General features: G+C 40.6%; 6 protein-coding genes across 9 annotated transcripts; 4 read left to right on the forward strand and 2 right to left on the reverse strand.

Moving 5' to 3' along the window:
* Positions 1-2626: 2626 nt before the first annotated feature.
* kcnq1.1 (potassium voltage-gated channel, KQT-like subfamily, member 1.1) lies at positions 2627-34384 on the forward strand. Of its 2 annotated transcripts, none has more exons than XM_041036021.1 (17): positions 2627-3212; positions 9369-9459; positions 15048-15174; positions 15665-15743; positions 16310-16406; positions 19996-20136; positions 21611-21721; positions 22191-22286; positions 22462-22578; positions 23567-23705; positions 25660-25716; positions 27245-27374; positions 32088-32163; positions 32514-32608; positions 32790-32836; positions 32948-33009; positions 33526-34384. In XM_041036021.1, exons 1-17 carry the CDS (start codon positions 2854-2856, stop codon positions 33790-33792), a joined length of 2091 nt encoding a protein of 696 aa, XP_040891955.1. In that variant the 5' UTR covers positions 2627-2853; the 3' UTR covers positions 33793-34384. The 2 variants fall into 2 exon arrangements, with proteins under 2 accessions (XP_040891955.1, XP_040891964.1); XM_041036030.1 differs by having other exon boundaries at positions 32952-33009; positions 33526-33654.
* A 2621-nt stretch (positions 34385-37005) lies between these two features.
* cdkn1ca (cyclin-dependent kinase inhibitor 1Ca) lies at positions 37006-38204 on the reverse strand. Its single transcript, XM_041040414.1, has 2 exons — positions 37714-38204; positions 37006-37584 (listed from the first exon to the last, which is right to left on the reverse strand). The coding sequence occupies exons 1-2, from the start codon at positions 38135-38137 to the stop codon at positions 37484-37486; spliced, it is 525 nt and encodes a 174-aa protein (XP_040896348.1). The 5' UTR covers positions 38138-38204; the 3' UTR covers positions 37006-37483.
* A 5527-nt stretch (positions 38205-43731) lies between these two features.
* On the forward strand, positions 43732-61905 carry trpm5 (transient receptor potential cation channel, subfamily M, member 5). The gene is made up of 26 exons (XM_041033189.1): positions 43732-43807; positions 45318-45385; positions 46655-46811; positions 46926-47106; positions 47566-47732; positions 47840-48017; positions 49296-49360; positions 49781-49966; positions 50308-50407; positions 50630-50748; positions 51067-51408; positions 52264-52407; positions 54370-54493; positions 54714-54859; positions 55613-55725; positions 55829-55930; positions 56582-56840; positions 58965-59083; positions 59265-59397; positions 59520-59694; positions 59885-60053; positions 60190-60368; positions 60626-60758; positions 60980-61052; positions 61199-61289; positions 61440-61905. Exons 1-26 carry the CDS (start codon positions 43781-43783, stop codon positions 61583-61585), a joined length of 3696 nt encoding a protein of 1231 aa, XP_040889123.1. The 5' UTR covers positions 43732-43780; the 3' UTR covers positions 61586-61905.
* Positions 61906-62623: 718 nt separating this feature from the next.
* Positions 62624-68558, reverse strand: traf6 (TNF receptor-associated factor 6). 2 transcript variants are annotated; one of them, XM_041033212.1, is made up of 9 exons: positions 68504-68550; positions 67329-67345; positions 66762-67126; positions 66397-66547; positions 65596-65754; positions 65395-65466; positions 65101-65178; positions 64656-64979; positions 62624-64424 (listed from the first exon to the last, which is right to left on the reverse strand). In XM_041033212.1, the coding sequence occupies exons 3-9, from the start codon at positions 67082-67084 to the stop codon at positions 63819-63821; spliced, it is 1713 nt and encodes a 570-aa protein (XP_040889146.1). In that variant the 5' UTR covers positions 67085-67126; positions 67329-67345; positions 68504-68550; the 3' UTR covers positions 62624-63818. The 2 variants fall into 2 exon arrangements, with proteins under 2 accessions (XP_040889146.1, XP_040889137.1); XM_041033203.1 differs by lacking the exon at positions 67329-67345 and having other exon boundaries at positions 68504-68558.
* Positions 68559-68705: 147 nt separating this feature from the next.
* Positions 68706-82733, forward strand: ttc17 (tetratricopeptide repeat domain 17). 2 transcript variants are annotated; one of them, XM_041041180.1, is made up of 25 exons: positions 68706-68877; positions 69665-69754; positions 69945-70114; positions 70267-70378; positions 71493-71624; positions 71727-71836; positions 71946-72093; positions 72823-72962; positions 73452-73612; positions 73958-74070; positions 74296-74448; positions 74737-74843; positions 74945-75101; positions 75307-75378; positions 75639-75863; positions 76398-76617; positions 78220-78339; positions 78579-78874; positions 79007-79160; positions 79270-79390; positions 79875-80034; positions 80377-80460; positions 81123-81242; positions 81369-81512; positions 81608-82733. In XM_041041180.1, exons 1-25 carry the CDS (start codon positions 68707-68709, stop codon positions 81737-81739), a joined length of 3612 nt encoding a protein of 1203 aa, XP_040897114.1. In that variant the 5' UTR covers position 68706; the 3' UTR covers positions 81740-82733. The 2 variants fall into 2 exon arrangements, with proteins under 2 accessions (XP_040897114.1, XP_040897106.1); XM_041041172.1 differs by having other exon boundaries at positions 74296-74447; positions 74727-74843.
* Positions 82734-98527: 15794 nt separating this feature from the next.
* On the forward strand, positions 98528-113322 carry hsd17b12b (hydroxysteroid (17-beta) dehydrogenase 12b). Its single transcript, XM_041041028.1, has 11 exons — positions 98528-98826; positions 103870-103916; positions 104011-104086; positions 104899-105006; positions 105339-105403; positions 106041-106085; positions 106863-106897; positions 107867-107948; positions 108673-108738; positions 108947-109096; positions 111760-113322. Exons 1-11 carry the CDS (start codon positions 98649-98651, stop codon positions 111865-111867), a joined length of 960 nt encoding a protein of 319 aa, XP_040896962.1. The 5' UTR covers positions 98528-98648; the 3' UTR covers positions 111868-113322.
* The last annotated feature ends 30282 nt before the right edge of the window (positions 113323-143604 follow it).

The raw sequence follows: 143604 nt of genomic DNA on the forward strand, positions 1-143604 counted from the left end.
CAAGGGATAGCTCCCCTTCCCTTTATGTGTTTATATTACTCATAAATATGGAAGACAATACAGTCTGAGATCCCATGACTAATTCCAACTGACTGGCCTGAACGCTTGGACAGAGCCTGTTTGGAAAGGCTGTCTATGGTGTACCCTGCAGAAACATTTCAACCTTATGTAACTGCCTATGAGTTCAAAGCATTTTTGACAAGAAAGATGAATCTATTGCAAACTGTTAACGTTCTACTCCGTATCTTCGCTCCTTCTCACTGTTCACTTTTCTCCCACACTTCCATTTTCTGTTATTTGAGATCAGCAATTAATTACAGTGGAACGTTATTGTTTGTTTCCCCCCTGCAAACTAAATTATGAGTTGCTGCTGTGTCAACTGGGGCCAGGGAAAAAGAATCCCTTAATCTCATCTGGATCAGGGTAAATAACAGTTAATAAAAAACTGCCTGCTTCATGTGCCCTTGTGGAGGGAGATGAGCATCTACTTTTCTTCAACCTTATTGCAATGGTTGACACCGGGCTCTGATAACTTTCTGACTGCCCTCTGGTGTCAAGTTCGGTAGGTGGCTTTTTCTTCTTTAGGTGCAGTCAGTCTTCCAAATTGCTTGTTGGACATGGTTTAACATGCATAATATTAATCGCTGATAGGAGAATCAGTAAAGGATTAAAAAGTTGACGGTTTTTAAATTGTCCTGAGAAATGAAATATTTCCTTCACACAATACTGAAACATGCTTGACCTTCAAAATAACTGTCCTCACACAGCAAGAACCCGTTAGAGTTGTGTTTAATGTCTGCCTGGCAACAGATCCTGTCATCACATGGCTGCTACTCGACTCCTATTAAAATCCGCAGTGAACTTGTTTTCTCCTCCTTGGACAAGCTTGGCCAAGGTCACTGAAAAAAAAAAAAGAAAAAAGAAAATCCACAGGGTAACCTTGTCAAACTAAGCTGCATGTGTCCCCAGAGTTTCTTTAGATTACACTAACACCAATGTTGATGACGTTACTTTCAAAGCATAATTAATCATACTTTAGTTTGGGAGCAGGCACAGATTTATGGAAATTTCAAGCTCTAGCATGTTGTATAATACCTGTAATATGTATGCATGTAATAAAAGAAACATGATCTTTATTTTATCATTTATTCATAGGTGCTTCTTTTTTCCTCTCATTCTGAGCAGCTCACAGTGGAAGAAAGTCACAGACTGGAGGTGTTTTTAGGTGAAACAGAGAATGGAAAGTGAAAACCCATATGAACAGTGCAGAGCTGCTAAGTGACCAAGTTGCTCCATCTAATAATATTTACAGTCTCAGCAGTTGCACATCTGAGTACTGCTGGTGACAGGTATGTACTGTAGAGGAGAACTGGGTATAGATCCCAAACATGCCAGAGACTTTCACACAATGACTGTTAGCTCTAACTTACTTCCAGCTGACAGTTTAATGAGGGAAATGAGTCACAGCCTGAATGTCATCTCAAACAATGGGAGGCCATACTACACACTTCTGCACAAATGAATTCAACCAATCACCACAATTTCTTTGGAGATGAATCTTTCCTAAATAATAAATGAATGCATGAACAACAATGTGCAAAAATTAAATATTAAAGACATGTTTCAAATGCATTGCTAATTATGCACTAAAGGGGAGGTGTAGGTGCATGTACAGCACCTGATGAAGGCCTTTCACACTAAAAATACTGACGTCATGTCTAAATCTGTCGCTGAAAACAGCAGCGTGTCTTTCTCACTGCTTACAATACTGACAATGTGTCATTGTCCATATACTTTGCTGTGTTTATTGCAAAAAGTGTCTGCACACAACTTATTCCTCATATATTCAGATTTCACATTAAAGCCCAAATCTGCCATTTTGACCACATACACATGAAGGCTGTTCACATAAAGAACTGTGGAGCTTTACTTATGAATAAAGGAACTGACGTGTTCTGTGTTTCTGTTTTTATAGTGTAAACAAAACTTTACTGACTTACAACCTCAAATGTAATTGTTCCAGTTCTACTGATATCTGCTGTTCTACTGATATCAGAAGACCTGTTCATCAAGTGGGGAATGATAGCAGGTTCCAGTCTTTTGTTTTGAATTCTGGTGGTGGGGCCTTTAGTTACATTAAGTGTATGATTACCAAGTATGATGCAAGAACTTTTCACAGAACTGCAACACAATTCAGTGGTAACCTTGAGGTACTGACGTGCTTTGTTTTCTGCTTATTTAGAACTATGGCCCTAAACATTCACACATAAATGCCTGGGAGAGTGACAGAGGTTCACTAACATCAACATATCACCAAAGTCATTTTGACAAGTACAACTTTAATCGTGTGTGTAGAATGTCAGCTGCATGACATTTGTGTTTACATGTTTGCACAGGATATTCTGAGTTTGCATTTTGGGTGAGAATTAATTATTGGAGGAGAAAGTCAGCGGTGTGGTGTGGATGTGGTTCATCAGCCGCAGATCGCTTTAAAGAAGTTTTGCAAAAAAGTAAAATGTCTGAACAGCTGGCGACTGACAGCGCACCGCCTGGCGCCCAAAGCTCTCCGGGCTGATAAGTGCTCGGAAAGAGGCAGGGAATATTCATTCAGGGCTGAGACTCGCCATATCCTCAACAACCCAGAGAGCTGTAAAGTTGAATTAAGGAAACACCATCCTGGTGATCTAAAGCTTTAATAACACAGTTTATGGTACAGTTTTATGCGCCCTGGCGCGAGCAGGCGCGCAACAGAAGGTGAGCGCACTTAGGCGAATATTTGGCCGTTTGAGCCAGCCACCGAAACATAACTGTGAAAAAGTTAAGCCACCGACAGAAGAATAACGGGAAGCTATAATGTCTAATTCCGCCCCCTGTCAGGGGGACGCACGGAGATCTTCTGGTGTGGCACGTGGAAAGAGACCACCGGATTTGGAGCTTTCGGAAACCACGTTTAGCGCGCCTGAACCGGGGACACCTGTGGGCAACGAGACCTTTTCTGAAAGAGACAAAATGCCAGAGGACGGTAACATTCCCACTGAGGTACCCCCTGTTCACCTCCACCCCTACTTATCCCATCCTCGGATGTCTGTGCGGATGTCGGTGTACAGCACCGGGGTCCGGCCAGTCCTCACCCGCGCCTACATTCAAGGACGCGTTTATAACTTTCTGGAAAGGCCGTCTGGCTGGAAATGCTTCGTGTATCACTTCACAGTGTGAGTGTTTTTATTTTCATAATCATCCAGATCCATGGGGTATTCAAGGGTATAATTGCAACTCTAAGATCCTAATTAAACAGGGAGTTAATTGCGCATGTAGAGCCTTGGAAGCCCTCAGTACAAAGAACAGTTAATCCTGTGAATTTTAGAAAGATGCTGCACAGATATCACAGCACAACTGCGAGTCCCTCTAAGAATATTATAAGGATATTTTAGTATAGCCATAGAAGATTAAAAAATATCATATCATTCATCACAGACAGCGGAATCTCAGGCAAAATAGGTGCTCATCGGAGCAATAAAGGAATATTATACAGATCTTTCATTTGGGAGACTATTTTCTTTTGCACCACTGAGTATTTAATTTTCCAGAACAGTGTGACTGCAGCAGCACAGAGGTTTCTGCTTTGCATTCAGTGAGTCTATAACAACAGAAATTTTAAACTAACTCAGCTTGACAGGGAATGTTTTGGTATGTTTTTCCCTTCCTGACAGTATGACAGGTGTGTGAGGCCACCTGGTTGTATGATGAAATATAATATAAATAATATAACATATAATGAACATAAAACCAGACTGGCAGAGGGATTTTATCTGCTAGCTCCCCAATTTCATGAAGATGTCACATTATGGTTCACCACCCAAAACTGATGTGACAGTGTTTTTTTAGGTAGGTTGGAAATCTGTGCTTTTTCTGACGAATGCAATGTTGTTAGTAGTGATATACCTCTGTATACACAACTGATGTCATACCAAAAGATACAGTACATTTTACTTTTTTTTTTTTTATCCTTGGTAAAAGCCATGTCCGGGAAACTGAGAGTCCAGTAGATCCAGACTGGAGTGTTCAGAAAGAGGTTGAGGAATGTGGGATGTGATCCTCCAACACACACCCCCATGTGTGCTGTCTGTCCCCACTTGCTGGCACTGATAGCAGGCAGCTAAACTTGGCAGTGTATGTGCTCTGTGGAGGAGGTAGCAGCCCTCTCTAGCGATGCCTCCCCGTGACCCTGCAGTGTCAGAGGGGACGCAGGGAAACGCATGCTGTCGGAGCAGGTTAGAGTCTGAGTGACTCAAAGGGAGCATGAGCCAACACAGTGAAACTCAAACACGTTAGAGTGTTACCAAGAATAACTGCACAATCCACAATAATGGCAGACGCAGTGGCTGCAGCGATTAAAGGAAAAATTCTGTTTAAGCATCAACATTTTGAATATTGTATTATTTGACTGTAGACTCTGTGAAAACCAGCGAGATGAAATGCTTTAACTTTTCTGTATTGGCCATCACGTGCTGATTCCAAGAAAGCTCAGAGTTCATGAAATGACAGGAAACACCACAAAATCAATATGTTTTGTTCACAAGTCACAGCCTCAGTGGCAAATTTCACCTCTTTGGGTGCGTGTGATGGCGATGATTTGGAAAAGTGTCACTTCATTATGTTGAAACAAGTGTGTTTTTGAGGTTGCTTTTGTTTTGGACTGACAAGTTTTTCTGTCTGTCACACTCAGCCCTGGTGGTTGTTTGTTTGCTGCTACTCCAGCACCAAGCAGACGACAGCCCCGTTTGCCCAGATTTTAAATTCCTGGTTACACTAAAGGCACAGTCACATTCTCCTGCCAGTGACAGAGAACTGCCCTGCACTCAGCCCCCGAAAAGGATATGATGTCAGCGGTTCCTCTGTTGGTAATAAATACTCCACAGAGTGATCACAAACTCTAAACAGTCTGAGAAAGTAATGCTGCAGTTTGTTGCCTGATGTTCCAAAAATCTGTGCAGAACATGGTGATGGTACATGCTAGAAACATGACTGCGCTGACTGAGCACGCGCATATGGTCTGTGTTGAACAAAGATGATGTTCAGGCTTGAAGTCAGCCTGGAGCCTGCCAGGAGATTTCACCCAATAAGGCAGTGCATTCTTGAATTTGTCCGTTGTGTGGGCTTCAATTGACGTGAATGGGAGACAGAGCCAATATTCGCAAGGGCTGAAGTGTAATGTGATCATACCTTTACTGACAAAGATGGCAGGAAGCTGCACACTCAAATCCAAGCTTCAAAAACATACCCTGCAGTGTTAAACCATGCATTCAGGGTGGTAGTTCTGTCAAATTTCATTAGGTAGGTTCAATTCGTATTGTGTCTCATGGTGTATTTTCAACAAAACTCTCTCAATTCAGTAAAACCACCAGCTGCTTGTTGTATGAGCATGTCACTGGGATGTCTTCTGCAAGTGTTTGAGTGGGAGAATAGCAGTTAAGTACAAGCATGGCTTTATCACTGACCCAGAACTCGAACGTCAGAATGACCCGAGGCCTTATCAGAGATACCCTTGTGTGTGCGTATTTGCGCATGCATATGTATGTCAGCATGTGTGTGTGTGTGTGTCTGTGTATGATACAGGGACTGGGGTCTGTTTTATCATGGTAAAAACAAAGCAGTAACAATTTTCTCTGAAAAGGAACATGACATACAACAGCTTTAAGTATATCCCACACTCTCTTTAGAAAGAAAGAGTACATATCCATGTTTTATTTATTATTTTATTATTATTTTTTGTTGGCTTAGCACAACACTTGCTCGGTGTCTATCTGCAGTGTGCTACAGTTTAAAAGTAAATGCAGTATTTTAGTCTGGAACAGCATGGATCCATCCCACATGCTGGTTATAGATGAGTCGACCAGGAGAGTTGAGAGAAAATCCAAATCAGAGAATGTTTTTCAGATCAAATATTCTGTCAAACAGCATTAAACTGGAGGAAGTAAATGCAGAAACATCATTTAATGATTTAACAAACAGGCTGTTCTTCTTTTCAATTTGAGCAACGCTTTTGACTTGAGCTGTTTGTATTCTACCCTGGATTTTAGTCACCGGAATCTGTGCTTTTATCTTTTATTTCTTAGATCCCGTCAGTGCTCCGCACTCCTGCCTCAGTCAAATATCGTTCTTTTGAGTCTCTTTAACAAAGCACAGGAGCTAAGATTCTTAATAGAGCACATAGACAAGGTCACTCACTGTTTACCACCTTTTATCTCTGAGCAGTTAACCCCATACAAGTCAAAGTTTGGGCTGAGGCCCTGACAAAGGCTTCTATTGACTGTCCAAGTTACAGACAAGGGGTGATCGAGCTGCAAGACCTCACTATAATACATTTTATTTTATCTTTTATTACAGTGTATTCATCTTGACGTTGCTTTTGTGTTGCTTTGCTTTTTGGTTGATTTACATTTGGTCTTTTTTTTTACTCTAAAGGACATTATAACACTGAAAAAAAAAACTGTGAATGATTGTTGTTCCAAACAGGATATTTGACGGTAATCACCAGCGACATGGTCAGCAGCGTCACTACCAACTCTTACCCTGTCCTCTGCTTTGTCTCCGCACTCGCTGCACAACAGACTGCAAGTGAATCTGTCCATCAATAATAGATAGGAGCAACGCTTTGAGCTTTTGTTTAGAGTTCAGTGGTGCCTATGTAGCTGAGCCATTGTATTATTTTGTCTCTTACTACACCAAGCCCAAGGGTGCCTGGCAGTGACACAGAGCCCGTATTATCTATAGGCCTGGAGGCGAAGCAAGTGAAGTACGATGGTGCAGTTAGTAGACAGGGACTGACGAGTCAGATAGTCTCTGATGGATTCAAAGTGAAGCAAAAGTGTAAGCTCAGCATACTGAGTGTGCATGTTTACTGGCATTTCAAACGCTCTGAAATAATTTAAGCAAAGCATCACCGACAAATTACAACTATTAGCATACTGGAGTGTTTGGTTTGGAAAGTTTGATGTTTATTTGTATGTCTTTTGTTCCTCTTTTAAACTGCCTCTGTCTCATTTTAACATAAGCTTTTTTATAAATTACTCTGTGTCCTAACTTGTGTTTTTTCCCCAGTGTGTCCTGCTCCTCTTACTGTAATAGACAGATTTGCTCCTATTTACAGAGGCAGTAGACTGTAGCCATTTTGCTGTCATTTTGCTGAAGACACAGGTACCAAACTGCAGTCATTATGCTGTGTTGTATTGTCGACTTGTTCTTTTCTTTCAGACAGGATCAGCTGTTTTGTTAGCTGTGTTACACACCAGCCCATCTTCCCTGAGCAGGTCTCTCCTCTGTCTTTTATCTGTGTTGACGTGTGCCATGCACATTTGAGTTTGTGTGTGTGTGTGTGTGTGTGTGTATATGTGTTAGTTTAAAGGGGGGTATTTGGATTCCTGGCCAGTCTTCAATAAACTCGGGCTGTAGCATGCGGTGATAAGGGCCTTCATGGTGCAAACACAGATTGGAAACCATAACTCCCTCTACGCATAGTTTCCATCAAGGCTGCTCATATAAGAACAAGGTCGTGATGCTTTAGGGTTGTTTTCTGAACAATAGTTTAAAACAATATCAGCTAGAGCAAATACCTCTACCAATACTGTCAAAATATACCAGTTCCATACTGGGGTTTTTTCTGTGCCCCAGTACTAACTGGATCCCCCAGTGACTTCGATGATCCCCTGAATTTATAATAATTTTGGTGATCCTTTTACTTTTCATCTAGCACCATCATCAGATCAAACTTTTGGTTTGTTCAATACTTTGGTTTATGACCAAATAATGACAGTCCCATGAGCCCCAGCATATCTAGCAAACCAGCTGTTAGTGTAGTAATATAATTGTAATGTTCCCAATTCGAACCAGGATGCTGGTTTAGTTGTGTCATATTATTTTGATTCGTAAGTCACTGACCTTCAGTTTTATTTTGCAAAGTTTGAGGAAACTTCATATGTCCCTGGTGGAAATATGTTTAAATTCAAACACATAGGGCAGATTCATGCAACGTCACATATGATAGCATTAGAACTGCTCTTCTGTTGCTGTACCAAGTTTTGAAATAAATACTGGCAGCAGGGTTATACTGTCCCTAAACAGGAAACAAGCTTTCCACTGCTTCCATGTAAGTTTGTTCTGGTGTCACGTGAATTCCTGCAGAAATTCTGCCCTTCACCGCCACATCTCTTGCCAGCTTAAATTAAAACTTAATCAGTTTGTCCTTGCCCCAGCACCAACTTTTCTGCAAAGTTTCATATAAATTCTTTCTTCATTTCCAGATAGCCTGCTAACAGACAAACCGTCGGAATGGGTTGAAAACATACAGTAACTCCAACCTCAACTCTGATAGCGGAGGTAGTACTGCAATAACAAAAATAAAAACAGGAACTGAGGCCGTTCCTGACGTGGCGGGCTGAAACACATGTGAACAAGGTCATGAGTCTGAGAATGACTCATTGCAGTCAGTGCTGCTTTCCCATCTTCCTCCACTACCATCAAATTAAACAGGATCTCTCCCCCTTTATGAATACCTGTTGCTATTGCTAAAATAACAAAAACGTGATCATACAAAGATTTGTGGAACCCTGTTGGTCTTTAAATTTGTAAATTCTGTTGAAAATTTCACTAGTGAAAAACTCAAGGTTGCATAAGACAGTGTTTTTGTCACAGCACCTTGAAGCCTCATCTCAAAGAAATAATATATATTTCTAGGTTGAGGAGTTACAGACGTCTTGTTGTTGCTGCAGCTGAAACACTTGTGACCTTGAGGGGGAATAAAGAGAATGTTAAAGAGCAATTTATTGTTTGTCGATACCATGTGTTGTGTGTGTGCGAACCTGTGAGTTCATTATTTGACAAGTTTATCATGTGCTTTGCATTCATATGGTGGAGTTCAAAAGGTTCACGGTATTTTCTCCGGGGGGCTGTCCTTGAATGTTTGCTTAAATCCAGTCAGATACTTTTCATGACAAAAATATCAAGTAATGTTATGCTGTCTTGAAACTCTTTTTTTTTTTTTTTTTGGAAGTTGTTCAGAAGCTTAGACTCGAACCAGACACCAAAGCTGACTGAAGTTTCTCTGTTGAAATCAAAGTGTGAAGTGTTGACATAAGTTTGAGCTGGAATGTTCAGAAGTGGAGAGTGGAGATTTGTGTTTGCACGACTTTACTGATGACAAAGTATTTAAAGCTCTGACTTCAGGAAAGTTTCATTTGTTAATAACCAAGAGCCAGTGAGACATTATTGTGCAATTAGATAAAATAAGAATAAATGAAATAAAATGATCACAAACGTAAAACTTCACAACATAAAAAAGACTAGTGTATGAACTGTTTTTTCCCCTACAGGTTTCTCATAGTTCTGGCCTGTCTGATCCTGAGTGTCCTCTCTACCATTGATGAGTACCAGGCCCTGGCTCACACAACGCTCTTCTGGGTGGTGAGTGTTAAATCTGCTTAAACTGAAAAGTGACACCTGGGATTAGGTGCAAAAACATTGTTTTGTCCCTAATTTGTCTCATTGTCAGATTGGAGCTCCCTCTGAGACAGCTTTTAGATTAAAAGCTTTAGCTAACCCTTCAGAGCTGAGAGCAGGGTTTGGAGTAAGATGGGTGGACATTATACTGCAGGGAACGTGGACTCAAATCCAGACGCTTCAAAGCCCTGGTCAGACCAGGAGGTGGCTTTGTGAAATTAATTTGTGCATCCTTGCAAGATAAGTGGTGTTGAAAGCCCGGTGATGGAGAGATTAATTACAGGGGTAAGCTGGGTCAACAACAGGACAATAAGTTAACTTAGTCCATTCAAGAGACATATTTGTTTAGACTGCTCTCTCACAACTGATGGCATCTCTATCTGCAGCTCTACTGTGGAAAAATGTATACTCCAGCAGATCAGGGTTATATGAGTTTGGATGGAGGGACACAACAATAACATGGTAGCCTTTCTTCTTCTCTGGGTCTCTGTTCCCTAAAAGGTCACCACTACCAAGACGGTTTTCTGTAGGTCTTTGATGTGAATTCTCAAGTCAGTGTTCACCAAAACTGTGTTACACAAAAGCTCCATGTGGATTTATTTAGGCTTTGAGAGTGGAACTGGATCATCTGCTTTAAATGCAGGTGTGATCACACCATCAAGGCTGAAGAAAGACTGAAATCTGAAAGTGGCAAGAGATAAGGAGAGTTTAAAGAAAAGAGACAAACTGCTTTAATACCAGCTCCAAGATCTGTGGTATACTTGCTTAAAGATGACATGAATTAGCACTTACACAGACAAAATGACTTGTGTCAAACTGCCTCATGTTGTGATGCAATTCCATACACTGTCTGCATCCACAGTTGATGAAATAGGTTCGCAATGTAGCAGAATAAAAAGAAACAGAAGACGAGCAAGTCCATTTTTTTAGGCCTTAAGGATGCATTGAATGTGTTTGGGCAAGAAACATTGGATGTAAACAAAGCCCTGTTTGTTTACAAGAGAACTCCACAATGTACCTTTAATGATCCTGATCAGTGGTTCATGAACCATGTGTCTAAAAGGCACGAGGAGGGTGATTAAGATTTCAAAGCATATAAACCTCAAGAACAAGACGCACCTTTCTTTTTCTATAACAGAAGTGTACACTGTACACTGTAGATAGAGTCTGTTGTCTCCTGATCTTGATCTTTCCTTTGACTTTCACCATCTGCAGTGCACGTCTGTTTTGTCTGCTTTTGTTGGCTGACATCTGCAAACAGGGTTGACTCTGATGTATTAAGTAGTTAAGGAGGAGCTTTGTTCCCATTCCGTGTCAAACAGCTCATTTAAATCGTTTAAAAATGATGATGATGCTCATAAAAGAATGCGGTTGGTAGACACTGAGTCATTATAAACGTCTTTGAAATGACACATATGTTGGATAACCTTGTTTAAAAAAGCACGCAATTAATTTGCAAGTAAAAAAAGTTGTGTAATTAATTTCTAACACAGTTTGTTGACTGTATATTTTTAAATGTGTCACTGCAACAATCAACACCATGACAAAGATATTGCTAAAACAACAAATATCAAACCTCAGTTTTCTTGTTTCAAAAGCAATTTCATGGGTTGATTGACCTAACTGCTGCCTTACCAAAAACAATTTCAGGGACACTTTGTTTGGAACTACATAGGCTTCTTTTCTACAAAACAATTTCAGGTTGTCCTACTGGCCTTAGAGGGCGAGGGCACCTCCTCTAAAATCAATAGTAAATGGGATAAACTTAACCTCGAGACACCAGCTGCTGAGCACAGGAACTGTTTGGGTGATGGGTGAGTCAGTCAAGCTCAGACAAAAGAAAACCTCAAGAAAGGATAAAAAGGACTTGAGGATTTTCTTCGAGGAGGACTGGAGCGTGCCACATGTGACAAGTTCACCTTGGCCTGAGGATAATGGGATGAAATGGTCATGGCGCTTCATGAGCTGACGCATCAGAATCTCAAATCCTACCACTTTATTGCTGGGTTCATAGAGAACTCACAGAGCTCACAGAGGCTCCTGTGAATGATTAAAAGTGTAATTAAAAAGAAAAGTGTGAGTTTTGTTGCAAAAAACCAATACCAGTAACACCATATCATAAAATGTTCATGTTATGGCAAAATGTTTTTCTGCCTTAAGTTCACCCTCCGGAGATATTTAATCTTCTTATTCTTCTCTTCTACACAGATAATGAATAATTAATGTTTGCCATGCAACTAAACCTACCAAAATCTCAAACATTCATCTTTTCCATCCTCCGTCCCTGTGGGACTGTTTTGTACTTTGTGCTTTCTAGTTTAGAGATTTGCTCTGACCCTGCCACTCTTTCATTCTCTCGCCTCCCCCACCACAGAAGTATTTCCTTTGTCTTGTTTCTTTCTTCCTGCACACTGAAGGTTAACAGAGACTACTCTGTTCTTAATGTGGAGATGCAGCACTGGCTGACAATGTTTGTAGCAGTACGTTTGGCAGTTTGCCCAAAGGATTCACATTCTCAAAAGAATTTGTTTGCGTTTTGGGTCAAAATTACTGTGAACTATAAAAAAAAAAGCATTATGTCATTCTGCAAAGAAATCCCTGCAACATAGCATGTTTTATTTGTAATTTCACTCACAAAGACCATTGAGCGCCTTATCAACGCAAATTACTTTATTGGAAAGTGACGATGAATGAGGGTTGAACATGAAGGGATGACAGGGTTCAAGATTGGAGGGTGGGATGAAATGAGGGTTGAACACAAGGGAATGAACAGAATGTCGAATGGGGATCGATGATGGGTTTAGGTCGCAAGATGTTGTGGAGAGAAACTCAGTGAAGGGGCAATGACTAGATGAGATATTCTAGTTTTGTTGTCCCCCTTGTGGTTCCCATGATGAGAGAGAAGGAAGAGAGGAAGCAGAGAAGCAGGGGATTAGAGTGGTGAAAACTGAGAGGAAAGAAAGAAAGGGGAAGAGCACAGTTAGTTGGATGTCATTTATCTTTAATTTAATTTAAAACTTGGTGGAATGCTTGGTAATTAATTCATAATTTCTAATCAACACAAGAGGGTGGATTTATTAACACAAGGTCTACTTGTTCACGTGTTCTGCTGCTTTCACCTTTATCACTGTCACCTGTCTGAACAGACTGACCATAATTTTATTTTATGTTAATGTTTATTTGTATGGGAATAAAAAAAACAGGCTAATTTGCAATGCCCATCCCTAATAGAGAGAGAAATTACCAACAGCAGCATGATGTGCTACCAGTTAACAAGCCGCCACAGTGGAAAAGAGCAGTGAACAAATATAAAGTTATGGAAACAATTTGTTTTTATGGTTCAAATAATTGAAAGCCTCCTGCACTAACAATAAAATATTCCCCTTCCAACTGGACATTACACAGACAGACAGAAGATAACAGTCCTCTCAATCCAACATCTGTGAATCAAATTCCAATAAAGAATTATCATTTAATAGAAGAGGTCTTTTAACCGATTTTCTAATGCACTGATTACGATGATCAGTGTGCTCAGAGCTGATACTGATACGCTCTGATCCATTTAGGCCTATTCAGGTATTAGCCACAGACCAAATAATGTTAAATAAGGGTCTACCAGATCCAATCAGACTGAGTGTAGTTTGGACCTGGTCTCATTTTCTCAGAACCAAGTGGACCCTCTATCACATGATTTTCATCAGCAGATGGAACTAGCTCAGTTGTCATGTTGCAGGTGTTCAAAACTTTTTATTATTCTGAGCACTTCTGAGATTTCCCCTCCTCCTCCATGGCTTTGACAGATCATTCTCGATTGTGGAAAACAGCCGCTGACAGTACAATCTCAACTCAAAGTTCAGTTCCGAAAAAACATCACGTGGGCTTCTGTTCCCAAGGTCAAGACTGAACTGTCAATCTAAACTTTCAAGCCGACATCAAGTGTTCGATGACAACTGAGTGAGCTCCATCTGTTGATGAAGATCATGTTATACAGTCAAAAGCTCTGGGATGAACAGGTAAGTGGACATTAGAGTCAGCTGCTGTTGCCACGGTCAGAATAAACTGTCAAACTCAACTATAAACAGCAGCTTTTTTCCTCTGTGCCTCTTTGCTCCCGCCCTGTTTGTTAATGCGTTGCTGTTTTGGATAGACCATTTGCTTTTCAACCTTGAAGTAGAAATCCTCAGTGAATAAATTATAAAGAAATACACATTTTACATATTAGCTTCCAAGAGCACAATTTAACATATTATTAATCCAATTTTCATTTTATAAGATGTGCTGTTTTATATTCACTGGTATTTTAATCTTTGGCTCTAATGAAGAAAAACACCTCCAATAATTCCCATCTGAAAACATCTCCTGCTTTACAATATGGAGCACATCTTCTGCCTGAATTCAGTTTGTTACTCCCATCATTCACTGCAAAAGGATTATGTCACCATTAAAAATCTATGAAAGGCTATTCATTTGCTTTCAGACAGCTTCATTTGCAAATGCTTGTCAATTATTAAGAGATGTGGAAGTAATTGCATTGTCGTTCACACCAGTTCATTAATTTCCACATGTTGGTGTAATTGTGTTCTGTAATTGATTTTTTAAATCCATTTGTCCTTAAGGCGCAGTGGAGGAAACTTGCATGGAATTGAAATAAAGAAGCTTTAACTGAGAAGCTTTAATAGCATGAGCTGTTTAGCATTGGGCACACGCTGTTGTGGTTTCAGTTATTGTCACTTGAACCGAGAATAATTAGGAGAATAAGAACAAGAAGAAAATTACGAAGTGATCCAGATGTGGAATGGTAAATACGTAGCTACATCCAGCAGCCAGTTAGCTTAGCACAATGACAGGAATCGGGAAAACAGCTAGCCGCATGAAACCGCAACATGTCACTGTTACGTTTCTGTTTCTGTAGGAATTAAACAAAGACAAGTTAATTACTGATCTTTAGAGATACCAACACAAAAATTGTCTTTCTATGTTGTTGCAATTAAACCACAACAGCAAAAACATTTTTAACAAAGTGAAGCCTAATTGCAAGCGGCTCATGTTTTCTATTAACATAATGAGGAAATGTTGCATTTGGCAAGTCGCAAACGCGCTGATGCTGAACGTGTCAGTTAAACATTCACAGACGACGTAGCTGTTTTCCACCCGGTCTCTCTAACAAACTCAGACTAGCCATCGTCCCTACCAGGACAAACCCCGCAAGTTTCTTGTCTGCACTCCCAATCAATCCTGTTCAAAACTCCACACAGTCTGGTGGCAACAGAAGGGCAGACTTCTCCTTCTCCTTCCCCTGGTAATCCTTAAATTTGCCAGATTTACCATCTCTCACTCCCATTTCAACCTTTCTTCTGTTCTATGTCCCCTGTTCTTCTGTTGGGATACACAATTTCTTTTTTCATCTATCAGGTCCATGTGCATTTAGCAGCTGAATTAAAGAATTAATCAATGATGCGGTACAAATTAAACAGTGACAAATGGCTGTGGAACAAGAATCAATAATCCTGAACTTGACAGTTCATCCTGTTCGTCCCTCATTTCTCTGACAGGAGATCGTCCTTGTGGTGTTCTTCGGTGTGGAATATTTTGTCCGCCTCTGGTCAGCAGGCTGCCGCAGTAAATATGTTGGCATCTGGGGCCGACTGCGCTTTGCCAGGAAGCCAATATCTATTATAGGTGGGAACACAACCGCCATACACACACACATATCCATACACATGCACACAAACAGACCTATCACTCCCCACCCACACACAATATTTAAACAATATCTGTAATATACCCTGAGCTTCATCCCAAAATGAGATATCTCAGACAAATTTAGCATGAATTTGAAGCTGTCACTGCAATATTTTTTTTCCACCTTCAGCTTTTTATTCTTGAAATTAGAACCTCCAGGTGTTTTTTAAATATGCAGCAATGAATATTAAAGTTAGTATTATTTGTTACCCTTCTCACCTCAATTGATTTATACTAATTTATGAATACCAATGATCGTTTCTTAATAGAGCACTTTCCCTCTGCTTGAAAATATGGGCACTGTGTCTTCTTTGACTGGCACATGGAGGACAACTCTTGCTCTTGTTATGCTACACCTCTGTGTATTGAACATCTGCATGCTTATGCTTTATTTCTACTTAAAGCCCCTTATTCTCCCACAATGCAGATCTGATTGTAGTTGTTGCCTCAATAATTGTGCTGTCGGTGGGCTCCAAAGGCCAGGTGTTTGCCACCTCTGCTGTAAGGTAAGAAACAGTGTTTCTCCAGGTGAAAACTATATGGCCAAAAGAATGTGGACACTGTGTGCGCTTGTGGTCTGGGGCTGTTTTTTCATGGTTTGTGTTAAGGCCCCTCTAGTTCCAATTAAGGGAGACTGCAACATTAGAGCTTATGAAATTATTTTAGATATTAGTGTGATTTTAAATTTGTGGCATTAGTTTGGGGAAGAAATAGTTTTCCCCATTTAGACACTGACCTGCACAGAGCCCTGACCTCAACCCCCATCCCTCAGTTTTGGGATGAATTGGCCAACTGTGAACTAGGCCAACATCGGTGTCTGACCTCACTAACGTTTTTGTGGCTGAATGGGAGCAAATTATGCAGCCAGGCTCCAAAATCTTGGGGAAAGGTTTCCCAGAAGAGCAAAAACAATTAAAGAAGTAAATGGTTTTGGAATGAGATGTTAAACAATCACACAGAGGGGTGCTGTTTTAGTGTCCACACACTTTATAGTGTGTGTGTGTGTGTACATACATATCTACGTGCATTAAGTCTGAAAACGATATCAGCACACTTTTGCTTTTTTTCCTAGGGGGATTCGCTTCCTGCAGATCCTGCGTATGCTTCATGTTGATCGGCAGGGAGGAACGTGGCGTCTCCTGGGCTCTGTTGTCTTCATCCATCGGCAGGTACACAAATACAGTTTTTAAAGCACATTATATGTCAGGTCCAGAACCATCTGGGCTTCTGATTATTATTAGTAAGCTGGAGGCTTTCTGTCAGGGGATTTACAGCCTCTCCTCATCAGGAAGGCCATTATTTTTCATTACTGCGCCATACAGACGAAAAGTCTTCATGTGGGAATACATCATACAGCTAAGAGAATATTCAGCAGAGAGCCACAAGAACAGAGCTGCTGTGTAATAGGTTAGGTTTTTAGGGTTATAGACTCTGCTAGAGATTGCTGTGTCTTCCTCCGGGGTATCATTCAGCTGAGACGCAGAGGTGGCCGTGATTATCCCCGGTGGCCACAGTAGCTGTGCTCAATGTCTGTGTAAAAAGAGAGAGTGATGAAGGTGAGCAGAGTGTCAGGGATGTTGCTCATTCAGTGCCACCCGCTGTGTTTCCTTGTATTGGCCTGGGCTGATGACGGTTTAGTGCTCCTGGCTTGTTCTGGTCATCAACAGCCATTGACCTCAGCTGTGGAAGGAAGTGAGTGCCAGTGCAGGAGGGTACTGGGGCCTTTTCCCAAACCAATTCCTACCAGGTTGCCATTCGCTGTGGGATGTTACTCCGCATGAAACAGTGTCGCATTCACATGAGATTGTGACGAGCAGCCCGGTGGGAGAAACCGTTCATGTCAGCCTCTGGCTTGTAATTCCCAGCCGAGGGAATCAGGAAGTTCCTGATGAAAAGAACTACAAACATGCCAACAGACTGCACTTCTCTTGTCAGTTACGTAGAAATAAGAATCCAAAATCAACACTAAAACAACTGATTCAGCTAATTTTGCAGGAGCTGTACAGTGTTTGTTTGTATCAGGTTTCACTTGCTAACGAACTGCTACAAATACGTAACACTACCACTAACCACCCTGGAATAATATGTGAACACGCGTAAGTGAGAATGAGGGATGTTTTTCTTGTTTTTCCCATTCTGCCACGTTGAATGCAGCATTTGTGCCTGTATAAGGCATTTCAGATTAATGATATAAAATAACAGGTAAACTCTGGGTTGCATTTACCATTCGCATCCTCAACCACAAAACATCTGTCACCATGGATACTGATAGACGATGATTGCGGTTTCCCTGTGTAAGCATAACATACCTCAGGCGGACACTATGTGCAATAAAAGAGTTGATTCATTCTTTATTAATTGACTAAATTGTGCATATGGGTGAAAGGCCAAGAGAAGACGGCGTGTAGCAAAAGAGAAAGTGGAAGTAGAGAAGGTGCAGCAAATGTTTGGGCCAGAGGTTCTCAACCTTTTTGGCTTGTGATTCTTTAAAAAAACGCAATATCTCCTAGCAACCGTCTTTACAGGTTAAAGCTTTTTTTTCCTGCTCAGACTGTTTCTTTTGAAGTATTTTTTGAGGTATAAAGAGATTAAAGTTTCCAATGTTTCAGAGAAAAGGAGCGAAAATAAGAAAAAGGTCCAGGGAAATCAACATAATTCATGTAGTAGACATATTTTTTTTTCTTATTCCTTTAATCATCTTGTGAACCTACCAGTTTTATCAACACCAACCTAGGAACTTGCGGTTTAGGTTACATTCATGACTGAAATAGTATTTTACAAAATAGCATGATGGACTTTATTCATCCAACATCACTGCTTGACAAGCATCACTGCTATCTGCTATCTATTTTCTCTGTATGTCCTTTTGGTTGTAGAGTAAATGTGCTGTTAAGGAGCCCATGCCGTCCCAACAGCCCCAAGGGAAATACAGCATGCACTCATAGGTCAGTCGGTGCAGTAGAGGTCAAACTACCATCAAGCAGTTGGACACTGGTGCATTGTACCCCCAGTATTTGTTCCTGGTGATTATATGACTTTTATAGTGAAGTCAACACAGAACCTGAATGCTTTGTTCAGCCACTTTCTTACAGACCTTCTGTGTTAACAGCTGGAGTTTTTAAAGTCAAGGGACTTTCATTCACTCTAATCAGTTTCCAGTCTTCGTGTTATAACAGCATTTAAATACACACTGAGCCGCGCTCTAGTGCTTGTGGCTTGTAAACACAATTTGCACAGTTGCTCTTCACTGGCTCGCTGGCAGATGGGAAGCACAAGTCTCCTGAATGTGTTTGCCAGGTCACAGCAGCAGCAACACATCTACCAAGGCTTTGGTAGTGACTCAAGGACAACACACCTGGATGTATTAAAAGCTGTTATTTCCAAGAATAATGCACTTATACGTCTCAAGCAGTGATGTTAGTTGACATCACAGGCCCTCATGTTCACCGCCATGGTTTTGATGCCTTTAAATTTCCGAAACCTTAAAATACAGACACAGACGCTGAGTACCAATGGACCATAAGTCCATGTTTCCCAGATCGTTTTTGCAATAATCTGCTGCTGCTCCTCCGTGGCGCTCTGAAGACTCTGGGAGTGACAGTTTTGGGCCAAGACACGAATAAGAATTTTACTCATCAGGAATTCAGTCCAATTTAGTGCAGTGAGTGCTCCGGCACTGTAAGTGGTTAAACACAATTTAAATCACATATTAGGTGAGTGCAAAGAGAACATTCACTTAAAGAGCTCTTTCACAAATCAGTAGTCCAATTACAGTCAGACAGGATAAGAGCTAAGCCCAATTAGACCTCCTGAGCAAATCAGACAGCCCCTTATTGAATCTGCAATAAGACGATTCATAGTTATTTTGGATACACCGGGAGAGATCAGCTGTCTGGGTTTTAAAGTAATTTATAGTGATTTAATGCCCATGTGAATTCAGACTGAATCATTGCAGTGATTAGTGATTATTATTGAACACACCCTCAGTTTAAACTCAGTTGCACCTACACTTCCTTTATAGCTGCATAGGACATAATGGTACAGATTTTTTTTCTTACTTACGTTGCAGCTCCACATCAAGTGAAAGATAAGGAATAGATATATAAATGATGCAGTAGTTATATTGTTGGCTAATTTTAGATTTAGTCTTAGCTCTTAGATCAAAAGTCCATGTTTGTTTTGGTTGTATTTAGTCAACTTTACTGTTTTGGAAAATGTCTGAGGCTTTTCAAAAAATTAAAAAATACATTTGGGACCCATTTTTAAAGATTTATGGCTTCAGTAGGATCAAATGGGTTTGGGGGCAGAGAGCCACAGAGAGGGTGAGGAATTTAGAAAGTATCGGAAAACGGACTAATGCATTGATATTTTTGGCCTTTCAACCAGTTTGTTGAACTGAATGGAATAATGCGAGCCTCCTTCTTTCAGTACATCATCCTTCTACCAACATGATGAGTTTCTACTAGTGAATCCGCGTAAATCCACCTTTAGTTGAATGGCACAAGCCAGCAGAAACAGCAGAATGCTCAAAAAAAGATTTTAATCATCATTTTCACAGCACATTCACATGAATATTCACATCCACATGTCATGTTATTAGCAAACGCAGCCAAACCGGATGAGACACAGCAACACACACAGACACACACACACACACACACACACACCATATCTTTTAATATCATTGTGTTATTTGAAATGATCTCATTGTTGTTCACTGAGTTTGAAATGTCATACGTTTGTGCGTGTGTATTTCAGGAGCTGATCACAACCTTATACATTGGCTTTCTGAGCCTGATCTTCTCCTCGTACTTTGTCTACCTGGCAGAGAAAGATGCAGTCGACGGCAGCGGCTCCAGCGAGTTCGGAAACTACGCTGACGCTCTGTGGTGGGGAGTGGTAAGAAAATGTGTGTGTGGGTGTGTGTGTGTGTATGTGTGAGTGTGTGTGTTTTTAATGTGTGATGCTTGTAAGGGGATTAGTCAAAAGTCAAAGCCAGAAACCAGCCGTGCCACGCGTCAACATGTTGACATTCCAACCCATGAATACTCAGTAGTAATTACTACATTATTACATGAGTATTCATTACTATTCATTACCACCTACTCCACTGACGTCCCCTGCGTACGTGGAAGTATGTACTCATTTCTGGTCTAAGCCCATAGACGAGTGCATCAGACATCTTGGGGGATTTGGTTTGCCTGAAACATGCAAAGGAATAGACCTAGTCTGTGTTGTTTTGATTTCTTCTTCTTGATCTCCTTTTAATTGATTCTGATATCACACTGTGGTCAGACTCCACAGAGCCATGTCTGCCATTAACAGTGATATTGAACTGTATTAGGTTTCAAATAAAGTTGACTAAGTGACTAATCTAAATATTGTATTTTTAACATTCCCAACTTTGCCAAAAGTAGGATTTGACAATAAAACACTGACTTGTTGTAAACAGTATTTTGGCAAGTGAAAGGTCAAATATAGACCGTGTTTTATCTGTGCTGCTGTTGTTAAAGTAGGAGTTGTGTCAAAACCCTTGGACACATCAAGTGGGCCGTTAATACAAGCAGCAAAACAAGTAGTGTAGAAAATATGAGTTGAAAATTTATTTTCAGACAATAAGTCACCACCCACTCAGCCACTCTGAAACTTCAGAGACTCTGATATTAAAAAAATGTGCACACACACACAACCAACTCATAACAACTTCTCTCTCATATAAATTAAGTTTGTTTTGGGTTTTTTTTTCAGTATTTATGCATCATATACCATGAGTTTTATCAGGTTTGCTTCCACTCTCACACACTTACAGTCTGTATTCTCTACACTAAAAGCTTGAAGATGTAAATTGGAGTCAGATCAGAGAAAAAAGGTCAGAGTTGTGGTTGGAGGGTCAGAGAAAACATGGGCCTCATGTTCTACAGTAACAACTCAAAGCAGACTGGTCTCAGCTAACCACAGCTGTCTCTAAGTCTTTTAGGCCCAAAGTCCAACTCACACATTTTCTTAGTTATTTACGTGTCAATCACGTTGACACAGCATTTGAAATATTTCCTTATGAAGCTATGTGAGTTGTGCTTTTGTGTAGATAAAATGTCCTTTCGGTGCTGTTTTGTATTAGCCACGCTAGCGACACGGCTCTGGGGATTACAGTGTCAGTCGTCAGTCCATCACTCTGAAACTTTGTGTAGACATTCATTGTTTTTGCTGAGTTTGATAGTTTTTGTTTTTTTTTTTGCTCTTGCAACAGTTATTAACCAAATGTTGACAAGTGTTGAAACATCCCAAACAGCAGTGTGGGTTTTTACAGTGAAACTGTCAGTATGAAGCTGCTTGTATTAATTCCTTTTTTTTGTTTGTTTTTGTTTTTCCAAAGGTGACAGTAACTACCATCGGCTATGGAGACAAAGTGCCACAAACCTGGATTGGAAAGACTATTGCATCCTGTTTCTCAGTCTTTGCCATTTCCTTCTTTGCCCTGCCTGCAGTAAGTGGGAAGAGAAATTGCTGAACCGTGGCACAGTTCAGGCTGAGGTGCCTTATGTCTGCTCACAATATTGTGTGTTGTGTTTGAATGATCAATCCCTCTCGAATGTTTCCTAAACGGTGAGACCATAGGTCATCTCTTCGCAAACAATAAAATTAACAATAACAGTGAACTCAAAGAATTTTCAATTTGCAGTGGTGTGAAATTTATAAAAGGGATGAACCTCTCACATTTTAGAAACTGTAACCAACAAATAATAGATCTTTATAATAAAGACTTTAATCCATTAGAGATTATAATTCATTAACTTCTGTGAATAATAGAGTCAGATGTTTCATCATTAAACAGCACATTACTCCTTAATTTCTGCTTAACTTTGTGTATATTTCTGTCTTTTGGATCATGCTGCTGCCTGTAAGTGTGTCGTTAAACCTGAGGAGCAATAACTCTGCTGTGCTGTTGTTCACAGGGAATCTTAGGCTCAGGCTTCGCCCTCAAGGTGCAGCAGAAGCAAAGACAGAAACACTTCAACAGACAGATCCCTGCAGCCGCCTGTCTCATTCAGGTATTTGACCAAAAAATATTGAAACAGAAACCCCTCAATGCAGCAGGTCTCAAAGCCCCAGTGTTATTGAGGCCGTCCTTTCATGTTACCCTTACTTTCTTCCTTGCATGGCAGACATGCTGGCATGAAATTTGTGCTGTCCAACCAATTTCTTGCTATTTTCATGCCCCTCCAGACATCATGGAGATGTTTTGCAGTGGAAAACTTTGAGTCGGCCACATTCAAGATGTTTTTAAGAAAGCGATCCAACGTCCCCGCCTCCTCTTTGGCCACCCCCAAGCCCAAGAAATCGGTTAGTAATCGTTCCATAAATTTAACCATAACCGTTCAGTTTCCAGTTTGTTAGGTACACCGAGGCTGTGGAATTGTATTGCTATATACTTTTAAAAAATACAGTGGATAAAATAATAGAAACACCTCTCGCCTCTATTAGTAAACACAGGTTGCATGTGTTTTATCTATGTATGTCTAATAAACTGGCAAATGATTTGTAAGGTATTTAAAATGGTGCTGCAGTTGGCCTTATATAAATCAAAAGAAATGCGGCTCTTTCATTTACTGTCCAGTGTCAGACAGACTCAAGAGATAAGATTCTACATTAAATTACTTAATACTATAAAATTTAATACCATTAAAACTTTGTCGCAATTTATTGTTGTGCTTTTTTTTAAAAAAAAACATTCAAATATCATCAATATTACTTTGATATATTGTCAGTGTTAGTGAGCAATCTGTGTGGGGGAAATTTTTTAAAAAATGAGAAGTTGAGGGAAAAAAAGTAAGATATGCAACTAAAACAAAAGCCAACAGCAGCTTAATATTGATATTGATTATTCAGTATTATTGTGTGAGACCAAGCCCACACAAATGCATAAATTTTATAATGTTTTTAACATGTCACAAGTGTTCTCTCCAAACTATGCAGGGCCTCACTTTCAAGTTATGAAATGTGCATGTGTCAAATCTATCAATATAAAATATTAACTTTACTGACCTGACACTGTAAAAGTCATTCATCCCATACAGATGCATTTAGATCCTCAATAAAATCACTGCTCTGTTTTCATGTATTCATCATGCACAAAAATATTAAAAAGGTTTTTTGTTTGAAGGGTAAAAAATGCAAGATTAACATGGATAGAAAACAAAAACAATAAAAGTTCTCAGCGCAGGGTGAGCGCAGATTTCCTTTTGTGCCACTCAAATGTCAAACAAACAAATACTTATGTTCCTCCGCAGCGAGGCTTTGTTGAGCTGAGATATTTGCATTTCTTGGGCAGGTGAAGATAAGGAGGAAGCTGAAGAGCACTGACAAGGACAACGGTCTGACTTCTCCCACAATTCCCAGTATCACTTTCGACTCGGTGTTTGACAGTGGGAGGGAGCTGAGTTCAGATGTTTACAGCACTGTGGGCACAGGTATGAAAAAAAAATGGGACAAACTGCACAGTATGCTCAACTCTGAGGCAGTAGAACGAAAACGGATAATATGAGCTTCAGTTGTTGGGTTGTAGCCACCGGAGACACGCAGGACAAAGTCTAAACATTAAAGATGGATGAGCACATTGCGGCAATAAAACGTGAGGCCGCATTGATGAGTGTGAACTCAAGCAGTGCACTGCTGAATTTACAAAACTCCACGCAACATACAGTATTTCTGGCTCAACCTCAGAGAGCTGAGCTGAGAGTGATGCAAAGAAGCAATTTAAATCACATACTGTATCCTTCATCTTATCATCCGGCATCCTTCATTTGTTCAGAGTGCAGATGGAAGGATTTTAAGAAGTATCAAATAAAGATGTAGCATAGATAGATAGATAGACAGACAGACAGACAGACAGATAGACAACACGTTACACTTGTTCTCAAAGACTCAGAATATAAGTGAACTGTTTTCATCAAACATAAATTAGAAAACACTGCCAGAATAACAAACACTCACTAATTCAATATCATCTTTGAGATAGCCTCATTCATTTCCAGTCATTTCCTTTTCTTTTTTCCTTTATTGTGTCCCCTGATGTTTTCTCGTCATTTAGTATTTTACATTAAGTTTGTAAACCCTACCTTTTGAAAAGATTTACATGAATAAAACGAATCATCATCATTTCTGTTGTCAGTGCTGCGTGGAGGGCATTAATGGATGTTCTGTTCAAATTAGATGAACAAAATGAAATACTGGAGAGGACAGTCTGTTTACTTTCAAAAGGAGACAAATATAAAAACTTTTAACATGCCCATAATATGTAAACATCTAATATCGTGCTCTTCCTTGTGCTTAGTTATATAACCCTTTTCTTTTACACCAGCTGGTAACCTGAAAAGCTGCCTGGCTGCGTGACTGCAGTGCAGCGGTTCTGCTTTGCACTCACTTCAGTGGCGAAATCTAATGTGCCCAGTCGTACAGATGAAAACATGTCTGTTCACTTCATGTTCAATGAAAACCAGTGTCTTTGATTGAAGCGAAATAGATTCTACAGGTCTTACTGCACATCTAACATGTACAGCATGTTGTTTTTAATTGTGATTAATTGAACTAAATTGCCGTGCTGCCATCTGGTGTGTGGTCGTATTGACTGGACGTGCACACGTCGATGGTGGCTGCTCAGCTGATACTGTTGTCCTGAATTGATTTTCAGAAAGCATAACCCAAGTCTTTCATATTCAGTAATTTGAGCCTGAAGGTTGCTGGTTTCATATTGTTGAGATTTTGAATAGTGATTAATTGACAAATTGTTTGACTAAATAATATATGTACAGTCAAATACAGGAAATATGAACATATAATACAGGATACAGAAAATAATCAATCACATGCTGGTTTTCAGCAGCGATGGAAATGAACTAAGTACTAATCACACTCACACTGGTGGTTTATTAGGTCATGCTTTTGCAGATTTGACAACTGTAAGTGGTTACACAATATGAATGTCTCTTTTTTTAAATCTGTGTCTTCTGTCAACCAACTTAACTGTCCATTTCCTTGCGTGTGTCTTTTTTCCTCTCCTGATGTTTTGTCTGTGTACCCGGTCTAGCAGGATCCCAAACTATGGGAGGATGTGGTGAGCTGCTGTTAGTGTCCATGTCCTGCACATGTCCTGAGTACACTCGCTGTCCTTTCTTGTTCTCTGTTTTAACAGCCTCCTGAGCAGTCACTTCTCACAGCCACGTTAACAGCATGGTTTTCTTTTTTAATCAGAGCATGATTATGTTCTGAGGTGTTATGTTGTTTTCTTCATTATATAACTAATGAAAATAGGATTGTATTCTAAGCACCACAGTTTTTGACTAACATCATTGTTGTTGTGATTTATGTCCTGTGTCGATACTGAAGTCGTCATCATGTTTGTGTTTCTCTTCGTGTGCGCTTCAGATCGTGAGCAGTCCTGGACGTCTTTATCCTCCCTTCAGTTCAGCTCACCACCTCCAGGTAAAACCATGTTTGTGTGTCTGTTGCTTTGTCTCTCCAGAGGTGAATGGGTGGCTGACACAGTCAGTTGTAGAGTCAACTTGGAAGTTTACAGTGTTTAAGAATCTCAGGTGCTGAGATTAGGACGACTAAATGGTGTATGGGTTGTGTTAATCTGTAAGGTAATGTTGGGTACTTGAGTTTAAAGCTGGTTTTTAGACAGCAAACCATTCACAGATCCAGATGTGCAGTGGAGCATCACACAAACCCACAAAAAGAGGTTAAAGCAGTTCTCCGTTTTCTGTTATTGGGAAATATCAGTCAGCCTGTCGGGACATGTCATGACATCTGACATCAGTCCTGGTTGACAGATCCAATTAAATCCATTCCATTCAAAATCCATTTAAAGCAGATGCATTTCACACCATGTTTTTAGTTTCACACGTCAGAATCAAACGTAAGACCAGCTGTGTCACACTTCTCTATCTGGTGCTGTTTCAAAATGCTGCATTTTGGGATTCAAATAATTAATACGTGGGTTTCCATGATCTCTCACTGCTGGAGATGGTGACAACGTGCACAGTTTCAGTTACAGATTTCAGACGACAGTAAAAAAATGGAGATTCTCTGTCTACTGGACTTAAAATACCCTTTTTTGTATACTTAACTGCTGATTAATGTATTAATCTTTTACTTTTATTTGAAATGAAACTGACACACCTGGCCAATTCTTGTGTTTTTAAGACCCGACTGTGCACAGGCTTATTTGTTAGTTCTTTTTTCTTTCCTCAAAAAGAAAGATTTGTCCTTTGCACACAGTAAGATTTCTCACAAGTACAAAGTAACAGATCTGGTAATTGGCCTCCACAGAATAAGACAATGCTGCCTTGCAGAGAAAAAAAAAAATGCCTCACGGCTTTTTTTGCCAAAAAGCCGTGGGGCTGAGGCAAAAAAATAAAAATAAAAATAAAATAAAATTGCTGGCAACCACAATATTAGCATGTGACGTTTGAGAACTTCCTGATATAAACCATCTGTTTCACCTGTTACCTCACAACGAAGTTCTGTTTTACTCTTCTTCCCCAGCACTGGCCAGATAACTGTGACTGTAAACTCAGATATTTTGTCCCATCTGAAAATGACAGTTCTGTCATAAACCGCAACGCTATGTATAGACAGGGTCACTGGTCACTGGTCACACAAGGTCATTGTGTTCCCACAATGGAGAGGCCTTCCCCAAATCATTAGGGATTTTGAGAAGCTACTTTAACATGTTTTTTTTTTTTTTTATTTATCAGCCGTTTACAGTGCGACTGTTACATTAATAAGCTAATGCAACTTATAGGCTCATTTCTTTCTCTCGACTCCCGCTGGACATAGTAAGAGACATGCTATTGGTACAGCAAGAGATCAAAAGAGAACTGTAAATCACCAAACCTACTTGGAACAGAGGGAGCAAACCTTAATCAACAGCATCACTGAATGTTCTGGATGCACAGATATGTTGAGAAGTAAAGTCTCATGCGTGTGTGCGTGTGTGAACGTACAGTGAAAAGAAACCCTGGCCTTCTGGATGTCCACTCCCCCCGCCCCCTCCAGAGGAACTGCAGCTTTGCAGACGACCTGGAGCTGGAGTCAGAGCGAGACAGTGAACTGGCTCCTGCCACCTCGGTGTCACAGTGAGTTCACCGCTACTCTGCCATTTCGCTGATGTTGTGTTTACGTGTGAATGTACTTTAATGAGCATGTTAGAGAATGTTTGCATGTATTTTTTGTTATTTGTAATTAACCTTTGCTATATGCCAAACCCCAGAGCATTCCTGTCTGCTGTGTAATGATTCCCTATTAGGGAAAAGCACTTGTGCTTGCTGAGGCACTGGCACAGCGAGAGGTTGAGAGTGATATGAGGAAATGAGAGTTAAGTAACTGCAGTATAATGTAAGTTCACAGTAAGTGAAACAAATGGAGCGACAGTTTTGACCCGTGGGACTTACTTTCTAAACGGTGGGGTAATGATGCAGAGTGGGAATTGCATGTAGCAGCGTTGCTGGCAAAGATCACTCTGTGCTCTGCTGACTCCAAAATACGTAACCAGCTGTTCTCATAGAGCAACGCCACATCAAATCCCATGCTAAATTGAGCCATTAAGAGATACTACTGCTTGTTTTATCCATGATGAGCGAAAACAGTACTTAAAAAGCTTGAAGAATGTGCTTGTCTTAACCAAGTTTGTCAAATTTCTGTGGAAACTCTTTGATTTTAAATTAAATCACAGACTGAAATTCCGAGCTGCCCATATTGTCTGCAGCTGAGGAGAAAGCTCAGCTAAGTCTTTGTTATGCATCTAAGGTGCAGCATAGATTCTTGATGTGGAATAGTTCACAGAAGTTATATTTCTGCAGCTGCCTTGTTATTGGAGTGCAGTATGTGAAGAGTTTTAACAAAACTGCAACGCCTTTGTCACAAACATATGCCTCAAGTGACACAGCAGACATGGCCTATTACGTGAAACTGTACGTGAAACTGTAGTAGTTAGGTAGGCGAGAGGTAAAAGTTTACATTTTCTTTGAAACACTTTTCATGTTTCTCAGTTTATCGTTTTGTTAATAAACTGCCTCATAAAACATTTGGACCATAAGCAAGAGAAAACAACCATTAGCTGTTGCATTTATGCACTGAGGGGGCAACGAGCCAAGGCAAAATACCTTTCCTTTCCTTTTCGTGACAGAAATTTTAATTGAAAACATTGAGGCACAATTATGCTGGAATGCGAGCAATGCAATTTCCACCAGCCCAGCAACTGTTAGTGAAAATGCTGTTTCTGAGAAAACTGTGCGTGCTCCAAGTAATGTAAAGTGATCATAAAAGTACCTTTCTAACTTATCAAAGAAATGTTTAGAGACAGAAAAAAATATCGTTAGTATTAAACACTGGTGACAAAACAGAAATGTATTTATAGTACAGCGAGTATCGGAACGCACAGTATATTTACAGAATATGCTCTTTTAACACCCAGTGTATTTGTGTTAAACAGCACGTACAGGTGTCTAATAACACCTCTGGTTATACAGTGACAAGAAAAAGTAATTGAACCTTTTGGAATTATCTGCATTTCTGTATAAACTGGTCATGAAATGTGGTCAAATCTCGGCCAATGACTGTCAATAAATGGAGGCAATTTAGCTCTGTGGCTACTCTCCCTAAAAGTGGTCACCCAGCTAAAACAACTTCACTCCACAGAGGCACAAAACAGAATGATCTAAAAAAGGAGCTCAGACTAACAGCTACAGGCTTAAAGGAACCATTTGAGCTGGTTAACATTTGCATTCATGAGTCTACAGCACACAAATCATGGTGCATGGCTGCATGGAGCACAGTGTCCATGGCAGGACACAAAAGAAAACCTCCCTGCAGTTTACCAATGAACAGCTTGACACTCCACAGCACTGCTGGGAAAATGTTAAGTGACAGAACACGCAGCACTATGTACGGTGTGAAAAGGGGCACTGCAAACCAACATGAAAACATAATCCCATCAGTCAAGTACAGTGGAGGGAGCATTGGTTATAACCAGTGGGTTTTTCTGGTGGACCCAAAGAGCAGAACTCTGACAACAGTAGACAGTTGGAGCAGTCCTTATTGTGCAAAGGGCCTGAGGTGACTGGATGGCTGCAGGCTGGAGAGAGAACATGGAGCAGACTGTGTGTGGCTGGGAAGAGTGGCAGCCCAGTGGAATGAATTTATCAGGCGGGAAGAAACAGGTGAATCTGAGGGAGTGAGCTGATCGACTGGAGCTTGGAGTGGGCAGGTGAGTGTGGCCGTGGAGCTGAGGGGACAATACTTAGGAAACATGCACACAAGGACAAAGCACAAAACTCTAGAGCTAGTTGGCCTGACGCTCCACCACAAACAAAGCTGAACAACCCAGTGCTGACCGGCTGGAAAACAGGGGCTTAAGTGCTGCTGGGCTGATGAGCTGATGAGAGGCAGGTGTGTTGGCTGATGCAATCAGAAGGTGGTGCTGATTGGAGCAGTAACAGTGGATGGACTACTGCTACGCCCAGAGACAAAGAGAGAGAGATAAACACAAACACACAAGAAACACAGGGGAGGGGCAAACATGTGAACACAAGGAAAGGGGGGGTATCCTGCAGTCCCTACAGGTACTATGACAGCATCGAGATTTGGGCTTTACTGCCTCTGGGCCTGGATAGTTCACTATCATTGAGGAGAAAATGTATTCACAAGTTTATCCAGGTATCTTACCGGATAACAGTCAGAGTGGCTGTCCACCACTCTGGATTTTCTCTGTTTAAAGCCAAAGAGAATCCACCTTTTAGAGTGGCCCAGTCAGACCCCAGACCTTAACCCAACAGAGACAATGACAGTGTGAATGATGTCAAGAGAGTCATTCCCACCAAACACACTGAGAATATGGCTGAGCTGAAGCAGTTCTGTGAGGAAGAATAGTCCAGAATTCCTCCTGAAAGTTGTGCAGGTCTGATTAGCAGCTCCAGAAAGTGCTTGTTTGAGATTATTTCTGCCAAAGAGATTTTACCGGTTAATTACATCCACCAGGGCTCTGACTAATGAATGGGTATGTTTGATGAAGACACGAAAGATTATAATTGTTTGTGTGTTATAGTTATGATCGGCTCCCTGGTGGCTGTGTTGGAACTCTTTTTGGACTTCTTTGGACTTTGGATCAACTTGTTATGGACAGTGTTGGACTTTTTGGGTTCTTTTGTTGGACTCTTTAGTATGTTCAGCCCATGGTGCATTTTTATGGATGATCTCAGGACTCTTTTGGTTTCTTCATTGGTTTTGTTCAGTATTTCTTGTTTTAGTTTGAAATCCTGCTTCTTGCGCTTACCTGTTCCTTGTACTGTTAGTATTTCTGGCTTCATTTTGAAGCCCTGTGCCTTGTGTACCTGTTCTTAGCCTACCTCCTGTCATTGTCTTGTTTCCCGCCTTGTTAATTGTCTGCCCTGCCTTAAAGTGAATCACCTGTGGCCAATTACTCTCAGTGTATACAAGTCTCTGTGATCGTTTATCTGTTGTCTTTTCTGAGTTTGTTCCTGTGGTCTTGCCCACATTTGTTCCTGTCTCTGGTTGTACCTGTTACCCTGTCTGCCTTTGTACCTGTCATCTTGTGTTTGCCTCCTGGTTTTGTCTCCCCTGTGTGAACCCCATGTTTCCCCATGGACTTACCTCTGGTGCCTGGTTTACCCAGGAAGAACCCCTGAGTTTGCTTTCGAGTTTGTGTTCCAGAGTTTTTCTCATTCGTGGATGATTTTTTCAGTTTTTGTTTCTTGGATACCTGGACTTTATGCCGGTGATTTCTGTTTTATTAAAAGACATTGTCACTATGCTTCCGTCTGGTGTGTCTGCATTTGGGTCCATCCCTCATGTCCCTGGCCACAGCCTATAGCAGTTATCAGCTTAGGCACATTGCGTTTGTCTATACTTATGCCTTAGATGAATATCAGATCACATTTTGGGACCAATTAATGCAGAAAACCAGCTCATTCCAAAGGGTTCACATGGTTTTTCTTCCACCACCACATAATCCTTTTGTAGTAGAAAATGGATTTCTATAATAGCTTACAGACCACATTATTGACATTTCTTGATATAGTGCTAATTTTACAGAATGTTATGAATGCTGCATTTGAGAATCAGCCCATTGTGTTGCCTGTGAAAGTCCATTATGAGACACACACAGACCTTGTTCCTCTACACTCTTTGGCCTAACTAGATCTGACAAAGCGCTCACTGCTATCCTCCTCACATTCTCATTCACTGCTTTGCTGGGTTAATGACCTCTGATGAGTAATAGATCCTTAATAATTCTCACAACATAACAGAAGCCAAACGTACCACAGACACTCTGAACATTTTGTTTTTGTCTGGGTGTCAGAAAAAAATCGCCCATCCTTTGTTCTTACTGTAACTTACCTTGATCACATTCAAAGGAAGACACGTCATAATGGAGAGGCTTTTGATGTAGAATGAAAAGGAATCATGAAAATGAATATTTTCTCCTAAATTGTTAAAGCTTGGATATCAAGGCAGTGTCAGCTGTCTTTTTATTGTTTCACTGCGACACCTGTTTCTGATCTGATCTGATAATCTGATCTTTTGTATATTCCGAGTGCCTGTATCTTCCTCTTTGCTGCTGTAACGGATGCAGTTTCCCCATTGTGGGACTAATAAAGGTGTATCTTATCTTATCTTGAAGCAGAAGTCTAAAGCTGTGATTTTTCTAACATTTCTGTTTCATAAAAAGCGATTTCAACAATGACTTTCACCACACGCTCAGTTTCATCGCAATTCCTCAGGACAATTTTTAAAACAGCATGAACACGTTCCTTTGAAACTCTTTTACACAGGCTGACAGAGTCACACCGGAAAGCTATCCGGGTGATCCAGAGAATGCGTTATTTTGTGGCCAAGAGAAATTTTCAAGTAAGTACGACTAGTAGTAAATAATTCTTTTCTCAATAGATTGGAAAATAATTTATTTTGAAATGTCTTTAGAAATAAGAACAGCACTTAAAATTAACACCTGTGTACTTTGAGGTGACTGAAGACAATTTCATTTAATTTACTCACTGTTTTTTGATGCTGACATTTTAGTAATCAAATGAAACCACTGGTGTCCTGTAATGACATTATTTACCAAGACAAAAACAAAACTCAAATATGTAAGATAGATAAGTATAGGTTTTGTGCCTAACGAGAAGTTTAAGATCAAAACTATTTTCTGACATCTGACATTTTAATGCAAGTGTTGCAAACTTTTTTTTTAATTGTAGCAAGCTCGTAAGCCGTATGATGTGCGAGATGTGATCGAACAGTACTCGCAGGGTCACCTCAACCTCATGGTGCGGATCAAGGAGTTACAGAGAAGGTAAACTGCTTAACTAACATGAACTTCATATGAATTAGATCCCCTGAGTAACCCATGGACAAATGGCGACAAAAAAAGGGAGAAAAAATAGAGCGTAGCTGGAATAAGAGAAGGAGTACAGAGAGAGTGTGTAAATGTGCAATACATTCTTCTGACTTGAGCCTCCCATTGTTTCTTTCAGACTGGACCAGTCCTTAGGGAAGATAACTTTGTTCCAGACAGGCTCAGGTAATGAATCACTCATTTGCTCTCTCAAAATGTATTACATTAACTATAGAACAAACCACAGTCCTAATCATCCTGTCTTATTATTTACTTGACTGTTGTGTCCCTCTGAAGACAGAGCCAGAGACAAAGGCAACAACTCTATTGGATCCCGACTCAACAGGATGGAGGATAAGGTGGGATCTGTGCCATTTCAGTGGGAAACTAGAGCAGTATTCCCTTTTCCTTTGGCGGTTTCTATCATTTGCTTTGTTTGTGAAGGAGCAGCCAGAAATGTACACAGTCACGTTCGTGTCGTATTTATAGTTTTAACTTGTGTAACAAATAAGCTTTCTCTCAAGAGGCTATTGACAACAAAGTGGCAGTTTCACTCATGAAAATAAACTCCAAGTGAGAATGGTTTTGGATAATGCAACAAAAGATCCTGTCTTTTGTTGCATTATTATTATAATTGTCTTCGGAGCCTGTCCCTGTTATTTTTTTGATTCAGATATAAAACTTTAACAGCCTGTGCCAGTTCTGTAGCGCAAAAAGAGAGACGGATGACGCATATAACTGTCACGTTCTCCAGAGTTTGAACTCTCAAATATCAAAAGATTATAAAACAGTGGTGTATCCAGTGGTGTATCCAGTGTGACGCCAGCATGTCATTCCGAACTCTCCGATTTACCAAATTTATTCACCTTTAACAGATAACACACATGGACCAGACACTGAACCGCATCGCAGAGTCCCTCACCTTTCTGCTGGACCAGAGGGATGCTGGTGGGGGCGAAGGTGGAGGAAGGCCGAGACCACGGCTTGGACGGACCTGTAATGTCCTCCCCAGCCAGGACAGTCTGCCAAGCTACGACCAGCTGTCTTCATCACCTTTGTCCTTCTCCTCCAACATCGCCAGCAGAGCAGCCTGCCCCAACCCTCCCATCAGCTCCACTGCCAGTCTGGATGAGAGCTGCTGAAACCTGAAGCCAGACAGCCCATCTATCTATCTATCTATCTATCTATCTATCTATCTATCTATCTATCTATCTATCTATCTATCTACCTATCTATCTCTCTATCTGTCTGTCTGTCTGTCTGTCTATCTATCTATCTATCTATCTATCTATCTATCTATCTATCTATCTATCTATGCAGCTAATACTGAAAGGCACATCTAGCGTCTGCTTTGCTGAATGTTGGCATTATGATATTTATGTGAAATATCTCATCAGACCACTTGGGATATGATTCGTTTGTGAAAGAGAAACAACAGTTCAACACTGCAAAGAAATGATTTCCCTTTTGGATTGCTGTATAGTAGCTCTCTGTTTTAAATATTATACTTGAGATGTATTCAGGCTAATGCCAAAGACACTGCCACTGCCAAGGTATCATGTACTGTGATTCAGTATCCTGTACTCTTTTGAAATAACTAATTTAATTACATTCATCTTGGGGGAGAGGCCTTATGTTTCAATACTCCACTTGAAAAGTTTCAGTTTAATCAAATGCTGTTTTCACTGTTTTAATTTTACTTCACTTTATTTTGTAAATGTTTAGAATTATTCCTCTGTAGCAATAAAAGATTGTGGTAATTATTGCCATGTGTTTATGCATTGTGTTTGGTGCCTTTAGGCAAATCTCTGACTAAAGCAAATGAGCTAAATATTTCAGTGAGATTTTTTTCCCTTTTGCCAGAGGTGGCTTGCAAGAAAGAAGAAAGTTATGTTTTTACATTAAAGACTGAGTGTTTTACAGTATTTTTTCCCCTCCTCAGTCATCAATCAAATAGATGCTTCACTTTTAAGGCACCAGTGAAGTTACAGTTTTCTTGATAATCTTGTGTCACCCCTGTTGGCAGCAGAATTTCCTTCATTGTTGTGAGGTGGGGGTGGCTGTCGTGTCCTCACTCACTTATGGAAATGGCCAAAGGCGTGGTTCATACCACTTCTTTACACACGTGACCCTTGGGCAGCAGATGGTGACCTTTTCCATGCTGGCCATCCATGGGGTGTCTAGGCATTCCTTCACACAAGTGGTCATGTGGAGAAAAGGCCCAAATGACCATCTGCCTCTGGTGTCCACAACAATGGGCCCCACCCTCCTTAAGTGTGCTGAGGGTGGTTGGCCTTTGTGCTGACCATGAGTTGGGTGAGGGGAGTGTTTCATTACAGGCTTTAAAGGTTTTTTTCCTTCCTTGTGATTAGTGTTATTTTGGGTATTGGCAGAGGAAATCAGTCATCAATACAAGAGTCATAAATGTTTAAACAATGAGGATCAGTCCCTGCAAAAAACAGAAAAACTAAATAGCCTTTTTTGTGAAAACTGTTATGGTTAAATAGTTAGAGCAAAGAAAGAAAAGAATATCTGTATCATAGGCTACTACTAAAATACTAGTGCATAAATTCATAATGGTTTCTGATGGATTTCACTTTAATCCTTCAAACCTGTGCATTTCTGAATCTATGCCCTTGATGCCGTGAAGGCAAATTATGGAAGCTTAGCTCATTTCTGGACTTAGACGTCCTAATGTCAGCCTTCCCTGCAGTTTTCTCATTTGACTGAAGCCTGGCCAGGAGAAGTCACACCCACGCAAAGTAATACAGTTTCTATTCCTGAGCAAATGTACAGCATAGGTTTTATTCCTGTGTCTCTTGCGTGAACGTGAAGGTGCATTTCAACACATTTCAGCAGGAACATTACTATAATATTAACTGACACAATCACTGCAGTGTTCTCAGTGAAAGCTTCACTCACTGATTATGTACTGGGTAGTGATCTTTAAGAGAATTTAATCAGGTAGTGGGTGGGCAAATTAGGAGCCCATGGGACCCTTTGGACCCATGGGATAGTTTGCTTATTGATTACTTGAGTGATAATCAATAAATAAATCCACTGGAACAGAGGTTAATTTCATCTCTTTCTAATTCAGAAGTAGCACACTTAACATTGGTTGTCCTTGGCACTGAGGCATAAAAATGTAAATGTGATGTTTGCTCTTTCTTTTACGTTTGTATGTAAATATGAACACAGGGCTCTTGAAATGGTGGCGCACAAGCAAACACTGAGCCAAAGTGAGAATAAACTGGGCACATGTCAGTGATAATGGCTACTTTGACTATGAAAAGGGACAAAGAGAAAAGCTGAGGAAAGACCTGGGGGGTCGAGGAGCTCCAAAGGCTGATTTGCAGGTGAAATAAAATGGCACACTCTGCTTTGTGGCCATTGTCCTGCACTCCGGCCAGATGGCCTCTTAAAATGCTTCAGAGCTGAAACCCCCTACACTGTGGGAGTGCATACGCTTCTTTGGGATTTGGTCTCACTAATGGGCTAATTTGGCAGTCACAGCTCATATTAACGGGTATAATTTTAAGCCTGACAGCACAGTCCTTATGTGATTGTGATTATGAAACATCTCATAATACATCCCAGAAAATGCAATTACAGCGAAACGTTTTTCTTCTTTCGATTGCCAAACTTGCAACTTGAATTGATTTTTCTATGACTTCATAGGGACACTTGTTATTAACGTACTTTCTTTCTCATAAGACCAAAGTCATATTGAAAAAACTATAATTTGAAAACCTGTTCACCAATGGGTACAGTTATATCTTAGATCAGTATTTAGCAATTTAGATATTTTGTTAGTTACTCTCAGGGTGGGATTAGAAAGCTTAAACTAGTGCAAGATTTTTGCCTCAGGTAAAGTGCCACACTGCAAAAGAGACATGTTGCACATAAACATTAACTATTTTGTATATAAGTATATATAAGTATTTTTGGATTATTAACTATCTACAGTATGAGCTTTTACTTGGAACCTTTAGATAACTATGCTCTGGACTATGGATCTGTGAGGCACTGACTGCAGAACTGATGAGGAAATCTGAAATGTTTTGTCACATTCTTATTCAAGGATTTAGCATCTTGGAACCAAATTAAGAATGTGTAAGAATATTAGAATGTTCTGTATGTTGAAAAGGTTTGTTGGATGCAAATACTGAATTCGCATTTATCGAATCGAGAACAAGTGAATCTGGATTATGGATTATTGTGTTTTTGTCGCTATATTAAATGTTGCTGCATACTTTCCCAAGCAGCCTGAGGAAAATGCAATAGCCACAAAATAGGATGTACAGGTAGCATCACTGATAAACCAGTTTATTAAAATTGCAATATTTGTAGGCATTTACAGGTTTCCTGAGCTGCATCTCACTTAATTTAAGACAAAAAAAATAGTGCTTTTTTAAATAAAAGAAACAGCTCAGTACAATACATTCATTCACCAAGGACGTTCACAAAGAGATGAAAAATTCAGAAACAAAACTTAATACAGCGTTTAAAGGGTCACAAAACTAATAATACTGATGAAAACGATGAGGAAAAAACATCTTGATAAGTTAACAAACATATTTTCACCTGTGAAGAAAATGAAAAGACATTAAATAAAAGTTTCCATAAATAAAATTAAATAACACAAAATTGTAAAATTTCATCCCAGGCTCAAATACAGAGACTGACGAAATAAGATAAGATAAGATAAGATAAAACAAAACAAAACAAAACAAAACAAAACAAAACACAATCCCTTTGGTGCGGTAAACAGGCCTTAGTCCAGTCCATGAAAATGTGTGTAGAAATATAAATAGTCCATTTTCAGTAACATGTTCATCTTATTGTTTTGCACAGAGCTGCTTCACTGGAACTTGTGTGGAAAGGATTCAGGATGCTCTTGGTTTCTGTCGTCCTCCTTCTCTTTGCGAAAAAATCTGCCAAGAAAACAAGAGGAAATAAGATGTTTGGCTACTTAACATTCTCGCATTATTATTGAATAACAGCAAGTTACATGATGAATTTTAAGAAAAACTCAACATGGGTCTGTAAGACTTGCTCCTCACCTGTAATTCGTGCGTTATCTCTGGGCTTGGCTGCCAGTTTGGAGAGCGTCCTCTTCCTCCGGACGGGCGTCACTTCTGCAGGACACTTGTGTGTGTTGGAGATGCGGGAGCAGTTCTCCTGGTCGGTCCCTTCGCTTTCCTCCCGGTCGATCAGCCTTTCATCCTCCTCAGTGTTTGAAGAACAGACGGCGTCTTTCACCTGTGCGGACTCCTGGTAGAAAGCAGAAGCGCGCTCTGCGGGTATTTCCTCCCACTCAAACCTGCCGGGGAGCGGCATTTCAGCCTGGAAATTAAAGTTCCAGCGACGGCTGTCCTGCTCAGTGATCTCCTTCAGCTTCAGCTTCAGGTCCCGGCGCAGTTGGTCGTGGTCCACCGGGCCAAACAGACTCCTGCAAACCGATTCTCTGCGCCTGAGGGAATTCATCCTTCAAATGGTTCTGGTAGAGTTACGGTGGTAAAAGTCTTCGTGTAGTTTTAAGGGAAAGCTGTTGTTGCTGTCTCCCTCTGGCCTGCTCTGGACATCACATGGCTGCAGGGCTATTTAAAGGCTGCAGGGCGCACGATGTTCTGTTTGTACACAATGAGCAGAGGCTGTTGATTGGCTACAGCTGTATGAATTGGCGGATGAGGGGAGGGGGCGATATTCATTCACTGTGTGTTGCGGACCTCTCACACCATCCCCACCAGGGATACTTTGTGTAATACGGTGATGAAGTTTGCCCAAGTAACAATGATCAGCTTTTAATAAATCACAACAATGAGGCATTCTTGGTGCATTTGTCCTCCAGCCTACATCTCCAATACAAATCTTGTCAGTGGGAGTTCATCCTGCTACATCCTACCTACATTTGCTTGACTGCAAACTGTAAGTAAGTGAAAAACACTCCTACAAAAAAGCCGCAGTGTTGCAGTTATCATATGCCTGTGTATGCACCTTCATCTGTCTGAACGGTACCAAAATGCAGCAGTGCAGCTCAGCCTCCGGGGAACAGTGATTAGTGGCCACTATAGGTATTTCTGCCTGTAGGCCAAAGAGCAGTGGCGGCTCTACATTGATTTACACCCTGGGCGATAAAACCATGCAGAAATTATAGGCCTGTATTTATAATATGAATGAAATGTGTGTTATTTGGAAGAAAGGTGACTTTAGCCCACTAATTCCATTAGGGTACTGCACCCCCCTCCTCTTTCCCCTCCTCACACAGCTTCTGAGCACAGCACCTTCTCAGCAAGCAAGAGCACCTGCAGCTGGGTACAGGGGGCGCCAATTTGCCAAATCCCCACACAGTAATATGATAGATCAAAATCAGAATCAGAATCAGAAAAACTTTATTAATCCCCATAGGGAAATTCTTAGATAATAGACAGATAGATAATAGAAAACGGCTTAGCTGATTTTTTTTTTTTTGTGTGTGTTTGTGCTGCCCCCCCGTGAGATGCCGCGTGACATAAATGGTTTTGCATTAATTTAGATTGTTTACATAACCTTGGTAAAATCTTTTGGTAGTGTTGGCATCATGACACATAAATGTAGCCACTTTGTCATGCGTTTTCTGTCCCAGTTGGTGCTGGGCCTGGAAGAATAAATAATGTAAAGATGAAAAATACACAAGGCTAAAATGCATGCAGCATCTCAACCTATGTAATCATATAGGTTGAGAAGAGTGCAGCATGTTGAACGTGGGAGCAGTCCCCAAATTCATTCCTTCCCACCAGGCAACCTTGAAAAATTCAGGCAACTTAAGAAGGACACCTCCGTTGGAATTGTGGAAAAAGGTCTCTGCCTGTGAGCCTCCTTCAATTCTGTCTTGAAGTCGCCCCTAACACTGCAACCCAATGGTGGTTTTTGGCACGGGCGAACCGGACAGCCGCCCGGGGCGGCATCACATGAGGGGTGGCACAACCACGTGAAAAAAAAAATCATCCACACCACAGAGTGAGAAGGCTGTGCGTGGTACCACTCCCCTTGGTCATGGTTTTGCTTTATACATGTATTCTACACATGCCCAAATGAACTTGAAATGCCCATTGCCCGTCCCCCGTCTATGTGCTCTCATCTATAGCATTCACAAGGAACACTCTCCTTTCTCGGGGTGTGGCCAACGCCCCCTGAGAGCCTGTGCGTGTTTTTTTTTTATGATACTGAAATCATTTTGTATGGATTTCCTTTAAAAATTATGTTCATTTCATAAAGTGGATAAAACCAGTAACATGAACAATACATATTTGAACTTGTGCTGTCAAACCTATTGAATCAAGAGACATGGCTTCCCTCTCTGACCAACCAATTAAAAAATGAATATGCCTCCTGTGTGACTTTGATTTTTATTATCATGTTTGTACTTACACGGATGATGCAGCCACCTGTCTTGGTTCTGTGCTCAAATTAGGAGAGGCCTCTCGTATCCCCCCTTAATATGCAAAATATTAGTTTGACCCAGTCCAGCAGTGCAGAATCATCCCAGTCTAACGTTATGTTCCACTCTGTACAGTAATGTCCAAGAGGCCACCAGGCCCCCTTGTCGCGGTTGGAAATCACCAAATCACCAGACTAACATACATACATACGTACATACATAAAAACCCATTTTCTGCATGTATGGACTTTTAGAGAGAAGAGAAACACCTCTCTCACAGAAAAGACAAAATAGTTTGTAAAAGAAGAAACCGATTGAGTCCAAAAGCTGTAGAAAAACTGTTGTTTCTAAAAAAAAACTCAGTTACAAATAAACAGTTACACAAGCACAGTCTGACACAGTCACATCCTGTTCTTCAAACACACCCTCTTTACCCACGTACACATAAACCTCTTTACCAATGAAGCCCAAAACATACCATGATATAATCTGTATTTGCACCAGTACCATGTGAAAATGACATCAGTCTGTATTTGAAGAGCACATCTCATGAATGTACCAGTCGGTCACGGCGCGATGTTGTATTGTGGGACACACAGCAGCACCGTGACCGGAGGCCACGGCGCGATGTTGTATTGTGGGACACACAGCAGCACCGTGACCGGAGGCCACGGCGCGATGTTGTATTGTGGGACACACAGCAGCACCGTGACCGGAGGCCACGGCGCGATGTTGTATTGTGGGACACACAGCAGCACCGTGACCGGAGGCCACGGCGCGATGTTGTATTGTGGGACACACAGCAGCACCGTGACCGGAGGCCACGGCGCGATGTTGTATTGTGGGACACACAGCAGCACCGTGACCGGAGGTCGGTCCTTTCCAAAAACTCCATCGATGACTGGAGTTGGCTTTTCGTCACGGTGCTGCTGTGTGTTCCACAATACAACATTGCACAGTGACCGAATTATTTTTTTGTTCATAGCTGTTTGTCACCTGTCTTGTCGATAGGCAATAGACTTGATGGAGAGGGAACCTGATCTCATCTTTGTCAAGGAGGAGTCATATGATGATCATCCCATTGGCCAGCAGATTCATTTCACAGATAAGAAAAGTAAGTTTGCTTTTAAAAAAAAAACCCAAGACAAATCCTTGAAATCCTTATAGTTTCTGTCATGGTACTTTTCTGTTTGACTGCACCAGATGATAATGTGGTTTCACATGGACTAATAATAATAATAATAATAATAATAATAATAATAATAATAATAATAATAATAATAGAAGACCATGTTTGTTATTTTGCTTGGCTGATTGTAACCCTACATAATCTTCACTTATATTTTGTGTTGTGAAACATTGAAATGGTGCTGGTACATTCCTGAGATGTGCTCTACAAATACAGACTGATGTCATTTTCACATGGTACTGGTGCAAATACAGATTATATCATGGTATGTTTTGGGCTTCGTTGGTAAAGAGGTTTATGTGTACGTGGGTAAAGAGGGTGTGCTTGAAGAACAGGGCAGTGGGTGTGCTTATGTAAAAGTTTATGAGTTTTTATAAAGAAATTAAAGTTTTTCTACAGTTTTTGAACTCAATCGGTTTCTTCTTTTACAAACTATTTCCCCAGCCTTGGAAAAAACCCGTTCAGACAGCACAGATGAGGCTGGGGTGTGTGTGTGTGTGTGTGTGTGTGTCTGTGGGTGTTTATGTGTAATGAATCTATATGTCTTATCTATATCTAATGTTATTTAGGATTATATATCTATATACCTATCTATATAACTCTTTGTCTATATCTATCTGTCTATCTAATTTATATATCTATTGTTCTATATACACTGATTCTCCAAAAATACACTATTAACACTACTAACTCAAAACACCTAACAAACGCAACAAACCGACTTACTCTGCAAAGAAAAATTCAAATGACCGCCCCTATACAGAGCGATTCTATCTCTGAACACACTCAATCCCCCCACGTGATTCACATGACAAACCGAACCAATCAGGTGTTTCGTATGACGTCCGAAGCACTCACCTACTTCGGACGTCAGTGACCAAACCACACCTCGGCACAGTGGTTCAGTACAACTGCCTCATGAGCTACCGCGCATGTGTCGGAGCCTCGAGTGTGAGAGGACCATCATTAGGTACAACTCCCACACTCTTCCAACCTAACCACCACCGTGAGTCAGGGTGCCGTTTCTACATGCATATGCTGGTGGTGCATGCTGGGAGATGGAGACGGAATTTGCCAGTTCCCCACACAGTAATATGATAGATAATAAAAAACAGCTTAGCGGCGCAGATGATTTTGTTTTTCACGTGGTTGTGCCGCCCCTCATGTGATGCCGCCCCAGGCGGCGGTCCGGTTCGCCCGTGCCAAAAACCGCCACTGCCAAAAAGGACTGAAAGTAAGTGTATGGTCTAAAATGAGACTTAGTTCATAAGCAGATGAGATTTCGTTTAAATTACTTTGGACCTTTTCAATCTTGCTAATTTTGTTCAGTTTTGTTTACAGTTCCTACTTTATTTTGAAATCAGAGTCCTTGTGTATCTTGTTTTGTTCTACTTCTTGTCTTTGTCTTGTTTCCCGCCGTTGGTGATGGTCTGCCCCGCCCTAATCACCTGTGTCACCTGTTTCCCACTGCCTTGAGTGTATATATTGTCTGTGTCTCCCTTTCTTCAGGGTGAGTTCGTCTTATGTCTTGTCTCATGTCTTTCGCCTTGTCTCTTGTCGCTCATCTTGCCACGCCAGGTTGTGTATTATTTGTTGCTTAGTTTCTGGTTAGATTTTTGCTCCTTGTTCAGTCCTGTTTTCTCTCTAGAGTGATTTTGCGTTTGCATTTTGTATTTTTATTTTTGTGCCGTTTCCCCCTTTATGGGTGATCCTTATTTTGGTACTTTGGGTCCAAGTCCTTACCCAAGTCGTGACAGTAATGAGGGAGGGGGGCCTCCACTTTTCCCTTCCTAGATTTTGCTGATCAATCTGGTGACTTTCAAGCCACCTTCTTGAAGCATATGGCCACCACTGACTGGATTCACACCTTCACAGGGCCCTTTTATGCTCATAGTGAAAAATGGCTGGCACCTTGAACCACGATCCCCAAAAATCATCTGTGCTCATCTGTGCTCATCTATTATCTGTGCTACAGCGATGGCTGAGCAAGGAAAGTAAGCATAGCTCACACATAGAGCCACTTAAGCCAATATGTTATGATGGTGCACAATATTAATCTGGAATTCATCTGACCATTATTCTGCTGTGTATTACACATTTCTCTTCATTTATCTCATATTTAATATTACAAAGTTGTCACAATGACAGAGTGATGATCAGTGCTGAAGCTAAAAGTTACACTTTATATGTTCATCTATTTTCCATTCTGCTGTTTGGAAATTTAGATTTTTAATTCAGCATAATGCTGTGTAATTCTTTAGCTGTGCATGAATGTGTCAAAAAAATGTATAACGCACAGTTGTCTGCTTTAACACTGGTCCTGATGAGAGGAAAGAGCGGCAGCCAGCCAACATGCAAAGCAATGGAGCGAAGCAGTGTCAGGATTGGTCGGAGGGAGAGCCCCACCTTTGTCCTCGCTTCCTGAGGGCTCAGGTGGTTCACCTGAGGGACAGGAAGGAAAACTCCTCAGCCCTTACAGGTGTGGTTTGGCAGGAGAAGTTGAGGAGCGTTCACTTCAGCCATGCAGGAGAGACAGGACACACCTCTGGTGAGTATGCACAGTGTAGTGACTGTCGTTTTTTCTGTTTATCACGTTTAAAAAGGTCTATGTGAAAGGATGTTCCTGGGTAAAATATATTGTGTATAATGACAAATGTTTTAACTTGAAGCAGTGTGTCAACTAATCCTCCTCCACTCCTGTATGCTGTACGTAAAGGGTGTGAAAATGGTTCTAAGATTTTGTTTTGTACAGTTTAAAATTGTTTAGAATTTTAAATTGGGAAGATGTAATTACACAGTTGAAGAATCTGACTTGAAGATGAAGCAGAAGTTGAGGGTTTGGTCTTTGTCTTATAAGTTTTGTTGGATTTTTAAACCACCTTTTTTTTTTTTTTTTTTTTTTTACAATATTTTCATAACAAACCTCTAATCTCCGTGCATTCTATGACTTTTCATAGTTTATAAAACTTTAATTTTACTGTGATGAAAAGTTGTTGATTTTTTCAACAGTACAAATTATAAATTTAAAGAGGAATAGTTTTCTACATCTGTCTGAAGGGGATTGTTGGGTCCTACAGTTTTACACTTACCCATATTCTGTAGCTGTGATTTGATTTTCTGCTCAGAAACATAAATTCACTCAGAATTCTCAGACCACCCTCTGTTCTTCATGAGACAAGTTCATGCTAGACTTGGAGCAAGATGTAAAGGGTGTGTTTGCATGTAAGGGTGTTTGTGTCCGTGAAACACACACACACACACACCCAGAGCTGGCCGTCCTCTCCTCTACCTTTGCATGCAAATTGTCCTGTTTGCATGTCCAGTAGTCTTTTCCCTCCCAGACCTAGGCCTGTAGTCAAATAAAGGCTCCCACAACAAGCTGCACACTTACATTAAAACAGATGGCTAAACTCTAATTGACTCTGTCTGTGTGTTAGCCATTGTACCACAGTTTCTTTAATTCAAGGTGCACAGGGAGGTGCACTGCTTTTTGTCAGAGAAAACATGCACTTGTGTTGCATTTTTGTTTTGATAGTCTTTCACAAGCAGCTCAAGTGCCCATGCAAATAACGCTGGCAGATAAAAGTCTGCATTTACTCAGGCAAATGGATAATCTTATCACTAATGAATGAGCCTTCTTTCTGAGTTCAGTGTCATTTATTCTTATGAAAAGAATCATTCAGAGATAAACAGACTGTGGTGGTTTTCAGTGTAAAACAATAACTACACACAAATCAAGTCATAACATCAGAAACACATTGTGCACACTTGTGTCAGGCAGGTTTTATATTGAGAGGTTTGGGTGGGAGACAGCAATGCTGTGGCCCATTATTTTTGCTTTCATGTTCTGTATATGAATGACAGCATTTTGATCATTACAAGTTCAAACATGACGCAGGAAGCTCTTTGCATATGAAGCGAGGATGAAAATTCTGCTGATTTTTGCATTGACCACAAGTGCTTCTAAGAACCTTTCCATATTTGAAAAGAGTGGTGAGTCAGTCGTATTAGATTTAGAGGAAAAATGACATAATATCTGCGTATTTATTTGTTTACAGGGCACACTACAGCCGCAGACACGATGCCTGCGGTGTGGGGATGTGCTGGAGTGGTCAGAGGAGCACAGGTGTGTGCGTGCGTTGTGTGTGTGTGTGTAGAAGTGAAAGACAGGCCTCTACCCACCACATAAGGAAATATGTACAGTCTATTCATGACTATTGGTAGAAGCTCTTGTCTGAAACAAATTACTGTGCTGTTCAGTGTTCATGACAAAGAAATCACCATCAGATCACCTGAAAATAGACATTTGCAAGCACTGAGATCAGTCCAGTGATTAGCAGGCCATAAGTGGAAGAGGTGCAACAGGAAGTAAACATTTGTACTGGACTAACAAGCCTTAACTTATTCCAAGTACAGTTTTCTATTTAAATTATTCATGAGAGCTGGTCATAATTACCCAGCTGTAGAATAAAAAGCTTTCTCCAGTGTTGAATACTAAGAAAAGCAAAGTGCTACATTCTTGATGCAGCAGATTAAGGACAAAGCAGCCAAACTATAAAACACTTAGTTTACCCCCGACAAGGCAAAATCAGCCAAATGACTTATTTTTAATCATAGAACGTGTGTATAGATTTTTGATCCACCTGTGCATCTGGATCTGCTTCAGCATAACATTCTTCCTTATCCTGTCTGGAAACATTAGGGCTTTGCCCAATCAAGGCTGAAAGTGAGAGTTATAGTATAGTGGAGAATAATAACTTATGTCCAGTTATATGTCAAACAAATAAATAAATAAACACGTTCAATAGAAAATAAAATAGCGTGTCAAAAAACAAAAGAATAACAGTGTTTTGGGATCATTCTCCTTTCTATGGAGTCATTCTTTGCCTTACTCTTCAGGAGTTATGACGCAAAGACATTTATAAGTGGCCTCATGGTCACATTAATCTTTTTGTCCTTGACCCATGGCTTCAGTTTACTGCATTTGTGAAATTTTTTGATTAGCATTTGAAACCCCCGGCCAAACAACACCCAAACAGAACAACGCAATAACCTCCTTGGCAGGAGAAACTACAACTTACTGCAGTATAGGTCAAACGGAGCACTGAGCAGATGGTTATAGGACAGATTGTGGCTTTGCATTTAGAAAAAGTAGAGACTAAAAAGCTGAGAGGTGAGTCTTTAGTTTGTGTTTGAGGATCCACAGTCCTATCCAGGTGCTTGCTACACTACTGGAGAGCAGGAAGACAGAATAGTTACAGTGCATGTTTGTGAAAAACCAGAGAGAACCTGTGAGACGAATGTTCCAGGTGAGCAGCAGACCTGAGATGGTGCTACTGCAGAGCCTTTTTTGCATGATACGCTCTACATATTAATTCAATTTTGTTTCTCTCAGTGTCCTGCTGGGCTGTTCCTGCTGCTCTACAGTGGATGAGACACTGGAGAATGTAGCCAGAGGCCTGGCCAGCAGAATGAAAACGGAGAAGAGTCACTGGGCAGCTGGAAGAGTGGGCGACATAGACTTCATTGGCCCCACGAAGACAAGAGGGAAGGTGAAACTAGATCACATAACAAATACTGAGGGTTATACAACAGCAAAGGAAGAGCTTGGAGAATAAGTGTTTTGAGCACAATGCTGACATATCAACTTGTCTCTTTCTATTCAGTTTATGAGAGTGTGCAGCAGCACGGATCCAGTGCTGATCTACCAGATGCTGACAGAAGAGTGGGGCCTGGCTCCTCCACACCTGGTGGTGGCGCTGGTGGGAGGAGATGAGGTGGCTCAAATGAAGCCGTGGCTCAGGGACACTCTGAGAAAAGGACTTGTGAAGGCTGCACAGAGCACAGGTTATAATCACCAAAACTGGTTTGGCTTTTGAAATCAACACTCACATGAGAATGGGTTCTCTGTTGCCCTCTGTTGACCGCTAGAAGAAATTACTAGAAACACTACACAGAGGTGAAAGCTGGGCTTTTATTTAGATGTATGAGGTCTAAAATAACACTCATAAATTATTTATGATTTTTTTTTTCCATGTGCTTTTTAATTGCATGATTCGTAAAATATTTTCATGAATTTTAATGTATGTAAGGAGGACTAACACGGAATAACCATGTGAGGCAAAAATCTAGGTAGCATCATCAGTAGTCCAGCTGCTTATATAGAATCCAGGACACGACTCTCTGCTTTGATACATACACATAGCATAGATTCATTTGTAGTTCGCCTGGACGCTGCTAACAAGTGCACAAAAAACTGTTTATACCACTTACATACACATATACAACTGCTTCTCTGTTCTCTAGGGGCCTGGATTTTGACTAATGGCCTTCGCTTTGGCATCACCAAGCACTTGGGCCAGGCGGTAAGAGATCACTCCTTGGCCAGTACCTCCTCCAAAGTTCGTGTAGTGGCCATTGGCATCGCACCTTGGAACATGATCCACAACCGAGAGGCACTCCTCACTGCCAAGGTTTCAGTACACACTCACAACATTGATGGGCATATATTTACATGTTTCACATTAATGTGTTTGTGCCGTCCTCTTTATGCCTGCATACCCTGATTCATGTTCTCAAGGTGGATGAGCCTGCTGTATACAAGCCACAGGACCTGCCTCATGGGTCAGTGTATTCCCTGGACAGCCACCACTCTCACTTTGTGCTGGTGGAGGAGGATCCCAACAGACCAGGAGCCACCAGTGAAATGAGGGTGAAGCTGCTCAAACACATCTCTCTTCAGCGCACTGGTTATGGAGGTAAAGCCCTTTAGGACACTGCTGGGAACCAGTAATGGAATAAGATTCTTTCACTTAAGCACCAATAACAAGGCCAGAATGTAGAATTACTTAATTAAATGTTAAAGTCCTGCATTTACTTTTACATTTATAAAATTTACAGAAATGCAAACTGTAAAATGTACTTAAATATTAAAAGTAAGTAGAAGTAGAAAGGACAAATGGTCCTTTTTGTGGTGTTGAATTATAGATGCATTAAGCGTTATTTTACTGTGGCGATGCTCGTAGTACAGGTAGCTGCTTCATATACTGATAGCTTTAAAAAGCCCTACTTCATATTTTATGACCTTTTTGTATAGCTTGCTGTAAAATCATGTGACTCAAACTTGTACACAAGTGCAGCTGTAGACTAAATGTACATCTGCTCAGAACTTGGCTTTGTAGTATGTCAGCAAGTGAAATTCTGGTATAGACTCTCGACTGCCCAAGGGAAGTTAAAAAAAAATGTTTTAAAGACTGAGATACAGACTCCTACAGAACAGCAAGAGAGCAGACTCAGCGTTAGATGTTTTCTCTCTCTAGTCCCTTTAGTATTTGGTTTTAAACCACAAACTTGCCAAGATAGATAAGTGGTGCTACTTCACAAAATTCCTGAGTAATCAAAGGTACTCTGGAGTTTTCCTGTAAACAAACAAAAGTTATGTTTACACTCAATGTTTCTCACCAAAATGCATCCTCGAGGTCTAACAAATGTGCTTAGCCCGTTTCCTTCCTCATAAAACATTTTTAAAGCCAATTTTCTAATAATATATTAATATATATTGTGCCTTGTTCACATCCATGTCTGCTAGTTTACAGTGTCTTTCTCTGCCTCTGCAGGGGCATTGCTGTTCTCCTTTGTGTGTTACTGCCAACAACAAACCAAACAGGGACCCATTCTTAAAAACCTTTCTCCATTGTTCTACTAGATGTAAAAAAAAAACACCTAAGCAGGGTCCCTTTAAGTTGAAAAAAGAATTCTATGCAAATGAAGTTAAGTTCAATCTTCTGACCTTTCTTTGCTCCATGTTGTTTAATTGTTGAACTTGTTGGACAGTTTTACCTCCTCAGACCTTCAAAACTGTTCAAATTTACCAAACTGATAAGGTAACAGCATTCTTTAGTTTAACTGCAGAGAGACAAAGGTAACCGCTTGCAGCTGTCAGGTGAAGCCAATGCACCATTCACAGAGTGATAATCATGTAAGCGTCTCTGAAATGCAAACGATATTATAGTGAATGTAGTTTCTGATGCTTTCAGGCACAGGCAGTTTTGAGATTCCTGTTCTGTGTCTCTTGGTCCATGGGGAACCCAGGATCCTAAAGGTAAATTTTAATTCACAATGCAATTAGTAGCTCAAGAACTTTAAAGACATGACCACAAGGAGACATTTTAAAGGCCAGCCGTCTGCTTTGTCATATGGATGTGCATAATCTGACTTTGAACAGTGGCCTGAGAATTAGGCTCCGAATCAAATTTTGGTTGTACCCCTTCCTGAAGTAGCAGGCCAGAGCCAGACTGTGAAACAAATTCTTTCTGTTTACACAAAACTAATCTCTTCGGCTAGCCCGTCAAAGCCACCCGTTTATTTGCATAAATAGAGCCATAACTGAGGAGATTAGAGACTACAGCTTGCACTGATCAATATGATTCACTGTTGATGTTAAGTCGAGAAGTTATTAAGTAAAACACGATGAAGTTTGCGAGTTTGTCTACACGTCTGAACACTGTGTCCTTTTCTGCAGAGGATGTGTAAAGGCATTGGCAATTCAACACCGTGGCTGATCCTGGCAGGCTCAGGAGGCGTGGCTGACATCCTCGTCACACTGATGAATAGGGGGTGCTGGGATATGGACAGTGTTCATGAGCTGCTTCTGGACACCTTTCCAAATGCCCACCACAGCACAGACATCAGTAACTGGGTCAAGCTGGTGAGAGTGATGTGCACAGCATGGAGGCAGGCACATACACAGATATGCACATCACAAGACTCGAACATGAGCCAGAAAAATGGGGCACAGTGGGAAAGATTGTGAGAGAAGCTAATGTAGGATTTTCATCGTTATCTTCACAATTTGTATGTGATGACCTAATTAAGGAAATGAAGGAGGAGGGAAAGATACCAATAACGCAACATATTTTTTTCAAGCTGACATACACAGTGAAGAGATTGTAATTTTAGAAAACAATGTTTTAGTGATGAAAAATAAAAATGCATTGCTTCACTCAAGCAAGGATGTTATTAATAAGTGACTGTCAACCTGCCAATCAGATCCAGAAGATACTCGATCATGGGCATCTCCTCACTGTCCACGACCCTGAACAGGAGAGCTCGGAGCTGGATACCGTCATTCTCAAAGCTCTAGTCAAGGGTAAAGAACTCCTTGTGAAAGATATGCTATTAAGAAACTCGCAATTTTCTAAGGCTGTACAATTATAGGTTTTGTGACTTGACAGGTGTACGGAGAGTGAGCCTTGACATTTTGAGCACTTCATACATTCTGAACCTGTGTGTGTGTGTGCGTGCGTGCGTGCGTGCGTGCGTGTGTGTGTGTGTGCGTGCGTGCGTGTGTGCGTGCGTGCGTGTGAATCAGCTTGTAAGAGCCAAAGTCAGGAAGCTCAGGACTTCCTGGATGAACTGAAGCTGGCTGTGGCCTGGAACAGGGTGGACATTGCCAAGAGTGACATCTTCAATGGAGATGTGGAGTGGAAGGTGAGAGAACTACAGGTTAATACAGGTTAACACTGTAAAGTTAGATCATAAATATCTGTACAATCGTTAATGCACATCCATCCAGCAATTTTTGAGATATTTTATCAAGGTGGTGGACCAACAAACTGACTAACGGATGAAGCCGTTAGTCAATTATAATCCTATTTGTCAATATTTGTATTCAGTCACTTATTGACTAGTGACTCAGTAGATATCACAGAAATATGAGAGGCAAAATGTTGAAAACCATTTCACAGGGAGAAGAGAGTAGACAGCTGCTTTATGAGTCATTGTAACAAAGACACATGATCTTTGCAGGCATGCGACCTTGAAGAGGTGATGATGGACGCACTGATCAATGACAAACCTGACTTTGTGCGCCTTTTTGTGGACAACGGCGTGAACCTGGGCGAGTTCCTTACCTACGGACGCCTGCAGGAGCTTTACTGGTCTGTGTCGGAGAAGAGCCTGCTTCACAACCTGCTCCTCAAAAAGTACGAGGAGAAGCAGCTTCTGCTTGGAGCTGCCAGGACACCTGGTCCACCTGGGCACCATCCGCCTGAGCAAGGGAAACCCCGCTTCACCCTGTACGAGGTTGCCAAAGTGCTGAAAGATTTTCTTCATGACTCCTGCAAAGGCTTTTACCAAAAGATTCCCACGGTGAGTTTACTGTGTCACAAACGTTGCAGTAAATCACATATACTTCACTGAAAAAGAAATCCTTTCAACTGATGAATTAGTTTCCACCTTGTCTTGCGTCTTTGAGCGGTTCTCATCCTTTTTGGCTTGTGACACCTTAAGGTGAAGCAGTGTCTGTTTGTGAGTTCTTCAAACAGTTTGAATTTATCTATGAGTTGTTGTGAGCAGGGAGGGATTTTCCCCGAAAGCCCTGAAAGATGCTATGAAATAGAGAAGATGCAGACTTTGTGGTTAACTCACTTCAAGGAAAACAGTGAATCTTTAATGGTGACCTCATCCTGCTCTTGTAGGAGTGAAACAGAAAAGCTAATCCTGCCCTTCTGTCTAGAGGTCTAGACCGCCAAGTTGGGGATCCCTTGAAATAACTGTGGACAGGAAGAGATGAATCATCATCACACACCAAACCTGCTGTCATGTCGTCAGAAATCGTGTCTAAATATACCTTCTGGATTTACAAATTAATCACCTCTCTCTGTGTTGTGTAATGTATGTGTTTTGTATCATGCTGCACAGCTGAAAAAGGTGATAATCTCAGGGAATAAATTATACATAAGACCATGACCAAAATCAAATTGTTTTATAGCTGAAGGTCTGTCTGTTCAGCGTATTTCATAGAAATCCTTTCATGCATTTTTGAAATACCTATATGTTCTGTTGGCAGACAGACAGATTGCCAGGTAAAAATAACCTTCTTGGCAGAGGAAATAATTGGTTTTGCAATAATGACGGCCGTAGATTGGATGACTCATATAATAATTGCATGCTCTGTAAACTGTGTGCATTTAATACATGTAGTGTTCTGTCTGTGTGCCCCAGGAGAAGCCAGCAAAGGGTCGACTGTTCCACAGCCAGAAGAACCTGGCTGAGTTAGAGGAGCGCTGCGAACATCCTTGGAGGGATCTTTTCCTCTGGGCCGTCCTTCAGAACCGGCAACAGATGGCTAACTACTTTTGGGCCATGGTCAGTCTTGTCAGCTTCTTTAGTCAGTTCAGTTCCAGCTCGTATTATCGCAGTGCTGTGTGGCTCAATCAATAAAAGTCTAAATGTGCCTGGCATTGGCAAAAACCACTCAACACCAAACTGAAGTGAGCTGAATTATACCGCACTAGTTTGTATTCTGAATTCAGTGTGAACAAGAGTAATGTGGGCCAGCACCGTGCATGTGCAGGTCAGTCCTGCCATATGAAAATGTCACTCTAGATAAAAGAGCCCAGCAAACGGCATATTTATCAGGAGCTGAGGTGCACTAAAAAGCATTCTTATCTCCAAGAACATTATTCAAATGAAGGTCATGCCGCTTGCTGGGGCAGTATATTCAACCAGCGCGATACCAGTGGTGAGGTAGTGCAGGTGTGTGTGTGAAGTCCTGAGGAAGTTAATGAGAAATATATCCTGACATGTAATTGATGCTCTATGAGTAGTTCAAATGACACCAGTCAATGGTAATTGCTCTTTGTTTTCAACATCTTTCCAAGGCACCTTTCATTTCTTTGTTGCCCTTCCCTGAACTAAGGGAACCAATTATTATAATCTCACAAGCGGTCACCCCGATGTGCTCCTTCCCTGCGTCTTATTTCAAACATTATCTGAAATTATGGTAATTGCATTCACTGTGTGTACATCCCCCACTGCAAATCGTTTTACCGCTCAGACTCTGGCCGGGATATCTGCATTCATAATTTGATTGTTTGAAGTATCTCTCATGTTGAAGGCCTCATCACAATTATCCTCGCGGGCTGGCTTATGCAAGCAAAATATCTTATATTTAATATGTACATATATAGGAACGCAGGAGTAACATTATACGCCATAATATACAGAAATTGATCATCATTTAAATAAAGAGGTATGAGGTCCACACCACTAAGTGTAACTTCAAATGGAGAGCTTTCTGTTTTAGTATGTTTCTCTTCATTTGCACATTTGTCATGTTAGTCCTGTAAATGTTTCTTCTACCAAGTATAAGGCCATGAAAAGTTGGTATTATTTAACACAGTGTACTATAATCCCATAACAGACAATGTCAGTCTCTTTCCAGAGAGGAGCAAGAACTGATTTTCTTCGTAAAAAAAAAAAAATCCTAAATAAACACACCTATAAACATCCTCTTCCTTCCATCACATGTATGATGGACAAGAAATCAATCTGATGCCAAAACACTGGTTTAAAGAAATAGTTCAACTCTTTTGGAAACAAGTTTGTTGACTGTCTGCTGAGAGATAGATGAGAAGAGTAACAAGAAACAAATTTGCTTACCAGCACCTCTGAGGCTCACTACTTAATGAGTTATATCGCATTTGGTTAATCTGGAAAAAAAAAAAACAAGTTGCGGCTTTACATGGTCAGGATAAAACTTCGTGTGTAGACCTGATGTTCTGTATGATGAATTACTATATACTGAGGAAGTTTCAAGTTTTTTTTTTTTTCATTGTGACCTTAAGTAAACTGAAAGAAAGCCTGCAATGTTTCAAAAACACAAAAAATGCTTAAAACCAGTGGTATGATTTCTCTATCTCTGTAGAAGACGCCACTTTAGTCACATCCAAGGGTGAAACTTTATTTGATGTTTGAGTCCGAAGGCATAAGCAACTGCATCGCTAAAATTCAAAACATGGGGTATGAGCCTGCTATCACACCCAAACCGTGGATGGATTATGAGAAAACTGGCCCCTGGGTACAGACAGGTAAAAGGCCCCTCACCCTCCCATACAGGACCTTGAGGCTGAAAGAGATGCAAAACAGCTACAAACATTTAGCTCATTTTGCATCTCATTGTGGTGGTTTTGTGTCTCTTTTTGGTCATTTTGTCCCTTTGGGATCTTTTTTTCAGTCCTTTGGAATCATATTACTTTTTGTTGTCATTTCTTTACTTAGAGGCTCTCAGACCCATTTCTTGGATTCAGCTTTCTTTTAATCCTTCAGGGCCCTGAGGCGGTTGCGGCAGCGCTGGCGGGTTGTAAGATTCTGAAAGAGATGGCACGACTGGAATCTGAGGCTGAGTCTGCACGTAGTATGAAGGAGGCCAAGTATGAGCAGTTTGCCCTTGGTGAGTACATAAACCGTTTGGCGACAACAGCTGACGGTGTGATCAGAAAAAGTAAAGGTCAAACATAGCAAGAGGTACATTCACCAACATCAAAACAACACTTTCTCAAGCACAAACAGTTGTCCTGCTGCAAAGGAGTAAAATGTGAATCTGAATGTGTGAATTCTTCTAACATAGCCGAGTGTTTGACACCGTGTTTCTTTTGTTGTCACCGTGGCAGATGTCTTTGGAGAGTGTTACTCCAACAGTGAAGACAGGGCTTATGCTTTGTTAGTGAGGAGAACACACTGCTGGAGCAAATCTACGGTCCTTAACTTGGCAACTGAGGCAGATGCCAAATCCTTCTTTGCCCACGATGGAGTTCAGGTAACATGGAGATACATCCATATGCTCATTTGGCTCCAGTTTAACTTTCATCCAGCAGTTTCAAAGTACTGTACATTTGAAGAAGAGAGGTATGTGATTTATTTTGCTGCTGCTTGTATTGCAGTTATTAAACATTTTTCCATACTTATTTCAAATTCATATCTTTTGCTGCTCGCTGGCCTCCGTTCACTGCACAATTTTATCCCAGCAACAGACGTCCTTATCATTAGAAAGTCATCGCTGAGAGTTAATTAGTATTCAGTGTCAGCAGGGAAAGTTAGTGTGCAGAAAACTCTTGACAGTGAAATATTATTTTATTTAAAGCACACAGTTGGAGTAAAATGGCCTTTTTTTAATGCGAAGCTGTTAATTATAATTCAATACATGTGTAATGGTTCAAGAGAATGTGGATTTCAGTGGTCTGTTACAAAGGGTGGACAAGCCCATGGCTAAGCATAATATGTCCTTTCATGTAAGTGACCTCATTCCAAGCTGCAAACAGGCAGTTGTGGAGAAGGAAATGGTTTGACAGGGAGGGAATATTCAAATTTTTTTCTTCTGCGAACCAACTGGGGCAACTCCCCTGTATGATGCTTCCATGGGTATAGTCACAAGACTGTAAGGCGGGGTTATTCCAAAGCCTGCAGTGCCCTCTTGTGGTTAATTTCATTCACCGGTTATGTTAGTTTATCCCTGTTGTGAAACCACATCACATTTTCAACCTAAATGATACCAAGTAAACTTTCATCACAGGCTCTCCTCACAAAGATTTGGTGGGGGGCGATGACGACTGACACAGCCATTTCCAAACTCGTGGTGTCGTTCTTCTGCCCACCACTCATCTGGACCAACCTCATAAAGTTCAGGTGATCAGTGTCATGCTGGCCCACCATTACGCCTTAGCCACGTGGATGTACTGTATGTACGTGTTTTGTTGTGTGCACTGAAACACACTCATGTGCTTCTCAGTGACGAGGAACTGGACAATCGTAATGGCCGTGAGCAGTTCGTGGAGCTGGACAGTCTGGATACGGAAAAGGCTTTGCTGTTAACTGACGACGATGACCCCTTGTGAGTTTGCATTCATATAGTACTTAAATTGAAGGTGCATACTGTGAAAATTATCTTGCGCAGCAAGTCACCACCTTAAGCATTATTTTGGTTGTTTTACTGCTAAATGTGTTTTTTTTTTTTATTCTCATTATTTCTTTCTAAAATATGTTGCATGCCATTACCCTGCATTATATATTCACAGTAAAGCTGTACGTGATCTAAATTCAGCTAAAGTATAAAAGTCTGATGCACTGCATCATTTCACATTTTAATTTCACCTTCAGCTTTATTTTTCCCCAAGGGGACTTTGTCTGCAGCCAAGTGAAACACAGGACACACACAGACTTGAATAAAAAACATAATAAAATGCATAAAACATAATAAAAAGGGGGGAAACAGATGCTAAAAGCCACCACACATGATCCACCTCACATAAAAAAAAATGTAGATCAGTTATGGCTTAACAAATAAACCTGGAGTACACCCAGCCTGCATCAACAAATTCAATCATCAAAGGTTAAAACAACATCTGTAATCTTCCCATGTTCCAATATAAGAAGTCTGGGTGTAACCGGTATTTAAATCATTATACACTTCTGTTGATTTGTATGTAAAAAGAGTTTGAGAACCACTTGAGTGTCTTTTCCTTTTTTTCTCTTTGATTTCCAGGGACTCTCCACCTGGGGATCCAGCAGCTCAGAGCTGTGCCTCTGTCTGGTGGCGTTTCTTACTCCGCCGCTGGCGTCGCTTCTGGAGCGCTCCTGTCACTGTGTTCCTTGGTAATGTCATCATGTACTTCGCCTTCCTCTGCCTCTTCACCTACGTGCTCCTGCTAGACTTCCGCCCACCACCGCCCTCCGGCCCTGGAGCCCCAGAGATAATGCTGTACTTCTGGGTCTTCACCTTGGTGCTGGAGGAACTCCGACAGGTGACCATCAAAGCATCCAGTCTCACTGGTTTCTTTATGATCCTGTCTCATGTTCTCAAACAGATTTTAAGTTCTCAGATCATTATTTAATTATTTTTTTTAAGGTACCCATTTCTACCAATCTATGCAGCGTGACACCCACTTTGAAGCTCTGCTCTCTTTTATTAGATGTGTTTGCATGACTTTACTCATGCCTGAGAAGTCAGACACATCTGAGTACGAGCTGCTGTGTATCGCTACAATGAGCTCATTCTCTCTGGGGTTTTAAGGATTCATGAGACTTTCACCTCTCTGCCTGACTCCCTCCCAGTGAGCCGGGTCAGACAAGCATGATCCCTTATTGCACTGATCCCACTGAGACTTCCTCCTTTGGGCACAAAAGCCCCAGATGAGACAGGGCTTCACCTCTGTTCCCTCAGCTCCCTTTTGCAACGTGCATCTCAGAAAGTCCCTGAGCTGAGCAGAGCTATGGTACAGGTTTCCAAAAAAAGAACCACACTGCCACAGGCGGCCCTGGCATGCTACCAAGCCCAGCGGGGCTCCTGTGCCTTCAAAGGGATGGCTCTGGGGTGCATGCCTCTCCCTAAAGGAAGAAAATGCCACTGGGGCCCCAGATTTTACCATACGTGTCATAAAACAAGGTTAGAGGCTGTAGGTTTACCAGTTTTTTAAAATCTGATAGATGGGCTGGTGCAAGGCTCCTCACTCTCACTGTGTTATGAAAACCAATATGTTGTTGCATGAATTGGTGTAGGCTGATATATGTGGTTTCTCGTTACTTGAAGAGATTTCACAGGTGCTCACATGCTGATAGAGGATTTTCAGTCCTTTACACTTTAGGGATAACGCTGTATCATTCCAGACAGTCTGTGTAATGTCGGACTAGAAGAGATTTAGATGGTCACGGTGGCTGTATTGTTGTTTATGCAAAATCTATCACTGCTTATGTTTAGTCAGCATCAATACATCTGAGGTAAGTGTGAGATATTTGGTTGATTTACACTCAGTCTCTGACTCTACACCTTATATATCCCGCTCTATTTACAAATCATTTATGCCCTGAAAGGAGACAATCAGCAATGCTGGGAATAAGATGGCAAGGAAGAACAGACTCCCATTCTGCTTTTATTAAGATGCTTTGTTGGGGCATTTTGCCCCTTTAACACACTGAAGCTGAACAGATCTGAACCAAAAAGATGTGCTAGTCCTGGTTAAGGTGAGGGTGAATCTTGCAAAGTATTTTCAGAGGACTATGTGATCCTAAATGGAGGCTGCATGGGTAGCAATACAAAATATGTATACAAAATATGTAGTCTGTCGCTTTATGAAAGCAGCGTACCTCTCTCAGCTTGTTCTCAAATCAATTGTGCCATCAAGAGACCGTGCGCTGTTTCTTGATGCACTTACAGGTGCCCTGTTCAAGCCACAAGAGACAGTAAACCTTACACTAAAAGTCTGAGAGACATTTCACAGGAGTGAGAATGTGGGACACTGCAGGTGCTTCTAGAGCATCAGGGCCGTGTACCTGCTAAGTCCCTTTTGGCCTTGCAGGTGTGTCTGAATAGGGCTCCAGTGTATGGCCTGGTAGATGGTATGTTAACATGGGAAAAATGTTACCTAGCTCTAACAGAAAGTGCATAGCTGATGGTTTAAAAAGATTAAAAGGTTTGTTAAAGCCTCATTTACCCATAAACTCCTAGAATTATTCAGGGTGTAAACACATTTCCATATTAAATGGAAACTTTACACCAGTGCAAAGCATTTTTATTTTTAAAATTGAAAACTGACTTACTATGTTCAGAATGTAAATAACACATTAGTTTTATTGTTTGAGCCAGTAGCACAAAAGACCTGAAAGACATAAGACAAATATATATCAAGAAAGCATGTTAAAACAATGCACTGTACACACAGACATAGTTACACATCAGCTTCTATCAAATTACTAATGCACACGGGGAATTTTCTAGCAAAATAATGTTGAGGTTAGAAATTAAACCAAACTCAGTCATGCAACATAAACTAAGATTTTTTTAATGAAATAACTTTTTAGATTTTCTTAAAGAAAAATGCAAATGATCATGTCTTATATTAATACATAAACTTCTATCTTTAATGACACAGAGCTTTTTCACGGATGAAGAGATGAACATCTTGAAGAAGTTCAAACTCTACGTCGAGGACAACTGGAACAAGTGCGACATGGTTGCCATCTTGCTCTTTGTTGTTGGGGTTTCGTGCAGGTAATGAGCATTAAACAACACATTGATTACACTGAAAAAATACAGCAAAAACAACACAAATTGTGGCAGCTCTAGACCTGTTGCTATGGTGATTAAAATAACGGAGGGAGCGAATGGATTAAATACTGAATGGGAAGAAGGGATAGAGATTAAAAAGTGTGGATTTAATTTGATTTTCCAGGATGGTTAATCACACCTATGAGGCAGGAAGGACAGTCCTGGCGATAGACTTCATGGTTTTCACCCTTCGTCTGATCCACATCTTTGCCATTCATAAGCAGCTCGGCCCCAAGATCATTATTGTGGAGAGAATGGTGAGCGAAACAAAACACCACCATCTTGACATGAAAGTGATGTTCTTGGTCGCAGGTGAAGAAAGTGTAGGCCTTGTGTGGCCAGTCAAGAAGATGAAAAAGTCTGTGTTTCTCCTCTGCAGATGAAGGACGTTTTCTTCTTCCTCTTCTTCCTGAGTGTGTGGCTCATAGCGTACGGTGTTGCAACGCAGGCTCTTCTCCACCCCAATGATCCCAGGATCGACTGGGTGTTCCGCAGAGCCTTGTACCGCCCCTACCTGCACATTTTTGGCCAGATCCCCTTGGAGGAAATAGACGGTGAATTACAGTAGACTCAAATTTGTGTATTTGCTATAAAGAATATTCAACTTTTACATGTGTGCAGTGCAGTGTGACAGTTTTTTTTCATGTTATATTTTCATCACTCATGCAAACAGGGATGACTTTCTGTTTGCCTGAATGCTGTCTTCTAATCTAATTTTCTTGTTCTTTCATAAATGGAGCACAGCTGCTCGCATGCCTGAAATTAACTGCACCAATGACTCAGAGGAGATTATCATGGGCCTACGGCCGCCATGTCCCAACATCTACGCCAACTGGCTGGTCATTCTGCTGCTGGTTATCTTCCTACTTGTCACCAATGTCCTGCTGCTCAACCTGCTTATTGCTATGTTCAGGTCAGGCGCTGTGAATCTAGAAAACTGTCCATATGTTTGTCTGTCTAACAAAATTATTGGAGCAAGTCGCTTCTTTGTACAGTGTAAAATCAAACTGGCTTTACTGGCGTTTTGTTCCTTTTTTCCCCATCTTCAGCTACACATTCCAGGTGGTGCAGGGCAACACGGACATCTTCTGGAAGTTCCAGAGATACAACCTGATTGTGGAGTACCACAGCCGTCCCGCCCTGGCTCCACCCTTCATTATCATCAGCCACCTCTCTCAGATCCTCCTCAGCCTGGTCAAACGGCCTGAGTCCAAGCAGGAGCATCTTGGTACGAAGGTTCTATATGCACATTTCATCATATTTCCATTAGTGGCCATTAAGACACTCTTCCTTATGTCAAACGGATGAAATTGTTCCTTGTGGCTTATCTGGCTAAATTAAAATTAAACGAAATACAGGCAAACACAGTCCGTTTATCTCTGTCCTTCACCTGCTCTGTCCGTGGAAATTGCCTGTCGGTTAATTGGTTATTGGACTGCCTCCTTGTGCGCGTGTGTGTGTGTGTGTGTGTGTGTTTTCTGCCAGAGAGGGAGCTGCCGGCAGGGCTAGACCAGAGGCTGATAACATGGGAGACAGTGCAGAAAGAGAACTACCTGGCCAAACTGGAGCGACAGCACTGGGAAAGCAGTGAGGAGAGACTCAAGAATACCTCCTCAAAGTAATTATCATTTTGCAATTTTGTCAACCTCAGTAAACTATCAGATACTCTGATTATAGGAAGATATGATCTTATTAGCAAACAAGCTGACCCACCCCATGATACAATACCTGCTGAGCTCCAAACCATGGCTTGTTTTAAAGCTTGCCTGCCCTCTTGTGGTACAAACTGATTACTGCAGCACTGAACAAGGTTTTTACTGATTCTTGTTTGTGCCCAAGGGTTCAGAGCTTGCTGAGGATTGTCAGTGGGTTTAAGGATCAAGAGAAACGACTGGCATCCATGGAGGCTCAGGTAAACCTGGAAAAGTGACCTCAATACAACAGTTTGACACATAATCTGGTTGCATTTCCCTAAGCCAAAAAAAACATTCAAGTTAGTAATCTGACAGACATCTTACATGACCCTCAGTCACCTCTGGCTGACCTGTCTCTGTCTAGGTCAGATATTGTGGAGAGGTGTTGTCCTGGATGGCAGAGTGCTTTGCTAAAAGCACACTCAAGTGTGGGAAAGAAGCTCCAAGAGCTCCAAGTGAGTCAAAAGCCAGACGAAGGAAAGGCTGACTCATTTTTTTGATAATTATGTGACAACACTCAAAAATACCAGCAATTCTAACACACTCATGCATTACTGTATGCAATTTGATATTTCTTTTAATATTAATATGGAATTAAATTTCAGCGTCCCTGACAGGCGCCAAGGCAAGCAGCAGCGAGGATGCACCTCAAAGTCAACCAGAGAAAGAAGCCAAACAGGACAGGGGAGAAGCCAAACCGGGTAACCCAGGCTATGGAGCTAACAAAAAATTTCCTTATATTGATGAATAAAAGTTGATACCACTAGCCGGTAGCATTATGGTGCCATGTATAAGATTTTTAGAATATTCTGAGGTATGATCATGGTGTAATTGTGGGAAAGGGGACGTTGATTTGCTTTGAGCTTTAATTTAAATGAATAAAATGGCGTTGGATGTGTTCACAGATGTATCCCTGGTTTTTGAGTGTTGTTGCGTTACACATTACGAATACTTATACAGCTTCGTGTTGTTGTAAGACATTCTAAATAGTGTTTTCAACATTACTCTGACTGTACCTGACTGTACCCAAAAGAAATACCAAGTTTACCAAGTTCCTTCAGTGCAATAAAAGGTAGAGGAAATGAGTCACTTGTGGATGGCATAACATTTTAGTTCCTTGTTACGAGACAAACAGGAATAAAACTAAGCCCTTTTTCCAGTGGCCTGAGTCAGCAAAAGACATAAAATGTTAGACACTACAATGACAGTGATTTACGTTTGCTTAGCTTTAATTTAAGGCACCTTTCGTCAGCATTGGTTCAAAGGCTAAAATTCATTATCCATTAAATCACAAACATTCGGAGCAATCATTGTTTACACAGTCAAATCACAGGCATCACTGGCGCCATATGAGCAACATGGTGAGTAAGCAAAAGTACAATATATTACCTACATCCGTAAAGGCTTGACAGGCAGTATAATATTTTAAAGTAAGGACACTAACCCACGATGCTGGATTTACGTCTACTCTTGAAATATTTTTTGTAGGTCACATTAGGCAGGAGCTTCTCTAAAGTCTAAAATCAAAAGCAAAACATAGAACTTAGTGACAAACCTGCACAGCTGTAATGTATTTAACAGAAAAATACAGTGGTGATAAAACTGAGTGAACAGAAAAATCCTCCATGTTGGAAAAAGGTGTTGTCGATATTTGCTGATTATGTTGCAGCGACACTTTAAGGACAGAACGATCAAAGGACAGTGAAGCACGAAATGTTGAATTTGCACTTAGTAATTTTGACTAGTGACATTTCTAACCCTTACAACCTTAGTTTTCTTTTTTTTAAAGTACCCTGTGGAGCTTTAGTGTAAACACAATGTGTTTGCAGTTGACTCATCCAAATGATTGCCAAGCTGCTACCACATCACCACCACCAAACACCCAGAATAATACCATGAATCCAAGCGATCTCATCTAGCCGTCCTTTTGTTTGATGGACATGGCCAGACATGTCTCTTTGCTTTGGATGCTGTTCTCATCTTGTTTCACCTGCAGGTATATTAAAGAGAAATGGATACTGTGTTCCATGATAACACCCCATTTATTTCTAGAAAAGTTGCTCACCACACGCATTCAAGAAAAAATAATTCTTCAGATTTCCATGTTTTTGGCATGAAAATGAAGATGTTTTATATTTGTTGGTCTCATTTTGGGATAAAGATGGGTAATTTCAGTGTTTGTGGCATTTTGTTTTATATGATCCAGTACAGGAAAATGTTTTTTTGCACCCAATCATGTCAAGTTTCTCACTATTCCAACTGTGGCCACAACAAAAAATGCCACTCAGCTCTGGGCTGTCCCTGGTGGCTTATTTTCGCCTGTTCACTTTCTTCTTCATTTTCTATGGACTCTATGCACTATTCACTTTCACAACACGCCCTCTGCAGCGATAAAGAATGTGTGTCACATCTCTCACATGCCTCCATACATACTTGTGGATCCTTGTGTGCGTGCGCTAGTAGAGAATGAGGTAAAATAAAATAAAATGGGGATCTGCTTGTCAAAACTCTTCTCCATGGTGCCACTGGAGGATCAAAAACTCCACAGGGTATCTTTAACATTCAGCAGCGTCTCCAACAACCAGAAGAAGAGAGCAAAGTCTGTCTTAATTTTCAGTCAGAAAGAAGCAAGAATATAATTTAAACGTGTCATCTTGAGCTGGTGAAACATTGACAATTTACACAATTTGAACACGAGGCTTGCTGAATGTTGGTACCATATGCGTGAGTAAATACAAAAATTTAAAAGAATTGTGCTGTATATGTCTATTAAAACAAAAATTGTATTGACATTTAAAAGTTGGTAAACAAATAAATACTAGGATTCTTGCTGTGTCCAAATGTCAAATGGTTGTCAACATAAATCTTCCTCCTCCCCCTGATGTCTACCAATTAAAATGAACTGAGCAGTACTGAAATACCTACAGCTGTACTGTACTGACATGTCAGCGTTAACAGGGAGCCCAAAGATATGAGTTCTGACTTTAGTCCCTTGAAACCGATGCCTCAGGCCCTCTCGGCTGCACTGTTGGTCCCTCGCGGTGAGCCATATTGTCAAAGCGCGGTGTCACTTCACAGCGGATAAGTAGGGTGTCGTCTTTAATAAAGGCTCTCTGACTCAGCTGAGTAAGGTGCATGAAGGTAACGTAGCCGAATCCTTTGGGGTTGCGTTGGATGGTGGGCTTCTGAAAGGCTTGCAGGTCTGGCTTAGTTTCCATCACCTCCATGTGGTGCTGGCCCTCTGGGCTCTGGTCTAGGATTGCAAGCCGGATGGTGCCTTGAAATGGCCAAGTAAGCTGCGCGTCAAAAGCCCCTTGCATGGTGTGGACGAAGAGGGAAATGAAGTTGGAGCAACGCAGGGCATTGGGGGTCTGCAAGTGTAAACGCAGGCACAACTTGTAGCCTGGACAGCCTGTGTAGAAGCCGGGGCTGTGCTCAACCACCGGCTGGCCTGCTTCTTGATTCCGCAGGTGGGCGGAGAAACCTTTGAGGCGCCAGGTGAATACGCCGCGGCACTGCTGTGCCTCCAACTCTTTCACTGTCTCTTCCAGCATCGACACCCTACGCCTGAGCTCTGCAAGCTGACCCGCCTGTTAAAGTGATAGGAAAAAAGGTTTAAAGGACAGAAGTTTAAGTATATTTTGCTATTAGCTATAAGTTATACAGCTCCCCCATCTATTTCCTTCACTGTGGATACCTCCCCCAAAATGACCAAAGCCTACTAGGTATTCTTTTGTGTGCAAGTGAACATTGATTGATACTATACACAAAGTTATATTGTTTTCCTTTGTTGTTTAAAAGCAAGCATTTAGCTCCCCTACCTGTGTTTCTTTTAAGATGATGAGCTCCCGTAGCTGGTGATCCTGCTTCACCAATCTTCCATCCATCTCTCTGAGCCTCTGCATCTCTTCACTAGGCTGAGATGGAGAACAGTTGCTGCTGCAGCCTACAGCTCCTCTGGGCCCACTAGAGGCTGATACCGAGGCTGCAGCTCCTTGATCCTCAGAAGAAAGAGAAGGTCCAAGCACCCACGGGGATTTGGGTGGTGTGCCATTGAGGCTAAGGCCACGCAGGAACTCAGCCATGTAGCGCATATGCATCTGTGTGAACTCCTGCATGTGCTGAGCCAGGTTATGGCGCTGCATCTGCAGAGGCAAACTATTTTTGAGCTGATGGTACTAACAGTCGTGTAACAAACCAAGTTCCAGAGGATTGTTCCTACAGCAGTGTGTAAAAGATTTGTAACACACAAATTTGATCACCTACCCTCTCTTTACATCCGAAGATGCTAAAATTACAGGCGATGGGTGCTTTTGGGCAATCTGTATCACAGTGAGATTCCATCTGAAACAAAAATATCGTCAGCTCAGGACAAAAGCCATTTAAACTTTACTATTTGCAGAAGTGGTGGACGCCCACATCAACTGTGACTAGGTGTGGAATGGTTCCCCATTGATTAAATAAAAGAGAAGTTCCTGTCAACAAGATAACATTTCACTAAAAACATTCTGACTGACCTGAGGTTTTTTTTTTTTTCAGGGCAGACACTGTTACACTCACCTGGTCTCTGATCAGATCTAGCTCACAGTACTGGCACTTAACGTTGGCAAAGGGACACTGCTGCTCGTGAAGCTGAAGGATAGAACACCAGATTGTAAGGAGACTAATCCTCACTGATACACAATGCAGCTGTGTGATTTTGCTATGAGAACTATTATGGAAAAAGCAAGAGGAGCAGTCACATAAATGAGTCAACAGTACCTCTCTCTCTTCGTAAACAAAGCATGCCACGCAATCTGGACACGACATAGGTCTCCTTTGGCACTCAACAGTTTTGTGCTCTTCTAGGTGGCTCTTTCTCACAGACTGCTGGCACTGTGGGCAAGGCGCAGTGGCAAACTGACAGTGGGCCAAATGATTCTGGAAGGAAAAGAATATATTGAAACAATGCAGTTAATTTTATTCTGCAGCAGGAAAGCAGTGCCCCATACATGACAGTTGCATTGCTTATACCAGAGAAAGATGCAGCTCTTTTCTTGACATATATCCATTTTTTTTTCCTTGCCAAAATCAGAACACATAGGGTGACAGCCCCCACAACCCCTCATTACTCTTTAGTGTACAGTAGCGAGTTCATAAGATTCTTCACATCGACAAAGATCCTTCAAAGGCAATCTCTTTACACCTACTGGAATTATCAGCGATCAAGCATGAGCCCATTTGTCACTCATAACTCAACTAAAACCCTCCTGACTAGCTGTTGATTGGGGGTGTGAGAACATGTTGGAGCAGTCAAAAATAAGAGGTGCTGTTGATGACTATGGTGGTGATGACAGGAGAAGAGGCAAGCTCAGCTGCCAGTATTTTACTTGTTGCCAGTTTTCTTTCTTTTTTTTTAGTTAAACTATGATCACAGAACTATACAGACAATTTAAACTATGGTGCGATCCAAACAGGGTCATTTTCAAAATACTGTCCTTTCAACTAAACTTTCCTGTATCTATGTTGTTTGTTTGAGCTACACTCAAAATTAGAGATGAATGGCACTCTTGAAATTCTCACCTCTAAATGTCGCAGCTCCATTTTCTCAGAACAACCAGAGTTTGGACAACGAACAGTAAGTGATAGAATCTCCCGTTTAGCAAAGTTATCAGGAAACAGCTGGTCTTCTGACAGCATTTCATTGTCCACAGGACATCTCTGTCCTGTATCACTGTTTTGGAAGAACAGAAATCATTTAGGCTGAGCATTAAAATAATGAGTTTCAGCATGGTGCTTTGTATTTCAGCAGGAAAGCTAGTGTGAGTTCTGTTCCTAGTAAAGAAATAACAGTGCTTCGAGAATGCACCATGAATATGGTATTAACAAATGCATTATTAACCTAAGTTAGTCTTCAATGTTTTTTGGAGAACTGAACAATAACATACCGAATGGACTTTTCAATGCAGTTCTTGCAGAAACGGTGACCACATGGTGTTTGAACAGCATTCCTCAAAGCCATGAGGCAGATAGGACACTCATATTTGCTCTCTAGGGGTGGGTCAAACTCCACGTCATAGCCCTGGAGCGGGGCAGTAGTCTGAAAGCTTGAGGAGGTGCTGCTGATAAAAGTGCCAGGGCTCTCTGATGGGCTGAGAAGGGATTCCCGCTTCTTTTCCATCATTGCCAAGGCACAACACAGCTCTCCACCAAGAGCTCCTTCATAGCTGTCCTCCTCCAAACTTCCCTTAGTGCTTTCATAGCAAGCCATATGTGGAGGGTGGGACACGGATCTCCAGAGTCTCCTTAACTCCTAAAACACCAAAGGCTTTAACATAAGATACTATAATGGCATGCACACACTAGTACACATTACTGTTGGTTTATGATTCTAATAGCATTTCTATGGGAATAATTTAGGGCTGAAACTAACAATGATTTTCATTACTGAATAACTGTTTTTTTTTTCAAACAACATATAAATATAATTTTTTTTTTTTTTTCAAACAACTGACCTGAGCTGGTCTTTAAACTGTAAGAACAGAGTGAAAAAAGAAGGTCATCTCTACAATGATATGGTCATTTTTTATGAACAGTCAAACAATAAAACCATTCATGCCATTCATATTTTAACACGTGTTTTATGTCTCACTGAGGTGAGATTATCTGAGGTTTCTCTTTTGTTTTTGTTTTAAGCAACATCAGCACACATGAATACCGAATCCAGAGTTTCTGCAGAATTCACCTAAATTTAAGACTTTTTCAGAGCTTTTTAATTCCACAAAGAATGCAATTTAACATCTGTTTCACACTGATAATGACCTTAGAAATAACCTTGAAAAATATCAATAAAAACCAGCAAGAATGATAAGAACTTATTCAGATAGCGCATAAATTTACAGATAATTTTATGACATTTTTGTCAGAACTTCACAGCAGTTTATATCAATAATTCCCAGTAAGATCATTCATTAACCATTAACCATGACCTGGACCTGTGTCAGTAGCAGAAAATGGGTTGGATTTCACATGAGGCCTGAGGTCTGGAGCAATAGTAAAGGGGATTTTCCAGCCAGCTTTTGATAACATGACAAACGAAAATATTGTATAACTAGCATTATTGCCTACAGCAGGTTTGAAAACATATTACATCATTATAACATAAACCTATGTAAATGAAAATAAGACTTTTTGATAGCTTTTAGGGACTTTCTGAGGAAAGTGAAAAGTCTGCTTTTTGCGACTTTTTCAAAACCTTAAGTTGAATAATGCTTTTTCTGATCCTCTTATATAAAGAAATATACAGTGGACAATATAATATCAAGTACAGAGATAATAGCATAGGCTGCAGCTGTGCATACAGAAACCGCATCTACTACTCATACGGTTATGCAATGACTTAAGATTGTAAAATATATATAGTGGAGGTGTCGAAACCGGAGCACTAAAGTCTTGACACCTCCACTCAATAAACTGCGTTGGCAGTGTTGTCACTTGATGGACCAGTCATCCCCCTGGATGCGGAACTGCAACTTCGAATCTGTGTGTGCTCAAAGGAGCATAAAAGACAGATCCTGACCAAACCAAGAAGCCCGCCAACACCAGTCTTCATCAGCAACACAGCGACTACAGTATTAAAGTGCTAGCTGTGTGTTTATAAAAGCAGATATTGTTCTTACAACATACGCACCTTTTTGGCGTGAAATCTCCTCAGGCTTTTCGTTTCATCGAATTTCCTGTTTTTTTTTTTCAAACGTCATCAAAGACAACCGGTTGAGTTTCTGATTTTTTTTTTATTTTCTCTCCAATTGCCCGGTGAGGTCGCGAGCAGCGCCACCTGCCGGCGGGAGGCTGGTCTACCGTTACTGCCCCAGAGCAAAAGAAGACAGAAAAATGGCGGACATCAGAAAAATCTGTCCTGAGTCTTTGCCCTGTCGTGTCAACTACTCACGAAAAACATCATTTCAGGGGAAGCTTTTCATTCTTCTCTGCGTACTTATAGTGGACTCCGGAGGAGCTACGACTCACTGGGTTGTCACAGAGGATGGAAAAATTCAACAACAAGTATGCCAATTAGCTAGCTCATTGCCCTGCTAACGCTTACGTTAGGTGGTTAGCTTCTCTAGCTAACTATTTTTGTTAGCTATAACAGTGCCGTTTTGTTGTGTGGTGTTATTGGTGTGTTATTTTAGTAGTGCCATTTGAACTCAGCAAGACTGGTTTGCCGGTGGTGTGTTGGGTTGAAAGTCTGTTTCACCATCTACATGTTTCCTCTTACATTAACTTGTACCTAACCTTATCCTAACCCTAACCACGGAGGGGGCGCTACGGCAAACACAATTCTGACGGTTGGAAAACATTAACTGGTGGTGGGACAGACTTCGACACAAGACCCCGGCTTCGGTTACGTTGCACACGACGAGAAAGCAGCATCAAAAATCGTTTTGTTTGGCTAAGTCGGTTAGCTCAAACAAGCTACCTTAAAACTGACGTTATCGCTGGATGATTGAGGTCAAAATGACCCAAATGTTTCAGTCCCATGTCAACGACCGCGATTTAAATCGCTTATAAGTATGATGTGCGTTAATGTTCATTGGTGCCAGCTGTCTGAAAGCTGTCACTACAATTTAAAGAGATAGACCGCGTTGATGTCAGTGTGACAGGCTCTGGGGCTCTGATAAGCTGAGTTTGCACGTCTGCAGATAGAGTTAGATCATAGACTGTTTCTAACATGTCTCAACAGCACTTGAATGTACTGTCATATGATTGAATCAGTCCGCCGGTTGAATTTGTTTTGCACTCACTGCATGCATATGTATGTTAGTCCTTACCGCACTACTTTGTGTTTCAGGTTGACTCACCTTTGAATCTGAAGCATCCACATGACGTTGTGATCTTCATGAGGCAAGAGACGCGTGTAAACTACCTCAAGAAGCTGGAGGTGTGTGATTTTCACTTTGTTAGTGTCATGTGGAAGGATGTTATCAAAGTATGTTGTGTGATGTTTCATTTGGGTCATGCAGGTTAATCTCTCCAACAGCAGAGTTTTGGCATTACATATTCTGTCAGCTGTCCATTTCTTGTGCATGCACGTCCTCACTGATTGATTGTCCTTGGTTGTTGTTGAGCAGAAGCAGCTAGTGGCACAGAAAATTCACATTGAGGAGAATGAGGACAGAGACACAGGGCTAGAGCAGAGACACTACAAAGAGGATCCAGACTGTGTCATGGCTAAGGTACCCCTGGGGGACCTGGATCTGTATGATGGCACTTATATCTCACTGGAAGGCAAAGACATCAGGTAAGTTCTCCTCAATAAAACATGTAATTGTTAACATTCATATTCTGATCTCAACTGTGTTTCTGTGAAGTGGATGGGGCACCATATAGCCAAATCATGGAAGTATTGCATGCTTAGTGACTAAATGTTTTTTCCCCCTCTCTTCCCTGTAGTCCTGAAGACTATGTAGATTCCCGGGCAGCTCTGCCCCCAGATCTAGAAAAGCCTGACTGTGCAAAAGTCTTTGAACTACCTTATAGTATCCATGCTTTCCAGCATCTTAGGGTAAGTGGAGGTCACACTTTGACTCATGTAACCATTTAAGTTACCTTCATCACCCATTGAATATTTTGCTAGAATTAATATGTAGTAGTCAAATGTGGGATGAATATCAAGAGTGGTCTTGAAGTATAGATATAAGTGTTTTGATTTTTCCTATTATTCCGTGTGCTAACAGTAAAAGCTGGCTTATCTAGATCAATTCTGGCAGAGGGTTACTGAGGCATCAGCTGGCCACTAGATCAAGTCAAGCATGCACCAAAGTTAAAGAGCACAAAAGATGGCATATGAGCAGAACATTTTCTGGCAGAGACTTAGCAAATATATGAATATCAAAGGTTACTAAGTTTCTCAGCCCTGGGAAGCCCAGCCAACCTTATCAAACTAAATGCAGTGGTAAGGGTTGTAACTATCTTCAGTATTGACCCAAAGATCTTTATGTGAAATGTAATCTAAAGGCCAATATTAGAGGCAGCTACAATGTTGATAAGAAGAAAGCTGTGTGAACCATCCTCTTGTCACAGCTCAGAGAGAAGCTGGTTTTGATTCTATTCAAAGTCCAGGCTTTGGTTGTAGTTTATCACAAACATTGTTTAGATAATATGTAGAAGTAAATTTGTCTTTGTTCCACATGAAGACATTTACATTCTGTTACCCTTTTTAGTACAAGTCACTGTAATCTGTGTCTCCAGATCTCAAGAACAATATGATTTCATCTTAAGGTTGCATTCAAGTCCAACAGATTTAACAGTGCAGCTGCTGGGTAAAGATCAGAGGAGAGTACCTGTGAATAAAGTTGATATTTTGCTACAGTCAGATAACTCCTTCCCATTTCACTGAGTCATTGTTTTCTTTTTTTCTCTTTATTTACTTCTTCAGGTTGGGTGGTCCACTGGGTGGTCATTGGCACATCATATTTATTTGTACATAGTTGCAAAGGCGTGTGTGCTTGGGAAGTTGGGATGCTGTTTATCTAGTTGTAAAACACTTGAGGATCTCATGTTAGCCTGTCTGCCAGTTGAGGTCATCTGTGCACTGCTTCAGTGGACATGTAGCCTCTGTTTGACGGATCAAATGCAAAAAGTCCGAGTCACTGACTCTTCTGATTTGTCTGTTCCAGGGTGTGCAGGAAAGGGCAAACTTGACCTCCCCACTTCTTTCTAAGGAGGATCCCATTTTTAGTTCACTCTCTCATAAGCTGGGCCGCAGTGTTGATGAGGTGGGCCACCGCATCCATCAAGGATTACTGAGGGTAAGTTCTGCCTGTACAACTTTGCATTACTAAACTACTTCTCCTTTGTATTTATTTAGAGAAGAAGTGCATGTGTCCTGTCTTCATAATTGTCTTTTCCAGAATTCTTCATCCTGGGTTCTGTACAACATGGCGTCATTTTACTGGCGTATGAAGAACGAGCCTCAGAAGGCAGTGGACTGTGTGGTGCGTGCCCTGCATTTCTCCCCAAGGTATTGTCATGCTGGCCAGAAACACACTGAACCGCTATACTGTATATGAGCCTGCTCACAAGTGTCCACATTCCCATGCTGTGTGTGTGTGTGTGTGTTGCACTTGTAGGCAGCATAAGGATGTAGCCCTGGTCAACATGGCCAACATCCTGCACCGTGCCCATTTCTCAGCAGATGCTGCTATTCTTGCCCACGCTGCCCTGGACCTTACCTCAGATCTCTTCACCAGCCACTACACCTTAGGCAACATTTATGCTGTAAGTCAACAAGAAACACTTCCGCTGCAGTAGAGGCTTATGTATTTAAACCAAAGACTTAACCAACTGGTTACTGGAATTGTTAACACCGTACAGTCACAACTATTGTTGCCTGAATCTGTCAGCGCCCTCCGATAATCAGCTTGGTGTGTCCTTACTGTGCCCTTAAAAAGTATTCACCCCCTTGAATGTTTCCCCTTTCACTGCATTTCATTCATTAAATTGAGTTATGGCTAATATAAAACCTTTAATGTCAAAGTGAAATGTATTACAGTAGACGCTTACAAAACAATAGTTAATAGACTTTTATGATCTACCAGGGAAAACTGTTGGAAAGTAAATTTATCCAGTGAACAGAATGATTGATGTATGTTTTGGGAGATCAATGTGCATTAAGCAAATGTAGAGGTGATCTGTTTCCCTTTTTTGCTGCCCATCTGTCCATTGTGATTTTAGCTGTTGATAAGAAATAAATAGCTAAATAGCTTTTTTTTTTCCTTCTATTGAGACAGTAGGACACAGGAGAGTGATGTGGGACCTAATGTGGTGGCAGATTTGTTGATAATGATTTTTTGCTCACCACAAGTAGCAGAGTTTCAGGGTTCCCAAAACACTAACAGGACAGAATACATTTATGTCCTAGTATGACTTCTACATGGAATAAATCAGTATCTGACCTCTGCAATATCCATGATCTGTATGTCTCCTCTTCTATGGCCGCCTGACCAGATGCTTGGGGAATACAACCACTCGGTGCTGTGTTACGAGCAGGCACTGCAGGCTCAGCCAGGCTTTGAGCAGGCCCTGAGGAGGAAGCATGCTGTGCTCTGTCAGCAGAAGCTGGAGCAGCGTCTGGAAGCCCAACACAGGTAGGCGAGCACGCACACACACACACACACACACACACACACACACACACACACACACACACACACAGATAACAGAGAGACACAAATGATAAACTATCAGCTTACCACTGTTCATTATGATCCTGGGTTAGGTCGACTGTGTAGGCATTCTAATAATTATTTCTCCTCTTTTCTGTTTCTTTTCACTGTTCAGAATTTAAAAATACTCATATTTATGATCATGAACTAATCTTTACATATGGGCTTGTAAGCTCATAAGCAGAGTACTGCACATGATAATACCAGAGGCTGTCCACCATATTTCTGTTTGAAAAATGATTGGTTGGTCTAGGATTTCAACCTCTCTCTTTGCACTTTCACCCCTCCACTGTGTGTAAGTAAAGAATAGTACCCAGAGGTGGCAGAGAGTCGGTGCTTTGTTCATGAATACAGTGGATCTTTTTACAGATAACCTGCTATGTTTTTCTGCTAATTGTCCTGTGTTTGTAGATCCCTGCAGCGGACACTGAATGAGCTGAAGGAGTACCAGAAGCAGCACGACCATTACCTTCGCCAGCAGGAGGCACTGGACAAACACAAGCTGCTGCAGGAAGAGCAGATCCTGCGCAACATTATCCATGAGACCCAGATGGCTAAGGAAGCCCAACTTGGTAGGGTAGATTGGCTAATCTCATCAAGAAAGAACTTGTGCTGGTTATGATTTGGCTTATTCTATTCTAGACAAATAGCAAATATTGATAATTATGAAAAACAAGTGATATCATCAGGCATGTGCTCTGAAGTATACTAATTTTGCAAAGGGTGAAGCTTAGCCATTGGCTGTGCAGTCGAGATAAATGTGAGGCATGAGTTAGCAAGTTCACTGTGTGAATTGCTTGAAAAGATGTGTCGTCACATTACTCTGGCTTTAATCGTCAGGCATATTGGTACATACACATTCTTTTATCCTGGAGCATAGAGCAGCGCCTGAGTATTGCGTGTCATGTGTGTTCCAGGGAACCATCAGATGTGTCGGCTGGGTCAGCAGCAGCGCAGCCTCTACTGCCCCTTTGACCTGCCTGTGCGCTATCACCGGGGTGATCTGTTTGAACATGTCCACTATGTCCAAGTGAGTCTTGAGATATTATCATGTAGCACATTTATAAGAAGGAGGTGATTATTAGCCCGGGGTTTTCCCTGCAGAGATCATCTGAACTACAACGCACTGTTCTTTCTCCACAAAAAGAAGGAAGCAGATTAACAGGAAAACACTTCTTTTTCACACATTAATGGGGAAAGTCTTCTGCCAATTCCTGTTTCTGAGTTGTTTCTGTTTCTCTCTCTCTGTTCTTAGTTTGGAGAGGAGGTGTCAGTGGCGTCCAGCGTGGCGCTCGTGTCAGAGCGTAACTCAAACCAGACAGCAGCCAGCCCCCAGCTCCACCCCTCTGTGTCCGGAGACCAAGACCCCGCTGCTGCCCTCTGGGGCAGCCATCAGGATTACACGCAGGCAAGATAAGAAAACTGCATGCAAATTCATGTTTTGCAGGTCAGCTTCATGACTGCGGAGAATGTCATCAAATTTAGAGTCAAACTTTTTATTTTCAAGAAAAATTTGCGGGGGCCTTGAAAACATTAGATCGCTCAAAGTTGTGATCAAAAGATCACAAATTCCTGGAGAGACTAATAAATGTGAAATTTTTGTGTGACTTACCTGTATACTCTTGATAACACTTGATAATAGATGGTGGTTTTGAAGAAACAGAGTTGCTGAAAGTGTTTGTTTTTGGACATACAGAGGATGTTGTGGCCTCAGAGGACTGACTGTGCCCACGAGTACCCAAGTGTTCCCCCTGCTCACCTGCTCCCGACCTACTACCTTCCACCTGAAACACAGGCCCTCAGGTTAGTACACATTACCGAATGGGGGTATTTTTTTTTATACATCAAAACTTACCACATAAAAATGACTTTGGAGTGAGATATATCTCGTTGTGTACATTCAGCCCGTTGGCAACTCTCCTCTATGGGAAGAACAGTCCTCCTCAGACAGTAGCTCTGCCGGACTGTGGTCCCATCCCTCAGCCATATCCAGCTCTCCTGCCAGCCTCTCTAGACTGGCCACTGGAAGAAAAGGAGCTGCCAGATCCCTTTGCCTCCCAGGTATCTGTTTGCCTGTTTATTAATGTTTTTGTGTGTGTGTGGTTTGAATAGGAAAATGACTGGGATACATACCCATGTGCAGTATGTTTACAGAATTACCCTGCCTTTATCTTATACGTCTGTGTTTGTGTGTGAGTTTTTTCTATGGTATGTGGGACTGTGCAGAAAAACCTCCATTCATGTATATTACATTGTGTGATTACAGATCCTGCAGTTACGCAGTGGAGGATGGACGCTGGAGCAGATTGGCTCCAGAATAGCTCAAGCTATGAAACAGGTAGGAGAGCTCCTCACTGCTTTGTTCTTCTAGCACAATAACGCATTTCACTACCTAGCGTAGAATGCTTGTGAGTTTGAATCTGTGGCGAGTGATGCTTTACTGAGGCAGTGCTCACACCCTAACTTAATTTGTCATGTTGATAAAAAAAAGTCTCCATCCCATCTCGGATTTGATCATGAATGACTGTAGCCACTCCAAAGTGCTCCCTATTCAGCCCATCACTTTCAGAGCTAACAGAAGTTTGTTTGTGTATATAGGCCACTATACCCCGCTGGCAGGTCCACAATGAGGCAGCTCTATTCTGGCGGGCCAAAGGCAACGGCAGCCGTGCCCTACAGTGCCTGCGCCAAGTGTTGAGCTCAGCTCCGCCTTCCCACCGCCACTTGCCCCTCACCAACGCTGCTAACCTGCTGCTACACCACGGCTTGACCACCCACGCACAAACACTGTTGGAGCAAGCATTGGTACTCAATGCATCTGAGGTAAAGGCACGTTGGTAAATAACCTGCGGGGTTTTACCATCTTGGCGTTGCACACATACACTGTATTACTTGTACTTTACACTTTTGGCCACATTAGGAACATGTTTGTTTACACAAATAAGCAGCTCCTTAAGTCAGTCAGTCACCATATAGGCCCTTTATGGCCTATATGTGACGTGTCTGGAGCAAAATGTACTTTGTCCAAACTCACTATGAACCAAACTATTTGGCACAAAAGTTGATCCTCTTTAAACCAAGGCTTGAAAACAGGGACTTGAAGAGGTAAAAGGGATGTGCCCAATGAAAATGGCCGTAAGTGTAAACAGTGCATGTTGATGATAAACCAATCCAGGAACCACAGAAAGATAGATACTCACTCAATCACCATAAACTGAGTTTAAAAAAAAAGTGCATAAACCTTGTTTTGTCCCAGTCTCTCTGTAGGGTGTGCACATATCTGCCAAAGCTGAGTGTCAGTTTTCACATATGTTACCCATCAGCTAATGCTCCTTTGTTTTGTTTTGTTTTCCTCAGCCCCACACTCTGCTCAGCGTGGTGAGCGTGCAGTTGGCCCAGGGCAATGTGACAGGTGCTCTGGCCTTGTTCCGCCACGTTCTGGTGATGGCCCTTTCCTCCTCCTCTTCCTTCTCATCCTTTGCTGGCTGTGAACAGTGTCGTACCAGCCTACCTCTGCTGCGCTGTCTGCAGTTCTACCCCTTCCTTTACAATCTTTCACATCGACAGCCCTGCTCACGTGAGTAACTGAAACACGAACAGGATTATTTTACTGTATCCCCGAAGTATAATAGACTTTTTTTCGTAGGATTTACTACTTTTAGAGGGATATGCTCTGATTTCTGAACCGCGGTACAGATTCAGGACATCAGCAATGAGCAGGGAGAAAGTTTAGGGATGTGGGCAGGTACAACAAGATTAAGTGGGATGTTTTTAAAGAGATATTTGAATGTTTTTTTTTTCTAATGTCTAACAACTGCAAAAATGGGGGTTAGGGTTTCTTCAAAACCTGAGCTGTGTACGACACAGATGGACAAATCTACAAATCAGATCAGCAAATCCCTGGGCAGCATTTGCTCTATATTGCTCACAGTTTACGTACAGTGTGCACTTTGTTCTGAATATTTTATATCTCGCTTTGATGATTTCAGTGTTTGTCCTATTCTGACATGCAATACAGCCATTTAAGCAGAACCTGTCTACTTGTTTCTAAATGTAGGTTTTAGTTTCATGTTATCTGAAACATCACATCAGTGAAGGAATGTTTGTACTACTTTGCAAATCTCATGGCCTTTATTAAAAGCTGGTGAGTCTAAATTATTCCTCTGATTTTAATTTGATTTTAAAATGAACTCTACCAGTTGGCCATACTGAACTGAAAATGAGCCACGGACTGCTGTGGGCCCGACACTCAGAAACCCCACATGTTGTCCCTTGAATCTGCAAGAGTGACTGTGGGAAACAAGTAGTATGTTGTGCTTCTGATGTGAACAGAAACTGCACCTGCTTCTTTATTCATATCAGTGGGAGTGAAGAGAAAAGTGCTTTGAAGTGGAGAAATTTTGCCACTCAATAATTTAAGCTGCAGAAAATAGCTGATGCCAATTTTAGAAGGGTCTATATTTTATTCTCCAAAGCTAAATATTGCTCCCATAAAGCACGCTGAGTACATGAGGTCACAAAAGCACTTATAAAACATACACCAACCTTAAGGTTGGGGCAAAAGTTAAAATATGCACCAAAAAAAAAAATCACAAACATTTCTTATATTACATTTTATGGTTGGCTGCAGTTCCTCCCACGTGTTTGATCCTTTTAGCTGTATTGCTTCGGTTAAATAAATGGTAATAATGTGGGCTTTCCATCTTTTTTTCATGGTTGTGGAAAAACAAAATACCATACATAGATTCACAATCTTGGTTAAGTCTTAAACAACCGCATCTGAGAAATGGCATTCATTGCCTTTCAGGCTCCTTGTGTCATAAACCTTGAGGATAGTTAGAGTTTGCTTGCAGCAGGTGCCAAATAATGAAATACACACAAAAAATAAAACCTAAAAGGAAGGGCCTACATTAATATGGAAGACAGTAATCCACAATAACTCTACAGCTCAGCGTTATGATAGCGGCATTGAGTGTAGACTAACTAACCAGCAACCACAAAGACCTACCTTTTATATACATTTGATATTTGTGTTTGTCACCTGTTGTACATCTTTTTATGAGTTTTTTTGCTTATGCTTATTATGAATACAGCTTTCTGAGAACCACCTAGTAAATATTGGTCTACCATCATGGGAAGAGTTAGAGTAATAATTTTCCCTCTTCTCGTAATGATTCAGAGGGCGATGACTGCATGGCCGAGGAGGACCTTGGTATACAGCTGGAGGAATGGGAGGGGAGCGAAGAGAAGCAGGATGCACCAGCCATTTCTGCAATGGAGGACTCCCTGCTCTTTGAGAGTAAGAACATGATGATATATGAAAGAATCGAGAAAATCTTTCCACAGCACTGTTGCAAAGAGTGTGTGGTCCAATGACTGGCGAAATGTCACTGAGAATTAGACCACATCGGTCTCACGTGTAACTTAATTTGCTGCCCAGGAAAAATATTTATGGGACCTCAAATATGTTTCCTGTACCTGAACACCACTGTAATAGAATTCTTTCATTTGTCTTGTTTTCGTACCTGCCCCTCCCAGAGGTTATCTTGGACAGTAACGGGTCAGGTGAGGCAGCTGGACAGCACCGGGCTTCCCCCTCTGCCTCTGGAACAGCAAAAATGGCCACCCCGTTTGGAGGTGGAGGAGTGGAAGGGGAGGAGGAGTGGCAGCTGAAGGAGGACCTGATGGGAGCCTTTGAGGGAGCGCTGGATGTCGGAGGCAAACGAGGGGACCTGCGAGGTATCCGGGTGCTAAAGAATGACCGTGTCATGGGCGCCCGTGCCGGCGGTGGGCCCTGCTTTGGAAACTGTGAGGATGATGAGGGAGCAGAGTGGGTAAGTGTGTGAGCTCACCCTGACGACAGAGTTGAATTTGCTTCACCTTCCTCCTGCAGATATGAGCAGGACTCATGGGAAGTGTGTATAGCTGTTCTAAATGTGTGAGTGCCTTTTGCTGTTGTTCATCAGATCACCTTCCAGGTAAAGCGGGTCAGGAAGGCTAAAGTGGATGGGACAGAGAGTGTTGCCAGCTCTGATGACACCCAGAACGCAGAGTCGCTGCCTGGAGGACACTCTGTCTTGGAGATCAGCGGGCCAACTATCCCATCTCCTGGCCCTTCAGGTACCACACACACCTACATTTTACACCGAAAAAAAAAACCAAAACACTGAGGTACTGGACTTCACCCAGCTGAGAGAGATGTCTTTGTGGCTTTTGTGTTTCTGGGCAGGTCGCTGGAGGGACTACACAAGTCTTGGCTGGCCAGGGCCAGAGGAGTGCCAGCGAACACGAAGGGTAGACCTCACCACTGTAGCAAGCACCTGGTTGGCTGTTTCTGCCAAGAACATTGAGTAAGACTCTCGCTGTCCCATGATCATGGTCTCATTTTCATATTATATTACAACAAGTCAGTTCCAAAGGGTTTTTAAATAAGATTCATGTATCTCATTTTAGTGGAGTCAGGATTGCTCTAAGACAACTTGAGGCGTTGCCAGTTTGCTGCGAAGCCACGCCCTCAACAACATTTTTTTTATTTGATGGCGGCCATGTTTTTGGAATGTCTTTGTTTTAGAATTGTGTGTCTCAGTCATGCAAAGCTGTAGTTTCCAAGTTTAGTGTTGATTTAGTCAAACTCCAGAAAAGTAGATGTCACTTTACTGTATTGGACTGTACTGTACCTTGGCAAGCATTTAAAGTCAGCTGATTTACGGTTGTTTACACTGCTGCCTCTTTGACACCCTTTCATCACAGCATATCAAAAACCAAAATTCAGTAAACACAGTTTTTAGTCTTTTATGTTTAATTTCATATTTTCTCTTCTCTGTCTCCTCTCAGCATCACAGAGCACATAGACTTTGCCACTCCACTCCAGGAGCCAGCTGCTGAGCCTTTATGCAGCGCCAACCTGGCTGCCAGCATGCACACCCTGGACCACCTGGCAGGGGTGGCCAATCGTGCCGCCATCCACTACACCGGAGAGAGTCAGCTGCGTGAGGTGGGCTGAAGCACACTTCCCTTTGCCCTTCTAAAGATGCTGTTATCTCTATCACAACAATAATAAACAGAGTGACAGATAAGTTGCATTATCAATCAAAACTAAAACTACTCAACACATCTAATGATTTCATTCAAACGAGTTTCATTTCCACAGGTGACACATGTGAAAATGCAAAACTTAATGTGAATGATTCAGATTTCTAGACTAAATAAGATCTTGGCCGGGGTACCAGAAAAAAAAATTAAAGAGCAGTCCAGTAGATAATGTTAAAACTTACGCAGCTAAGGTTTATATAGCTATTAGCCGTCTTTTAGTGTCTCTTCTTGTCCTCACCCCCAGGTCCTCCAGAACCTCGGCAAAGATAAGTTCTCCCCTCAGTCCTTTGAGCAGGTGGGCACACGCATCGCTAAAGTACTGGAGAAGGTAAGGGTGGCCTCTGCTGGTCCCAGTTTGCCTTGTTTTTATTAGAAATGTGGGCTTTAAAATAATTGATGTTGCCAACTATCACCTGAATGTACAGCAGCAAAGAAACAAACTGAAACTGAAACACGTTCAGTTCAGTTCTGCTGGTTCAGTTCATCTGGTCTGAGCTATCTGAATGAACTCCTCATCATTCTTAATTTCCTCCAAATATAGGTATTTCAGGAAACCCAACAATTAGAGCCATTAAAGACAGATTTCCCCACTGAGCAGAGAGGCAGTGTCTCTTCAGCAGAGTTTGAGAGACGCTGCAGACCGCTCAGTGTCACGGCTGCTTACAGCATTATTCAGACCAGCCCTGATCTTGCAGTTTGTTGTCCTAATTGCGGCCTGGAAGACATTTTCTGAGGATTTTCTTAAAAGTGAAGACACAATTGAAGACGCAAGTTTTTGTGCTATTTTGTGAAAAATTTAAGTAACGTAAAAAAAAAAATTGAAAGCCTGCAGGAAAGAAATAAGTATTTGAAGAAGGTGTCATTACTGTGCATAATTCATTAGCAGTAACACCCAACTATTTTTACTCTGAATGAGAACACTCATTACACTCAATCAGTTAAATTTCAATTTGATCATGTTTTTCCCTTCTCTAATCCCTGAAAATGTAGAATCAAACATCATGGGTATTATCCAGCATGGCTGCACTCTACTGGAGGGTGAAAGGTCAAGGCAAGAGAGCCATCGACTGCCTACGACAGGCTCTCAACTACGCCCCCCATCACATGAAGGCAAGTTAGATATCAGCTGTTCCCAACACTTAACCTACTTAGTACTTATACTGAATAAAGGATTGTTTTAAACCTGAAAAAAAAAAAAATCAGTATTCTCTCTTTTTCTCCTGAAATGTTAACCAGGACGTGCCCCTTATCAGCTTGGCCAACATCTTCCAGAATGCTCGGCTGTGGGAGGACGCCCTCACAGTTGCCCGTATGGCGGTAGAAATTGCCCCGCACTTTGTCGTGAATCACTTTACCCTCGCCAACGTCTATATAGCAATGGTAATGACCGCAGCAACACTTTATAACGTGTTACAGTAGCACAGTGCTGCAGTGTGTCCTTGCGGTGACGCTGTGTTTCTGTTTCATGGCGACAGGAGGAGTTTGAGAAGGCCATGCGCTGGTACGAGTCTACGCTGAAGCTGCAGCCGGAGTTCGCCCCCGCCAAAGATCGACTGAGAACCATTCAGTGTTACCTGCTCACCAAGAGGGAACGCCGTCAGCCCTAAACCACTCCACCAGTTTGATCCCACCAGTACCCTGCAACCATGCACACGCCAGATAAAGAACACAAAGACATGCACGCACACACACACACACATATCTGAAGAACACAGATAACTTACACAGAATAAAAGTGTAAGAAACTTGCATGTGGTTCAAGGTGAGGTATCGGGATTCATATCCAGACATATATTGCTTTTTCTCTTTGAGGTCAAACTTCCCAAAGAATTAGTGAACGTCACAGAGTACAACTGTAGATAATTTTTGCCCCACAACTTCTCTGTTAAATGCAGGACCTGTTGTTATCTTAACAATCCAGAAATCAGAACTCAACTCAGTTTTTTTTCTAGGTTTGCTTGACTATCAAACACGGAAAAAATAAAATAAAATTCCAGTTAATTCTTCTGCAACATTTTGATCACAGTCTGTGCTAATTGGAAGAATAGCTCACATTGTCATTCTTGGAGACCTTTTAGCATTGTGGTTTGTGGAGGTGGCATCTAAAAGAAAGAAAATAAACAAGTACATTGTTCCATTGTTCTTAAGGAACAAACATACTACAACCTGTAGATGGTGCCATGTTTTAATTTAATGTTTAAATTGGATATTTTTGTTTTTGGAAAAGGATATTATACAGTATTTGCTTGAATCTTTTGCTGAGATGGTAAAGAATGTGCTTCTCAACTCAGAAGTTAAATAAGTCGAACTGAACAACGCGGCCTCACTATTCTTGCCTCGTGAAATGGATGGGAATTCTCAGTTTTTTGCACTTTTTTCTATATCATTCCTATTTATATGGGACCTACAAACTGTTTGATTTTGCTCCAAGCTAATTTAAATACAAAAAGAGAGGAAATGAAATATGCTATTACATTTGCTTCTTAACTTATGGAAATCATCAGGCGGAAAAAGGATTTGCCATCGACCATCTATTAAAAAAATAAATAAAACTCTAAAGTTGAATCTGTATTAAATGTACAGTATTAAAGGCAATGTGTGGATTTCATCAGTTCATTTCTCTGCATCAGTTCTTCAACTGGAAATTAAAAACAAAATGTTTGGACTCGTTGAAGCTTAAATTAAACTGCGGGCGTTGTAACGTCACTTTACAGCCACAGTATACGAATCGATTGACAACTATAAGTAAACATTAACACAGCTGAATTTTTTTTTTCCCGGTAAATATTTTGAAACCAACCTAATGGTGGCGCTGTCCAACATGTTTAAGACACACTTCTTTTATCAGCTCCTCCATTCTCTCCCTCTCTGTTAATCCAAAATGCATTAGGTTTCTCTGTGAAGTCACTTTTTCAATCAGAAACAAGAAGAAATCCACATCATGTGGTTGTAATATCACGTATTTTTAGGAAAACCAACATCCACGTCATCAGTACTTTGACAACCGATCCATAATTCAGCTCAGTTCTAACAGAGAATATTCAGTTTATGTTTAGAAGGAGAGTGAATAATGATTGTCTGACTTGTATAGACTTGTGTTTTTAGTTATGGTGGTATAATTATTTTACATCCACTAATCAGACTGTGTGGTGCCTTAATGCATATCAGACATGGAAACTTAATTACAAGGCTCTGCCATTGCAGACTCTTCTAACTGGATAATGAAATGACACTATTACAACTCAGCATCATAAAAGCTCCAGGATTTCCCAGTGTGATATCCACAGCGTGATCATCATCAGGACATATTCAGCATTCAATGGGACTGATTTTACCATCTGTATTTCTGTGTATAATCAATGGGCTTGTTTCACTTGTAGCACTCCTTCATGTCTGTGTAACATACAGTAACATTAGGTCACAATCTGGGTTGTGAGCTGAAATTCAGTTTATCTTCTTAATTTAACTGATCAGGTTAATGCCTGGAAATCTTAAAAGATTTAGCTTACTATTTATAAAGATATCAAAATCAAAATAATTCATCATTTTTCCACATGAACACCTTTTCTTCTTTGATCCAGGCACCGGCCACTACACACCACAGTAATGAATCAACATTCAGCCTCTTAACAAAAGCTTTGGATGCCACTCCGCACAGGAAGTGATGCTCGTTGAGGTGATAGACACAACATCGCTTTCTGTAAAGTAACTGTTAAAAGTGGCAAAAGCCGATTCTAAAAACTGCAGGTTGCACTGGCTGCGACTGCAGTGAGGTGGAGCTTCCAGGCGATGAGTGCTTGCTACTTAAGCAACTCAGCAGCTGTGATGCCAGGTTTATTAAAAATAAGATCCTCGTGGATTATTATTAATTACCCCGTAGTCCAGAAAGGAAATTTTAAAGCAATAATTAAATCTTGTCACTGACAACCTGCTGCTGCCAAGTCTAAACTGTATTTTGGAAATCTTAAGAGTTTGACTTGAAGACACTCTTACAACAATCTGCAGATGAGAGCATGTGCTTTCTAGTTTTTCTGATAGGTCAGAGGTGTAAATTAAACATTTAAGGGCTTAGAATGTGTTTCTTGTTGTTAAATTCCTGTTTAATAATCTGTGGGGCAGTGACAGGATTTTAAATCGACAACAAATCAGTCATAAAGTGAAGCGTTCAGTGTTTCTGTGCTTTAGTTTTCTGACCTGAAGACCATAAAACACTTCATTCATAAACACTTTTTTCAACCTGCAGTTTTAATTAACTATGGATTTTGCCAAGCTCCAAATAGACATAGACACATGAATGTAAAGTACATTGCATTCTGTGTAGATGTCACTTTTGTTCTTTTATGGCCACAGCTGTTCATCTGTACTAGTCATCAGAAGTAAATTAACAATAATTAGCTCACACTTCAAATGCTTTGTAGTTTGGCAGCTAAAACCCTGAAAGTGATAATAACTCTGTAGTTTTTATAGCACTTTACAAAACGAAACACTTTACTTCCAGTCTCATAAATGTTTAAAGTAATAAACATGGGAGGCATAAATTGAAACCTGGCTCTTCAAAGCTGTTTATTTGAACTTGATCTTGCCGATGCAGCGCGGAGTGTCCGTTCACACCAAAAAAAAAAAAAGTGCATCCACATAGTATCCGTGTGAAACAGCACTTTTTTTTTTTCCTGCTGCCTTTTTTTCCCCCCTCACTTTAAATTGCAAGATCTAAAAATGGCACAGGCACAGTGCAGCCTGCTATTTATAGAATCCTGTAAAGGAACAAGATGGTTGCAGTGGAGCTGAAGAGTATGCACAGACTCCTATAAATACAAATTTGCAGCTCCCGCCCTTCTCCCTCAGATTCGGTGCCACTGAGGACAAGCGGGCTGCTGCTTTGCAAATGGACATTATTTATTGTTGAACCTCCTTGGTCTATTCCAGTGCAGCTAAACCCACTCCCAGCTCTGTTTTGGAATGTTTCTCAATGAATAATTGACTGGAGTGGTATTTTTGACCAGCCCTGTCTTGGGTGCAGTATATAAATAGCTCCTGTGTAGCAAAGCGTGCATAGATCTGCCAGGGGCGTCGGGCCTGGGAGTAGGAGCCCTGTTATGTAATAGGCATGTGAGTTGGCACACCACAGAGACACTGCATTGAATGGGTGTGTGTGATGCTCTGTACCCATTGAGTGTTTTCAGAGTGATAGTACACTCACTGGGAGTCCTTTGTTAAGTCTGCTGCAGCTGAGGCAGCTAATTCTGTTGTTGCATTAGCTAAACATGAAGTTGCATGTGCCTTTTATACATTTGAATAATGCACTTTATTTAGGTTTATACATATATTCATTAGCAGTAGATAAACTGGTCTCATCAACATTCACTGAGATCCAGATTAAGGTTTGCTTAAGAGTTACTTTCACTGATGCAGTTTTGTAATGATGCATTCAAGACTCTTTTTTTTTTGCCAGTCAGTCAAACTCGCTGCGTTGGTTCAACACAGCTGAATATAGTAACACTGAATGGATGTTGTTGAAAGATATTATATAATAATAGTGAATTTCCTACATGGACATGAAAGGAGTTGGCTATTTTAAAGACACGGTGATGTAAGACCGGATCAAGACTTCAACACACATGGAAAGAATGTGAGCTCATTTAAATGAGGCTTTCTCTCGTTTGTGCTGCGGACTCACAAACATTTGCGTGTATTGTTGTTTTATCATCTGACGTTAGACGGTGGCTTCTCAGTCGCTGCAGCAGGATAATACTGGAGACGTGTCCTGGAGACAGGATATGTAAGATACAGTCAATTTTCCAGATATCAGAAGGAAATTGCAGTTTATTATTGCAACAAATAAAAACAGTATAAAACCAGAAAATAGAACATAATCATGCATTATAAGTAGAATATCAAATAAACAATAATGAAATAAAGTAAAGTAAAAACATACTATATTTATTGCATAAACTAGCGGCAGGTTTTTTCTTGTCTCCTCGTCTTCTTTGCTCTTTCTTTTCCCAGAGCCTAAATTTGTTTGGCTCTGTATTTAATTAAGTTAGTCTGTGTTTTACTGTGTTTTAATTATTATTATTTTCTCCATTAATAATTGTTTAGTTTAAAAATGATCAAAACACTGCAACAAATGCTCACTGTAGTGTCCCAGAGCTCAGAGTGACGTCGTCAAACTGCTTGTTCTGTCCGACCAACAGTGCAAAACCTGAAGACGTTTCACTGTTGTCATAAATGACGAGCAGAGAAGCAGAAAAAGCAAAGAAAAGCCATTTTGACATTGACATTTTATTAAAAAACTAAAATAAACTGAGACAATTAACCACTTATCAAAATGGCTGCCAATTATTTCTCTTTCGATGGATTAATCTTTGCAGCACTGAGCTAATTTATCACGGGATTTTTTAACAGTTGTCTGCATTTTCATTCTAACTGTTTTTCACAGCTTTAATCTGAACTCCCGGCTCCCGACTGTGCTGACTGCCTCACTGCCGCTCTGGTACCATGGACAGCTCCATAGTACTGTCATCACACCGTGTCCTGCTGCTGCACCACGAGTTACTGAGCCGTTCACACAGATGGACGGCAACAGGAAAAAAACAGTGTACAGTGTCTTCCAGCCTCCAGAACAGCTTCAATGTGCCTTGCTGTTTAAGTCTCTGGAGCTCTGCTGAGGAGGTGAGAAGGAGGATACCACACTTATTCCTCCAAAAGATATTCCCTCATTTAGTGTTTTGGTGGTGGTGGTGGTGGTGGTGGTGCAGAGTGCTTTCTAAAACTCACAGTGGTGATTTGGTGACAGAGGGAGTCATTCATCATCATCACTCCCTTCTGGGTGTTTTCCAGATGTGCACAGGTGTAGTGGGTTTAACGTAGCTTAGGAACTGTTTGATGGACCTGCTCTTAAAATTGTGGCCTTTGACCTTTTTGTAAATTGTTCTATTTGTAAATCTGAGCTGGTTGTGGTCTACTCCAACACTGAACTGAACCACCAGTTAAAACTGAAATTTTTCTACACTCTTCTAGATCAGAGCAAGCAACTTGTTCATTTCGGGTCCTGATGGTCTGGTCTGGTATGGTCTGCTCTAGTCTAAGTGAAATCTGGAGTCATTAGCTCCAAGTCTTTTTTTTTTCCTATTTCTGCTTCAAGTCATGTGAATTGAGTCCACACCTGGAGCCCCAGCGCTTGAGTCTTCTCTGTTTCTTTTCCCCTCCCTCTCTGAGCAGCTTTTGAGTGGTGTTTCAGACACCACTCAAAAGTATTTTAACAATTTAAAGCTGTAAGGATGGATTTCCCCTTCGGACAGCCATACACTGCATAGACCAGCTGACCTTATTATCTGCAACCCTTCTCATTAATTCTGTGCCTGTAAACCGTGGACTACCAGTTGTGTGCTAGAGCTGCAACCCAGGTCTTCATTGTGTTGCAGGTTTGTCTGTCACAGTAAATCGTTTAGTCAGTCCCATGCTGCAGCAGGATCTGATTGGTGGTCTTAGCTCCTCATTCAGTGCCATAATCCAGGAACGACTCCTGAGAAAATGTTCAAACTAAACGTGAGCTCTTTAAAAGCCGTGGGAGGATGCCACACTTACAGACAGAAGACAGCAGGTGTTCAGGGTGGACAGGTGAGAGCTGAACTACCTCACAACATTAAAGGTTTACTTTAACAGAACACCTGCCTGCTATCAGCTGCAGACGCTGTGAATGAGTTGCACCACTGTCAAATGGAATGAGACCATACTCAGCTCAAAGTCAGCTTCTTTAATCACTCCCACTTCAGGCTGCAGAGTCTGGTCCCGGTCCATCTTTGACAGTCCACACTGCCTTCCACGAATGACCTGCATGATGCCAGAGAGCAAACAACAGGGCAGGATGACTTTCTACTCAATGATACTCAATTTTTTTTTTTAACAGGGAGATATCACTCAACTCACCTTTTAACGATCACCACCGAGGATCACTCTGATGTGCACTGTGTGTGAGGTGTCTGAATTATGCATTTATAAACAGGTAAATCATATTTGCACTCATAAAAATTAAATGTGCATGTAAAAAACATGAATGCAAAACAGAATATGTAATCATTCATGTCATCATGCATCAGTTGTTTTTGCATAAAACGTCTAAATAAAACACATTCAGTAGAAAATAATGGAAAAGTTGAATCTCCTGTAAATGTAATGCCTTGGAAATCCTACAGGTTGCAGCTTTAATGAATGAGGCAGGGTCTCATTCTTAAAGAGATACATTGATAACGGGGGGAAAAAATCTCATCATCTGGCGAGAATAATGTTTCGCTGTCGTTCTCTTGTAATTCTGGGAAACCAGATCCAGCTTTTCCGCCTGGAAGCTGTCCTGTGTTTATGTTTTGCCTCTCGCAGGCTTCAGTAGTAGGCCACCTTGAGCAGAGAAACCCGCAGCGCCAGGCATGTTGAGTACGGGAGTTAAAAATAGCATCATCGGTCGGCCAAGCGCCGCTCCGTTACTACGCGTTTCAGCATTCTGCCCTGTGCAGGGGGAGTCTGCAGGACTGAGACCGCGGCAGCCTGTAATGAGCCTTCCACCTTTTCTCTGTAGCTCTGCATCATCACACTGAAGGCCTCTTGTGGGTCCGCCGGAGGGTAAACCCAACCCGGAGTCATTTTAACCACCTTCACGGGAAAACGCGCTCCTCCTGACGTTTGGTGGCGGTTTGTCTCATGACCGGTGGAGCTCACAGTTTACTCACCATGTTATCTGTGTGTGGTAGACCACTCCTTTTGCTCCCAGTGACTTTAAAGAGAGGTTTCACCACAGCCAGCAAACAATGGCCTTTCCAGTTTGGAGGAGCAGGAGGAGGGGGCTGCACCTTCTTTAGCTTATATCCTCTGCTCTTATACATTTTCAGCGAGTGCTTTATTGGACCTTCGCTGGTTTTTAGCCACATTAATGGAGGCACATAACACAGGCTCCTGCTTCCACCTTCAAAGTGGGAGATTCTCCACCTGACGTCAATGCCTGGTGACTGACGCAGCCCCCAGGAGAAGGAAGTCAGTTTTATTTTTCCATTTTTTTAGACGTTAAAATGTAAATCAGGCCGCGTAAAAATAATACTATATGTCAACGAGCTACAAAATCATAGGTTTGTGTGTTTCTGTGTGCATTTTAGCCACATTTCCTATAATTTGACAGGGTGGGGGCGTTTGTGCGCGTGTGTTCGTGCGTGTGTGGGAAGGTTGGTTGGGGGGGGGGGGGTCGGGGTGGGGGGTCGTCATGAATCATGAAATCATGAATTAATGAAAAGCCAAACTCTGCACGCTTTCATGATTCCGTTTAAAAATCCGGGCGTGCAGATTTTCCACAGCATCATTATGAGGGAGATGCTGGCCGCCGTGCGCGCGCGCGCACCCACCGCGCGGGGAGGGAGAAGCGGGAGCTCGCGCCGGCTCTCAAACGCTGCACGCTCGAAATTCCTCCAAGGAACCTCTGCGAGCTTTTCTTTTTTCATCACGCGCGGGCTAAAAATAGAAACGGGGTTGGATCGTGATCCAGAAATAGATAGGGGGCATCACTCCTATAAAAGGCACACCATTCAAGAGTACAGTGTGTGCACAGTCTGAAGAAGCGGAAAGCGAGGGCATGTTTTATGGAGAAACAAGCTTTTTTTTGTGCCCTTTTCTTTTGTGATACGTTTCGTGTTTTTAAAGGAGGCTCCGCTGCTACAGTGGGTGAGTTCTGTCAACCTTTCTCTGCCTGCTCCTGTTTCTTCCCTTTTCCATTCTTTCTTTCCTTTTCAAGGCTTTGCTATTTATATATATATATATATATATAATGTGTGTGTGTGTGTGTGTGTGTGTGTGTCTGCTTTTTTTTTTTGTAACCACTGCAAAACCATTGCAAAGCGTAGGTCAGTTGCAAATGTGGCTGTTTGATTAAGGCGGGATTTGTGCGGAAAGAAACGCGATGTCATGAGTGTTTTGTGTGGATTTCTGCTTTTCTGTTTTTTCTCCATGCATGCTTGAAGAGATATCAGACCGGTCTGTCTTTGCAGCTACACGGGAATCACCCCTTAGTTATGACTAAAAAAAAAAAAAGAGGGTGGATGTGTCTTCTGTCGGTTTAGTGTAGTTAATATCACCATCACTGCTCTTGTCGTTGGTACTTGGTGACATTAGACCAATAAAAGCCTGAGATTTGGGGATTTTTTTTTTTCGGAGTTGGAGATGAATCCAGAGTGAGCGGGGAGCTGTCCTCCTGTTGTAGTGCTGAAGTGGTTTAAAACTGGGTTTGCTCTTTTACATGGAGCGTCCTTACACCGCCTCTGAGGGCATTTCTGATAAGTTTGATGCACCACCTTCCACATTAAAAAAAAAAAAAAAGGCTTTATATGTCGTTTTAACCGCTCGCTTCGCCTCAGATCCCGGTGATTTTTTTTTTTTTTTAAATTCCATGCAGAAGCTGAAGGGGCGAGCAGCAGCTCCAGCAGCTTTGCCGCCTCGGATACAGCGCTACCTTCACGATTTGATGCTTGTTTGCAGATTTTTTTTTTTTCCTTTTGTGCGCGCCGAGTCTCGAGTCGTGACTGCTAAAAGTGAGTAAGGCGCGTGCTGCGTCAGTGGCGTCTGGCTCCGGTGCGCTCGAGACAGATGGGGGGAATCGTGACCGGCTGGGAGACGCGTCCACGAACGAAAGGCTGGACGGCCCAATGAAAACGGAGCGAGGGTGGGGCCCCTGCTTTGGCAGCTGGAGGTTTGGAGCCAAATTAACCCTTTGCAAATAAGGAAAACTTTACAATTAACGAAACCAGAGGCACTGATCGTTTCCAGCTTGTGTTATTTTACAATGTGAAACGGATCCACAAATAGGAAATCACACATCAGATCACCATGTTGTTTCTTCCTGCCTCGTGTATTTTCATCTGAGAAGACTCTGTTGTTGGCTGTTGTTCGGTATAAAGTCGCACCAGTGTCCACAGTGAATGTTGGAGGGGGTGGGGGGGGGGGGGTAATGGAACTGTCAGGTGCTTTGGCCTCCTGCTTAGGTGCTCTTTTCCTTCGCGCTGCCATTGGTAGACGACGCGTCGTCCTGTCCAATGAAATCGCGGCCATCCCTCTGCTGCGTGTTAAAGTCTATAACGGCAATGAGATGCCGCCTCTCCTCATCGCCGCTCTTTTTAATAACAAGGCTGCGTGTTGCTGCAAAGCAATGCCAATCCAGCGGCTTCCAGCTCTGGTGGCTACATCTCCATCTTCGGCGGACGATGAACTGAACAACCGAACCGTTTGTGCACGAACACCCTCGTGCACAGTGTGTTTTGTGTGAAAACACTTGGGAGGACGAAGACCCCCCCGGAGGAGTCGCGGACCGGAGTGGATGTGGGTTTGGGAGCTGTAGCAGTTGTCCGTCACGAATCTTTTTGCGGTCTGGGCTTGCTGTGCATACATGACTCTGGGAAGCCCTTACCCCAAAAAGCATTCGTGGAGGATCTGAGCGTCGTTCACGTTGCTGGGGCTGAGAAGTCACACTGCTGCTGACAAGACAGGCTAAGTGGTTTGTTGTAAAACCGAGGTCTGGGCTCACAAAGTGTACAAGTGTGACCCATGCCTTCAACACACACACACACAGACACAGAGTCAGTTGTAACAGCATGATGTTACACATTTAAATTGACTTAAATATTAATCACCTGCCTCTCCAGCTGTGACACATCAGGAAGTGGGTGAGGCCACAGGTCAAAAAGGAAAACACAAAAAATAAGGGGTGTTGTCTCGCACCTCTGAACACACTCCACCATCTCCAGCCTCACACACTGCTGAACAAACGCACACCAGTGTGCGTTTGTTCAGCAGTCCTTGGGTTGTTTGGTGTTACGCTTGTGATGTGCCCAATTACGCACAGTGTTTGTTTCTGTTGTGCCATAAATAAACACGTTTGAAAGAGGAACAGATGTGGAGGATTTTTCTTTTTTTTTCCTCTACACTCTAGAAATGTGTGCATTATTATCTGCAAAATTTTTTATTGATAAATTATTCTGCATCAGAATTACATCCCCATCACTACAACATCTCTGCACATGTTATCCCTCCTCATCTGATGCGTGTTTTTCATGGGGTCTTCAAAATGCAGCCGTTTCGTTGGTTAAGCGAGCAGATGAAAATGTTCTTTAGTGGAAGTTTTTATTTTAGCAGCGTGTTGTTTTGGTTCTGATGTTTCTGTTGACTGAACATTTGGGACGTAGACTGGATGCTGGACAGACAGATGTCAGGGAGAGGAGGATGAATCAGCTGTGGGGATTTGCTTTTAGTAATGTACGTCGAAATAGTTGTTGACACATTTACTCAAAAGCTGCTCCTCAACAATTTTACAGATTCTAGAAATTTGAAGTCACTTTAATCTACTACCTTAAATCAGGATTACGGGGGTTTTGAGTTTTTTTGCATTAGACCTCAAATACTGGAAACCATTTAATCACTGGAGAAAACTGGAGTGAACTTAACACCAGTTTTGAAATTTCTTCCATCAACAAAATGCAAGCTTGAAAGTGGAAGAATTCCTATTGTATATACTGACAGCCTACAATTTATGGACGTTCTTTGTGTTTTGAGTGTAGTTTTCTGCATTTCTTCAGTTTATATTTAGTACGTTTTCCCACTACACTATCCACGTTTCACTGTATACGAATCAGTTTTCCAAGCTAAGCAAGAAAAAGCCTCTGCTTTCTAAAATTATTTTTATTATTGTTATTTTTGTTTATGTCTTTTGAATTTACAGGTTCTCCACAACCCAAACAGTGTGCTGGGAACCCGCAGCAGTGACCGAACCACAGCGAGGTCAGCGGGTGGAATCCACAGAGTGAGCGGGAAAAATTGGAAAAGGGAAGTAAACAATGGTTTTTCATCATATTCAGTAACAGCAGCTGCTAACATGCTCATGTAGAATGGATGTGAAAAATGATTAGGTTATATTAGCTTTGCTTTGCAGTATCATCTGCAATAAAGAAAAGTCCTTCCACTTGTTTTGAGGATGAGCACACGTCACAGTAGTTACCAGCCACGCAAGAAATTTCGTTTGTTCCTTTCCAGGCTCAGCACTAAAACAGAGACACGGTGTCACAACATGACATCGTGTTGACTCTCGAACATTAAAAATATTCCAATGTGCAAACACTTCAACTGGCAGCACACACGGCAACTTTAATCCTCCCACGCTGCCATGTGAAAACCAGCTGTTTGATCAAATCTCCACAGAGCTTGTGGAGTCTTCAGATTATTGCACACTGTTAATAGAGATTAATAGACCTGAACCTCCTTCAGAAAATCTGAGGTGACACTCGATGGCTCCTTTCTTGTCACTCTTTCTTCTTCAGACTGAATGTTTTAAACAATTCTTTCAGCTTTACAAACGTGCTTTGTGCTAATCTGTGATTGACGTGAATGACTGACCCCTGCATTAAATCTTAAATCTGCAGTGTGAAGTTTTTTAACAAGAGTCACTTCATACAGAAACCCTGGCTTAGGGGTCCTTAAGCCCTGGGTCCTGGGGCCTCACCCATGCCCATGAGCAAGCAGTGAACCCCCCTTCAGCTCCAGTGGAGCAACTCCTGCTTTGGGAGAGCGGGAATCTGAGCCTAAGCCTCCTTCTCACAACAAATTCCCCCCCAGGCCACCTTTTTAATCAGCTCATCTGCTCTAAGAAGAGGTTATAACAATTACACAAAAGTCAGAATACACACACCAGTCAGAAGACAGTCTGTTTCTGTGAGGTGTGAAGATGGCAACAACAACGTGGTACAAAGACAGAAATAGTAAAAAGATGATTTCATGTCCACAGTGAAGGACAAACAGTTTAAAAGTCTCACGCAATTCCTGTTTTCCAGATTTCAAAGGAACACAGACGCTTAGAGGGTTTAGATCCAGGCAGTAACGATGTTGTGTGTCCTTTTCCTTTTTCTGCTGGGTCCCTTTTTACGTCACTGCAAACATATTTGAATTTGCCTCGAATTGTAAATCAAAAGGCGATTTGGGGTTTTTGTATTTTAATTTATGAGTAGAAAAAAGCCTACAGGTTGTAAAGTGTTGTAAAGTGTTTAGGACTGGATGAGCGCTTCGCAGAGATCTCAACTGAGAGACATGACATGTAAATAATGTTTGTCAATGTATCCAAGTATCCTTCATTTATTTATTTATTTATTTTCTGCTGTAACAAAAGCATCACTGCTCGAATCTTTTTTTGTGTGTGTGTGAAAGGCAAGACACAGAGGAGGTTGTGTGCATCTTTGTTACGGTGTTAATTTTGCAGATGTGTGTGTGTGTGTCTGTGTGTTTGCATGTGATAGCAATAGAAAGAGAGAAAGTCTTTGCAATTATTTGTAAAAATACGAATAATTGAACTTAAATTAGACGTGCACGCGTGTGTCCTCCATGTACACACTTGGAACATATACAGCAGCCCACTGCGTATATGACTATTTATTCTTTTATTAGATCGAACAGCTGATTCCACTGTTTGTGGTTTTCAGACGGACACAGAGCAGCCGGACACTTAATTATGGTTAAATGAAAATCTGCAACTAATTCCTCTCACGCTTTGTAGGTTTAGGAAATATTCAGCTATCTTGAACTGGAAGAAATCAGATACGCATTTACTGTTTTAGGCTCCAAACGCAAATTTATCAGAATGTAGAAACACTTGCCATGAAGCCCAACTCCACATTTAGCCCCTGAAAAACTGATTTGCAAGTTTTCCTGATTTAACAACAGATGACAAAGACAGACAAGACACGGAGAGCATGTGTGTGCATGGAGTCATTGTACGTTCTTGTTATGCTCTTGAGATGCAGGGATGTATGTGTGTGTGTATTACCTTTTACTTTACACTTTTATTTCTGTTCTTCATGTGTCTCCTTCAGTCTCCTTATTTGTTAAAATTTATTTAACTACATTTTACATTTTATCTCATACTCTCATACTTATTTTGTCATATCTTTTCTCCTTTTTTGTTCAAATGCGTCATAATGTCTGTGAACAATGTGACAAACTGAAATAAACTGATTAAAAAAAAATCTCTCAGTCATATCTCAGGTATGACTGAACCTATTATCGGTAAATTCACTTCATTAGCTGTGATTATGAATAGATATCTAATTTAACTGTATGTTATTAACTGTGTGTGTTTTGTTTCAAAAGATACTGCATTTCAGTGTTAACTGTGCTTTGAACCATTTATACAGCAGCTTTGATTCATAATAAAAACAGTGTGAAATCTACTGTCATGTGTCGTCATTGATTTTGCATGTGTGGTTTCAGTAAATAACATTAGATGTGTAATGTGTGTATAAAGTCAGAGTGCTCACTCTTACCTTTAAGGCTGTGTGTTGTTTGAATCTGTTCTACTAATTTTCAGTTTCCAATTTTTAATTTTTAATCTTAGTCTACAAATATTTTTACTCTTATGACTGTTTTTTTAATGTCTTAATGTCTAATGACTTAATGTCAGTTCGATGTTTCACTGATCTCCATGAGGAACAACATGTTGTTTCCCTGTGAATCACATGAACATGTGTAGAAATAATAATAAAGCTGAATTTTTTTTTTCAAATAACACATGGTAATAAATATTAAAAAACACAAATGATGCCGTGTGTTTTTTGCGTGCGTGTGTGTGTCTGTGTGTAAGTGTGTGTGAGTTGAATCTAACTGTAAAGACGATACAGAATAAAATTACTATTATTGTCCCTTAAAATCCACAAACAGTGTTTAATGAGAACTTTATTATTTGTGATATAGGGGCTATGAAGGTGGTGTCCTTCGTGTGTGTGTGTGTGTGTGTGTGTGTGTGTTTCTCTCAGTGTTCACAGCTGTGAATCTCTCCAACTTTTTGTCTCTTTATCACCAAGATCCACTGTCAACAATAACAAACAAAAACAGTGACGTCAGCGATGTGGAGCTGTTTATCAACATGTGGTGCGGCGTTGCTGGCTCTGGTGCACCATGCTGTGTGATCAGAAGACGTCCGCATACTTTCAGCGTAGATTTATCAACCAGCTGTTTCTGTACGTCCTGTCAAAGTCACATGTTAATCATCTCTGTATATTATTCATCAGTGCAACAGTTTTCACTCTCACTCTTAGTCCAATGCATTCACACTCACTCACACGTGGACTTCAGTCCCACTGTACTCGCCTGCAGGCTCTCGTGGTCATGATCAGCAGCTGGTCCATTTGTGTCCGAGATGGCACTTTAATCTTAATTTCATTCAGGTTCCTTTGAAAGCTTAGAGCCAACAGTTTAGACTCCTGTTTACCATTGCTGCATTTCTATTTTTAGATGCAATGCTCTTATGTAACGCTCACTCTCACATTATGGACCACGGCTGTCTGCTCCACTTGGCTGAATTGTGTGCTCCGTGTGTGTGTGTCTGTATCCTGAAGTTGGATTCAATTATGTCTTGTGACTTCTATGAGGTACAAAGAAATTAAAAGGAAAGAATAGTATACATATATAAGGCTAAGCATCTATTATACATGTCTTTGGGGAAACTACAAAATCAAACAAACATTTCACAGGAAACACAAAATGTCTGGTGCAAGAAAAATCCTGCATGGAGCTGTTTAGTTTACATTTTTACTCTCTGGAACCTTGTTTGGGACACTAAAATAATTCTTGCAAATTAAAAATAATTCTTGCAATTTCCCAGAGTGAATATGGACGTACATGTCCAGAGTTTGTTGTGTTAAGGGATTTCTCAAAATATTGTAAGTACATTTCATGAATGTTGCTTGTGCATGTGATAATTATGAGATATTATCCATAGTCATAGATGGGTGGAATTTCACATTCGATTATTGCTGGTGTATTTTCAAAAAAAGGTGTTTAAACCTACTCAAATGAGGAAGAAAAAAAAAAGCAACTCAAGAGTAAATTTTTCATAAACTGTAAAACATGAAAACTGCTCATCTGCTCACCTGAGTCAATAATTCAGTTTATAACAATCAATACACCTTCAATGAACTGTTTGGAAAATATTATTTTACACAGCCAACACATCAGGTGTAAATAATATCTATGTATTTAGTCTTAAGCTGCAAAAATGTGAGAAAATCTGAAACGTTAACATCTCCTGTGCTGTAATGCAAAGAGTCAGTTATTTTCCTCATTAGTTATCAACACAGTCTGCAGCTTTGGTATGAGCACATACAAAAATAACAACAGCTGACCAAAGGACTGTATGATCAAAATAACAAAAACCATAAAACAACACAATAAAAACACAAAGATAAGTTTAACAACAATTAAAAAAAAAAAAAAAACAGCAGACCTGATTGACCCTGATGGGCTGTGTGTTTGTAAAAAAAGGTCAGAGAGATTAGAGAGGTTAGAGCTACACCATATAAGGATTTGTAATCCAACAATAAAATCTTAAAATCAATCCCAAAATGCACAGGGAGCCAGTGACGGGAGGACGGTATGTTGGAAATGTGCTGCTGTCTTCCTTTTAAAAGACGAGCTGCAGTTTTCTGGACCGGCTGTGAGCCTGAGAGGGAGGCCTGGCTAAAACCAACACAAAGGACTTTACAGTAGTCAAGTCAGGATCAGATTAAAGCCTGGGGAACCTTTTCAAAATCACAAAACTATAAAAAGGACTTGACATCAGCTGGGAAAAGCCAGATTTGATCACCAAATATAGTTGCTTGTCCAAATTAAAATCACGGTGAGTGTCACACCTAGATTTTTTTTACAGGTCCAGATGAGGGGCATTCCAAAAATATTAGGACTTCATTTTATACTCTCATTAAAGTTAAAAAAAAAAAAAAAAATTAAAGGCCATCCAAACAAATCCTGATGCATGTACAATGACAGACAGGTGGCAGGCAGTAGGAGTAGTGATGCAGTTTTATGACGGAGTGATGAGCAGCCAACTCAGAAGCTGTCAAAAACAAATAATAATAATTAGAATAATAATTATAAACACTGATAAAACAGTATACAGAGATACACACAGTATATAAACAACAATTACAAAGATGAAGGTAATACGTGATAAATATTTTAACTGCTAAAGGCAGAAGGACAGAAAATGAGAGATGAAATTAAGATTTAAGGAATCTGCAGAGGTTGTGAGATGAAGAGTTAAACGTATCAGACGTTTATCACAAGCAAAACATAAATTATCACATAAGGAGCGTGAAAAGAAAGAAAGAATAAACAGTAAAAACAACATAACAGCTCAGGAAATCCTAATATGCATTCTAATTTTTACAAAATGAATCGGACTGATGGCAGGCGAGCCTGTGACTGTGGCTGCGGTGTAACAGTAGGTGGTAGCAATGCTCTGATTCCTCGCAGTTTGCCATCAGAAGCAGCAAAAGAAGAAGAAAAGGGACCAATCACAGACCGCCAAGCGCTGATGCGGATATCCTGAATCGTTTCCGACGCATGTATTTGCACTTTGAACACCTCTCAGTACATTAACACGCACACACACCGTAAGTCCAGGCGTTAGTATTGGTATTTAATACAGACAGAGGCGTGTGCGGTGCAGGGATGTCGTCCAGCGGTGAAGCCGTGTTCCGGGCTGTGGAGGCGCCGCTGTTCTGGCTCGGTGCTCTGACCGCGGCCTGGCTGTCGGTGTGCTCCGTGTACCGGCTGTGGTCCGGGATCAGGGTGTGGGTGCTGGGCAACGGGCGGCTCGTATCACCCACCAAACTGGGAAAATGGGCAGGTGAGAAACTGCACAAGTTGTTACTGGAGTCAGGTCATTGTTCAGCTGGATCTCTGGCTTCCACTTTCTCATAAGGCTCCATTTATAAACACAGTAATTAACGCCTTTATTAATATAAACAGTTGTTTTCTAATTATTTTCTTATAACTAATTAATTAGTTATAAGCCATTAATAAAAACAAGCTTTTTTTTGCCAGGGTGTGGAAAAGCCTCCTTCATCATGACACTTGCATTCATTAGGGAGACACATCAAGTTTGCAGTTTTAAATGTTAGTGAGTCATTAATTAAGGAGAATGGAGTCGCCTATAAATGTTAATAAATTATTAATAAAGGGGTTTTCAGTAATCCTTCAAGTTAATAATCTGTTTAGGAATAAAATTTAAGATAAAAAAAAAGTTGTACTTATATAACTGATCTATAAAACTTTAGAAAGTGATTTATTAACTGGTAATAAACTTTTTTTTTTGGTGATCTTATCAGGAAGTGGTGCTAATTATGGTGGTTCCTGTGCAGATGAGCGCAAACCTGAACCTGAGCTTGAAGGAAACAAAGTCTATTTGGTGTTTGTAAAATAGACTAACACGTCTCTGCCTTGTGGTTGTATTAATCAGTTGTTGTTTCTTGGTTGTCGTGTGCGTTTCCCACTACTTTTAGACTTTTCATAGACTGAACCATTAATTGATCAATCAGGAAAATAATTGGCAGGTTAATCTATGAAGAAAATGAAATGATGATTAGTTGCAGCCCTTGTAGCATTTAACTTTAGTATTTAAATTCCATGATCCAAAAAAAGTTTTAACGTACCAACACATTTTTTTTTTTTTATCAGCCATAGATAACAGGCCGTTGAGCAATGAAGGCCTGCAAGCCTTGGATCAACCTGCCTGAGGGACTGAGATTATGAAACGGCCTGAAAAAGTGATTATAATACTTTATAAAAACGTAGTACTCATAACACTCCTCTAGATTTACCTCATTTTCTTTGTCGCGACTCTAAAATAGTTGAATAACTTAATTTTATATCAGCTAATTAATTTTTTTAGGACTTTAATGAATAGTTCTACACACTATATATATATATATAATTTTTTTTTTTTTTTTTTTTCAAGCACCTCATCGACAGCCTGTGCAGTGATGTGCTGTTGCACTGTGTCACAGTTGTCTTGCACAATAAGTTTGCTCTTCACTGTTTCATAGGTCAGACTGGTAATAAGCCTCCACCTTGTGTCTCCTTTGTCCCAGCAACAGCCGACCACAGTGTTAGTTAGTCTGTGGTACTTTAGACAAGAAGTACAGAATGGACAGTGAATGATCAGCACTTTGTCACTGGGTGTAGTAACTGTAGTAAATCTTGTGAGTGGATTATGGAGCGAGGAGATTATCAAATCAGACTAAACGCTGTCCATCTGCCCAGTCCCGCTCACTGACCGAACCTTGAAGTTTGAACAGACCTCTGGGATCGATTTGATGTTGGCAGGTCAGGTGTTTCAACGTCACATCATAACACATGAAGGAGCAAATAGGACTTGGGTTTTTGGATACGGCTTTATTACACTGCATCCTACAGGGTCAGTGGAAATCACAAGGGTCAGAACAAAAGGCTTGTTAATAGTCATTCTTTATGCGTTCACAGTGTATATTTCCCAATCCTTAATTCCTTTATTTGTGTGTTTATCTTCTTACTTGAACACTTGGCTCCTTATCTTACCCTTTCTTATCGTTTTTATTTTTTTTCAGAGTCTAGATTCACCACTGAAGTAGGAGGATTCGAATTAAATAGTAAATTCTGAGCGGCCTGTTTCAGCCTGTGTAGTCACAGTCACATCAGTCTGAGAAAACCCAAATGTTTTTGAGGACGCGAGCTGAAGTTGCCTTTGATCTTTTTATGTGCTGCTAAAAATGGAAAGGCATCAGACGGGTTTTTATTTTTGGATTACACATGCAAAGTGATTCAGAATATGCAGCGAGCCAAAGGAGCCTGTTAGCCTCGGCCGCTACTCTCATTCACAAACTTTGTCTCGCTGAAGTGGACTTGATTGAGAGGACGGCCTGATTATGTAACAGGACTAGAGCCATTCATAAATGAGTTTCACATGAGACGCAGGATCCTTAGGATTCTGGTTCACTGGTGCCTGCATATCACTTTTGTGTGTGTGTGTATGTGTGTGAGAGAGAGAGAGAGAGAGAGAGAGAGAGAGGCTGTGATAGTATCAGAGAGAGCCATTGCAGTAATATCCTAATCAAATGGCATCTTGCTAGTTATCAATTATTAATGATATATCAACATATATAGTGTGATAAAAATGCACCTGGTTTATTGTAATCAAGTTAAGAAGAAAATAACATATAAGTTCCTTCTTTAAAAAAATGAATTAAACCAACAAATATTCAAGTTTTTGTTTGAATTTTTAGCTTTTTGCATTGTTTGTAAGAAGCATGTGCAGTGTTGCTCCCTGCTGAGACTGTCTGCTGAGCAGCCTCTTCAGTCCCGCTCAGTGCAGTGTTTTCGGTTATTAAAGCAGAACTATGTGGTGGACAAGGATTGTTTTGTTTCTGCTTGTCCAGAGAAGCAGCTGCATGTTGATTAAGGGGCGACACGTACAATCTAAGCCCTGATATGCAAGAATGTACAAACCGTGTTTATGCCAAAGCATCATCATGTCGTCCTTTAAATACAGATGATGTAAAAAAAAGCTAATGTAGTCGTCGTCCTGTTCAACAGTTAAATGATGTCGGCTGTCAAATCCAGCGCCCAAATGGCGGCATGTATTAGCACTATCATCAGAGCACCTTGCCAGTCTAACCTACATTTGCAGAAGACAGCAGTTCCTAAAATAGACCTTGTTTTATTTGAGTGAAGGGAACATGCACTCAGCTGTAAAAGCTTTTTTTTCTGTTCTGACTGCAAAACAGTTCATTCTTAAAACAACTAAAAATAACCCAGCCTATGTTCCCCTCATCATTGTGCCTGCAGACTCTCCCTCGCTCTCCCCTCCTCTTCTCTGTTCTATTTTTAGTTGCCCCCAGGATCCCCCATGTTCGTGTTTGTCATTTTCTCTCCTCTTTCCTCCCCCACTCCCTTCTGTTTGGCTCTGCTGCAGCCCTAGAGGATGCTTGGCACCTCAGCATCATCTGTACGCAGGAAGATCACATAAAAGGGAGATGGGTACAGCAGAGGGTGGAGAGACGGATGAGTAAGACGTGGAATGAATAGTATTGTCAAAATAACCGAATGTTTGCTTAAAATAAACATTATTATTCCTTCAGGGATATATTTGTGTTTACATTGCGGCAACAGCGCAAACATTTCATGAACACACCAACCGTCAGGTGTCTAGTGCTCAGCAACATGACTGAGCCTGTTCATGATTTAAAATGAATCTATATACCACGTCTGTTAAATGGTTATCATTCTCAAGTATAAAAACAATGTCATGTAGTAAAATTCTATTTAGGCATACACTAAGGCGATATGCCTGATAGATATGGGCGCTAATGTGGACCTTATTATGTGGATCAGGTCTTGGCCACGATGTAACTAAACAAATAAATGACAATACTGTTTTAATCTCTGCCTAAAAACTGCCTTTAATACTAAACTTTGTTTTGAATAGAGATTGCACTTACTTCTGTGCACCTTGTGAATAGTATTTAATGATCCTAGAAGTCTTAAAGCCCCGTTAGCAGACCCTAGAGTCTGTGCTGTTCAGTGCACCCAGCCAGACTGATGTGGTTCAACCTAACCAGCTCGCCAATATTACCATTTTAAGTGCACTTCATTGCCACAAGTGGGTCTAAACCACAGTGCCAAAAAACGAAGGAACGAAATAACATAAAATGAGAACTGAGTAATAATTGCACACAGCTGAGACCTAAAAACAAAACAAAACAAAATGAAAAGTTCACATAAGAACAAGATGAATGTTGCTCTTGAAGTGGGGCTTTACAGGTTACACAGGGACATATTGTGATGCTCTGACTCTCCATCCCATTCCCCGTCCACTTTTTGTTATATTTAGCCAGAGGTGTGATGAATAGTTGCTTCTGAAAGATGGGAATTGCTAAAAATAGGACCCTGCTGCTGCTGCTTTTTGTGCCAGGCAGTTCCAGGGCATCCGTTCGCTCGACTGCCACTGATGACAGAGAGGACCTCACTTTCCCTCTCCCTCCCTCCCTCCCTCTTTTTGTCCTCCTTCTTCACCTCAGCTGCTCTCTGTGTACCTCATCCCGCAGTACATCTGTCTACACTGACGTTCAGCCCTTTACCCTTGAAATTCAATTTATTTTATTTTTTGAATGCTTTTTGTGCTTGCCCATCACTGTTTTTTGTTTCTTTCACTGCACTTTCCAGGGAACGTTTGTGAGTCAAACTGTCCACAACTCTGACGTTTCTATCACTGGATTTCTGTGGTGATAATGCTCCTGCAGGTGGCGCCGTTTGTCTGTTCCTCTGGAGTGGCCATTACTGCTTTGTTTCTCTGCACTCTTTTTGCAGTGTTCAAATTTGTTTCCCTTGGTGTTCTGTCTTTACCTTGATTTCACACCAAGGAAGACAAAGAAAGCAAATTTTTCTGTCAATGAGTCTGCAGCAGGAAAGGGAAAATATTCCTGACCTTAAATCTTAAAATATTTTCTTTTGTGGAAATATTTCTGTCAAAGCAGCTCAGGCTAACACAGCACACGTACAGTGAGCTCTCATTGTGAAGGTGGGGTCTGCCACTGAACTAATGCACAGTTTAAACTGTGTGCTCTGTTTTTTAATGTGCTCATAACAACAAATCTGAAGCTAAATAAAGAAATACATTAAACAAATGGCTACTCCTTTTTTTAATCTCATAGTGTAAGTGTCGAGGGCAATATACAAACAACCAACCAAATGAGTCCCAGTTTTATGTTCATGGAAATAACTTACACATTATGCTTGTACATGAATTTACCAGTGAATTTGGAGAAGTGAATTTTGCCTTATTAAATTCTTAGCGCCAACTTTTATTCTGCTAATCAAACCTCTGTCTGTCCCATTGTGTTTTTCTTCCCTGTAGTTGTGACCGGGGCCACAGATGGGATTGGGAAAGCCTATGCAGAGGAGGTAAGATTTTCCTTGTGTTGCTGCATTGCCTCTGTGCTATACGAGTTGAAAGTACACACGTCGCCTTGTGTTGACATGTTTTCTGTGTCTGCAGCTGGCCCGCAGAGGCTTTGCGATCGTGTTGATCAGTCGCTCTCAGGAGAAGCTGGATGACGTATCCAAGGCGATCTGTAAGTTTGATGCACGTTTATTTTACTTATTTTTTCTTTTTTTTTTCTATTCAGTATAAATGTACACAGAAATGTTGCCAGAAAGTTAGGATGGTATTTAATTGGTTTCAGTCTACAACCTCACCACTAGATGCCACTAAATCTTACGCACTGGCCCTTTAATGGAAAGTAAAGATTTTTTTTTTTTTGTGGGCAAGTTTCATATAAATCACTGTGAAATACAGTGTGTAGTTCAGTATTGCTCTGTTTAATCCATCAGTCAAACTAATCCCACATCTTACAGTCAAGGGAAATCAACAGCAGCCGTGGTCCAGAGGCACCAGATTAATGTAGTTCATGTGTTAAGTATGACAGCAGCTCGACTGGAGTTCAGTCTTAATGATCCATGCGGCTGTCCAGCCTCGTTCATCCTGAGCCTGAGACGTTGCATCCATATTGCACCGTGTGATGGTCCAGTCGGGCTGAATGACTGGGGACGGAATGATATTGCATTGAATTGCGTGAAGTGATCTTCACTGAATGGAGATTCAGCAGGACTCTTGTGCTTTTGGTTATGAGGCAGCAAAGCCTGCTGCTGGAGCTGAAAGTGAGTCTGTCCAATTAAATGAAAGCTTTATCTTAAGGGAGGGATATCCTCACTGATGGTGAAGGATTATTCCAGGGTTTAATCATTTGTCTCTGCCCTGCTCTTCCCTTTCTGTTTTTCACAGTGTGGTCCTTCACAAACACTTTACACAACTGAGCACTGCTTTCATTGTTTCTCATTTATATACATTCTAAATTAAATTGTTTATGCATATTTGTACCCTCAGCGAGCAAATGTGGCGTGGAGACCAAAACGATTGCCGCAGACTTTAGCGCTGTAGACATCTACTCCAAGATTGAAGATGGACTTGCAGGGCTGGAGATCGGAGTATTGGGTAAGTAACTGCAGCAGGTGCTTGGGCCGCCTCCCTTTTCATAAACATTAATGAAGTTGGTCATGTGAAAGGGGAAATTCAATTTGAACCAAGGCCTACAGGCATCAGGAATGCAATATAACGCTCTGTGATAAATGTAAGTTTTTCATGTAATCATAAAGGTTAATTTATCCCGGCTTCTTCAGCCCTTTGCTGCCCTCATTAGATGGGAAAGAGGAATAACACTCTGAATTCCACACTTCCAGAGATGTACTTCATTTTTCATCCATCACTTTGTCACATTATGTTGTATTTTTAATGTCACGGTGCTTTTACTTTTCTCTTGTTAACAGTGAACAATGTTGGAATGTCCTACTCTTACCCTGAGTTCTTCCTCAATGTCCCCAATCTCGACACTGTAAGTTAAAGGTTTATTATATTCAATTTTCTAAGAACGTATAAATAGTCATATTATACAGGCATATTAAGACTAAAATGTCTGTAAAACGTTTTATAAGGTTGTAGGAAAGAGAAGTGGCAGTAAGAGCACATAGTTTATGTCATTTTGTCTTTCATACACATCTTACTTCAGATGAGTTTTCTGCCTGATTAACCAGAGTTGAAAAGGCAAAAGCACCTTCACATGTAGACAGGACCGAGCTTCAGACAAAATGAAAAGGCACAAAGGTGGTCAGCTGGATAAGACCTCATAAAACTTTTATTTTATCTAATAACATCACGTGTGAGTTGAGTGTATTTAATTGAGCGGTGGGGAGTTTTATTGCTCAGATGTTTCATTTGTGAGGGAATGCATGTGCTGTTTCCTCTTTCAGGCGTGACACTGTGTCGCTTTAAGGGTGAACAGCCTTTAGCGTCTCAGCAAAATAATTCCCACTACAATTATTAGAGCTTTAACAAATCGCCAGATATCATCTTTAATACCTGCAGCTGGTACTTGAACAGATAAAATAGTTTCTGAACCGTTGATATGTGGAAAGCAAATGCACAAACACACTGCCCAAAATGCAGTAATGCTCCTCTTCTTCTTGTTTCAGTTCATCGACACACTGGTCAACATTAATATAACGTCTGTGTGCCAGGTGAGTGTTATTGATGTAATGAGGCCTTTTGAGACTGAATCGCAAAAAAGGTCCTTTTAATGTCAAAGAAAAAACAAATCAAACTTAATAACCGTGTGAGCAGTTCCCATTCAGGTTGATATTTAGCAGAGGCACCATGGCAGTGATTAAAGCCTTGTGTCTCTGTGAAGAGAGAAATCTGCTTTCTACTTTCAAACAATTATTGTTTGAAAAACTGCACAAGTTCAAAAGAATTAAGAAATGACCAAGTGTAATGGGTATGAAAATGTAGTCAACGTGGAGACCCCTGGCATCAGAGATGATCTTAAGTGGTTCAGTCCCAGTCAGCATAACATGGACCGGAGTCTGTAGACAAGGACTAACCACCCCCCCCCCCCCCCCCCCCCCCCCACACACACACACACACACACACACACACTCGTAACACAGTGAAATAAAGCGGACTGAGTCACCTCTATCCCTCTTCTCCATGCTCAGCAGTTCTCAGACCAACAGCTAAAGTCCACCCACTCTTTTAACACTTAATTTATGTCATTCAATATTTCTTTAAACTGCTCCCTCTGCTATCATTATCATTTCCTTTCTCTCTTTGTCTTCCTTCCCCGACCACCTCTTCACACACAACCCACACACACGTCTACAAATGTGGATGCACTACTCCACACACTTGTCGACAACCTACTCACATTAATATACTTTTTTGTCTAACGCCTTTACTCCGTTTCTCACACTTGTCACCTTCTGTCTTTTTCTTTCCGTTTCCGCTGTTTTTCCCAGATGACGCGTCTGGTTTTACCTCGAATGGTGGAGAGGTGAGTTTGACTGACTTCAGCAGTACGTGATTTGTTAATGCATTACTGATTTCTGTGAATCTTTAATAATTAATACCAGCACATGGGACTATATGATGAATAGCTAATATTGTTTATCAACTTTGAATCAAATAATGAAATGAGGTGGTGGTGTCAAAATAAATGACTCCCCTTAACTCAGACTCAGCAGCCACTTAGCTTAGCACAAAGACTGAAATCAGGGGAAAACAGCTGGCCTGTGCTGAGTCAAGAAGGTGCCCAAACTTTTGCACATGCCCCAATAACTGTTTGGTTTTTCAGTTCATGAAATAAAAAGTAACAGAGCTAATTTTTATCATATATCTGCTGTGGTTGTATTTACTTCTCTGTATAAAGCTGTACCAAGATTTTAACAAAAAATGAAAATTGTGTCATTGATTTGATCCATATCACCCAAAACATCAGTGGATTGCAAATATTGGACAGTTTAGTGACATTTAAAAGTCATTTAAAAACTGATTTCCTCCGAATTGTTCATTTTTGCAGTAACTCTCTACAGTGAGAGGTTTAAATTTACAAAGTTATTACTTTTTGGGAAATAAAATGTACACGATTGATAGTTTTAGACTGTTGTAGCCACGAGAGATTAAGATTAACTCAGCCTTCGCTTACTTGGCCATCATGTACACATACACAGTGATTTATTTCTCAAGACATCATCCACCTGTTGTTTAGATGGAATATTTTATGAGGGCACCTTTAGGTTTTGATGTTGTATTGTGTGTTCGATTTTATTAATATCTACCAGCTGCTTTGATGTACAACTAGAGCAGTTTTGGCTCAGCTTACAAGCACACATGGTACCACGTTCTCTTCTCATCCTGCGATTGATTTTGGGATGAAGTGTTTGGTGCACGTCTCCCTCCTCTTTCGTGCTTTTTATTTCTTTTCAGTGTAAAACAGCATTTGCTCGTATTCCTGTGTTTTTAGGAAGAAGGGTGTCATCCTCAATATCTCATCCGCCAGCGGGATGTATCCTGTTCCTCTTCTTACCGTCTACTCTGCCTCCAAGGTGGCTGCGATACATGGTTTATGACCTTTTCTTAAAGTGTTAACTGAAGTGTTATCTATAGACACATGCCAGCATCATAAACAGTTCACGTCTTACCATATACTGAGATCCATGAGGAGGAATTAATCTTTGTTCTCATGAATTATTCTGTGTAATCCACCAACATACTGCACATTGAGGCAAACTGTAACTACTGATGACGATAGATGGTAGTTCAACATTTATTTAGATGCACGGATGAAGTGAGAGATCGTCTTTTTTCATATTAGCTGTTTTAATTGTTGAATACAAACAAGTCGGTGACTAACTCAGGTCCCGAGGTAGTGTGCCAATTAAAAATGTTTATAGGAGCATGTGGCGTCATAATTTTTTATCACCGTCTCGTGTGTTTGTTAGCTTAAAAACAGCCGGCTGTTCACAGTTTCAGCTGATTAATTTGCCAGTGTCTTAATACTGGGTCATGTTTATCTTCTAAATCCCAGTTTCTGCAGCGCAAGTTTAAAAGTGCATCTAAAATACTTCCATGGTGAATCTTGCTCGATTTAATAATCACCTCAGTTCATTACATCTGCCGTTTTTGTTAAACTACATTGTACATGAATTCATTTTGCACATATTTCCTCTTTTCTAGTTTTTGCGAGGCAGTTTTTGTCTTGCATATGTTCATGATTCTTTTGAGAATTGAAATCCAATGGGCTTAATGACCTTCCTTTGTCTTATATAGGCATTTGTGGACTTCTTTTCACAAGGACTGCAAGCTGAATACAAGAGCAAAGGCATCATCATCCAGGTAAATCATGAAGCAGTTATAGTTCTGCTACAACCCCACATGGTTTTAATAAAGTTTGGTGGTTCATAACTGCAGTTACAAATACAATTCGAAGAAAAATCCTTTTGTCGGCTTAAGAAAAATAAATGTTGTCTCAGCCCTGTGCTGATAATTCACCAAGCTATGAAAGTAGACACCTTAATGTAACCGGTGTGTTTCCTTCTTCCAGAGTGTTCTGCCATTTTTTGTTGCAACCAAGCTGAGTAAAATCCGACGGGCTACGTTGGACAAGCCCAGTCCAGAGCGCTACGTTGCAGCCGAGCTCAACACTGTTGGCCTGCAGACCCAGACCAACGGCTACCTGCCCCACGCCATTATGGTAAGTCTGGGTGTGTAATACTGGGAGCAAAGAACAAAGAGTCAGCTTTACATAAAGTACATGCCATTTTTTTTTCTTCTGATCTTGAGTTGTTCAGATTTTGGCTTAATTTTGATTATCTCAAAAAAACAATTAGTTTCTGCCTTCGTTTAGATATTAAATTAACTGCCTCTTCAGTGATTACCAAATATTCGCCCATCTCCGTCTATTTTTAACATCAAAAGTCAAACAGTGTCTCTGTAGAACTGTGTGAAACTTCAAGCTGCTGAAAAGGCAGAATTTGTGTAACCCTTACTTAAAAAACACATACACTTACTTTATACTGTACAAAACCTCATTGCATCTCTACCTGCCTGTTCTGGCTTTGTATTCAAGGTCTGGCTCTACCTGGCTATTGTCAACAGTGTTCGCATGTTATGGAGACTGGCACTGAACAATAAACCTCCTCTGTTTTGGCATTCGTACATGAAACTGACCACTGAGAATGACTCAAGATCTGCTGACAGTACCTCAGCCGCTTGGAGCTTAAAATCCCTCTGCAGGCCAATTGTTCCTCCGCATATTGTCTCCCGTTACATAACAGTCAGCCTGAACAATTGAAACGTAGCTCGAGTATTTGGCCATCTGAATGGCAGTGTGAGGTTGGGGAGCACAGCTGGAGCATATTAGAGTGACACCATTCAAACACAACTGGTTTCTCCGTAGCAGTAATAGATCTGGTGCGGCGTAACGCTCATTGGAAAAACTTGTGAGACTCGTGATGCAGGTAGTCGAAGACTGTCATGGCAACAGCGCTGCAACCTCATCAGACTGAAATTTCATTTTGTACAAAAGAGCCTCCTACCAGCTCATCTCCATTCACTGAATTAATTTTGTGTCAACAGTTGCTTAAGCATCTGTCAAAAGGTAAACATTCTCTGAAATAATGGAGTGGAATGCTTCACTACCTTGCAGTATTGTCTGCATCCTAACACTGTAATTACTCTGTGGATACACAAGCATCAGAAATGAGACGGAAACACAAATCAGATTTTTTTTTTTTTTTTTCAGGAGGTCTCTTTATTTTAGTGGAGGTCACTGAGAGCAACAGCCATTTTCTCCTTCCAGTTCCTCCATGTTGTGTCCGATACCGTTGATATATGTGATCTGAATATCAATGATCATGTTTATTGATGTACGTATAAATAACAAAACCATCCATTACAGTGTAAGTGTGGTCGATAAATCACGCTGAGCATAAAGAGCCTTTGTTGATCCTGTGCAGTCCGGTGCAGATAACGTAAACTCAGCACAGATCTTTCCTGTCATCAGCTCCTGTATTTCACTAAAATCACGAGCTGCAGACAAGTAGGGTCTGTCGTGATTATCTGATAATCCCCTCAGCTGTGCAGCACAGCTCTGTCCATTTTCCTGTAATAAGCCACAGTTTACCACTATCCAATTTAGACTGAGATGAAGCTGCAGTCTGCAACCCTCTTCATATTCAGAAACAACTATATATGTTCTGTTATCCTTGCTGTAATTCATTTCTTTATATGTTTTTTGCTTGCACAGTTAAGATTTCATGGTCATAGGACGCCTAAGGACCTAAAGTCCTTAAGGACACCTATAAAGAGACCTCCCTTAATTTGAACACAAGCTGAAATTAAATCAACTTTGATCTGACGAGCTTCTCCGCTGTGTGAAACCTTTCAAATTAAAGTTCAACTAAGTTAGCTTCAAATGTGATCCTGTTGTTGGTCTACTATGACAATGTTATTTACCAACCGATGAAGATGATCAGCTTTGTCATCATTTTCATCTGGATATGTAAAGACAAACAACAAACCTCAGCCAGTATTTCTTCAGTAGCAGACTTTGTAGAGAGTCCCTCCATCCACAACAGTGGATGTGCTCTTTTTATGTCTTTCACCACACTCAGCCGTGTTCATAATTCAAATTCATGATCCATTATTAAACCACCTTGGTTTTAATGATATATCAATTTAGAAAAATAACAAATTTCAGCTTTAAAGTAGATTAGAAAGAGAAAGGGATAGAATACAATTAAGAGGAAGCCTGTCAGTAATGAATTGAATATGGTAATAATAAGTCAATGGAAGAACCATTTATGATGCTTCATAAAACTGCTCCTTACTTAAAAAGAGGATTAAAAACAGTGGGGGTTTCTTCAGAGCAAAATCTATCTACTGTTTCAGCTGGCATACCGTTGTCTGAGAAGCTGCTGAGTTAAAGCTAATTGACGTTACAGTTAAAGCAGGAAAACGTTTTATTGCTGTAATTTGAATTTCCTGCTAATTGACAGTATATAAAAAATAAATGCAAATCTGGTGAATTTGTTCAGGGAGAGTTTACCTTATTTTACAGCTGAGAACTACAAAGTTGCTTTTTAGCTTTTGATAGCATCAGTGAAAAAAGGTTTAAAATATGCAAAATGTGCAGCTACTTTATATACTTGTACCACAGAGCGTGTAACTTAAGTGTAATTTGAGAAGGGCATAGGCTTTAAAACAGAACAACTGCCTGAGTTTTCTTTTGCACAAACTGCCTGAGTTTTCTTTTGCACAAACACAGTTGTTTCTCCTGTGGGTTGGAAATTAATAATGAATGCTCATCTGTTATTTGTAAATGCCACCAGCTGACCATGTAATTTCCCTCTGTAGGGCTGGGTGACTACAGCTCTGCTCCCTGCCAAGATCCTCAACAGCTACATGATGGGGATGGGTTTGTCCCAGCGCGCTCGTTACCTCAAGAAACAGAAGCAGGGATAGGCAGATCAGCAGCGGCAGCCGCAGACAGAGGGGACCAGGTGTTAACGACTCGTCCGACTACCATTGTCATCGTGGACCAAGAAGAGAAAATGTGACACTTTCTGAGCAACATCTCAGTTTCCCTCTCTCTGATACTCCTAGTCATAGATGATGTGAAGCAGTGTCTGGCCACGGTTGCCGTTACACGTATTTAATCCAAACAATTGTGTGAAAATTATTGAACAAAGTGGGGTTCTTTATTGATTGGCCAGCTTTAATGAGCAGAACACTAACATGGAAACTAAAACCAACTTTCAAAGATAATCAACATGATAGAAAATTAAGCCCACAGGAGAACTGAAGGATACAGAAAGTTTGGATGTGTCTGAGCTTGGAGGCCTCTGTATGTTTGTGTGCATGATTGAGCCTCCTGTGAGGGTGTGGCCTAGCTTCAAGCTATTTTAGTAGAACACTGGAGGGCGGTACTTACTTACTGTTAACACTTTCTAAAGCACTTACATGATGTGGTATCAAGATTTAAAAGGCTGTTGTGTTGTTTTTTTTCTTTTTGTGATATTAATAGCCTCCTCAATTCTTTTTTTTTTAATTTTATTTTTCCATTTCATTTCAGAAGTTTCAAAGCACGCATTTAAACCTTTCTTTTGAGCACCTCCACAGAATCATTAAAGATCTCTGGTTTTCTTTTTTCACCTTAATATTTTCTCGGTAGTATTGATGTAGTGGTGAATGGACCGCATGTATAATTTAACCAAACAGCACTTCATCTGAAAAAAAATTAAGAGGAGGCTCTGTAGACGAGTGGCCGACGCAAAGGGAGAAGCAGTGGTAGAATATTAAAATGTGTTTTGTTTACATACTGAACTGATTTTCAAATTTATTCCTACAACTGGTGATACTGTTTGTTTGTCTGAAATTCTTTCAAAATACATCTGATCCTGATGTAATAGTTAGGAGGTGTGTCACATCTACTCTGATCTCAATCTTTTCTCGCCTGTATTGTAGAATTTAGTGTGAAGTGTGAAACCAAACCAAATGTACAGGAGGTGAAACAAACCAATGAAATAATGTAAAACTTATGATACATGTCTTTGACTTTCTCTTTTGAAAACTATGTGTATGTTGAGTTTGTGCGTCAATGCAGTTTGCCAGTAGTCGGCTCATATTTCACCTGTCTTGGCTCAGATGCCAGCTTTTATTAATCCCATGGGAAAATTTGTACTTAACATTTCGCTCATACTGACTGTTTAGGTGCAGCAGCTGGGAACCAACTTCAGTTCTAAGGCTAGTGTCTTTCTCAAGGGCAGTGGCATTAGGTGTTAGGTATGTTCCTAATATCTGGGAAGCATGTTGCTGGGGTGAAAGCGGTGCAAACCAGAACACCTGGATATTACTATTATGTCCTGTATTGCATTTGTCCTTCCAGCCTTCAATAAATATGCTTTTCAAATAACTTCACCCAGTCGTCTGTCTGCTCTGATTTCTTCTGCTCAGTTTCACCTGTCCTGTCACTTGTGTTTTCAATCACATGGCTGTAAGATTTAGGGCAAAGAGGAGACCAGTTCTAGCTTATTTTATACTAAGGCCTGATAAAAGAATAGAGTTACTCTTATTTTCCGATTGGGCTTTTATGTATGCTTTAACAACAAATCAATCAACCGGTGCTCAGCTTCCCCGAGGGATCTTTGTCATTTTTCGTCATTTTCACAGTCCTTATAAATGTGTTGCTTTTTCACGTTCTGCCTCTTCCTTCCCAAACATCACCATCCAGTTCCCATGCCAACAGTTTCTGAGAGATTATTCCGGTGCACTGGTATGGAAGCTGCGGAAATGTGTCATCACTGAGCGTGTAGGAGGGGAGTGGAGCTCTGTGTGTGGAGGGATGCCCAAAGGAAGAAACGAGTGGGTTGCAGAGATGTATATAAAGAGGAGCTCAGTGGTGCTCAAGTCCACGACTCGCTCAGACTCTCACAGACACACACACTCTGTGATTTCACAGCAGAGTTTCAGACTGAACAGCATATTGGAGAGGGAGCAAAACAGGATCTCTCAAATCATCTCTCATCAAGCAGAACTCTCAGGATTGAATATTAAACAGCTCTCACTGATTGAGCATTGTGTTTCACATTTTTACAAATTTTTGTCTTTGTCTTTTTTTTTTTGCATCATCTGTCCCAAAGCAGTGGAGACAGCTGAGCCGATACACCAGAATTTTTTTAACAAAGGGCTTTAAATCCTACATCCACCACCACATCTACTCTAGAGCTTCACTGTCTACAGCTCATCATCCTCACATTTGGGCCGCCGTTCACCATGGCGACCAGCATGGACATGCTCCCTGCCCATCTGCTGCCTTTGGTGATGGAGGAGTTCCCTCAGTCTCTGGCCACAGCGTGTGTCTGCAGAGCTGGACAACGTGAGCCACGCCTCCGCTGCGTGCAGTGCGGCATCATCGAGGAGGAGGAGGAGGACTGCTCCACCCTGGAGGAGGACCAAGCCCAGCGCTCCTTCCTGCAGACCGTGGAGAGCCTGAGGAGGAGTACCAGATGAGCTCCTCCAGACGAAGTTCTAGCATGACTGTGACACGTTTGACATATTTGGCTTCTCTGTAATCAGTTCGGAGACCAACAGATGTCTACAGGACGATGGATGAAGACTGTGCTGACTTTAAACCTCTGTGGGTGGTGATATTTTGGTAAAACTGTCATCACTGGTGGGCACCATATATGGTGATGAATGAGACTGCACTGGTTCAAGATACTAAGAACTGTGATGGAGCGTTTCAAAGAAACAGTGAAAAGTTGCTGACAGTAAACCACTGTTTTGCATATTTTATCAGTATTTACAAAGTAAATTTGTATTGTTGTATAGCGTTTTTTTGCAAAGCATCACTTTCACTTTGTCAGATTGTCATTATGTTATTCACATTATTGCTTTTTCTTCGTGTCCACATTGCCTGCTGCTAAGATTTTGAATTTAATATATAAAGCTGATGCTCTAACATTTCGTTGGTGGTCTGCCCTCTCTATTATTAAGGTAAAAGAAAAAGAAAAGAAAAAAATCTGTTAAATTTAAAGTTGACAACTTGAACACACCTCATACATCAAGTTTCCAATTAATTTTACCTCAGCTCTGTTACTAAAAGCTGGGTTTTTTTTATGAAAGTGTTGGCTTGCAGAAAGCCATTAGAATCTTTCAGGCCTTTCCATGTGGTGGCACTATTGATACACTTTTTTGAGCTAAATAGCACAAACTATGATGTACAACACAACAGTCTCTCCTCCTAGTCCAGCCTAACCAACCTAACATTATCACCTGCAATTTGTAAACTACCCCTGCTATCTTGTGTAATTCAACCATGAATTTATATTACCTTTAATTTCTAAGGAAGAAAATAAAAGAAAAAAAGACACAGTCATGAATTATGACGCCACAACACAAGACTATAACACATTAATCCCACAGCTATTATGCAGTTCCCTCCTTGCGCCTTACAGTGAGAACAAAATTTCACACTTTACCTGTGTGGATTTTTTCCACTCCTATTTTATTTATTTATTTATTTATTTTTCTTTCTAAATCAGTCCTTCTATGACTGATTCATTCCCAGCATGTTTACTATCACCAAGGCAGTTTTAGCACTGTCAAGCTCTGTGTCTGCATCATCTCTGTATACTCAGGAATGTGATATTCTTCTGTTTAAAAGGCAGAAACAAACAATTATGAAGCAGCTATTACAGGATGAATGAGCACTTGTTTCAAACATGGAAATGTTGGATTGCATTTCTCCATTTCTTGATCGTTTTTCAGAAAAATGAATCATATTTTGAAAATAATCTGATCTGATGAATTCAATTACAGATACTGTAATAGCTGCCAGTTTTAAATTTTAGTTTTATGTAAATATCTGCTTCTTTGTGAAGGAGCCTTTTTTCAAGTGCATTCATGAAAACAACTCTTCCGCTTCTTTGTCAGTTAATTCAGTGATCACTGCAAAGGTATTGATGTAAGAGGCTGTTTTCAGACTTGAGCTCACCACTATTTTGTTTAATCATTTCTATAAATAAAATCAAAATTTTATTAACTATGGAATGGACCTACTTTTTAAAAGTATTGACTCACTGATGGACAGGTAAAAGTTTAGATGAAGCAATCTCTTCAAGTAACCTTCAGATTTTATTTGCAAATTCAAAAACTGAAGAATTTGATTTTAGATAAAACTTACTTCTGCTGTGGTAGTTTTCACAAATTCTAAATATCCATCTCCGAGCCTATGTATCTGTGTTAAGCGGCATGAGGTTACTGCAGTCTTGGAGTCTGGAAAGTATACTTATCTCCAGACAAGTCACCAGTCTGTTACAAGGCTAACGCAGACAGACAACTGCATTTACACTGACATCTATAGGCAATTTACAGTTGCTGACCTGTATGTCTCTGGCCTGTGGGAGGAGGAAACCCACACAAACACAGAACATGTAAACTCTACACTGAGGCAGTATCTTTTAAATTCAGTGCATTCTTGTTGTGCAGTGACACAACTGATATTGAATTCATTGAAGCATTTCTCAGAGATTTTTGTTCCATGTCCTGAAATGTCTTTCTACCCAAAATCTCCATTTGTGAGTCTTGAAGCACACGTACACACACACACGCAGCTGGAAACACGCTAACCTACACTGCAAGCTGCAGGGTTTTTTGAACTTCTGTCTCAGTGGAATTTCCAAGATTAGAAGACTGCTAAGACGCCCCCACCCCGCCACACAGGTAAATCTGAATTGTTTCAAATTGGTTATCCTGTAAACAAAATGCATTGTAGAGTACTTGATTTTTGAGATGAACAATCATGAAATAAACAGATTAATATATTGTAATGGTTTACGCTAACCCATGTGACCTTTGCCTCTGTGTTCTAGTAGGTTACTACCCAGATAAACTAGTCCCACATGCAAAAGTTTTCTGCACTTGAAAATAAAAAAAATAATCATTTCTTGCAGCTGTAATTCTTATTACTTTTTGTATAGAGACACAGAAGATGGACATTTTTGCATTATCATATTTAATATTCCTCAAGGTTTTCATCAGTGGATTACATTTTGAAAGTTCTGGCAAAAGCTAATTTAACAATTTTAAAAAAAATATTTCCAAGGGCAAGATTGAAATGATTAATCTAGTCAAGTCAATTAGTTGATCAACAGGAAAAAAAAAGATTAAGCCTAAAAAACTATTTGATAACATCATCTTGGGTCATAGTAAGTTAATTATATTCATTTTTCACTATTTTCTGATTTTTTTTTACATGCAAAACAAATGATAAAGAAGATCAAAACAGAGTCGGCGGGTTGTACGCATAGACTGTATAAGGTTGTACGACGATTCAAGTAATCTTACAGGGCTGGTCAAAACTGACCTATGACCTTCGAGCCTCATTCACACGTGACCGACTATGCGTCGGGTATATAAATCAAACGCACCTTCTCTCTGATGGCGGGTGTTCAAACTGTAGCGATGCGGCCTCTCTACCTGCTGTTCTTGAACTTCCTCATTAGCCAACTGTACCGTAAACAGCGCGGTTTATTCGTTAAAACAGTTGCCCCAGGACAACTTTGTGGAGGTATAATAATAATAATAATAATGTTAGTGTTGCTGTTCGCTCACAGTCGTCAGTATCTGTTATGTCGGAGAAATCAGCCGGTGGACGGAGTTGGATCAACGGATTCTTCAAACCCAAGGGTTTTCATTTCCTGCTGTGTGGACTTAAGGAAATCGTCGAAAACAGCCTTTACCCCGCTCTTCTTCCACCTTTGTATCACCTCATCGAGGTAACTGTGTTTTTGTCTTTCTTTTTGTGCTAATGTTGACTATGATCTATGGCGTTTGTGTCCTGGGTAGCGTTAGCTAAAATCAGTTAGCTAGCGAACCTGAGCTGCGCTGTGCTCCCAGCTTTGCTTGGGGGCTGACTAATGTCTTATAAGCTCTCTACATATACCTATGTGCAGTGCTTGAACTGGTTTCAGTTGTGGGATTTATTGTGGTTGTCTTTATTTCTCTTTCGGTGGTTGTTTGGCATTTAATTCAGTGCTGACTGACGACACTGAAGCTAGCTTCCGATTAGCTGCCTCTAATTCACCAGTTTTTTGATCCACTTATTGCTGTGAAACATCCTCATTAACACCTCAGCTGGTTTGTGACACATTTATTTTCTTTATGACAGAAATATATATATGTACTTTACTGCTTTTTTCCATATTTGACCGAGTCTAGGTAAAAAAAAATCACTGCACCTACAGTTGGCAAATCTGCATTAGCAGTGAGTGTAAAAGGCTTAAAAATACAGTTACAGTTTTAAGTATGAAAGTTTTAAGTATGTCAAATCTGAATCCAGAGAAACTAAAGACTATATAAAACGCAGTTTCAGATTTGCAAAACCTTTTATCTGTTTGTGAAAGCACATACAATAAAACAGGTAATCCCACTGCTCACTGATCTCTCTATAACTTGAGTTTCCCTCAACTTTCCCCCTGAACTGCAGAATTGGAAGCTAACTTTAGTGCCGCCTAGTATTGATTTGTATAGTAATGAAATATGAATAATTATGTTAGCGGTGGAAGTGATTCTCTGCATATTTCCCCATTAACTGTTTGTTGCTGTTGTTTTTGGAGGGTTTGCTGTTTGCTAACTGCAGACTAGGGCCCTGTATAGAGACAGATATTCTGCATTGGCTTTGGGGATGTAAACATAACTGTTGTCTTGGACACAGCCCATTAACATAATTAATATTTGCTTCATGGGAAACTGAATGTGCTTTTGTCGCTCACACAAATTAGGTTGTCACATTCATTATTTCTCCAACCATTTCATATTCAGTATAGAATTATTGAAACTCAGTAAAATGGGTTTGTGTGACAAATGGCTATACTATTCTTCATATCATAATTACATTCTAACTGCTGAGCTCCTGTTCTACATGTTATACTGCTACTTCACTCATTGTCACCCTTATGTACCGATGCTCATCTGCTGCTTATCACTATATTTCAGAATTTTTCTGCTCCAAGCCTGAGGTATTATGATTTTAATATGTATAAGTTCATAATTATCTGCTGAATAGCTGATGTGTCTCAGCCCGCTGCTGCATATTGGGTGGATTGCTGGGTTTAGATTTATCCATCTCAGTTCACTAAAAAGCATATTCCCCTCGTGGTCTCAGGTGCCCAGCTGGGGAATGGCCACACGGTGGTTGACGCCTCCGGCCAATTTGCTAACTCTGCTGTAGCACTGCTGCAGAAACTTGCTGCTGCCCTCTTGAAGCATTTCATAAACCCCACCTTCACCCCAGCATCCACCTGTAGGATCTGAGTCTAAGTTCCCCCCGGGGGGAGTCTATTATCGTCACTCCCCAGTTGCTGCTATGCTGAGGTTGGAGTTTGCTTGTGGGGAATGACAAGCTCAGAGTCTGACACCAAATATCAACTCTGAGCATACTCTTATTCATGTAATAAATCCGTTCTACGTGAGTTGGATGCCTGAACAAAGTTCTGCATCTAGAAAAATAAATAAATATGATCTTTTTAAGATTCTTTACCAAGTTTGAAGGACAGTTAAAATGAATTGCTCAGAATCCTCATTCATGCTGGCCATTCTGGTGACATCCTGACTAGTGCTGAAATGCACTTATTCTTATGTATTCACAGCATCGTGGTATAACCCTGACCCACCTTTTATTTACATTTGAAAGTCTATCTTGCCATACTATAATATTTATCTTGACACGGTCATGGGGTTGAAACAGTGCTGAATGGATTTTTGTGGCCATGAACACACTTGGTGTTCTTTCGCTCTCACTAACTGCATATAGTTGTGTGGATTGTTGCTTTGCGAGGATGAAGAGCCTAAAATAATGACAAACAAATAGACTCTGTGGATACTTGGGTGTTATGAGCACCAATCCTGATTATCCCAGCATAGTCTGCTCACTGAGCACATGTACGTACATGATTGGACTTGCCCTTCCATTTCACTTGCCATGCCGCAAATCGCTGCCACATTGGTGGGTTCACTTCATTCGGGCGCGGCATGCTATTAAGGGGTTATTTGTATAATTTACCACTTCTAATTCCAAGGCTCAGCCATATTGGCAGGAACATTCAAGACTAAATTGAGTGTGAAGATTGAGAGGAATTAATGTCTGCTGGACTGTGAGCTGAATGCGTGCCTACAGTGGGCCCTCGGCCACCACAAGGACAAGAGTGTGAGCAGGATTTGTACGTTAAAGGTTGACTTAGCAAAGTCAATAATTGAGCTACTCTTTGGGACTTTGTCTGCCCCAAAGCAATCAGCCATTCTTTTTTGTTGGATGAGAGGAGAGAGGCAAGCAATCTAATATGACTATAAGGCTTGTAAGTGGTACAAAAACAAAAGCTGAAAAGGAATTTATTTTTAAAGGAACAGAAGTTTTAAGTGTTCCAGACTTCTAAAACACATTGCTTTGAAGTCAGATATTACTAGTTAATGCTATCTTTTTTCTCTGTTCCTGTGTGTGGTTTCTTTTCTTTTTTTGTTTATTTTTTTTAAAGTAATGCTTTTTTTTAAGTATCAGCAATTCAAAATAAAAGTCACAGCTATTTGAACAGGCATAGTAAACGACATATCTTTATTTACAGAGATGCTCATTTTAAAAAAAAAAAAAAAAAAAATTCCTTATTAGATATCAAAAGAGAGTCCAATGAGCTGTGTCTCACTGAATCGGTGAGTTAATTTGATTTTTAAATGGCGATCCACACTGGCAGTGATTTTTTTTATTTTTTTTTTATTTGGCACATTTTGGATGACTGTCACATGTCGAGCTCACTGAGCTGAAATGCTTTCTTTTGTACTGTTTAGACAACTACCACTAACTAAATTGTTCATGAGATGAGATGCATCAGGACGATGTCTGATTCAGCTGGGCCTGTGACATTGAAAAGAGAGAAAAAAAAAAGAAAACCTTCAGAGTTTATTTTCTGGGAAAAAGCAGAGACAAAATGTTCAGTCAGTCACAGTCAGGTGGAGATGTGAGAGGGAAAAGTCACAGTTGCACTGTTTAGACAGGAGTAAGTTTGTTTTGATGAGAGTCTGCACTGAGTTGCACTTAGTTTAAGGTTACATATTGCACAACTGCTGACAATTGCACAACCGCTGTTTGTATGATGTGAACTCAGTAACTATACTGATAATGATAGCTCTAAATTTCAGTATGAGCTTTCCAGTTTCACTGTGAGCTTACAGAGCAATTCTGGTTGAGGGAAATCAAATTAATAAATCAATATATAAAAACATTGCCATTCTCTTCATATTTTCTATGGCGTCTGGTTGAAAGCAAATAATCTGCATGATTTGTTTAGCTTTGTTTGCCCCAGCGACAGTGGCGAACAATTCAAAGTGGTGCGTGGCAAAGCCTACTTTGTAATCGTATTAATATTCTATGGGATGTGAGTGGTTAGTATCAAAAGGCAGTGTAAGCGGCAGCATCTGATGTGCTTCTGAACACCCATCTATGTTGGTGTCTTGATGCTTCTGCCAGTATCACGTCTGATTTGTGCTGCACAGCATCCCCAGGTTTAGCAGAGAGGACAGAAATGGTTGAGGAAGAAAAACTCAGAGACAACAAGCACTTGAAATCTTTACACAGACCTAAGTTTGGGTTCTGATAGCCAGTTCCATTTTGGATCCGCTTATTTTATACTGGGTTCAGATGTGATACAGTTAATTCGAACCCCATCCCTGTTCCACCCTGCATAATTTCCCAGAGCCCAAGGTGATGTTTTCAGATTACTAGAAGTATTTAAGGTGTTTTAACATATGCATGTTTCATTACCAGCAATGATGCACATGAGCCTTTTTCTACCCATTTGAGTTTGCAGCTATGAGAGTGTATCACTGAGGCAATCTGTGATGCTGTTAACCTGCTCCAGTTTACGCTGAAATGATCCAGAAAGCCTGCATCATCACCTGAAGTACCATCACCGCTCTCACAGGATTACCTGAACTTTTTGATATAGCCTTTACTGCAACTCAGTGTTGATATGAACACAAACATTTTCTTCAAACAAACCAAACAAGTGGCATAAACACTGTGCAGCTGGTATCTGTTGAATTTACAGAAAATGAGAATAAGTACAGTAGAGCTTAGAGACCACAGGAGTCACTTTTCTTTCTATAATGATATATTTCTTACATCAGAGAGATAATAAATCTTTGCAGTGTTTCCAGGCTGCTTTCCACATTTTGGTCATAAAAGATATCTTAAAGTGAACAGCAGGTAACTTACATTAGTTGTTACAATAGTTACTATAGTTACCAATAATGAATTAAAGTGACTTCTGCATATTGAGTGCACTGAGACTCATTCATTGGATTCCCGAGAGAAATTTAAGCAGTAGATTGCAAGCATTCCCATTACCTCAGCACAGAGCCAACTTTGTAAATAGAAAATCTTTACAACTTAAATGTGATGACATAGAGCTGTATCAATAAAAAAGTATACCCACTGTGCCTTGATGACAGAGCAGTGACTTGACTGTTTATTTATGCATTCACATTACCTGCAGTTCCTTATCTATAGCTCAACTTCCCTTTACGTTCTTCCTGACTCTGTTCCCTTATCCACACTGATTCATGTTATTTTTGCATCTTAAATGCTTTTTGTCCCCCTCAGAGATCAGTAGTTTTGTCTTAACTTCATGAAGCACAGATTGACAATTAGGAATGGGAATTGATGAGATGTTATTTGTACCAGTGCCATTATAGATTATACTTATTGGCCCAATTCTTTATTGATTCCCTTCACGATTCGTGATCAGTTTTCTGTTTGGAAAAAAGTAGGCCTACACAGGGTATAATGTAGGATGTTTATGCTCAGTAACGGATGTGTAGCTTGGTTGGGAAGTAGTGGCACTCATGCCTAGAGTGTTTAATATATGACATTCCTGGAATTTAAGCACATGTGTACTTGTGTAGAAATATGTTTCAGCATGTTGCTGGTGTTTCCACCCTTGCTCGAAATTACCATTTTACAGGCATTACAGTGTTTCCCACAGTTTGAAAATTTACTTCTGACAGTGGGTGTCGTGGACTGTGCATGCAAATTCTCGTGCAGTCTAGAGGCGGAGAGTATAGCCCACGTTACAGACTTTCACTCGACGGCTGTGCACAGGGAACCCTCTTGTCCCCACTTAGTTACTGCAGCACATTTAGCTCAGACAGGTGTGTGTGGTCAGAAATTAGCTTGAAAAGCATGGCTACCTGGGTGGACCGCCCAAGTAGAGCCGACGTGTGAATGGGAAATGCTGCATTACAACTAGACAATGTTGTCATCTTTCTTTGTGAAATGAAGCCACTCTTTGGACTGTTTCTTCCTCTCTGCCATGACTCCTTGATGTTGCAAGTTTCCAGCAGTGCAGACACATTAGTGTGACGTCGTTTTGCAGTGCGTCACAGTCAGAAAAACATGCAGGCATCGATAAAAGGAATTGATAACCTCAGAGGCACAACGATTCCGATGTTCTAGACAATTTGGAACTCAACTGGAACCGCTCATGATCAACGTAAATACTTGATATTGTTGGACTGTTTACTAATCATGAGAACAGACCAAAGGGGAAAGGAGCAGGCAAAAGGCAAAATCCAAAAATTGGCAGGCAGGCAAAAACAGGCAGGAAAGACTGGAAACCCACCGCGTGGAAAGCACAATAGAGACACTGGCAGGGAATGAGTGGAAATGGGCCTGTATAAATACATCTGATTAGGGAATTGGGAACAGGTGAGTAGGTGGGAGGGTAAGAGTCAGTTGGCAAAAAGACAGGAAGGCAGTTGTTACTTAGGGCAGGAGGGCGTGGCAGGGTCTGAAAAGACAGGAGAGTTTAGTAATATGGCAGACAGAGCATGAATGAATGCATGAATGAACAGTGATAGTACACGGTTGGGTCATAAAGGCAGTGATATCTGTGTTGTTATGGTAGATCTGTTCTTCCTTCCATAACTTCCATCAACGAGCTCCGCTGCTTTGTTCTGGGGCTTGTTTTATGTCGATTGTGTCAACAAAAAAAAGGTATGCCAGAATAGCAGAGCAAGTTGTGCGTGGAGGTTGTGAGGCGCTAATAACAGTGTCATGCTATTTCTGCCTTTGGTCGTGACAGTACAGTCATAATTCACATGGCTGCTTATGGTTCTTGTCAGGTGAACGTATACATAGGTTGCTGTAGCCATTTGAACAAACAACAAATTGTTGTTTTCCTTGTGAGGACATTCATTTCTCAGAGGGTTTTTTGAAAATATAAAAATCATTATATCTACCGTTAGGTGCATTATATTGCGGCAAGATATACATTTATACAAAACCCCTCTCCATGATTGTAGTGATTACATAAAGATATGCTGCAGAGTAGATGGTTGTCCACCTGCCAAACTGATATGAATCACTCAACATGCCCAAGCACTACACTTGGCAAGAAATTGCACAACAGCTTTTTTTATTTTCTTACCCCCTATTTGGTAACAAAGATAATCTGCATGATATGAACGTATCGCTACACTGGAAAAGCAAATAAACGGTGACAGATAAGCAGTGTAAGGCAGTATGGGTGCTTATATTTAAGCTGAGAGTAATTTCTCAAGACTTTGAATACACCTTCCTCTTTAGATAAAGCTGTCTTATGGGTTTGCAAAGATTATGCCCATTTTTTCTGCACGTTTTCTGTCTGGTTTTCGTGTTTTCTCAAGTTTTGTTTTTTTTTTTCTTTAAACAACAAATTCCCCTTGGAGTAATTACATTCCTATTTTAATCTGAACTTCTCTTTCTGTTGATTCCAATTACTTTTGTAACTTTGTTTGAAATATGTCTGCTATTTTTATTAGCGGCATCATTACATAACGATTTTAAATCGGTGTGTGTGTGTGTGTGTGTGTGTGTGTGTGTGTTTAAGCATCATCTTACATGTTTTCCTGTCAGCCACTATGGTGCTTTATACATCATGTGACAGCTTGGATTGTCTCGCCTTCATATAAAGCCCACTTTTTACCCTACAGAGTGTAACATCTCTTTGTATCTCCATGACAGCAGCCTTTTGATCAGAGATTGTGTGTTTCTGTTGAATCGTGTTTCAGGGAGATTAGAATAATACCTACAAAGAAAATCTGTCGATAGTGTGTTTGTACAAGTGCAGTAAACAAACTGTAATGCCATTCAAATAGCTCTCTTCCCCGGTTTGTTTCAGAAGGGGGAACATTTGTGATGACGGACAAAAGCCACTGCTTTGTTTTATCCCTCCTCTGCTCTTTCTGCCTTGGTGACAAATAACCCTTTCTACTTTCCACGGTCCAACTCGGAAATGTAAATGTGATCATTTACTCCCCTCTATCAAGTCAACACAGTACAGAGCCATTGTGTCTTGTCAGTCACAGTGAGCCCAGATACACAGGCGTCCTTTTGCCCCTGCCGTCTCATGTGCCTCTTAATTACCAAACCAGAGGCTCAGTGAATTTAGATTTTGATATGGGCTTCATGTGCTTTTGGCATGACTGGGTTTTTACCATGTCTGGGAATGCGTAGAAGAATAGAGACAGCAGCCACATTCATCAACATGTTAATCAAATGGCAACATGCTCTAAAATTTATAGCCCGTCAGGGAAGGGTAAACACTCAGTAGCTTGAAAAAACACTGCATTTAAAGCAGTGTCCTCCAACAACAACAGTTCTCCCACTTATGATCTGACTTTCTTTTGCTGTAGAGAATTTGTTCCATTCAGACATGGCATGAGACATGGTTTATTAAATAAAGTGGACTTTTGTATTAGATTAGATGACCAATTTGAATGATGCTGCACTGGCACAGTCATAGCTGTGTTGTTTAGCATGAATTACAATGCAGAGATGTTGACAAAAGCCATTTTGCAAGGTCACTTGTCACAAAGGATTTAAAGGAAAACTCAAAGTGATTGATTGACCTCGCAGAGTAGGTAGAGAACGAGTGAGAGGCACACATTGCTCTCTGCTTCTGCTGTTAAACTAACTGTCAGAACACGCAGACTGAAATGGTTAGTAGATAATTTATGACTTATTTGTCAGTTGACAGAAAATCAGCCACTTTGAATACTGATTGTCATTTTTAAATCAGAAATACCAAACTTCATGTGATGAGTGAGAATAAACTAATAAACATCTTCGCGTTTTGGACCGTTGGATTGGGGGGATTTAGGACATTTGTCAAGCAAAAATATTTTCATCTGCACATATTTGAGGATTTGTTGCTTTACTCTTATTTATATGATTTAATCAAAAATTGATCAGTAACTATTTTGATAATTGATTAATTGAGAAAATAATCTGCAGATTAGTGAGTTATGAGAGGGAGGATTTTTTCTCCTACATACATGCATACATACATGACTTGACTCAGTTAAAGTGAAATGTTTGTATACACTGGGGAAAAATAACAGCAGTTTAGGACTGACAGGAAGGAGAAAGAATTAATTCTGGCAGGCTAATTTGTGGTGGTGGTCTGTCTGTGAAGGAGTAGGGGGCATGTATTAAGAGCCAGTAAATTAAGCTGATTCTACGTTCTCTTGGTTCTTCCTACACTCGGCCTCCTCGGTTTTTTTTTTGTTTTTTTTTTTATTTTTGTCCCTGGCACTTGTCTCGCTCGCCTCTCATCCATTTTAAGAAGGCATTGGCACCATTCATCAAGGGCACTGTAAGCGTTCATCAGACGACCGATTATTCCTCTATTCTCCTACTCCTGTCCTTCTCATTTGATTTCCATCAGTGGGGTCTTGTTCTCTCGCTCACTCTGTCCTCCTTTAATTAGCCTCCAAGCAGACACAAAGAGAAAGTTGTGATAATGAAGCAAGGAGAGGAGAGATTCCAATTTGGAGTATAGCTAGCTCTTCAGACATACTATTTCATTCCTAATTCATCCTTCCAAGGCCACACTGGAAGTTTCAGTTTAACCATTTTCAAAATGCATAGGTAAATCTGCAGCCATAAAGGTCTATTTGTAAAACTTATTAAACAGGAGACAAAATTCTGGAAGCTCCTCATGTACAGTGCATATACAATATATACAAGTGCTGAATCAATTAGTTAATCAAGAGAAATTTAATCACGAACAGGTAATTTTTATCAAATACTGCAAATGTGATGTTAATGTTACTGTCTTTCCTGTTGCCATTTGGAAGGAATGAACAAGTTGCAGGATTAAAGTTAGCAGTCAACCATCTTAATCTTCCTCTGAAGAAATATCAGTATATTGTCTGATGTTTTAGCCCCTCCTCTAAAGCTAAACCCAGACAATGAACCGTGTTTAGGGGAACAAGTGAGCGAAACCAGCTTCTGAATGAACTGCTGCTCTGCGGTGGAGAGAACAGGTATCTGTGGTAATGCTGGGTGAGCAGGAACAACAGAGAGTTCTATTCAAACAGCCAGAGTTTATAATGACCGCTGGATTAACTGAGGAGAGTCAGTCTGTTGTGTTACTGCAGAGCACAGGGGCCTTGCACACTGTGTTTGAACAACAGTGCCATTTCCACTAACTCTGCAACAGATGAGAACACCTGTAATCATGGCAGCTGTACACAACATTGCGACAGATGTTGCCTCAAAATCCATAAAAGACATAACAATTTAAAATGCATTACAAAAATGAATCTAAAATGACAAACAAACTAAAAGCAGTCTAAAATATCTTTAGTTTGTGTTTAGTTCTAAAAGTTAGACTACAACTAACAAAGAGCAAATGAGTAAAATTTTGACTAAAACTAAATGATATATTCATTCAAATATATTCGTCAGAAGTCCAAAATTAATCAGAATAAACAGACAAATGACCAATTGATCAATTGATAATGAAAATGCTTTTCTTAGTTGAAGCCCTGATATTTATACCCAAGAATCATGGCATTCTGCTTTTTATAATATCAGCTGACACTGAACTCTGTTAGCACTGAACAAAAAAGGTCTTAAGTCCCTGAACCCTCTACGAGGCTTTTATCGTTATTCAAGCATTTCTAATACTTCAGAATAGCTCGCTCATTTAGATGAATCCTTCTACAAACATGCTGCATGGTGCAGCCAGTGCACTTACATTTGAAGCATGCAGTGAATGGGTGATTGCAGTCTCTGGGGGAGACAAACTGATAAGAGGATTGATTGACAGATCAGGGGGTGCTGCTACGGCATAATTTATCTTCGAACGGCTGCTACGGAGTTCACATTGAGGGGAGATAATGTCATTTTGCGCCTAATAAGCTAATGGATCCTAAATCCATTTTTTAGCGTGCATATGAGCTGAACACCATTACCTTAATGGCGATGCACAGACTAGGGATGGAGAGAATGGCAGTGAATGTTATTTGAGTTTAAATCCACTCTAACCTCAAACATGTGGGGGGCGGATTATGGGAAGTGATGGTTGCAGTATTGCCTCCTCAGTTAGCTCTCGCCCTGCTATTCAGCTGTTTCCTCAAAGGGATTACATTATATTTGCAGGATTTAACGCACTAAATAGTTGATTAGGGATAAAACAATTATCATATACAATTATAAGCTATTATTTTGTTTTTTGTTTTTTTATCTGGGACATCTGTTTGCATAAACTGAATATTATATAACAAGACTAGGTCAAAACCTGGTATATGATTGGACTGCCCCTTTATCTGCTTGCTTCTTTCCTACTCTCTGTGCTCACACATACAGCATTTTAATACAGCCGAACTCTCAATAAAGTCTCATTTACATGTTTTTCTGTTTCTGTTGTCAGTCAACAGAACAAGTATGAAATAGTCACTGAAATGCTGCCCTGACTACATGTTAACCAGCAGTCACTGCAATCCATTTCCAAGCTGCTGCTCCACCAAAATCCTGATTCTATAACCTTGATGTTGTCATACACGAGTTAAAGACAACGGCTGTGCGGTGATTTTGTCTATGTTTACTTGTGAAATGATCACTCAGAGAGAAAGTTAGAAGCTGATTCACATCTGTACGATAAATTGCCCACTATTAGCCCACTGCTCGTGGGCTAATACTGGCAACTCTCATCTATGGGAGGTAGCTAAAGTTTGTTCAGAAAGTTGCTAGGTTTGTTCAAAAAGTTGCTAGATTTGTCACTATGTCCGTTTTTTTTAAATGAAGTTGCCAAAGGGGTCTGAAAAGGTGCTAAGTTGGCAACACTGCCTGTAAACACCGCTCTTATGACATTTTGAAAGAGCAACTGCCAGTGGGCAAACACCAACACTCGGCCAGCCAACCAATGGTGTAACTTCATCTCAAGCTCAGCTCAGTCTATCACTCAATCAGTCACAGACTTTCAGGGATGTAACACTGGATAAAGAAAAAAAAACCAAGAAAAAAAAGAATTTCAAAGCCCTCTGTGCATGTTTGTCCTCACCATCAGTTTAAAAACAGAAACAGCTGGCAGATGTAAGGACACTGACTTCACAAGAGACCTGTAGAGTCCGGTGTTAGAGTTACAAAGGAGTCAAGGGGATAGATTGGATGGCAGGGGCCTCATTTATAAACAGTATATACACATAAAAAGTAGTTGCCAAGGATTCTCTTTTGAGTGCAAAAGACTGGATTTTATTATACAGTATGTGGGTGAATGTGTGCATTTCTACAGTAACTCTGACCTTTCCATATGAATAGTTTGAAGACTGTGGAAAACATTCGCATTGATGATATTGTAGGTCATACTGCAAAGAAGAAATCTGTGATGGCATTATACTGCCAAAATCCATAGGCGCAAGCGAGATCCACGAGTGTTGTGGAGGAGCTGTGCACTCAACTCAAGTCAAACCCAAGCTTTGGCGTGCCACTACTGTCATTGATATTCCGCTTGCAAAACTTTTACCTGCTCAGTCGCGAGTGGATTTTCTCTTTGGCAGTGAGTGGGCAAACCTGGGTACAGGTAATTTATTTCTTAACTTTGATCCTGTAGGTATTTGTATATTATTATTATTTTTTTTTAATTGTGAGTTTAGGTAAAGAAGCACACGGCCAGTATTAACATAGTAAACACACCTTGAGTAAATGGGTCGTTTCATGCCAGCTTGCCAAGAATTCAGAACTTTTCCCTGTTTATGTCAGATTTTCTAAAAAAATATATAAAAAGCTTATGTTTGTAGATGTTCCTGCTGGTCTGTTTTTTTGGTGGACTGGTAATTACTCGTTACAGCCTGAGCCATCTGACATCTCCCACTTGCATCTACCAAGAGCCACCCCCTACAAAGCCAGTGTTTTGATGAGATGTCTTGTTTTGTTCTGGTCCTTTGATTGAACACCTTTGAGACTGCCGTCCTTCAAACACTGAACAACTCCAGTGGATTCCACTGGATTTCCACTGAGTGCGTGGAAAAACCTTAAAGGGCTTATAAAAGCATATCATGTTGAAACAAATGTAGAAACAAATGAAAGACTTCTGCATAAACACAAAATGCAAATTAATTTGATAGAAGATTAAATTATCATAAACACACTCAACCTCCTATACTCGTGCTCACAAGTACACAGGAGCGCACACACGCTATCACATGCCCTGTGATTTCATTTTCTGCATCAGGGGTTTTCAAATCTGTTTAACTGCTTTTACATGCCATTTTATGCAATTTGTTTTTTATCATGCTAAACTTAAATGTGCTGCCTTCCATTGTCATTTGGATTCTATTATCTCATTTAATTGTGTCTGTTTCTTATCTTAATTATTTATTTGTTTTGTATTTTGTTTTGTGTTACTCTGTTTTGGACTAAGGAGTGATGCGATTCTTCAGCACTTCATTTCCAATTTTTAATACATCTAACAATGTGGTCAATGAAACTTGGCCAATGACATTTTTTTCCTGTTGGGACACGGTCTCTTGCTTGCAGTATTCAAATTAGATTTGTTATAATCAGGACAAGTATTTATTCTCTTTCATAAATGATTTTAGCACATTTTTTCATGCTTACTTGAGATCCTTTTCTATCGAAACAACCTTTAACACAGAAAAAACAGCATTTTACAAACTGATATTTGTGTGTGGGTAATATTTGAACAGCAGCAAAATTGAGTTTGGAAAAAAATATACACAAAATATCTACAAACTACAAGCTATCTGACAATCATTACATTAACTACAGGAGACAAAGAAAGAAGAATGTACTTACTCTTTGGTGTCTCTTGCCAATGCCATTTCATATGTGAAAGGTTTTATGAGCAGTCACCAGCCTTAAGTTATTATCATATAATAATTTCCTTCCTTCTCTATGGATGTTTAATGCCAGGGAATATGAGGGCATTGATATGAGGACCATGATAACACACTGATGACCACTGTGAGAGTGATATGATGAACCCCTAGATTAATTCATACCTTGTCCATTGCCTTGTGTGGTATGTACAAAGCGTCTTTGATATTTTTATAATATCAATGTATCAGAAGACAATCTGCACAGAGATGGACCTACCTTCATCTGCAGGTCCCCTCAGCTTTATGGAGTCTTTTGGTGAATTTTAGCTCATTGCAACTTTACTGTGTTTGGTTCACTTTCTCTCTTTGTGTAGTTTTCTTGCAGCAGCAGACATTTGATTTCAGTGGACAAAGCTCCAAAAACCCACTGTACACTACCTACCTAGCACAAAACAGCAGGCAGCTAGTGACGAGCTGGTATTGGCGTTTAGCAGCTACAGAGCCAAAGATTTCCTTCAGGAGTGAGTGGAGACCACAACCAGAACTAGGAAAAGAGTCAATACTGGACATACTTTTGAAAGAAACACTACTCCCAATCCTGGTTGTGTAAATAAATAAGTTTGCAAACAAGTTTCCCCATATCAACTTAATAGCCAATGACATGTCAATGTTGACAAGTAGTTCTGGCTGCCTGAAGTTTAGTTCAGTTTTTTAGAATTTTGATGGTATGTCCTGAGCGGGACATAATGTCTTTAGAGGGACACTATACGGTTGAAATAATATAACTTGTCAGTTCTTTCTGGGGCAACAATTAGCAGCACTGTTTATTAGATACAGATAAGAACATATCTTTCTTTTCATGCATTGACACTGATAGCTATACCAATAACATTTGTAATGAGCTAATATCCGCCCACCAATTGATTGGCCCAGTTTTTTTTTTTTTAATCAATGGAGTTGTTCTACACCATAGTAACAGTGTTGCTGAAATTCTACAGCTCATTATTGGAGATGATTTCTCTCTCCTTCGTCACTAAAAGAACTGGAGGCTTTTGTTTTTCCACCTCATTAGTGTGTTTTTACGAGCAAGCGGAATTCTTTTGTGTAAATAGGGCAACGGTAAACTGACCAGTAAGATTAGTACCTAATTAAGCAGGTGAGTCTACAGCAGATAAAAGACTGACAGACTGTCACTGAGGTTTAACATCTACTTGGTATTCAAAAGGAACCGCCTGAATCCTTGTATTTAATTGAACATGAGTTTAAATGTTTAAATGGTATCAGCCGTTCTCTGCAGGAGATTTCTCTGAGGAACAAAGTGTTGAAGGGAATCCTGTAAGTTAAAAAGATTTTTTTTTTTTTTTCACCTTACTTTGTTAGGTATAAAGATCCTAGATTCGGCCATGCATGAGCAGACCCGCATCAATACTGACAATAAAAGTGGAGCCTTTTGAAACTTAATATTAGGTAGCATGTGATAGTTCCCAGTGGTGAACCACATGAAGCAGAGGCGGTGAGGAGCCCATCAACCCAGTGAAGGTTAGGCAGGGCTTGATGAGGGAGTTTCTACAAAGTCATCATTGACTATGCAATCATTGTGCTGAGCTACGGAAAAGTGGATGGGGAGCAGTATTGTTGCTGTCATATAAAAGAGGCAGACTTGATGGGGTTGAGTAGGTCCGTCCTTATTTGCTGAGTATGTAGCGTACATGCTAATTCAGAGCACATATATGCAGAAATGAGTGTCTGCAGCCTTTTAAGAGAGATATTTCATTGTAAAATAGAACATTTTTAAATAAGCTTTGTACACTGATTTAAATCAAGAATAACATAGTAATTCTTCCTCTGTTCTTCTATGTAAAGTGATGAGTCTTTAAATTGAAGGAAAAGCTTTATATGTTGTGTTTAAGGCCAGTTTAGTGATTTCAAATGTAGCCACAGGAGACAGAGGCTAGAAGCTGCCTTTGAAAAATGCGGCCAGGAGATGATGTGCTATATCTTGTATACAGAGCAAATAGCACAATAGAGAGGAAAAACAGATTTTACCAAGGGGACTGGAATGTGTTATCTTCTGACAGGGAAAAGGAAAACCAGTGGAGCAACCACTTTTGTTTGCTACTTCATTCCATCACCTCCTGACATTACTTCGTAATACATTCGCCAAATCTTTTAAGAGAAAACCGCTAGCTTTGAAAAACGTGCATAGTCATTATGTAGTCATGGATCAAGGGAGGTTACTTTTTTCACAAAAGTACTTGCCTTCTTCAAATTATCAGGAATGCCATCAGTGGAGAGGAAGCCCTTCACAATAGAGAGCGAGCAACGACCCCCCCTAAAACTTCTTTGAGGAATTTAGTGTGAATGATATCTAAGGGAATTTGGGTGGGTTGGAAGATAACCACAAAGAGCGAATTCAGCAGTGATCATTTTACGCATGAGCACCTCAAGGCCAGAGCATTCAGCAACAGAAATAGATTTACTGTGCTAAAAACAGTTTCAAAGAAATGACTGTGATCCAAGACTCTGCAAAAAGAGAGAGGTGTAATTTAGAGTTGAAATGTGGGCATGAGACATGGGGATAGACTTTAATCAAAATCTCATAAATTGACCCAAACCTTTAGAGTAAACTCTCTGTGTTTACAAGTACCTCTATCTAATGATAAAATATCTATAACACAAGTCTAACTCAAAGCCTTAAATACTTATTTGAAGGGCAGAGGTGCCAAAAGTGTTGAGGTTTGGTAGTTTGATAGTCTCCTCTTGTCTGACCAATTAAGCTCTGTATCACTCTCCCAACTCCAGCGTCACTTTAAACCAAATCCGTGATCAACCATCCAGAACACAACACTTACACAGATTGGTTCTCAGAATCTCCTGTGTCATCACATGCTTTTCGAAGATGTATACTCAGACTTCTTAGCCTTTAAGGAAATAGCTGCTCTAAATACAAAAAAGGAATTACAGTTTGACCTGTGGGTCGAGAATGCACGTACGGAGATGCTTCAGTGCTTCAGGCTTGAAAGCCTATGCACGGTGTAAGTACAATAAGAAGAGAGTAGAAAACTGCAATAATGAGATGATTATCCTAATGTTCTGAATAGCTGTGTTCATTTAATTTTGATGGTGAGAGAAAAATAAACTTGCTTTGCTCTGACTGAGTTTCTTTTTTAAATACACATCTAGATATTTCTAATCTCGTAACAAATACCTCCTGTAGGCTTCTAAAGTGGGTATTAAGTTGGTAGTTTACTACTTCAGCACAGCAGCAGTGTTCAGCTTGAAATTATTTCATTTAAAATGGATTAATGGGGCTGGATGATAACCCTGTACAGCTTTCAGGGGAATCGTGTTGGGACAGTTTGATCGTAAATTCCTTACATGTGACAGGTTGTATCATTTAATTTGTCAAAAGTGAGCCAGGATGCTGGTAATACAAGATGACTCTCTCTCTCTCTCTCTCTCTCTCTCTCTCTCTCTCTCTCTCTCTCTCTCTCTCTCTCTCTCTCTGTGTGTCTGTCTCTCTCTCTCTTTCTCTCTGTCTCACACACACAAACACACACACACAATAATGGGAAAATAATGTTGGTAATTATCTCATCTGTAATGCCAGCGTGGTGTTTATACATTAGTGTATTGTTATTTGAAAACAGAAAAACAATTTCCTTATTCAGCCCTGTCCCAAATTTCTTTATAGACCTAACTTTGATGATTGAGAATAATTTAGGAAATGTCAGTTTCATCTAAAGTGTTTTGCCAGTGACTTGATGATGGGAGTAACATCATGTTACTCCCATCATCATTTCATCTCTCCACTGGTATTTCTGTGATAGCCTTCCCTGTTTTTCACTGGCATTTATACTTAATTTTAAGTAATAAAATTGTACAAAAAACTTGTAATATGTGAAATTAACATGCCAATTACCATTACGAAGGAAAATACCATGGCACTTACAGGCCACAAATTTGCTGTGACTGATTCATGAACTTACCATTTTCAACAACCTCACTTGATGACTTTGAAAGCCTCTTGACTTTCCTCACTGGCATTAAGTGAATCTCAGGTGGTTGTTCTCCGTGTGCCAAAAGTACTGTGTATTTTGCTTTTAAAGACTTGAATCATAGCAGAGCAGGACTCATTTTTATCACTGTTTTTGAAGTGTGTTTGCCCACTGCTAACCAACAGTCCTCTCTCACTTCCCATCGAGTGCTCTCAGTGTTCACGTCACAGTGTGCGTCTGGTTAAGTTATGCTTGATCAATAATTCTGGTAAGAAATATTTTCAGGCGCTGTATAACCAGTTATCACTTGCTGTACTGACAAATTGGCATGGTTGATGTTTAAAACAATTTTAGCTCATAACAGATATATGGTATTGGCGAGTATGATGGCCCATAATTACCAACAGACAGCTGCACAGAAATACCACCAATAATTTAGGAACAGTGTTGCCATTACTACTGTATTATTTGTCCACTAAAGGAAGAAATGTTAAAAGTGCATTTTTCAGAGTGCGCAAAAAGTGAATGGGTCTGAGCACTGTCTGAGGCCTCTGTAGTTGTTTCCATACAAAATAAGTACCACAATATTAGGAGAGTTCTCAACTTGCTTTATTACCCAGTGCCACTGACATGAACCATGCTGCCCGCATAACATCTTAGAATAATAACAATAACAACCACACAGATGTTACAGAGTGCTTTCAATAAAAGCACAACAAAAGTAAGGAAAAAACAAATGCAAAGACCAAAAATTTAATCATAATAGTTTTTATGACACTCTGGGATTAATTATCAATGGGACTGAGGTCAGCATGTGTTTTTTTTTTTTTCCCCTCCGAGATAGAAGCACTTTAGCATCAGAACTTTGCTCAGGCGAGTGTACAAGTCATCTATATACTATAAATTGTTAATCATTTTGAATGAAAGTCTAAGGCTGGAAATTTTGAAAACATTCACTCATCTGGTTCAAGTGCATCAGTGGTATTAGACAGCAATAGTGGCATGTGTTCCCACCATAGTACACTTATGCTGGCTGTGTGTCATTGGAGCTTCAGCACAGTACATTACATGAGGAAAAAAAAACAAAGGCATTTTATTTCACATATCGTGGTGATACATTAGGTAGCTCATGTATTCTTGGTTTAAGATAACAGCTGACTTCACAGTTCGAGCATGCTTTCAAAGTACACTTTATGTCATATTTTAATGAACATTAAATCTTAACTGCCAAAGAAGACCATCTGTTCATTACTAGACATGCCTTGGACACAAGTGTCATCATGGACGGCTCATGGTGGCCCCATGAAGCTTTCATAGATGTTTTTCATTTGCAGTTTTCTCTGCTGTGCAATAGCAGTGTGCAAAATAGCTCAAAAAGATGGAGTTAGTGCAGTAGGACTCGTGGGACTGGCAAGTATTTTGGTATCATGACTTTGGCTATTCTGAATTTGTTGTCATTAAATTATTAAAACTTTAAACATTACACCACAACAGGGGCTCTACACAACACATTTTGCTGCTTTCTAAGCCTAACTGGTTGACCAATAAAACTGTAAGTGCTTGCCTTTGAAGCCAGAAACTTGCCAATTATCAGTTTCCTTGAATTCAATCCCAAAGTACACTGGAGCCATTTTTAATATATTGGTAATTAAGTAAAAAATACTCAGTGCCTGTGAGAGAAAATGTCAGATGCAGCTTCAGACATAATCATTATGCTCATCATCATTACCCAGTTATAAATTTGTGCTCATGAATAATAAAAAGTAAAAGTATATAAAGCCATCATGAGTCTAACAGATCAGCCAAATTGATTCATAATAATGTTCAGTGGGCATGAAGCCTAAATTTCCAAATGTTCCATGCCTATAGGTCATAACAAATTAGAGGTGCCGTCATTCACACAGCAAACTTTATTTTCAGCTTTTCCCTCTGGAAAAATATCTTGGTGTAATTAATTGTGCTCCCAAGCCAGTGCTCCTTGTCTTTACTAGACAGCACAGTGGTAGAATGAGACAGATGCACTGTGTGGCAGACTCTCTTCATTTGAGTAGATTCTTTATTAGATTGCATACTTTAATTTCCTCTGTTGAAGCAAAAGCAAACAGCATCAGGAGCTGCTTATCCACAAGAACATAACTGCATTGTATTTGTAGACATAAGTGCACAAACATTCTAATACAACTGATGATTAAATGCATACTAGAAGCCTGTGTAAGAAAATGAGAGACTTTAGAGAGGAAGTAAGTTTCATAAGCCCAAGGAGTGGAGATTCTGTTGAAGTATGTACCTCTATTTAGCAAAATGCACCACAGCAATCTTGTGTGATTGTATGCTTCCACACTTCTCTTTGTTATTTATGCATGATCATCCAGGTTTTACAAGAAATATACAGGCTGACTAGACAAGGAGATATGAACAAATATAACTTTCCTTATTGATAAACAGAGTGAGAAACAGAAGTGTGAAGTTTCTGGAGGCTTAACTGTTGAGAAAAAAATTATAATAATGTAAAAGAAAGTGAAATCACAGTCGGATTTCTTAAATGTTAAACTGGAGATTTGAATGGCATTTTTCTGCAAATGTTCATTTCCTCCTAATTTGCTACCAAATTGGAAAAATAACACATAGAATAATAAATCTTAGTTATGGTTAAGCATTACTTAGTACATTCTCCTTTGGCAGATACCGCAAAGTGTTTCTTGGGGCCAGGAAAAAGTCGCCGTTTCTGTTTTTCTTTCCACTCCACTCCTTGCAGTTGGGAAATAATATAAGGTTATCTTGGACACAGTTTTTAATTCAGTGCTCTTTTGTGGGACATGAAAGCCGTTGAAAATTCTTTACGTTTGTTTACGTAGTTAATGGTTCATTTTCAAGGTAAAGGATCATTATGTTCTCTATTCATTCTCTTTGCTTTTCTTTCCCATGAACTCGGGAACATTGGCTTCCACAATTTGCTGATATTTCTGAGAATCCGTTCTCGTCTCTAACAATACTTCCTGTGCTACTAGTTCTCACTCAGATCAATCCCCATGGTTAACAGTTGACATATTGAAAATGTTGGCTTTCCAGATGTCAGTAACAACATATTCAATAACATGTTTGTGGGGAGAGTCGTGCAATATTAGCGGTAATAATGTTTTCATATGTGTTGCTCCAAACTCCTCTACATTTTGGGGGTCCTGTAGCTTTCTGAGGGTTAGACGCTTGGAAATGAAAATCTATTGTTGACTGTGTAATTTCACAAGACTGTCATCACTTCCCTCGCAATAATGCCTCCCTAAAGGGGTGTTGATTAATCCATTATCAAAGCCGCAATTACAATTGTCCCTGCAGTTATTTGCCTGGAAAAGGAGAAATCAGCCCTCATAGACTCTGACAGACATCATCACTTATCACTTATATTCCGCACAGTTCAGGAGTTATTTTGTGATGAAGTGTTTGATTTAAATTCGTAATTTAATTTTGCGCTACACCCACTTCCCCTCGACTTGGCTGATATACTTCTACTTGAGTTTTGATTTCCTTTGTCACCCAAAATGACTGAACATCCTGCAGAGAAGGGGGCATGAACTTATTACTTTCATTCAAAGGGGGGCGTATAGGAATTTGAATGTCTCATCAATGAGTTCTTGCACACTGGGGCAAGTCTGTGATTGCGGCTGAGCCCCTTGCTAAAATGTCTAGTGGCTGTATTGCATTATGGTCTATTGAACCTACTGTCAGTGGAGAAATTAGTCTCTCTGCTTCTTCCACAGAGGTTTTCCTCCTTGTGTTCTGATTGACCAGGATGTCAGCCAGATGCTTTTTTTTTTTTTTTTTTTTTTTAATACTTTCCTGTGATTTCATCATGTAGCCTCTTATCAGTATTGTGTTTATGTGTGTGAATGTGTGTGTGTGTGTGTCATCATGGCAAAATGTGCTCCTGGAGACACCTGCTGTAACTGAAACTACCACAGAGGTGGTTTTGAATAATTTTGCAGCTGTCTATTGACAGGTTTTGTCTCTGCGAGGACTGACTACTGACTACTGTACAGTGACGACTGCTGAGTACTCATGGGCCCGAGCATCAACATGTTGACAGGTGTTGCGGCTGGTGTCACCCCCATCGCAGGATGGTCTCTAGTATAGAGAGAGGGTATTTCAGGATGGATTTTCCATTAACTGTAGGAAAAAAAAGGGGGCTTATGGTACATAAGGTTTATCCATGGCCTTTACACTTTTATGTTATCTTTGAGCATCATAATAGGGATACCCAGTTTACCGTGCACATGTGCTTTTTCTTTACTTTTGATAGAAAATGGGCAGGCTCCCGCTTTACTGACATTTCACAAAAGCAGTATTTGGTGTTCATATTTGGTCTCTTCTCCACACACAGCTCAGCGAAAAGAAAAGAAAAGAAAAGTGATACCCGTGGGGTTGCTTATGGCTCATTTCTTGGTCTTGTCTCGCATTCACCACACACAATTCCATTAAACTGTGAGGTCTTTGGGGAAAGAGAGCATGCTCCCTCATGTGCAACACAAACAAATACACTCTCAGTGCACACACACACACACACACACACCCTACAGGCTTCTCTTGCTGGCGAGGGAGCACTCACTTAGCGTAGCAGCAAAGTGCAAAGATTGGAAACTCAGCAAGTGGTAGGAAAGTCGTGGTATGGAATGAGAGGATGTTTGATGTTAACAGAAAACTCAGTCTCCACTGTACAGGCACTTTGCCGTTAAGACTGATAGGCACTTGAGAGATTGTATCAAATTAGATTCTATTTTGGGACAGATGGTGCTCTTTGGGAGTGTGTGTGTGTGTGTGTGTGTGTGTGTGTGTGTGTGTGTGTGTGTGTGTGTGTGGAGACTGTTGGATGCACTTAACCTCCTCTGTTCTGCTGAACCCACAACTGGGTACTAATATATTTATATATAATATGAATTATATATAAAAATATAATATTAATTCCTAATCCCGTTTAATTCTTTAATCATGATGTTGTTTTTGAATTAAATCATAATCGTACCAAGTTTATTATAATTGGTTAATTAAATATATTTAAACAAGATGTATTTAAGTAAATGTAGTTCTTGTGCAGCTGCTTTTGTCCTGACAGTATTTAACATTTGAGAACTTTGGCTTCTTTTGTTGAATAAAATGTCCAGAAATAGAAAGAAATTTTACTTTCCTCAAAGCGAGGTGTTGGGGAAAAAAAAGTATGCTGTAGGTATTGAAACTGTTGCACTGGCAATTGCATCGTTAAATCATTTCAAATGATATCTAGCCCCACTCATTATGACATTAAATGTCATCTGTCAAGTAGAAGCTGGCATTGTCACGCTGTTTGTCCTCCTCATTGTTGCAGCTCTACTGGCTCTGCAGCTATGAGTCAGCAGGCTCAAACGGGCCGCCAGGCAGTTGTATGGTGATGTGGTTGCTAGTGCTCGTAATGCAGATTTAGGAGAGCAGCTGTGTGTTCGGCGCTGCAGTTGACTCATACTTTTCGGGGGTGTAATTGGACATAGATGGTTAGAGTTTGGATTGGTTCCAAAAAAATCAGGCTCAAACGTACACGAACCGATGTGGATTCTGTTCAACCCTGATTTGCGTCTGACCCAATTCTACCATTTGACGAGGCTGAAACTGAATTTTTACCTTGAAATGTGTGACTCACATCCTGATGAAGAGTCTTCAAAGATTTTACGGTTACACCTCAGCAATGCCCTCACAAATTTTTAAACTGTCAATGTTTGACCAAAGCAATCGATATCTTGTCACTGCTGATAATTATGTTGAAGTCATGTCATACCTCAGATCATCATCTGTGAGGACAAAGTAAATTATCTTCTCGTCAATTTCATCTTCACTTTGTTTTGTTTTGCAGTGTTGATATGCATAACAAAGAAGCTGAGAAGCACCTGTCACAGAATTTGTTGGCATTGAAGGAGATAGTGGACAGATGTGCACAAAACATTCTTTCACACTCTCTGATTTAGAAAAAAAAAAAAGCAACCAATATAATATGTGATTAATCTTGACAAAAGTCAGAGAGCCTGACCCGATATGAACCCGCTGGGTCAGGTCAGGCTGCAATCAGGGCTGCAATCAAAGCTTTGTAAGAATAAAAAAACAGGCTTGTTAGGTAGAAAGGCTGAAAAATCTTGGAAAAGTGAATAAAAAAAATGGCACAAAAAACTTTGAGAACAACTCTTACTCCCTAACTGTTACAGTGAAGCAGCTCTCCGGCTTAGACTGAAAGACTGTGGCTATGCTGAGAAGTTTCTGGGCGTGGGCTCAACATGTCTTCCTTGCACAAAAAAAAATAAATGCTTCAAACAGTTTCCCAGCACATAGTGATTATACATTTGGGTTTCAAGTACAGAGAAAGAGTAAAGATTTTTTTTTTTTTTTTAAGAAAGGATTTCTGAATCTCTCAAAGGTGTTTCAAGTATTAACCTTGATGGTGTTGATAACCACTACTTTGTTTGCATTTCTGAAAACATTCAAGTTTATTCCTCATTTCTGCACCTTTACGCTTCCCCTCTTTGGTGAAGTTCCTGCTGGTTGTACAGTCAATTTATTTGTTAGTCTTGCTGTCCGTGACATCTTTGAAAAGGACAGTATCTACGTGTAAAACCAAATGAGCAGTCTGCACGCTGTGTGCACTTTGGTAATTGCTCATTGCAATGTGTTGGGTTAAACATTATAACTAAAGAAATGTTGTGTGCATGGAAGAGAGCTGAGGTTGCCAGCAGTTATACCCTACTGTGTTAAGTCTTGCAGTTTGGCAGCTTCAGTTGTTGTGGCATGTAACTGTTCAGCAGTTTCTCCCTCCAATTGCTAGAAAATCCTCCTGTCACTCAAGTGATAATGGGGATCTTTTTATCTATAGAGTATAATGCTACTGTGGCCACAGACAGTCGCTGCAGTGTACAGTACAGTACATATAATCCAAAATGCACAGCATGGTCTGTGTCTTTTCCTGATGTTGGAATAATACATATGCCATTTCTAATATGTAAAATGCATCACGTGCCAAGAATGTTTCCATTGTTGGTTGTTTCCAAGCTTGATTGGATCAGATTACTCTGCATAGTGTGGGGAGGGTCACTCTTGTGATGAACCCTCCGATAACTAAGGTCTGGTTTCACTTACTGTTTTAGTTTCACAGCCCACAAATAAAACTATTCTTTTAGTTCACTCTCGCTGCTCTCATCAGCATCTTCTGCAGCTGCAGCAGGCGGCTCTGAGAAACCGACTGTGCTCTGCCAGCCCGGCACTAAGCGGGAGAGGTAAAAAGCGGGGGGAATATTGGACTCCATTTGATTAAAAAAAAAATCAGTTTTATAAGGTGATGGATAATACGTCGATCTTTGCAGTGTTTGGTGCTTCCCCTGCCCCAAAAATCCAGTAATACAGTTTAAGAAATGACCTCACTTTGCAATCAGAAAGCATTTTTGGATAAAATTGACTGTAGCTGCTATGAATGATGAATGATCAGACTGAAGCCAAAAGAGATGATTCATGAATTCATGTTTATGAATCATCTGGTTCTTCAGTCAGTCCAGTGATATCACTGTATTTTAATGATAAATAAAACATTTTGCCTGCTTTGTCTGGGAAAAAAAAGAGATTTATTTCCTTGCAAATTCTGCAGTTTGAAATTGATTTCTAAAATTGAATTAACAATTCACAAGACAAACATATACAGGACAAACAACAAATATATACCCAATATACGCTAGTGTGCTACAGTTTCCATATTGATTTAGTGAGTAAAAGAGAAGTGTCCTCCTTAATAACAATTCAGAAAGGACAAAGTTTTGCAAGTCCAGAGAACAATGTATAATCAATGTAGGAAAAAGGTATGTGAGAATGAGTGAGTATTCAGAGAATCATATGGATGTGAGGGTGAAACCTTTGCACATACAGTTAAATAGTCCTAAGGAGGTTCTAGGCCGACTGAGGAAACCGAGGACAACCCATCTCTGAGATATGAAACATAAACCAATTAACAGCTGTGTCTGCAATTTCCACAAAATCTCTAATACAATTAAGAATTAGCGATAACAACGCCAAAGGCAGCACTTCTGGCGGGACTGTAACAGACATTCGCCAGAATCCTCTGCTGAAAGGTTACAAAAATGAAGTCTCTCGAGTGTGTGGAAGTACAGTGCTCTAAAGCATTAGGGCTGTGAGCCAAGTTAAGATGAATGCTAAAGGTTTAAAGTTGTCATCTGTGATCAAGGACTGGTACCTGGCAGCGAATGAGACAGACTTTGATACTTAAAGGATGTACAGAGTGTACTGTGCAGCCAGTCATTCCAATATCTTGTTTCTCCTTGTGTTCTGAGCACTTAAGTAGCAGGTGTTGTCTTGGCAGTTTTGCGTCTTGCTTTAGAAGAGACTTCACCTTCATAAGTCTGCGCCGCTCTGTCCGAGAGCATAATAGCTTGTGAAATCTGCTTTTAAGTTGTTTTTTTTTCTCTTTGGAACAGCAGCTCTGCTGGATGCTTATGATAATGGCGGTTTTATGAAAATAATTAATTGTATTATA

This window comes from Toxotes jaculatrix, chromosome 1 (assembly GCF_017976425.1).
Source record: "Toxotes jaculatrix isolate fToxJac2 chromosome 1, fToxJac2.pri, whole genome shotgun sequence".
Taxonomy (NCBI): Eukaryota; Metazoa; Chordata; class Actinopteri; family Toxotidae; genus Toxotes; species Toxotes jaculatrix.

Excerpts from the sequence above, each read along its gene's own strand:
- kcnq1.1 (XM_041036021.1), top strand. The coding sequence starts at position 2,854 with ATGTCTAATTCCGCCCCCTGTCAGGGGGACGCACGGAGATCTTCTGGT. Across the intron at positions 15,175-15,664 it reads GAAGCCAATATCTATTATAG|ATCTGATTGTAGTTGTTGCC; the intron begins GTGGGAACACAA and ends CCCACAATGCAG. Across the intron at positions 32,837-32,947 it reads TTTGTTCCAGACAGGCTCAG|ACAGAGCCAGAGACAAAGGC; the intron begins GTAATGAATCAC and ends GTCCCTCTGAAG.
- ttc17 (XM_041041172.1), top strand. The coding sequence starts at position 68,707 with ATGGCGGACATCAGAAAAATCTGTCCTGAGTCTTTGCCCTGTCGTGTC. Across the intron at positions 75,102-75,306 it reads CAGATCCCTTTGCCTCCCAG|ATCCTGCAGTTACGCAGTGG; the intron begins GTATCTGTTTGC and ends GTGTGATTACAG. Across the intron at positions 78,340-78,578 it reads GGACTCCCTGCTCTTTGAGA|AGGTTATCTTGGACAGTAAC; the intron begins GTAAGAACATGA and ends TGCCCCTCCCAG.
- hsd17b12b (XM_041041028.1), top strand. The coding sequence starts at position 98,649 with ATGTCGTCCAGCGGTGAAGCCGTGTTCCGGGCTGTGGAGGCGCCGCTG. Across the intron at positions 98,827-103,869 it reads CAAACTGGGAAAATGGGCAG|TTGTGACCGGGGCCACAGAT; the intron begins GTGAGAAACTGC and ends TCTTCCCTGTAG. Across the intron at positions 105,404-106,040 it reads ATGTCCCCAATCTCGACACT|TTCATCGACACACTGGTCAA; the intron begins GTAAGTTAAAGG and ends TTCTTGTTTCAG.
- trpm5 (XM_041033189.1), top strand. The coding sequence starts at position 43,781 with ATGCAGGAGAGACAGGACACACCTCTG. Across the intron at positions 49,967-50,307 it reads TCAGTAACTGGGTCAAGCTG|ATCCAGAAGATACTCGATCA; the intron begins GTGAGAGTGATG and ends CCTGCCAATCAG. Across the intron at positions 60,054-60,189 it reads CTGCTTATTGCTATGTTCAG|CTACACATTCCAGGTGGTGC; the intron begins GTCAGGCGCTGT and ends CCCCATCTTCAG.
- cdkn1ca (XM_041040414.1), bottom strand. The coding sequence starts at position 38,137 with ATGAATTCCCTCAGGCGCAGAGAATCGGTTTGCAGGAGTCTGTTTGGC. Across the intron at positions 37,585-37,713 it reads AGATAACGCACGAATTACAG|ATTTTTTCGCAAAGAGAAGG; the intron begins GTGAGGAGCAAG and ends TTTTCTTGGCAG.
- traf6 (XM_041033203.1), bottom strand. The coding sequence starts at position 67,084 with ATGGCTTGCTATGAAAGCACTAAGGGAAGTTTGGAGGAGGACAGCTAT. Across the intron at positions 66,548-66,761 it reads TGCATTGAAAAGTCCATTCG|TGATACAGGACAGAGATGTC; the intron begins GTATGTTATTGT and ends CTTCCAAAACAG. Across the intron at positions 64,980-65,100 it reads TCTTCGGATGTAAAGAGAGG|ATGCAGCGCCATAACCTGGC; the intron begins GTAGGTGATCAA and ends TTGCCTCTGCAG.